The following is a 121,896-nucleotide window of genomic DNA, read 5'->3' as shown; positions in this document are numbered from 1 at the left end:
GTGATGAAGCATGCTATCTGATACAACAGAGGCATGCATAAGACAAAGCATGGGGGAATGCTATGTCAAGTCAGCTTCACTTAGTAAGAAAATTGTGTTGACTGGCCCTTTTAAAATAAATCTTCTAAGCCATACCAGATGCACACACCTGCAAAAATGGGCATGGATGTATCTTATCTGTGGTTGTGGGGGCATAGCTATTATTGAATGGTGGGTAGAGTCAAGTGTCCATAGGCCCACCAGCTGGGTGAAAGCTTGCTCTTTGCACATGCTCTCGCTCTCTCTCCTCTCTGAAAAAGGGAGGGGAAAGGGGCCCATCTTCACTTTTTCTTCTAGGGCCCACTCCAACCTTGCTACACAATTAACACAAACACCAAAGCTATAAACAGTAAATAAAGCAGGGAACAAGGAGTATTGATCCTAAAGAGTACATCTGAGCAAGCTCTTTCTAGCCACTTAGTAATTAAAAAAACGAGGCTGTTCTCATGAGCAGTCACTAGAGGTCGGTGCTGCATGGTGCAGAATGGATCATCTAGTAGCGTTCGAGTTGGAAGAGCCTCCCCCCACCCCCGCCCGCAATATCTATATAGCACATCAGTGTTACTGGTGAAGCATTTCACATATATTACTTCTGTAATCCTTAGCTCTTAAAGTAGGTCAGTATTACCGTATTGCAAACAGGGAGGGGTGAGATCCAAAGAGCCTGGATTGCTACGGCGTCTTCAGGAGTGAATGACTAAGATGCGGTTTTGTTGTTGTCTGTTTTTATATCCCGCTCTTCCTCCAAGGATCCCAGAGTGGTGTATTACATACTAAGGTTTCTCCTCACAACAACCCTGTGAAGTAGGTTAGGCTGAGAGAGAAGTGACTTCACCCAGCAAGTATCATGGCTAAATGGAGATTTGAACTCGGGTCTCCCCAGTCCTAGTCTAGCACTCTAACCACTACACAACGCTGCCTGGTTGGATTCCACCAGTTCACACTCTTAGCCACAACACTTCATCAGCTATTGATTTTATATTAAAGCTGCAGGAAGTTAAAATATTTATTTTTAGTAACACACTTAAGTCAATGTTTTCAACATGAAGACCACTCTGCTGTTTTCTACCTTAGCTATACCTTCTTCTTTTTAAAAAATTTAACATGGTAAAAATCCCATCTTAAGTGCACCATTTAGTTTCCTTTTGTTGAGAGCACTTTATATTATTTGTTGAGAGACTTTATATTATTTATTTATTCATTTTTGCATTTATATACCGCCTTTCGTTAAAAGACAACCCCAAGGCGGTTTACAAAAGTTAAAACACACAATAAAAAGGCAATAAAAACATCAAGCTAAAAAATATAAAAACAGGCATAAAAACAATACAACAGGTAAAAACACACAGAAGCAGCAGTAAAAATGATTATGTAAAAGCCTGGGTAAAAAGCCAAGTCTTTACAAGCTTTCTAAAAGCTGTGATGGAGTCCGAGGAATGAATAGCCACTGGGAGAGCATTCCAGAGTCTAGGAGCAGCAACAGAGAAGGCCCTGTCTCATTGTCAGCACCCGGAGCAGGGGCCCCTCAGATGTCCTCGTCAAGCGGGCAGCAACCCTTGGGAGCAGGCGGTCCCTCAAATACCCCGGGCCCAAACCGTTAAGGGCTTTAAAGGTCAAAACCAGCACCTTGAATTGGACCCGGAAACGAACCGGCAGCCAGTGCAACTCTTTCAAAATGGGGGTGATATGTTCCCAATGGGCAGCTCCGGATAAAACCCTCGCTGCCGCATTTTGCACTAGTTGCAGTTTCCGGATATTCTTCAAGGGCAGCCCCACGTAGAGCACATTACAGTAATCCAGCCGCGACGCGACTAAGGCGTGGGTAACCGTGGCCAGATCTGCCTTCCCGAGAAAGGGACGCAGCTGGCGCACTAGCCAAAGCCATGCAAAGGCCACCCTGGCCACCGCCTCCACCTGAGCTTCCAAAAGCAGAGCCAGGTCCAGTAGTACCCCCACGCTGCGTACTTGCTCCTTCAAGGGGAGTGCAACCCCATCCAGAACCGGTAAAATCTCCTCATCCCGATTGGCTCTCCTACTGACCAACAGTACCTCCGTCTTATCCAGATTCAATTTCAGTTTGTTAGCCCAGATCCAACCCATCACGGCCTCCAGCCCCCGATTCAGGACATCCACCGCCTCCCTAGGATCAGATGACAAGGAGAGATAGAGCTCAGTGCCATCCGCATATTGCTGACAACTCAGTCCAAATCCCCAGATGACCTCTCCCAGTGGCTTCATGTAGATGTTAAACAGAATGGGGGACAAGACCGATCCCTGCGGGACCCCACAGGCCAACGGCCACGAGACCAAGCAGTAGTCCCCCAGCACCACCTTCTGGACCCTCCCCCCAAGAAAGGACTGGAACCAATGCAATGCATGTGGCATTATAGATAGTTCAGACATTATAGAAAACTAGTATTTTTAAGCCCGTTATGATAACGGGCGCTAGCTTTCTATCCCGTCTTTTCTGTCTCTCTCTCTCTCTCTCTCTTTCTGTCTCTTCCCCCCCCCTGTCCCCTCTCTCTTTTTGTTTTTTGTTTTGTTGTTGTCTCTGTTTTTGTTCTTCCTTATTTTGCTTTTACTTTTTTTGGGGGGGGGGGTGGATGAATAACGGCCAAAATGGCCCATGAGAAGGTGGCCGCCCCCGCCTATCGCCCTCCCGCGCACCCAGCTGCCGGAGCCCACCTTACCCGCTCCAGCCCGAAGGAGAAGAGAGGAACTCGGAAACAGAGCTATTCTCTGTGTTAAGCTGCTGCCTATACTGTCGCAATGGACGCAATAGGCGTCCTTTGCGTCCATAGCGGCAGTTTGAGCAGTGACTTAGCACAGAGAGGAGCTCTGCTCATGAGCTCCTCTCTTTTCCCTCGGGCTGGAGCGGGTAAGGTGGTCTTCAACAGCTGGGAGGGCGATAGGCGGGGGCGGCGACCTTCTCATGGGCCATTTTGGCCCTTAATCTTTTTGGGGGGGGAGCGGGGAAGGTGATTTTGGGCAGCTGGGAGGGCGGGTGAGCAGGCGGCGGCGACGGCTGTGAGCGGGTGGGGGCCTCGTTGGCGGCTTCGCCGCCACCTCGCCCAGCTTCCCTGTCCCCCGTCTCGGTCTTCCCCCGCCGCCATTGCCCTCGCCTTTTTCAGGGCGGCCGCTTCTGGTTGCCTCGGCCTCCTCTCGCCGTGCCGCAGCTCATGGCTGAGGCGGCGGCTCCGCCGCCGCCTCGGCCACTTTCCCCCGCCGCCACACACCGGCTAATGGCCGCCCGTGGCTGTGGGACACTGGTGTCTGAGGTCCTGTGTCCCTTGGGCTCTTCTGGGCCTGCGCTTCGCGCAGGCCCAGAACAGCCCAGGGAGGCAGGGACGCAGATCCCCAACGTTCCAAAGCCACGGCCACTCACTTAGCCTTTTATTATATAGGATAGAGGCACATACTTGGGAAGCCCTTCCCACTGCTCTCTAAGCTTCTAGGTTTGTCTAAAGAGCACCAGCATTCCATAACATGGAGGATCTCTTTGCATGTTAGTCTCTACAGACAAGTACTGAAGCATGGAATGTGAGGGGCGGGGCTTTAGCATGAGGTGGGGCTTCCACGAGAGTTCTTGGGGTTGCTGTGCATGAATATAGTGTCCCCACTTTCCATATAGCCTGAATAAGCTCTGGTGTCTTTTAAATATGTCTTTATTTACAAATAGACAATCGGAGCACCTTGGGAACAAACATCTAAGTCTGCCAGCACAACTGCTAATTTCATTCCTTTTGTGTTGTAAATTGCTTTGTTAATGTTCTGTTGTCAATCAAGTTTGTCAGAGAAACCATAGCGATAAATCAATTCATGCTGATAAGATAGCCAAACTTTCAACAACAATTTCGTCTCCCATTTTGTGGGGCCAATATGTCAGACTCAGGGTGTGTAGCTGGGGCACCAGGTGCGGCCCCTGACTCATTTGCTCAATGTTAGCTCCGCCCCTGAACTCTGCCCCTGAACCCATGTATCAAAAATAATGCGCGTGTCATGCTATGTGGGTGTAGGGCATGGCGGCACAACTTTGGAACTCCAGCTGTATTTGGATTACAGTTCCCATAATCCCCAGTCACAGTGGCCAATAGGGGGTTATGAGAGTTGTAGGCCAACATCTGCTGGAGGGCTGAAGTTGTCCAGCCCTGATGTAAGGGGATGATGCTTAACTTGCAGGTGGGCGGGGGCAGCCTCCAAAGGCTTTTAGGTCCAGGCTCCAAAATTACCTAGGTCAGGTGCACCTCTGAGTGGCAGCAGTGGCAGGAACCTTTGTGGTGGTCCTCCTCCTCTTCCCGCTCCTTGGCTTTTGAAAAGGCAAAGGATGGGGAATAGGGCAGCAGGAAGTGTGGAGTAGAATTTAGCACGCTATTCCACACTTCCTGCTACTCTGTCCTCATTCTCTGCCTTTTCAAAAGGCAGGGAGTGGTGTGGGATAAGCAGTGTGGCAATAGCACCACAGATAGGGTAGGGACAGGACAGTTGCCTCACCACACCTCATTTCTTGGCCAGTTCTGCTTCCAATAGTTTCCCAATGTCTTTAAAATGTTATGAGGTAAAACAACTCCAAGTACCTAAAATTTAATTTCCACAGGGTAGGCCATGTTAGTTTGTGACAACAAAACCAAAAAGGAGTCCTGTTGCACATGCTTTTATAGACTGGAGCTCACTTCATTAGATGCATCAAGCATTATCCTCAATTGGCAAGTATACACACAATAGGAGAGGTACAGAAGAAAAACAAAACAAAACACTGGGTTAACAAGCCACGAGATGCAAGAGTCTGTGACATTCTATGCAAAGCTCAAATATACAAAAGTACAGTAGCCATTCCAGTCACAAAGATAAAAAGCTTTTGAGTGAAAAGCTAAAACAGCAAAAGAAAACTGTTTTATCACAAATTACTGCTTTTCTAAATGTCCGAGTTTCTGCGATTTTCTTGTATGTATTTCAGCTTTGCATAGAAATATCACGAACTACACTTCTTGGATTTCAGGGCCCTTTATCATTTCCCCCCTAACACTTAATGTATCTGATTAATGTATCTGGCATTATCCCCCAAACCTTATGCCACAATAAATCTGTTAGTGTTACAAGACTTTTTGTTTTAAAATGTAAATATTTGTTTTGAACCCAACCTAATCCCGTCCCTTCACCTTCCCCCGGAAGCTGGGCTGGGCTGTGCTGTGCTGTGCTGTATTTCTTTGCTGCAAATTTTCAAGCTCTCTGGAGCAACGAAACGAGGCTTTCACTCCCAGGAAATGCAATTTACGACTCTTTGATGACTAACGGAATTTCAGAATCTGGTTGTGTCTTACTGAGAAGCTCGGCCGCAGCGACGCGTTCTCCTGTGGCTGGCGGCGTTAGATTAAGCATCGCGTGGTTTCTTACTTTCTGTACTGTCGTGTAGATTTTTGTTTAACGATAACCCGAAAAGACATAGTAGCATTAGGTAACAGAAGTAATCACTGATCACCTTATTTGGCCCATTTAAACGAATGAAATTACAAGTAATATTCATTGATATTTCTTGAAACTTGATCGACCACTTTGGCAGCACTCACTATCACGCGGCCGTCCTGAAGTGCTAACCAGGAGTTAGTTCATATAACTATAACTATCTATCTATGAGGGAGACACTCACAGAATTGCTTTTCTGGGGGAGGAGAACTTTATCACACCCATGTTAAATTTCTGAAAGAAAAATAATGGTGTGAAAATGTTACATTCATGCTTCCATGCTAAACGGAAACGGAAACAAATCCATAGAATGTCCCTCCCTCTATAATGGGCGGGGGCGACAGCGGGAGGGCGAGCTGCTTCTCTGGGGGCGGGGTGGGGCTCGCCCTCTTCACTCGCCTCTGGAGTTTGGATTTGTTCTCCTGAATGGTTTCTCCTTTCTCTGTGTTGGGTTTCTCCCCAACTTTTTCTACAGGAGGAGAAAAATGTATACAAGAAAATTCCATTGCCTGCAATCCTAAACATTTTGAGAATAATCTGGACTGAGTTAGTCACGCCTAACTTAAACCCCATTCATTGTCTAAGTGGGTCTTAGTCATGATTTAGTGTGGATCCTGTCCGTTAAGCAGAAGCAAATGTCTGCACAGACGTGTTTAGGCTGCGCAGCGCGTGGGGCTCCCTTCCTCCGAGTAAATACTATTAGGCTTGTATGATCCTGGCGCTGCAAAGTTTCCACCCGGCCCTTTTCCAGGCGACCCCCGCTTAATTGCGTAGAAGGCACACAGTCTTGACGCCGTTGTTGTTTTATTTTTCTTCTGTGGCATCGACCGAACGAAGACACTGAACACACTTAAAATAAGAGGGCACCAGAAGCCATGGAGTGAGCATTGAACAGTCAGAAGGACGGTTGCGGAGCCCGCCCACCTCCTGCCTGGGCAACGCACCTTCCAGATGAGATGGTGGTGGGAGGAGAGAGTGTGTCCCTTTCAAATTCAAGCCGCTCCATTTCAGTGCCTGATGGGACGCTGGGTGTGTCCGTCTTCCCTTCTCCAATGAGCTCGTCGGTTTCCAAACCACACCCCTGCCATAAATATTTCGGGAGGCAGGCAAGAGAGTAAACTACGTTTAGGAGTGGAGTTGCTGCTGCTGCGATGGAGTCCTGGTTTTCGGTAGGAGGAGGCGCCCGCCAGACCAGCAGGGTTCCGTGCAGGTAGGGCGTTTAGATGTTGCTTGCAAAGAAAAAGAGGAAGGGGGCCGTGTTTCCTCCATCCGATCAGCGGTCTAAAGCTGCAGCGGGGCCCATGTGCACTTTGATGGCAACGTAACTCGAAAGTGGAAGTCTCTCCCCCGCCCCCGGTGGGGAGGGCCTGTTACTTACGCGCTACTAAATAACTGGCTGGGGCAAGGAGTCAGAACAAAGTCTGGAAAAATGATTCAGCAGCAGTACTGTTTTGCCCCACTGTCTGACTCTGAGTGATTTCCTTCCCGGACAAACTTCTGTGATCTCGTTTTTGTTTTTATTGACATCATATCCTATAGAGCCTGTGGCACGCCGAGAACGGTTGTTATCTGGCGCACACCCAGTTTGTGCTATGCGAAAAGTGCTGGAAGTCCCGAGCGTAAGCTCAAGCTAATTTAAGACTGCAATGTTATGCAGTCTTACCTAAGAGGAAGCCCCGTTGGAGTGGGACTTTCGAGAAAACATGCGTACGATTGCGCTGTGAATCCGGATTAGTTACCTTCTACTGCTGTGCCCGCAGTCGGGTTATCCGAAAGCCGTCCTACCCATCCTTGTGGGCAAGTGAGGGACTCTAATGCGCTTCCGGGCATGGTTTCAGTTGTAGCCACGCACAACAAGATCACGCCCTTGGTCTTTGAAACAAAAACATCTGAGATGGCCTCCTTCCCCATCCATCTTGTAAAAGCCTGTCGGGATGGACAAACACACCAATAAGTGCTCTGTTCATTCTTAAAGGAAATCAGGAGGAGATGGCTAAATTTCTGAGGAGGAAGTAACTTTCCAGTGGCTATGTTCCTTTGTTAAGGGAACTCGAGAAGCTTACAGTATTTCTAGTAGAATTGCCAACGTTTGCTTTCTTAGACACTTCCCCCTGGGATGAGTGTAGGGCAGAAGCCTTACAATAGCACCCCAAAGGAAAACAGTGGAACTTTAGACTATCTGGATTAACAAATATTGCAACTGGTAATCTGCAAGATGACAGCTACAGTGTTGGACCATAAACTGGCTGAGAGGCAAACCAAAATTCCAAAAAGAAATTGAGAAATTTATTTACCACCAATTCTGCTGCTGCTTAATTAGTGTATGAATGGTAGTGGCTAACTTGACAATCTAAACAGCATATATGTTTTCTAGTGCTTTAATAATGTGGGTTTCAGTCCCTGCTTCAGTTAATATGCGTTACCACTTACAAATGCTCTTTCCAGTTAAAATGCCACCACACCTCCAGATAGTGCAGGCAAAAGCAGTTTTTCCATTGTCTGCCCAGGTTTGCCTCCAAGACTAGCTGAGGGTATCCAGTCATGATGACATGCTGGTTGACAATGTGCAAACTGCATTATTTGCCCTGCCCACCCCACAATCATTTCTTTAATCTTTAAGTGTTAGGTTGAAAATTGAAATGCACAGTCTTCCCCCAACTTCATTAGTTTCATGGGAGACCAGACTTGGAGAGTGATGGGGAGAATAGTGAAGGAAATGACCATGCTACAGATACAATTTTTACTTTAATCCAAGACTGTTCCTTCCAAGTTCTTTGATGTTGTAGGGGTGGGCAGGGTCATCTTAAATTGAGAGTCCTCTATCTTTCAGGTAAATAGAAGTATAGCCTGTATTTAATCTCTCTCTTTTAAGTGTGGGGGTCACACTCTGTAGAGTCCTCTTCGGATAAATCATATGGGCAAAATACTACTTTAAAGTATTTTAGATAAATACCTGAGCAAATGTATTTTATATATATAATACTTGTTAAACAACCAATACAGATACAAAATTGTATTTTAAAATACTATGTCTGAAAAAAAGGAAACAATTTTGAGACGTTTATTATTTATCTGAACTTGTTTCCATTTCCTTTAAGCAATACAAGTTTTTCAAAGATTAAATCACTCAAGTTGTGTTTTTTCTGGGGCTGTGAATCATCATCATCATCATTTACATTTATTTCTTGGTTCTTCCTCCAAGGAGCCCAGAGGAGTACAGGTCGAGAATCCTTTATCCTTGGGACCAGAGGTGTTCTGGATTTTGGATTTTTCTGGATTTTGGAATATTTTCATAAATGAGCTATCTTGGGCAGGAAAGGTTACTGGTGTGTTTTTTTTAAGGTTTTATTTAATATACTATACCCCTCCTTCCCCTCTCTCAGAACGGCTTGAGAAGCGTGTGAGTGGCAGTGCGATCCCATTCACAAAACTGGCTTGACTCTGCCCTGAAGGAGGGCTCTTCTCGTTGCTGAAGCCAGCATTACTCTCTTTTTCTTCTCATCTATTCCTGTTTGTTCCTGTTTATTCTGCTAGATCTTTACTCATTTGTGTGCCCTTTTATCTCCTAAACTCTTATGTATATATACCTTTTTAAAAAAACACCTTCTTTCTTCTTCCCCCCTCCTCCCCTCACTTCCCTTCCCTCCTGTTGGGAGCGAAGCTTGAGAAGGCAGTAAACAAAAGGCAGATAGTAATCCTTATCTCTTCTCCTCAGGCTTTGCTATTGAGTTGAGGAATCAAGGGCCGTATTCCTCCTGCAGACTGGAGGAGGTTGAAGCTACTAGCATTTTCTCTCTCTCTGTGTGTCATGTCCGGATTTTGGAGCTTTCCGGATTTCAGAAGTCCAGATAAAGGATTCCCGACCTGTACTACATGCTTAAGTTTCTCCTCACAACAACCCTGTGAAGTAGATTAGGCTGAGAGAGAAGTGACTGGCCCAGAGTCACCCAGCAAGTATCATGGCTGAATGGGGATTTTAACTCGGGTCTTCCGTATCCTAGTCCAGCACTCTAACCACTACATCATGCTGGCTCCCAGCAAAGGAAAATAACTGTTCTATGGGATCACTTGATGTATCTTTAAAAATAGCCATTGGACAATGGGATACCCATCCAACATAATAATGTACTTGGATTTGTCCTGCAAAAACTGGAATTTTTCCAGCTTTTTAAAGAATCAGATCAATAATTCCGAAACATAATACCCTGTTTCTTTTTGCTATGTTTCTCCATTCTCACCACACTCTGGGTTTTTGTAGGCTTTTTTGGGGGGGGGGGCGTTGGGACAAAATATACACAAAGTATGTCAATAGAAATCAAAACACAACTGGATGTATCCAGTGTTAATCAAGCTTAGAGTAAACCCACTGAAATAATTTAAACTTAGTCATGACAAAGGCTGCAATCCAATAGCTGTGGTATAGTGAAATGAGCAGGAAGTTGTATTTATGGTGAAGCAATCATATGGGGAGAATTCCTTGTTACCCCAGTTAATCCACTCCCCACTTCTCCATACCATTCCTGAAGCACTGAGAGCAATTTTTTTTGGAGGAGGGGCTTACAAGAGTGATTCAGAAGGATTCCCCTAAACCCAAACTGTTGCTCTGTAAGAAAGTTTCTAGTTCATATATAAATCAAAAGGATTTATTTGCATATCCTACAAATAAAAAAATAAAGAAGATTCTAACTGCCCCATAAGCCAATGTGGTGTAATGATTAGGTTGTTGGTTGAGGACTAGGAGACCCAGGTTGAAGCACTCAGATCACTGGGTGATTTTGGCCACTTACTATTTCCCAGCCAAGTCTACCTCAAAGGATTGCTGTGAGGATAAAATGGAGGAAAACAAATTTTGGATACTGTTCATGGAGTCATTTGTGCCTGTGAGGCAGTCTCTCTCTCTCTCTCTCTCACTCACTCACTCTGTGTGACCAACTTTACAGACTCTTGTGAGGTAAAAGGTGGCTTTTAAAACTTTATAAGCTTCTAATCCAGTCTAAGCAAGCATGGCTGCTTGATTGCTTCCATTGTTCTGTGTGTCCCACAGTGATGATAGAGGCTGTTTTAATGATCAGCCTAGTCTGTGCAGTCTGACTCCCTTACTAAGCCTGGCTCTTAGCTGAGGTTAAGGGTGCAAGGCTGCCAGGTGTTGTGTGCCTCCTTTGGCATTGTGGGATATGTGATGACCGGAACGAGTTCTGGCCTCATATTGCAATCAGAACACAAAGCTCTCTAAAGGTAAATTTCAATCAGAGTATGCTAATGCTTGGTTTCACAGAGAGGAAAGACATTTGCTACCATTAGTCAGCCACAATAAACAATATGGGACACAGACAGGGAGATATTTGTAAACTATTCTGCAAAACAACCTTCCTAAACCTTAGGCAAGTTGCAAATTTACACAGAGATTGGACCAGAAGAACTTCAGCCTCATCAGGTCAGGTTTCTAGTTGCAGCTAGAGGGAGAGAAACTTTAAAGCAAGCAAACTGTGTGGTAGGGAGTTCTCTTGCATCCATTTCCCCCCCAGGGGTGAGGGAGCTGCTCCCTTTGCCCCCTACCCATGGATTCCCATTTTACCCTCATTTATTCTATTCACAGGGACATTCTCTCTCTCTCTTTTTCCTCCTTTGATTTTCAGACTTGGCTGGCTGACAAGTCAGCAGCTGCGCAGCAGAGTAAAACAATTCAGACTTCAGGGGCAGAGGGAGGAAAAGAGTGAGTGAGTGTGTATATATATATATACACGTGTGTGTGTGTGTGTGTGTGTGTGTGTGTGTGTTTGTTTGGAAGCCAGTCTGTTGGAGGTTGTTAATTTTTACCCCCAGTGGGTAAAATAGCAGAGCACTAAGGAATGAGCACACACTCCAGTTACAGAGTAGGTAGCAGAGGATGTTTTAGTTGTTGCAGCTATTTAGAGAAAGCACATGAAGATTCTTGTAGAACTAAATACTAAGTGTTTATTGGTTAAGTACACTTGGATAGGAAAGACCTAAACCTAATCTAAAGGGCTACATAATGAATAGGTAAGGAGGGAGAGAGATGTCTCTCTTTTCTCTAGGAGGAAAGGAAGGATTGTTGTGACTCAGCACAGGAAGTGCAGAAGAGTCAGATCAGGGGTCATAGAGTAGAGACGGGTAGAACAGTTAAGGAGACACTTACTCACTATCTCTACTCCCAATGCCCCTAGTGGTAATTAGGACAGTTGGTGCAAAAGGTAGATGCACTGGAACTCCATCTCCAACACTGTTTACAATAAAAAGGCAGCTTTTGAAGCAAGAAAGCAAAGCAATGATTAACTGAGATGTATTTTAAAAGTACAAAATACATGAGCAAATGTATTTGAGATACAAAACACAAAAGTATTGAAAATACTTAATTTAAATACATGTATTTTAGATATGCCCATCTGTGGGATAAATTCAGTACCTATGTTCATGGAGGAGGAATTGGCTAAGAGAGCTCCACTGCTACCAAAGTTTTCATATGGTGATGTTTTCATATGGTGAAAGGTTGAAAGATGAAGGGGCTATTTCCTTGAGTGTACAACTTCATAAAAAATGCAGCTATGAAAAAAATGTGGGAAAAGATGTTCCATTGAAGGCTAAAATGGAATTCAAATAGAATGCATCTGGTCACAATGACACCAGAAATGCAGTTCCAATTCCTGTTGAGCTGTGATTGGAAATCCAGCTTCTTGCATGGCCACCAAACTTTAAATTCTAACACTTTGGATACAGACCCAGTGCATTTTTTTTTAAAAGAATCTCATCCAAGGGCTAACTGAGGAACATTTTCAAGGGAAGATGAGATTGGGATGTAATGTTTAAGTGACTGAATGGCTTCTGCTTGTGTGCTTGGTCATGCAGGGCAATAGATAAAGGTGGGAACTAATATAACCAGTTCATAAGTGCTAACAGAGTATGGTACTGTCAATATTCTAATGCTGTCTTGCATTGTTATGTCAGTTTAATATAACCCATTTTTAAATCCCCATAGTGCATGGCTTGTGAAACGCGACCTATGATGGAAATGAGTTTGCAACTCCTATTTGTCACATTGATTTTAGTGGGACTCTGCCATCCAGATACTGCCTTTTTCCCCCCTAGTACAAATGCTGCTTTTACTTTATATTCAGGAACTTTGCCCGTGGAAATTGCAGATGGGGTCAGAACTGCCGATTCTCCCATGACAGGAAGTCAACCCAGATCTGCAGGTATTTCCAGAATGGGTTCTGTGGCTATGGTGACCGCTGCAGGTAAGTACTTCTCTGTTTGTTCTCTCCAGGCCATGGGGGGGGCGATGGGAGTTGTAGTCTAACAACAACTGGGAACTCAAGGTAGGGAACTCTTGCCTTAGTATTAGGCATCCCATTCCCAAAGTTAATCAAGGAAAAAGGGGATTCTGTGATGTCTAATAACCCAATGCTGTAGGAGGGAGAAGAATGTGGTTCGCAGATCTTCTTGTCCATCTCTGAATGTTCTAATAGCGAGGACCTAGTAGGAGTATTTATAATTTTATTGGAACATAGGAAGCTGCCATATACCGAGTCAGACCATTGGTCTATCTAGCTTAATATTGTCTTCACAGACTGGCAGAGGCTTCTCCAAGGTTGCAGGCAGGAATCTCTCTCAGCCCTATCTTGGAGAAGCCAGGGAGGGAACTTGAAAGCTTCTGCTCTTCCCAGAGTGGCTCCATCCCCTGAGGGGATTTATTTATTTATTTATTTTTACATTTTATATCCCACTCTTTCTCCAAGGAGCCCAGAGCAGTGTAGTTTCTCCTCACAACAACCCTGTGAAGTAGGTTAGTCTGAGAGGGAAGTGACTGGCCCAGAGTCACCCAGCAAGTTTCATGGCTGAATGGGGATTTGAACTCGGGTCTCCCCGGTCCTAGTCCAGCACTCTAACCACTGCACCACGCTGGCTGGAATATCTTACAGTGCGCACACTTCTAGTCTCCTATTTGCAACCTGAGTGGACCCTACTTAGCTAAGGGGACAAGTCATGCTTGCTACCACAAGACCAGCTCTCCTCTCCATTCCTTGTGAGGGAAAGCTTTTATCCAGCAGCAGTGGCAGTGTCTCTGGTTTTGTAATCTCTGGATTGGCTGTAGTGTTTGGGGTAGGTAAACTAGCTGTGCAAACCTTCTGGCTTTAGCTATTATTCTGTTCTTGCCTCCAAGTGCATCTGTGTGCTTGAGATGGTTAGTCTTGGTTTCTAGCACAACCATAATAGCCACCAGCCTAGGCTGCTTTTAAAGAAGAGATTAGCTAACGTCTTTGAGAATAAATCTATCCATAGCTCTTGTACACGGCCATTAGGTAGAGCCCCCATATTGCTAGAAGCAGAGAGAAGAGCACTGTACATTCCATAACTGGTCCAGCAGGCTTCTTTCAAAACCACCAGCTGGACCAACCTGAATGTTTTTCACTTATACCTTGTTGAGATCCAGTTTCTAGTGCCAAATCCAATCTTAGACAATTATTGGCTATTAAACTTATTGATTTAAGGATAGTAGAACTTATTTTCTGCTTCAGTTCATGTTAGGGTTTTACAAAGTTTTGACATGCCTGATATCCCTAAGCTTTTAAGCAGAAAAGGGGAATTTGAGATTTTTCCAATAAGTTTGCATGAGTTTTAAAATTAAGCTTTTGATTCTTATGATGAGGTGCCCAATGTCCCCCACCTTCTCTTTGGGATTCAGAAGATTGTCTCATCAGTTGTTCTGACCAGATGAAACTGTTGAGTGCACCACAACTTCTAAGTACCTATACAGGCTAGCCATGATCCTCATGTATGTATGTATGTATGTATTTCATTTATATCCCACTCTTTCTCCAAGGAGCCCAGAGCGGTGTAGTTTCTTTTCACAACAACCCTGTGAAGTAGGTTAGGCTCAGAGAGAAGTGACTGGCCCAGAGTCACCCAGCTAGTATCATGGATGAATGAGGATTTGAATTCAGGTCTCCCTGGTCCTAGTCCAGCACTCTCACCACTACACCACGCTGGCTCTCATGTTAAACTCTCTAAGCAGGTTTGTTTTGCTGAGCCCCTTGTGAAGGCTGTGGGTTTTTTTGATGACTCGGTTGCTCCCTAGGCAAAGAAGCACCTTTCAAAGTGGTGATTCTCATATTTAGGGATAATTGCTTTCCCTGTACTATTCAACCCCAGCACAGCATTCTTTCAGTGGTCATTGCCGATGTCTATCTGGTATTTTTAGTCTGTGAGACAGGGAACCATATTATTATCAAATAGTAACTTTTTGTTGAAAAGCAGTATATAAATAGTAGTTGCTTGAACATCTTAATGAATTTCTATCTCTAATACAGAGGGATCTACAATACTTGATAGGTTGCATTATCTTGAGATCGGATTGTCCGTACTGGCTGTTGCTCCAACAGATGTTTGCTCTGCAGATCAAGCTAACTGAGAGCCCATATCATCTTTTCATAAAAATGCAGAAACTAGGTACTTAGATCCTGAGGTTATTCCAGCCCTTGATTCTCACCTTTATAGTTACTCTTTGCTTTCATCAGAACTTATTGTGTAAGCACATAATAGTATTTTATGGCTATACAACTCTTGCTTCCAGGAAATTCCTTCCATAAGTTTCCTTCCATAAGTTGCAATCTAACAAAGATTGAGTAGAGTATTGACTTTTTCATTCCCAGGCATTGGACTCCCTGGCTTCTCTTCCTGACCGCAATTCAAATCCCATGGTGGGATCCAGTAATATGGTTCTGACTGGCAATGGTAGCACTTTTAAAAAGAATGACATTTCTAAAAATGGTTATCATTTTTTTCAGACTGACCTTCTCTGACTCTAGGTAATTCCTAACCAGGGATCGTTTACTGGAATACTGCAGGTTGGATGTGAGTGGCTGGTTTCTACAGCTACCATGTATTCAGAACCCTGCTGGCATTCTAAACAAAACCTCTCACTTGAAAAGATTTTGCAAGGAGAGGAGAGCTGGTCTTGTGGTAGCAAGCATGACTTGTCCCCTTAGCTAAGCAGGGTCCACCCTCATTGTATATGAAAGGGAGACTAGAAGTGTGAGCACTGTAAGATATTCCCCTTAGGGGATGGAGCCGCTTTGGGAAGAGCAGAAGGTTCCAGGTTCCCTCCCTGGCTTCTCCAAGGTAGGGCTGAGAGAGAGTCCTGCCTGCAACCTTGGAGAAGCCACTGCCAGTCTGTGAAGACAATACTGAGCTAGATAGACCAATAAATAGACTTAGTATATGGCAGCTTCTTATGTACAGTAACGCTATAGTGGCTGGTTTTTTTTAGGGTCTAGACTTTCTACCATGTATTGGATGGAAATAGATATGGGGTTGGGAATTCGTTCAGCTTTTTAGAATATCCAAAGACCTTAAAACTTCATCTCTGAAATCTTGTGTTACAATGGCCCTATATGGTAGATCAGTGTTGGCCCTGGATTGCAGATGGTATGTCTGAGAGAACAATGGGCTTGATAAAGCCTGCTTACCTAATGGCTTATGTAAACCAGGAACTTTCCAGGTTGTATTCTTGATCCGTGTACTGCAGGATTTAGACTTTCTTTTTTAAAATTTCTTTTATACATAAGAATAGCCCTGCTGGATCAGGCCAAGGCCCATCTGGTCCAGTATCCTATTTCACACAGTGGTCTACCAGATGTCGCGGAGGAGCCCATAGCAAGAGGTGAGGGCATGCCCTCTCTCTTGCTGCTGTTCCCCTGCAACTGGTATTTAGAAGCATCTTGTCTCTTGAGACTGCAGGTGGCCTATAGCCACCAGACTAGTAGCTATTGATAGACCTGTCCTCCATGAATTTGTCTAATCCCCCTTTAAAGTCATCCAAGCTAGTGGCTATCACCACATGCTGTAGCAGAGAATTCCATGGATTATTACGCACTGTGCAAAAAAGTACTTAGTTTTGTGGGCCCTAAATTTACTGGCCTTCAGTTCCATGGGATGACCCTTTTAGTTCTAGTGTTCTGAGAGGGGGAGAAAAAATTCTGTCCACTCTCCCTACTCCCTATATAATTTTATACACCTCTATCATGTCTCCCTATAGTCACCTCTTTTCCAAAGTAAAGAGCCCCAGATGCTGTAGCCTTGCCTCATAAGGAAGGTGCTCCAGGTGGTTGCCCTCTTCTGCACCTTTTCTGGGGCTACAATAGCCTCCTTAAGATACAGTGACCAGAACTCTACACAGCACTCGAAATGTGGCTGCACCATAGATTTGTATAAGGGCATTAGAATATTGGCATTTTTATTTTCAATCCCCTTCCTAATGATCCTTAGCATGGAATTTGACTTTTTCACAGCTGCTGCACACAGAGTTGCTCGCTCTCCTGATCATTCACTGATAGCTCAGATCCCATCAGTGTGTATATATATTGGGGTTTTTTTGCCCCATTATGCATCACTTTACACTCTAACTGCATTTGCCATTTTGTCACTCACTCATGCAGTTTGGAGAGATCCTTTTGGAGCTCCTCACAATCTGCTTTGGATTTCACTACCCTAAATAGTTTAGTGTCATCTGCAGATTTGGCCATTTCACTGCTTACCCGACTTCTAGATCACTTAGGAACAAGTTAAAGATCACTGGTCCCAATACAGATCCCTGGGGGAGCCCACATCTTACTTCCCTCCATTGTGAAAACTGTCAATTTATTCCTACCCTCTGTTTCCTGTCCTTCAACCAGTTACCAGTCCACACATGAACCTGTCCCCTTTTCCCTGACTAAGTTTACTCAAGAGCCATGTGTGGGGAACTTTGTCAAAAGCTTTTTGTACATCCAAGTATACTATGTTGACAAGATCACCTTTAACCACATGCTATTGTTTAACCTTTTAATGTTTTAACCTTTTTAAAATTTTGTTGAAAACCTCCCAAAGACTTATGTTTTCGGTGGTATACAAATAAATATTGACACTCCCAAAGAACTTCAAAGTGAGGCAAGACTTGCCTTTGCGGAAGCCATGCTGGTTCTCCTTCAGCATGTTCGGCTCTTCTATGTGTTTAATAATAACAGTTTTGTCCTTAAGTACACTTTCCATCAATGTACCTAGCACAGAAGTTAAGCTAATCTGCCTGTAGTTTTCTGGCAGTGCTCACTCTCATTAAAAAAATAAATAAATCTGTGCACAGAATGTGTGGTGTTCTGGGTGGCAGTATCAATGCAGTGTGTGCACATGTGCATTCAGAATGGGACCTTCCTGATTCAACCTGAGCAGGATCTAAAATTAACTGAGTGGACATTAAAAAACTTGTGTGTATGTGCACGTCAGTGCCTGCTGGATTCCTTTTTGAAAATCAGAGTTACATTAGCTACTTTCCAGTCCTCTGAGCCTAACTGCAGGGACAAGTTACATATTTTTTCTAGGAGATAAGTTCACATTTGAGTTCCTTCAGTACTCTCGGGTAGATGACATCTGGCCCTGAAGAGTTAACTTTTAGTTTTTCAAGATAGTTTAGAACGTCCTCTCTAGACACCTCAAATTGGCCCATTTCTTCAGCCTCCAAGCTTGAGAAGCTCTATTCCAGAGCAGGGATATGGTCAGTGGTCAGTAACTTCTGCTGTGAAGACAGATGCAAAGAACTCATTCAGCTTCTTTTCAGTCTCATCCTCTTATTAATCCCTTTCATGCCCTCATCTAAGGGTCCAATCGCCTCCCTGGCAGGTTTTCTGCTTCTGTTCAAAGAAGTTTTTGTTATTCCCCTTGACATTTGTAACTATATGCTCAAACTATTTTTTAATTCCTCATTGTCTCCTTGCATTTGTTTTGGCAGAGTTCTGTTCCCTTCATTTGGGCAGGACTTCCATTTTCTGAAGGAAGTCTTCCCTTTTATAGCATCTCTGATGCTACTTGTTAGCCATGCTGGTGTTGTCCTGAAGGTGGTACCTTTCCTCCTGTACTTGGTGGTACCATCTTGGTGGTACCTTTCTTGATATACATTCCAACTGAGTTTCAATTGTGGCTTTGAATAACTTTCATGCTTTCTGGAGTGATTTGACCCTCCTGGCTTTCCCTTTCAACCTCCTTTTCACCAGGCCCCTCATTTTTGAGAAGTTTCCTCTTCTGAAGTCTGTCTGTGTTGGACTTCCTTGGCAATGCTCCACTCGCATATAAGCTGAATTGGATTGTACAATGTTTCCTGTTCCCCAATGGGTCTACAACTGTGACATCTTGCACCAGATCCTGGGCACCACTCAGGATTAAGTCCAAGGTTGACTTCTCTCTGGGTTGGTTCCACGGCCAACTGTTATAAAGCAGTCATTTAGCATGTCTAGAAATTTGGCCTCTCCGCCAGTACTGGCGCGTGAATCTGCCCAATCTCTGTGAGTGTAATTGAAGTTGCCCATTATTACAGCTCTGTCTCTTTGATGCCTCTCTGATTTTTTTCTCCAACTCTAGGTCACTCAATACATATATACAAACAAACAAAGCTCCTAAAAGATAAAGTTGTGCCCTCAGGTCAGTGTCGACTCTTGACCACAAAGCCATGTGCTTTTCTTTGGTAGAATACAGGAGGGGTTTACCATTGCCTCCTCCAGCACAGTATGAGAGGATGCCTTTCAACATCTTCCTACATCGCTGCTGCCTGATGTAGGTGTTTCCCATAGTCTGGGAAACATACCAGCGGGGATTCAAACCAACAACCTCTTGCTCCCAAGGCAAGTTACTTTCCCACTGCGTCATTAGGTGGCACAAAGATCAAATTCTGTCTCTAGCACTTTTTAAATTGGCTATTATAGACAAATGCTGCAGCTCCAGATGGCAGGTGTTGTCATTCACAAAGAATAGTGGTTCCTGTTTGATAGCTTGAGCCATGAGTGAATACTGCTAGATATTTCTCAGTTAAAGGAAAACTTTGCTTGGAATGCTGTAAATGAGACCGTATCCCTATTCAATCTCTCAGCTACCAGCATATCTCGGAAGCACCAGCCTCATTCAGATGTGGTTCAGAGTCTGCCTTCCATGGAGGCACAACGTTGCCACTAAATCGCCGGGGCTCAGAGCCAGCCATCTTGCCAGAGGCTTCAGGAAGGAGCTGGGGAGGAACCAGACGTGGCTCTGAACCAGCTGTCTCAAGCATGACACAGCTACAGATGAACTTTGGAAGGATGAGCATGAACTTTGAGGAGGAAGATGAAGAGAAGGAAAAGGTCATTGCTGCTTGGCAGCCACCTAATTGGGCCCTAAGCAAAGAATTTGTCCCACAGCAGGCCCTTTCAGGTAAGTTCTTGGTATTCTTAATCCAGAGAGACTCCTGTTTGCTAGCTGGGCTCTTGAGTTTTGGTTTTATCTCCTGCAATTAAGAGAAGATAATGTGGGTGGGGTGGTGGTAGTAAGTAGAGCATTCAGAAGACAAGTTGGGATCCAAATGCTAACTACAGTGACAAAGCTTGATATTCATTCATAGCACTGTCCTATTTGGTTTGGAAGTAAGTGTTCAGGTATAGCATTGCAACCTCAAACTTGGTTAGTGCTGGTCTGTCTTGGGTTCACAAACTCTGGTTTTTCAGTGGCCCATGTTATCATATACTTCTACTCCTCAAGCCTGCATCTCCCTGTCATTTATAGTAACTTTTTCATAAATCTGTATCAGAGTGACTTGATAAATTAAGATAATGGGATTTGGATGTCCAGTGTAGCCAAGAAGGCAATTAAATTTCACTTGAGTCTCATCCATCCATCCTGAGAGCACTTGGTGTTCTTTAAACAATACCCTGGCTATGTGGGAGCTATTGCTATGTGAGAAACTCCTGCATGGCTAGGGTAACATTCAGATATCTGACACAGGCCACTTCTGTGATTCAGTGCACACTATGGAATTGGCCTACATGGCTGGATTTTTAAGTTTCCCAAACTACTCCCATGCATTTGGAGTGGATTGGTAGCAAAGTGATCTGTCTGTCTTAGCTGCATTTCTGCTGGTCAGATTCCAGATCCCATGAACGGATACTTGATGCCACATTCTTAGCACCAGAAGACACACCCACCAAGGAGGCTGCTTCTGCTTCTCTGGTCCCAGAGGAGCCAAAGGTAAACATGATATATGAAGGATAATGCCATTAAGAATTTCATTTGGGTTATCTTGAGTTGTTAAAGTGTTACTTCAGGAAAATGGGTAGACAACCTTTGGCACTCCAGCTGTTGCTGAACTACAACTCCCATCATCCCCAGCCACAAACCTTTTGCCACTGTTTTGCTACCAAATGGAATTTGTAGGCCAGTATGTTAGTACAGTACTGCATGGAACCCTAATCCATGCTTTAGTAAGTAAAGTGTGCCATCAAGTCAATTTTGACTCCTGGCGCCCACAGAGCCCTGTGGTTTTCTTTGGTAGAATACAGGAGGGGTGTACCATTGCCTCTTCCTGCGCAATATGAGATGATGCCTTTCCATATCTTCCTATATCGCCGCTGCCCGATATAGGTGTTTCCCATAGTCTGGGAAACATACCAGCAGGGATTCGAACTGGCAACCTTCTGCTTGTTAGTCAAGCATTTCCCCGCAGTGCCACTTAAGGTGAATCCATGCTTTAGGATACATATAAATGAATAGTTCCTACAGAGGGAAATGTAGAAAAGGAGAATGGTTTGTTTAGATCAGTACAATGGCTAGAAACAGTTAATACGGGTGGACCTCATTATCCACGGGGGTTCCATTCCTGCAGATTACTGCGGGTAACAAAACTGCGGATGAGTAATTGAGTATGGAGACGCAAGTGTTAGGTTCCCAGACTCAACCCCCTCCCCAGTTGCAAAAATGGGTCAAATAGTGCCCTGCCGTGCTTCGCAAATCTCCTGGCATACAGCAATGCCCCCCAAAAGTCACAAATGGTCCGAAAAAGTCACAGATTTTTTCCAGAGTTTTTTTTTTGGTCTAAATGAGCCACAAAATGGTGACCAGAAATGGCCTCCCTGGTCATTTATGGCCTTTTAGGAACCGCAGATACATCATTTTTAATGCTTTCATATCTGTGGATGAGGTTGGGTGTCTGTTTGACACTTGCAGATACATGAAAGTGTGAATAGTGGTTCCGCGTATAACGAGGTTTGTCTGTATATCTTTTTTAAAGCTAGCTGGTCTCCCAAGGTATGGTGCAAAAATCTAGTTGCTCTGGTGCCTTTCAAATTTGTCCTGGCAACCCATCTGACACCTATTGGGTTTGAGGACAAGTTGGTTGAAGGGCTGCAAAGGAATGCTGCTTGGCTTCCAGTATGTTGCATACTGGCTCTTTCTCTTCCCTTCTTGAGCAACGTCTTCCTTGCCCCTTGACGATGTGGAGTGACATGCACTCTTCCACTTTTTTTCTCACTGCTGCCCACATCAGATCTGTCTGTTATGAAGAAACTGGTAAGCACTCTTTAATGGCTGTGAACAAGGCATGCTCAGCAGTCTTAGAAGATGGAAGGATGGGAAAGGGAACAGACTGAGGGAGAAGTAAAGGAGGGGAAAGGGCAGAAAAATAAGTAGGGAAGGAAGACTAGAAGAAGAAATGCTGAAGGAATCTGTGTAACGAGACAGTGAAGGATTGTAAGGAGGAACTGAGGAAAGTTGATCTGATATGTCAGTTTTGGGTGGTATACAAATGTGTTAAATAAAATGTGTTAAATGCAAATGTTAGATAAATAAATGATATGGAAGAAGATGAAGGCAGAGAAACTGGCCAAATTCTTGCTCATGTACTGAACTGTGTTAGCATCTTAAAAACATAACTTTTGAAAAGGCTGAACTGCATTGGTTCCATCATAGGGCTCATGCTTTCTGTTCCACAATCTAGGGGTGGATTTCAAATATTGCCTTGTTGATTTTGGGGACTGCAAACCCTGTTGAAGACTGGTAGCTTTTATCACTTTGGGCATTCCAAGCATGGCTCCTGAAGTCTGTGTGTGTCGAAATAAATTGGGGGAACTTCCATGATCCTCCTGGCAGAAACTTAGTTTCCCTCAACTTTCAGATTACTTCAGCAAGGTCTGAGACATGAACTTTGGGAGGCAATGGCACAGAAAAATGACATTGGGAGTTATGAAATGAGGACGTTGTACAGGACACTATCTCTCTCTCACCTTATTGTACTACCCAAATTATCTTTTGAGCATCCAATAAACAATCACAGGTTCTTTCACTTTAAATGGTTAAAGATTTGCAGAAAGGCAAGCTCTGCTGCATGGAACAAGTACAGATATGAGATTGCCAAGATATTAATAGTAGGGCAGCAAGTGCTTTTAGAAAGTACTAACCAGCTGTGATGTTCCCCTTTTTAGGCAGCTGGTGGTCTGGGAGCAACAGCTGCTGAAGTGGTAGAGAAGAGTGAGGATATGGTATGTGGCATTTGCATGGACAAAATCTGTGAGAAGACTTTGCCTGAAGAACGTCTCTTTGGTATTCTTCCAAACTGCTCCCATGCTTATTGTGTTGGCTGCATTCGGAGGTGGCGGAAAAGCCGGGATTTTCAAAATGCAGTGATAAAGTAAGTATTCTACAGTGACCGCTTTCCTAATGCTTGTATAAAAATAGATCTTCTGGCATCTTTCTACTTGAAATGTGTACAATTGTATGAATCTTACCAGCTTTGCAGAAGTAGTCTGGTCCCTTTTTAAGCTGTGTTGCTTAACATTTCTAGGAGATGGCCTCTTTTTACAACAATATAAATATTTGTATTTGCTGTCCTGGATATTGTTGAAAGACTAGGATACAGAAATGATTAATGAAAGCCAACTCTTGGGTTCTGTCTACTATGCCCTAGACCAGGGGGTCCCAATGGGTTTTTAGTTCCAGGATAGAGAACTGGGATTGAATCCTGTTAGTCTATCTTAAACACTGGTTAACTGGGGCAGTTAACTGCATTCTGCATTCTGTCCTTTGAACTCGCTAATCCTGATAAACCTTTTAACCAGGATCCTTGGGATTGTGTGAACACAGCCTAAAACAGCTTATGAGTAACTTAGTGTAGATGTGAACTAGTGACTGGAGTCACCAGTTTCATAACAGAAGTGTGTGCACACGTGCTCGCTCTCTCTCTCTGTCAAATCTGAGGTACCCAAACTGAAAGTTCAATAGAAAGGGCACACTTGTGTTAAAGAAAAGCAAAAGTTGGAAACCACTGCTCAAGAGACAGAATTTGAGGCAAAGCCTTCTAGCTAAGAGCAAGCTCAATTCTCTAAAGTTTCCATGAAGTCTATGGGACAAAGTTGGCTGCAGACTGCTGAGAGCAAAACCTGTTCCACACAACATAACAAAAATATTACACATGGAGTTTAGCCTCAGCAGTGTCCTTGAAGGCACATCTTTACATACTCAGCTATGAATACGTCAAAGTAAGTTCTGTACTTGAAGTATTATAGGCATAAGCCATTCTCCCAACACTGGGTGGCCTTGTCTATTTCCAGAGGGTCTGAGGTGCAAGACCTTCCTTGCAGTAATCAAAGATCACATGATGCTCTACCACTGTGTTATGGCCCTACCCCAAAGTACACATGTGAGTCTGTTCAGCAAAGTTTTAACCCTTTTGCATTTCCCCAAACAATACTTGTCATGGGTTCATAAAAGCAAACATGAGTACCCCCCCGCAAGAAAAAAAGAATAATAGTTGGGCAACCTGAACATGGCTTGTCTTGTAATCAGATAGGTCTTGTATATCAATTGAACATGCACTTCTTAGTTGGCTTACAGTACTGGTGGGTTTTTGCATGACTTCTTTTTAGCCTACTTAAGGAAGTGCACTTCTTTACACAATGCTTAATTTGTTTGTGGAATTCACTTTTGCAGGATGTTGTGATGGCCACCAGTTTAGGTGGCCTTTAAAAAGGGGTTTGATAAAGTGGTTGCATCAATAGCGATTTGCTGTGATGGCTATATAGAACCTCCATGATCAGAGGCAGGATATCAGTTGGCAGAGGCAAACAGCAGGGCTGGGCTGTTCATATAGCCTGCTCGTGTGAGCAGACTATAAACATGTTTCTGTGCTCCAATCCACATTTGGGGCTAGGGGCTGCTCAACTTTATACATACAGTATTCAGACACATGAGGCCTTTCTTTTATTTGCTGGGGAGGGATGCAGACTATTCTTGCTCTGGGAAAGCTAAAAATGGCTTCTAGACATAGATCACCAGATCCAGTTCTATAGGGAAGATGGATTTATGTGTATGCAGACACAATCCCTGTTCTCTATCATGGTATATATGAAGTAGCTGTCGGTCTCAGCTGATTTTGGTTGTGTCACTATTGCAACAACAGCTGATCCCAAGATTAAGCTTTGGATGCAACTGATCTTGATTTTCAAACTCCTTACAGTGAAGGGACATGTCAGATTAAAGGGTCAGATGAATTGTGAACTTACTTTTTCTCAATATCTATTCTTTAGAGGCTGCCCACAGTGCAGAGTCACTTCAAGTTACTATATCCCCAACAAATATTGGGTCTCCAATACAGAGGAGAAGGAGAAACTGATTGAGACTTTCAAGGCACGGACTGGGTAAGTGATACTTCAGCAGAAGTCCTCTGCCTGTAATGCTGTTCAGGGTTATATATCATGGCCTTCTGCATAGTGCTTAGACAATTGAGGGTTAACTGCAGATAAATGTTCTTTGGTAGAAATGACCTGCTTTCACTTGGATCTAACTACTTTCTTCATCCTTCCAGCAAAATAAGATGTAAATTCTTTGTCCGGAGCAATGGTCATTGCCCCTTTAAATCAGAGTGCATCTATCGCCATGAGCTTCCTGCAGGCCAGGTCCCCACTGCACGACCACGATACAGACCCGACCGACAGAGGCGACGACCTGTTGTAAGTAAAATTACCATGATGATGATGATCAAGAAAGCAAACTGTTTAATCTGGTAACTGAGCAGTAGAATGTTATACCCAGGGCTTGCTCAAGATACTCTACTGCCCAAAGTTTCTTCCCATCACATTCCCTAACAAAGTTGCAGGGGAAACTTACACTGGTATCTCCTTAAAATGCTTCCCAAGCAACTGCTTTAGCAGTCAGGCTGGACTTAGTAATTCCTTCTTATCAAGCTGGTGCCAAAATGATGCTTTATACATCAATTTTTAAAAATTATTTTTATTGCCAATATCAATCCATGATTGTAAAACATTTATACCTATTTTAGATACATATATAAAAATTACATCATATCTATAAGACATGCATATTACAAAAAGCTGTGCACTTACTACATCTTGCCATTACCAGATGAAATATATCATCTGATACTCTGATGGTTCTCAGTTTTTGAAGTAGTCTTTATAATCCACCACTTTCAAAATATACTTAATTGGTTGCAGGTGGCAGGAGAGCTGGTCTTGTAGTAGCAAGTGTGAATTGTCGCCTTTGCTAAGCAGGGCCCTCTTGGTTTGCATTTGAATGGGAGACTGCATGTGAAGCACTGTAAGAGATTCACCTTAGGGGATGGGGGTTGGTCTGGCAAGAGCATTGGAAGCTTCCAATAGGGATGTGCACAAACCTGTTAGGCATTCTATTCTTAGAACGCCAAACAGGTTCGGAACCCCTACGTTTGAATGTGGGGGCGGGGGCCTCTTTAAGGCGTGAGGAGGGTGCTCTTACCTCCCCTGCCATGCTTCCCCCTCCAGCACAGCGTTAGAAATCACTGGTGCGGTGCAGCTGTATTCCCTCTTGCTCCCCCAGTCAGCATGAAATGATGTGCGCATGCCACTTCTGGTATTACACTGACCGGGGTGGCAAGAGGGAATACAGCCATCCCGCGCCAGTGATTTTTAATGCTGTGCTGGAAGGGGAAGCATGGCAGAGGAGGTAAGAGCACCCTCCTCACGCCTTAAAGAGACTCCCTCCTGCCTCCCCGGGTTTGCATGGAACCAGTTCCGTGCACACGCCTAGTTTCCAAGTTACCTCCCTGACATCTCCCAAGAGGAAACCCCTGCCTGTAACCTTGGAGAAGCTGCTGCTAGTCTGTGTAGACAATACTGAGCTAGATGGACCAATGGTCTGACTTGGTAGAAGGCAGCTTCCTCTGTTTTCAGATGGCAACAGGCCAAGTTGGTGCTCTTCATTTGGTAGACGTGGTTCTCCTGTCTGGCAAAACCTGCCTGTGCTCTCAACATAAATCTGTATGCTGAAAGATGTGTGGTGATTTAACATGTTTCTTGTTTCCCATATTACAGGTCTATAACCCATCTCCATCTGACAGCTCAGATGAGGATGACGACGACGACGACGACATGTACCTTCTCCAGTGGGCTCTTACCTTTGCACTGTTACATAATTTTGACTATTCAGACTTTCTTCTCTCAGATACAAGTGATTCTGACTAGATTATGACTGCTCATCAGAGGCTATATAGCTGGTTCTGGGAACAGTCTTAATGACATTTGAAGTTGCAGCTTTGGGGAGGATGGGTGTGGGGATGAAAGATGCTTTAACTCCTAATTAACTTAATGGCTCTTAGTTGTCTGGCAAGTCTTGTAGTATTTGGTTGGAAACCAGAGCTAGGTGAATATAGTGCAACAACCCATTCCATGTTGGGGAAAGTTTCCTGATTCACAGGGCAAAATGTTATCACCACTGCCAGCACTTGGCATCTTAAACCTCACGAATTGCACTATCCCTTGCTCACCTCTGTCTCCCTATCTCCTCCCCATATGCAATATTGAGGTTCAGATATACTGCTAAACAGCTATTAAAACATGGTTTAGCATCCATTATTTGAATCTGGCCCATATCTCACAATTGGATTTCCCAGCATGGGATCCATGAAGGGCCTTCCAGCTGCCTCTTCTAGGAGGGTGCCAAGTTTTTATGGTACTCAGATGGCATACTTTGGAGAGGCTGAGTGTTCAGTTCATGCTGCTGCTTCTATCCTCAGGAAGATAGGTTTGCTGTGCTGTTAGCTGCAGCAAGCAATACCTGTGTTGTGCTGTTGTATAGCAGTGCTGTCAGATGTCTACAGTAGGCTTAGGGGATGGGGGGGTGTATGAGGTGGGATGAGTTTAAACCAAGTCTTGAATTTTTTTATTGATACCATGATCAACTAGTATTGGTGGCTTATTAATGCAAGTTGTTGGGCCCTGATCTTTAGGCTCTGGGGTCAGCAAGCCACTTCTATATCTCTTTTTAACTCTAGAAGCATCTGGAGAGTGTCAAATAAAATGAACTTTGAAAATGTAGCTATACAGAGTCTCTTCTTCTTGCTATTGCTAATGACTTGTTTAGATCTGTATGATGCAGTACAATAGAGGTTTCAAGTAGCAGTATGGACAATAATGCACAACTGGGATTTTTCCAATGTCTGGCAGTATTGCTATCTCTTCTCCCCATTGCTTCCAGCACTGGAATGTACATGTTGCAAGCACTGTGGTTGGACATGGTTCATTAAAGGCAATACTTAACTGAGGCCTGTCATTATTTTGGCAGCTTGTAAAGAAGGCACCAGGGTGTGTAAGGGTATTGCAACAAACCTATGCATGCTACTTCTCATAAGTGCCACTGACATAAGTGGAATTTGCTTGGGAGAAAAGGTAGTTGGGATTGAATAGTCTAATCCCAACTTTTTACCCTAGTATCTTAAAGTAAAGGTAATGTGTGCCATCAAGTCTGTTTAGACTCCTGGTGCCCACAGAGCCCTGTGGTTTTCTTTGGTAGAATACTGGAGGGGTTTACCATTGCCTCCTCCCACACAGTATGAGATGATCCCTTTCAGCATCTTCCTATATCACTGCTTCCCGATATAGTAGCAGTGGGGATTCGAACTGGCATGATGCCTTTCAGCATCTGGACCTAAAGTATACTCTCCCCACCCACCCCGCGCACACACTTTTTTCCCTTTAAAGAGCCAAGTACTTCAGTCTAGTGTAGAATATCTTTGTTTCCTTTTTGGCTAGCTATACTTACATTCTTGTCCTGGTAGAGGAATGACTATTGGTCACATGTATAAGTTGAACATGTATTCAATACTTCAGGAGCTTCCTAGAAGCTTGCATAGTTAACTGCTAGAATGATGGCTTTGCTTAAATGCTGAAGAGCAATGTTCTATTTCCCCACTCCACAAACAGAACACATTAGTGCTTCTTTATGGCAGCACTAGAGTTAGCATCTATGAAATATGAATTTTTTCCTTTACCAAATCACAGCATTTGATCCATGACAAAACTTGACCTAAATGGTTGTGGCAGATCTTCATTTGGTCCATGTTGAGAGAAATGAATTCCTGTAAGAACACTTGAGCATTAAGGCCTACATTATTTGTTGGCCTGGGCAGACTATATTGATTACAGGTAACTAAATTCTGTTACTGAAAACAGATCAATAGTCCAGTCTTCAAAATACAAACTGGGGAACTGCATATTAGTCAGGCTGGTCTGAATATCATATCCCTGATATGAAACTAGGGAAGATACTAAATCATATTACAAATCAGTCGGTTAGCATCTTGATAATGCAGTGATTAGCAGGATCTAGCATGAATATGTAAAGCCTGTAACCTAGCAATCTTTTTTCAAAGTTGATTACCAGTTGGATGGGAATGTGGAGCTGACATCTTGATTTCAAAGTTCCTCTGATATTTTTGATTAGTACACTGGTCAGATGCAGGCTAGATGGTTATTCCTAACTGGTTGAAAAGTTATACACAGAGTGCTCATCAGTGGTTCCTTATGAAAGAGGAGAGAATTTTGCTGCAGGGCTCTGGTGTTGGGCCTGATGCTCTTCAGTATTTTTATCAATGGAGAAAGGATCCTGATATTTGGACAAAACTGGCAGCAATAGTGAATGTCAGAAAACTGGAATAATATTAAAAAGTGACCTTGACAAAATGAAAAACTATGCTGAATCTGACAAAATGAGTCTTAACAGAGAACTGTGAAATGCTACACCTGGGTACTAAAAATAATGCACAGGGAAAGCACTAGACATTGCCTAGCTTGGAAGAACTATAGTGAAAGGGTTCCTGGACTGAATATGCGTCAGCAGTGTGATGCAGCTGCAATTAAGGCCAATTCAACATTTATATGCATTAACTAAACCACCATTACAGTTAGACAGTGAACCAGTTATCTCACTGCCTAGGTACCTAGTTCAGCTCCCTATTCATTGCAGGAAATTCAAAGGTAGAACATTCACCTACATGTAACTGGTTCTCTAGCTCAACTACTCTTACCCTTAAGTTCCTCTGCTCTTCAGCTAAAATGTTCCCTTTTGTAACAAGCCCATTAACTTCTAAACAGATCACGACAGCTTATTAATAGCAAAGTTGGACTATATCTTTTGTAGTCTTCTGAATATAATCAAAGATGAAAGTTATTGCTGACTGATACTTTATATATCTAATACCTCCCATGACTTCACACTTCCTTGATTGAAGATTACTTGGTGTAGGGATGTCCCTGAATTGTTTTGGCGCCTCTCTTTGGGCAGCCTCATCTGAAACATTTCGGCAGGGGGCAAGCAGTAGCTCTAAGAATGAGGCACACAGTAGGGATGTGCACGGACAGGTTTGGAGGCCCATGAAAGGGCCACTGAGTGGGATATGAATGTAAAAATAAAATATTTGCAAAGCTAGGAACTTGGGCTGCAATCCTAAGCACACTTCATGCACTGGCTCTAGCCCATGAAAGGCTATGTCAGCTGTATTTGAAAGCCTGTAAACTGCTTTGGAAACTTTTGTTGAAAAGTGGTATATAAATACTTGTTAATAGTTTCTGCTATTACTTAACACGGAAGACTTAACACGGACCCCTCTGGAAACTGAAACACTTGCTTCGAAGCAATTTGGCCTCAATGGGATTTGTTTCCAAGTAGTTTCCGGCTACTGCACGTGTTCGCGCGATTGTGGATTCCCGCCCCGCCCCCACCTAAACTTAGATTACGAACTACCTAGAAAGTTAGTAACGTGCTACCCAGAGGAACGTCAAAGCCCCATTGAAAAGATCCTCCCCCTAAGCACAGCCGTCCTCCTATCCCAGCCCCCGGCTGCTTCCTTCCGTTGCGTTTGGGGTGACGCGTTGCAACCCGCCTTCAGCGGGGTTGGGTCTTGCCCCTGAAGGAAAGCCGAGCGCGGGGAAAGTGCGGATCACTGAAAGCGGGCGAAGCGCTTAGGGGGAAGCCGCTCGGCTGAGGTGAGGGAAACTTAAGGGCGCGGAAGCGAGGTCGTGTCGCCTGCCCAGTTCAGCACTAGTAGCTGTGGAGCTCGAGCCTTCGCCAGTGATGGCTGAATCAGTTTAAGTGCTGAGGCAACAATTTCTGGTTGGTTCATTATGATTGTGCAGTCCCCACATAAGTAGACTGGAATGTTAGAAACATAGGAAGCTGCTGGTTTTGTGGTAGCAAGCATGACCGGTCCCCTTAGCTAAGCAGAGTCTGCCCTGGTTGCATATGAATGGGAGACTTGATGTGTGAGCACTGTAAGATATTCCCCTCAGGGGATGGAGCTGCTCTGGGAAGAGCAGAAGGTTTCAAGTTCCCTCTCTGGCTTCTCCAAGACAGGGCTGAGAGAGAGTCCTGCCTGCAATCTTGGAGAAACTGTTGCCAGTCTGTGAAGACAATACTGAGCTAGATAGACCAATGGTCTGACTCAGCATATGGCAGCTTCCTGTGCTGCCTTTAAACAGGGTGCCAGGGTTTCCTCCCAGTAAGTCAAGTATTCATTCCTTATATATTTCTCTCTTCATTGAGATTCAGTAGACTAGATGAAACCTTGAAGTGTTGGTTTGGGTTTTATTTTTAATATTCTTCATGCATTCTACTGTTGTGTAGAACTTCGGAGAGAAGGATCTTTGCTAGTACTTGATAAAGATCTTAATATTACTTGAAATGGTCCACTGGCACTGACTTCTCCAAGGTTTCAGGCAGGAGCCTTTCCCAGCCCTACCTGGAGATGTCAGGGATGAATCTGAGACCTTTAGCATACAAAGTAGATGCTCTACAACTGAGCTAGGGAGTGAGTTGGCAGAGCAGGAATGGCTCTGGGCCACTGATGGAGAGGGGGCCTGCCAGTTGAGTGACAGCTTGTTCTTTGCTCTCCGTCTCCGCCTCTCTAAAGAAGAAGGCAGCAGGGTAGGGACCAGTGTTTTCACTTTTTGTCCCAGGGCCTGCAACAACCTTGCTACAGCCTTATTCCCCAGGGTTGGAAAGGCTCCATTTCAATCAGCCCCAAAACTTCCAGGGTGGGTTTGTCTTTCTGTTCAGATGAATCATATCTTTCACTGGATGTTTGACATCGATAAGTACTTGGGGGAAAAGGCAATGTTGAGCTTCATTTGAATCGTCATTCAGCCTTGGAAATGGTTTGCAGTACTTGCTTTCAGCCCTGGAATATGTTAATAATAAAGAAGAAAGTGTTTTTAGCATGTGCAGAGTGCATTTTCATCTGTGAGAAAGCACAATAAACTCCCACATATCTGAGAACAGGAGCTGAGCTTCTAGGGCAGATGGTGCAATTTCTATCCCAACTGTCCTAAGCAAAGATCTTGGAATTTTGCGGGCCCCTTTATTGTGGTGCATCTTGTTTCCAACTGCGGCATACTTTGACGTGGTATGAGTCATCGATGGTAATAGAGGAACCTGCATCTAAAGCATACAGTTAGACTAATTTCTGCTGTATGATTAACATATTTGGTATACAGTGTTTTATTTCATGTTCATTTGTACATTTGAACTTTACGAACAGTGCTATCAACATGGACACTCCTTTGTCAGTTCCTTGGCTGCAGCGATTTAATAAGTCTTCCCGCCTACTCCTCTACACGTTGATGTCTGGAAATTGGGGGGCTCTTGCTGCCTTTCGAACCCTTCAGCGTTCCCTGTCAGGGGAAGAATCAAGACAAGGATTCAATTGGCAGATCTTCACAGAGAACCTGTGTACTCGAGAGCCTGTGCTTGAAGGGCCTGAGAAGACGCTTACCTTGTAAGTTGCTCAAATTGTGAGCCGTCCAGAAATTTGTATATGGGGTGGTATAGAAATGCACTAAATAAATACATCTCCCACTTAAAGGTTTGGAATAGTGATATTATAAGGGATTGTGCGGATTGCTTAGCACTAGGAACAACTATCCAGAAGTGTGTTCTTTCCTGATTCTACTAGATAACTTCTTCTACTTCTTTTAAAAATGATGTCGTTGGCCTTCTGTGCATGGATGAGGATTTGCTCATGTGTATCAATAACTCTGTGTACATACTGAATACTGGTCTGTGTCAAGGAATAAGTTCTCCCCCCTCCCCCTGGTATTTGTATATGTAATATGCTGAGTTGGAATTGTATTTTTGGAATTGTATTTTGGTAGTCTGGCTTCAAATCCACTTTCTGAGTCCCAATGCTTCCTGAACATTGTCAGGAAGTTGCAGACAGAACACAATTTTTACCAGTTGTGTGTTTATGTCCTGTCAGATGGGATCACATCTTGGCTTAAACTGTACCATGGCTGCCCTTTGTGTACACCTGTGTGTAAGAGACCTTTGAGAAAGAACTGTATGTTTATGAGACAAAGGACTGAAAAAGACATTCAAAAAGAGCCATAACTCAGTGTTGGAGCACATGCTTTGTGTACAGAAGGTTCTAGTTTCATTTCAAAGCATCTCCAGTTAAACCTGGGTAGCAAGGCTTGGAAAATTCTCTACCTGAAAACTTGGAGAGCTGCTGCCAGGTTGATTGAACCGTACTGAGACAGAGAGATCATTAATCTGGATCAGTGTAAGCAGCGTCATATGTTCATATAACACCTGGTTTTGAGACAACATGATGCTGAGTGTCTGCTCCATCAGCTGCCGCCAATGATATAGAGTCAGGAAATGCACAACATTGGAACATGGGATATGTTGTTCTTTGTTGGGAACTGGGATTACTTTATACAGGGATGCCATTTTTGACATGGTCCTGCCTGTCTGAGTCACCATATTACCCTGGTGCTGTTCAAGTAATTTTTTTTTCTTCCATGTGATTGTTTCAGAAAACCATTATTGCTGCTGCTTCCAGTGTTGTGCCAAAGAAATCTTTTTTCTCTGCTGCTTACAGTGCAGTCTGTAGTGCCAAGAGACTGCCTCAGTCGTCTACTTCAGGCTTCTAGGCAAGATCCCAGCCTAGACCAATGGGTGCAGAAACTGAGGGATTTACTACAAGTGAGGCTGCAAGAGAAAAGCTCTTCAATGCCAGTGCTACTAACAGATGCATGTCGGCAGCAGTTGAAAGATCTTTGCCAGAAGGTTATAGCCCCTGGTTCCAGCCAACTTAGTTCAGAAAGAAAATTAAGCTGGTTCATGAAACAGGCAGAACCCAGCTATGTGCCAATTAGAGATTCTCAAATTAGGAAAAACAAGAAAGTAGCTGAGGAATCTCTGGACCTAGAAGAGGAGAGGCAAGGAAAACGATCCCGACTAGAAGTTTGTGAACTGGATACAGAGCTTTCCAAGACACCTACTCTGCCGCAAAAATCTGGTATAGCTAGTATAGAGAATATGCTTGTGATGGAGGCCTCTGAAGATGAAGATGTTCACGGTCTAACCAACAACCATCAAAGTTCTCAATCCAAGGGCAAAGTAGAAAGAAATGCCAGTCAGAGTTCCCAACAGGATACTGCAGCAGAAGTACCCGGTCATATCAAGGTATTAACAGTTCTTGGAGTGTCTTACTCCTTTGCTTTCTTGGTGAACTAGCATTGCAAATATATATGGAACATACTTCTCCTTTCCAGTAAGGCATGGCCACCTACATCCCCTAGGCACTATTGCCCCCTTGGCCATAAAATAATGTACTGAATAGAGCTATTTACAAACCGCGGTTCGAGTACCTTTTGGGAGCAGGGAGCAGGAACTTTAAGAAAAAGGAGAGCAAGTCCTTACCTGCTCTCCGCTGCCCCATGCAGCTTTCTGCTATATCCTCCACATGGCACCAGCATAGATGTCATGTACCTTCAGTTTCATGGGATGATCCCTGGTTCTTACGTTGTGTAAGGGAGAAAATTTTCTGTCTGTCCACTCTATTCCATGCATAATTTTATACACCTCAATCATGTCTCCCCATAGTTGTCTCTTTTCCAAACTAAAAAGCCCCAGATGCTGTAGCTTTGCCTCATAAGGAAGGTGGTCCAGGCCCCTGATCACCTTGGTTGCCTCTTCTGCACCTTTTCCAGTTCTACAGTCCTTCCTTAACATACGGTGACCAGAACTGTATGCAGTACTCTGAATGTGGCTGCACCGTAGCTCTGTATAAGGTCTTTATAATATTAGCATTTTTATTTCCAGTCCTCTTCCTAATGATCCCTAGCATTTTCACAGTTGCTGCATGCTGAGTCGACACTTTCAACGAGCTGTCCACCACAACCCCAAGATCTCTTTCCTGGTCAGTCACCGAAGCTCAGACCCCATCAATGTATATGTGAAGTTGGGGCCTTTTTGCCCAACTTCATCACTTTACACTTGCTTATATTGAACCGCATTTGCCATTTTGTCACCCACTCACCCAGTTTGGAGAGATAATAATAGAGTAGGTGGTATCAGTATCAGTTTGATACGCTTCAGAACTTTACTATGACATTTTCTATATTTCTTATTTCAGAGTAACTTGAAGAATATAGCTCAAGTCTTAGGGTGAGTTAACTGGTTTTCTTCTGTCTTTTAGGCACATGTACCAAAACTTAAAGAACTGCTAGAGATACAGTTTGATGTAAGTATTTACTAATGCCATTTGACCTGGGGCTGATAAAGTTATATTAATCAGTTGAGACTATTATTAAAAGAAGCATATTTATACTGCACCATTTTTCTTAAAATCATTAAAACTGTGGCTAATGAAACATTTAAAATGGCATAAAAACGTGATCTATTCTTTGGTCAGTTTTGTGATCATACCTGCTAAAGAATATTGTATCTCTTTCCTTTTACTTCTAGCATTCTGATGGCATTGCCCCTCCCGAATTACAAGTTCTAAATGAGTGTAATCCAAGTCAGGTCAGTATGATAAATAACATTTATATATGTTTAGGTGACTTTCATCTCAATCCTATGCACATTTACTTGAAAATAAATTCCTATGCAAATTTACTTGAAAATAAACTCCAATGAGACTTATTTGCAAGTAAGTGCATAATCTCAAGCTTCTGAAACTCACTTTGACTAAACCTGAGACCCATTTATAACTGACTGGGTAGTGGTGATCTTTGGGAAATGGTAATGTTAATGTCCTCTTTCCCTTCCTTTTAGCTGGAAGGTTTGTGCTCCTTACTGCAGCTCTCAGAGTGCCCAGAGAATGAGCTTCTGCAGTTCTGCACATGGTTAGTGGCACTCTCGCCTGATCTTGGCTATACTAACGCCGCAGTACTTGCTGGAAAACTCTTCCTACCACGAGTAAGTTTTAAGAATTGGAACTGGATGAACAAGAAAACGCTCCCCTTTGGCAAAAAATTAAGAAGTTTGTTGTTGGCTCAAATGATGTTTTACAGATGCTTTCTCCACACCTCTTGCAATGAAAGAGGCTTTATTCTCTCTCTCTCTCACACACACACACACACACACACACACCCTCTCTCCTTGCTCATCTAGTTTGACCTTTTATTTTATCAGGGACTATGGATTTCTCATACTTGTACCCAAACCTTAATAAGATCATTACGAAAGAATTGACTATATATATATTTGTAAACCAGTTTGCAATCCTTGATGAAAACTGGGATATAAATCTAAGTACAAAATAAATAAATAAAATAAACCCTTTATTTGAAGACTGTGCATGAGGACCAACTAGACATTTTTGAGAGTTGTACGCAAGCAGCTGTGGGAGGCTGTGATTGGGAATGGAGGAATGGTGGGGAGTTGGGGCTACACTTTTATCCCTCCAGATATTTTTCTGATGAAAATACCATCTTCTCCCCAACTACCTTCCTCCCACTCCACTCAGAAGGAAATATATGGGCTCCTATAACTTCTACACCATAGGTGGAAAAGTAGCTGAGGGGTGCAATTTTGAGCACAAAAGTGACTGGAAGGGAAAGATTAAAGAGACCCTCTTTCCATCCTAGCCATTCCCCCACTCTACAGCCTTTTGTGGCCCCCCCCCATTTAAAATAAAACTGTCTGGAGACTGTTGCACACACATCCCATGCAATGTCTAGTTTGTCCCTAAAAGACATTGCAATCCTTTTCTCAACAGTCTGCCATCAATTCTTTGCATATAATTTGTTTGTTTTTCAAAATATACATATCTGTTTTATTATTATTAATTTATTATTTATTCAATTTCTATACCGCCCTTCCAAATATGGCTCAGGATGGTTTACACAGAGAAATAATACATAAATAAGATGGATCCCTGACCCCAAAGGGCTCACAATCTAAAAAGAAATACAAGATAGACACCAGCAACAGTCACTGGAGATACTATGCTGTGGGTGAATAGGACCAGTTACTAGTATAAAGTTACTATAACTTTAATGTTAATTGTTCCATTTGGGGAAAGAGACTAACCAGTTAACTTATGTGCTTAGGCTGAGTTAAGCCAAAAATGCTATACAGAAACACACATGGCAAGAACAAAACATTGGAAGAATGTAGAGAGCAAACTAAAGAGCATCATGGATGTAGTCAGGGAGCAGAACATAGCAACTTGCTATTAGCAAGGTGGCCAGATGATGTCCTTATAGTGACATCCTTGGATGCCGATTTGGTCCATTAACATGCATTAATCTCTACTCTGCAAAATTCTGTGTTTATGAGTAGTTCATTTTATAAGTGGCAATCCACAATCTATTAGCAGAAAGTACTGTATGGGCCTAACTAGACATGATTTTAATTACATCATGTATGGAGAGCCGATTTGGTTCAGGAAACTGTGGAGGAGGGGGTAGGGTTCCATGATCTTAATCAGGCCTCCCTGCCCTGTGGTATTTCCCTGGTGGGTGGGGGTGCTCTGTGTCTGATCTGTCTAGTAAATCCTTTTCCATCCTACCTTGACTTCCAGTATCTTGAAAGAGGTGTCTGACCTCTCTTTTAGTCTTCTGTCTCTAATTTAGGGAGAACCAAAATTGCCTCCACTTCTTCAAATATAGGTTTTGTTGACCTTACTAAGCAGATGTATGTAAATACCCTTGGGTCATAAGACTTGGTATGCAGAGTTGCTGACAGGGTATCAAACAGGATTATTTCTCTTGCTCTGCTGTTTGTGGTCTGCAGGTTCTCTTGCTAACTGAGCCAGCCTCCTGGCTTCTCACAACTTCTCTGATGATGTTCTCTTCCAAATATGCTCGCCCAGTCTGTTGCACCTTGATTCCTTCGATTGTGCAAGCTCCAGGGAAAGGTAAGCTCAACTGCTCTGCTAATAAAAGAAGTACTAGTTTGTTTTTCTTCCATGTTCTCTTCTGTATCTCTCAAAGGTCTTGTGAAGCTCAGCTAGTTGTGGAGACATAAATATGCCTTAATAAACTTGTTTGAAATACTTTTTTGTTGTCTCTTGTTCTGAACTAACCCTGATTACTTCTGTCTCTGGAACTTTCTTCTTCTGTGTACCATTTGTTTGCAAAATGTTTTGCAACCTGACTCTGTGACAGTAATATATGTGTCTCAGATCTGTCTAGCTTTTCTGTGCATTTGATCACACTGGCTCAACCACATAACTTGTTTTCATGGTTATTACTTGGCTCAACAATATATAAAGTTTTATAACAAAGGAGATTTGTTAGTGCACAGAGTCTTTCCCTCCCAGATAATCGAAAGCACAGGCAATGGGGACTAGCGGTATGGTGTCTGGAGGCATGGCTTCTGGCAGCATCTTAAGTTTTGGAAAGTAACTTCTGGCAGTAAAGGGAAATCCACTTATGAATATGGAACTTAGTTAAAGAAGTGACCAAATAGGAATTTCCCTGACTTATCTGAATCATTAAGGTTCTAATAACAATGCCCTTGTTTGTCCCTTGAACAATAGAAAGTATAGTTTTGAAATCTCCTATTTTTGCTTTTGCAGGCCTTGAGCAGATAAAACTAGTGTGCAAGCTAATTCAAGAGTGCTTGGAGCCTGAATATGTGAGACTGGTGTTCAGGTAAATGTTCCTAGTACAAAATGAAATGTAATATAAGAGTTATATTAAAGAGTACTTGGCTGACTATCCATAACAGACTTTTAAAAAACTCTTTATTTAAATTGTTTTCCTTAATTATCAAATACTGTATAAACACAGAACAGTACAAATTGAATTAACCCTACATAAAGTAATGAAAATAGGAGAGAGAGAAAGTGTGCGTGTGCATGCTAAAGGCAGAGCGGATATTACATGTAATGACATCTGATACTAACAATAAGTAATACATTGCAATTGCACAAGACAGATTTCTAAAGACACAAATGAAATAGGTGTTTTCCAGGTTTTTTAGTAATGCCAACTGCCAGTTCTGAGAAGGTGATAAATAGGAACCAATATTAAAAATAGGCATTTATAGAGAGAGATACCCTGAAATGCCTTGATTTTGTTGGAGTATCATGTCCTTAGTTCTGAAAAACTAGCTCTTCGAGGGCATCCCCTTAGCAACAGACTTGATGACCTTGCAGTCTAATTGATGTCAGGCTGCTATGGAATTCTCAACTGCTTCTTTCTGACAGATGAAGCTACAATGGAAAGCTTTCTCTGCCTCTGTATGAATATGACTTAATATATTCATCTGCTCCATGTCACAATCCCTCTTTTTAACTCTTCCTTTATTATTATTAAATCCTCTTTATGCCTTCATACATATGTTTTATACATGTGTATATATAAATATACATATTATACCCTGTAACAATTAACTAACAACTAATGCATCTATTTTTCCCTCTTGTAATTATTTTTAAAATTGAAAGTTGCCAGCATTTTTTTTTTAAAACCAAACATTTCCCACTGTACCTTCTGATTTTTATGTGTTTTCTTAATCATGGTTCTCACATCTTCTGTAAGCTCTCTTCAACAGAATGGCCCCTGAAACTCAAGTTTTTATTAGCCACCTGTGGCTAATTGATTCAGAAATTATTTGTACATTGTTAGAGTGCTGATATATTTATGAAGGCAGTAAAGAGGATTTAATAATGATAAAGTAGAAATAAAGAGAGGGATTATGTAAAATGGAACAGATGAATATATTAAGTCATATATTCAGAAGGATGCATTGAAAACTTCCCACTACAGCCTCATATGTCAGAAATGCTGTCAGAGATAACAGGGGCTGTTAACATATTAATGAGTAAAAGAAGAATCTTGGCGAATGGCACAAAGCCCATCCCTAGCAAAAAAAAAAAAAAACACCTAAAAAACTGCTCCTCTCTTCCTTGTTTCTCCCTTCCCTGTCTTACTTTGCAGCCAGATTGTAGAAATGCCATGGTCAGAAGATCTTCTCACAATTGTGCATTCTTTGCTGGAACGACAGGTGTGTGTGCGCGTGCATTTATGTCTTCCTTTGCTTCATTCATTGGTTGGAATGTATTGGGGAAATAACCATAAAGACTAAAATTGGTTCTCCCCAAACCATGTCATTTCTTGTGACTGTGTTTATGTCCATTCACCTGACATCTTGGTATGTGTCTTATTGAAGGTGGAGGATGTTATGCCCAGCATCTTATTATATAACTAGCTGGCCCAGGCACAGAGCATCTGTGCCTCTAGTTCTCCCTAGTTCTTGGCCCCTCACACTCAGCCCTCCCCCCGCCTCCAATGTTTTTTTTCTCTGGCCAGCTGCTTATTCCGGCTATCCGCCGCTTTCTTCCCCTGCCCTGGCTGCCGCCGCCTTCTCTCCCCCGCCACTTCGGCCACTGCTTTCTCTCCCTGCCTGCCTGTTCGCTGGCCTGTCTGTCAGCCTTATGTTCCCCGCCGCCATTGCTTTCCTCTCCCCCTCACCTCGCTCACGAACTCTCGCGAGATCCAACTGGTACATCTAAGAGAATCATATATATAAATGCAAAGCAAATTACGATCTGATTTCCTTTTGTGTCCAGTCTGGCTGAGCAATGCTTTACTGGCCTAGTATAATTTCACACTTCACCAGTTTGGTTCGCATTAAGACTTTCTGAGCAACTCTCTGGAGCTAATATTTAGAGTAACCCCACCCCCGCTTCCCTGATCTCTTTTCAGGTGGAATTGTCTACTGAACTTTTCAACTTATTGGTCCTAAATCTTTCCCAGATGGCTCAAGAGTTTGCCAAGTCAATGTATTATGCTAAGTTGGTTCTGACGGTGCTGACCAAGTACCAAAGCAGTGTAAGTGATTGCACTGGGAGCTTTGAAGAGTGGTGGAAAATATCCATTCTGCTCCATAGTAAAATGAATGTTTCAATATTGTGTCCTATAGTGTTTCATTCATTTACTGTATAGCATAAAGTGAGAATTCCTGTTGCTATCTGCAACAAGATGCAGGTGCTCCTCAGCTCTGAATATCAAGCCTAGGCCTCAGGCTGGCTTTTCAAGAACTACTTTCATCATATCCTATACTAATACTTATATGAAAATTCTGGTCCTTGTTTGTATATGGTCCTGATTTTCTCTCCTACCCCACTTTATTAAATATCAAAGCTGAGTCAGCTAACTATATAGGCGGTGTGAACCAACCTACATAAGGTTAGTGGTCTAAAAAAAATAGTGATTTTGCTAGGTTAGATTTTGCTAAGTTAATCTGTTAAGGTTAAACCTTAACAGATGTGATTTTAGTCTTTTACTAAAATCACAGGAAAGGCTGCACTTTTAACCTGCCTTACGCCCAGACAACCAAACTGTCCATCCTCAGTGTGCTTCCCATGCGCCCACATGGGCAGCCCTGCTCCGTGCAGCTCTGTGAAGCACGGAGCATGGTGGAGGGGTCCGGGACCAGAACTTATTGTTCTGGCCTCCGGGCATCCTTTAATGCAACACACATTGCATTGGGGATTCCCCCATCAGATGGGCTCTCTATATGCTCTTCGGGCATGTCACAATATCTGGTAGCTGTGGTAAGGGTGCGAGAGCACCTTTAACCATGTCTAAAAGCCAGGTTTGTTAAGGGGGTTAGGTGGGTGGGGAGCTGAGGGGCTCATGAGGATCCCACTGCTTCTCATGACCAGCCTAACCCTGCTTGGGGCAACCAAGATATTTGATATTTATTGGATTTTGGATTTGCACTAGAATGAGCAACATCGCTTACATTATGTTTTCCCTTTTAGATTACGTTGGCCCACCATCGCTGCTTATCTTGTGCTCTAGACAGCAACAAAACAATCTTAAAGAAGTCTCTTCAGGTGGCACTAAAGCATGCGACTCCTACATGAAAACAGATTTGAATGATTTTCCTGTGTGGGGAGTGCAAGAAGGCAACCTTGTTCTTTAGTGCTGCTAACCATGAGATGGAAATGGTTGAAGACACTTTCAGAGGCTGAGGAATCAAATCTGATCTGTCTTTTGAGCCACTAACTCTTACATTTGTCTTTTGGATCTGTGTGACTTAACAAAAGATGTCAACTAGAGAACTTTGGGTCTTGATGATGGTTCAGATCAGAAATGAATATAATCTTAAATTCAATTTCTGAATCTGTATGTTACATATTTATATACTTTAGTGTTCTCATTGCAAACCCTTTTGTTATATTTAACAAATTAAAAATAATGGGGGCATGGTAGCTTCTGTGGCCTGCTGTTGCAGGGGCCAATGGACACAACTTGTTCTGGGCCACCCCAAGCTAACATCACTGGATGTTGCCTCTGTGGGAAGGAGTGCACTAATGTTAACACTTGCAAGAAAAGAGTGAGACCAGGCACAGGGGACATGATGCTTCCTGACCAATGCAGTTTTACTGCCTGGAACATAAAATAAGTGATGACTGACAGCTCAGAGGAAAGGCTGGAGCCGGATAGTTTTACCCTGCCACCAATCCCCACAGAAGGCAGCTAGAGCAGCAGGTAGCTATAACAGCAAAGGTTTGGGGAAAGAGAATTGAAGTGAGGCTAGAGCAACAGGCAGTCATAACAGAGGTTTGAGGGAAGGGAACTGAGCTGTGTGTCCCCACTTCCTGGGGACACACTAGCATACCTTCTGTTGCTGTCACCCAATCTGATCAGGAAAGTCAGGGAGCTGAAAGAGCTACAGCAGTCAATCTGATGAACATGCCCTTGGGGAACTAAAACACTTAATGCTGGTTTGACAAGTTCTGGAGAGATTGGGGTATGTCCGGGATGCTGCCTCTGGCAGAGGGTAAAGGCAAAATACCAAAGAGGTAGGCTGTTGCTTTGGGGTCTCAAAGGGCACCACTCCATGAAACTTGAACTAATACAATTGAATGGAAATCGAGACTATCCCAATAGAGGGAAACAGTCTGTGTTTGTCATTTCTAAACTGAATAGATCTTGCAGCATTGAAAAAAGTGATTCTCAGAAGCAATCTCCTTTTTTCACATGGTAAATAAAGAGAGCCACTCTTTCGCCTGCCTAGAAAGTGGATTTGAGTATTTCAAGGCTGGTCCAACATGTTTTCCAAAGGCTGATAACTGCAACAGAATAAGCATGCTGTCTTCAAATTTGTGGCATCTGCTTTTCTACTTGCATGATGAAGATGAAATTCAGGAAATAATGCTGTGTGCAAGTAGTCTTACCAGCACTCCCTCAGCTCAATGCACAGTTGGATCAATTCCCTAAAGAATGCTATGCTAAGCAGAAGGGATATGTGCCAGTCTTAAATAGCTGACTCGTAAAAATGCTACTGTAAAGCAGAATATATGGGATAAATTGTGCAGAAAATAAAAGCAAGTTTTGTGTCATGTTAGCCTAGCTCAGAACTAGTCTATCTCATTTTACTGGGCTCTGCTCAGAACTAGTCTTTCTGGTTTTATTGGAGGATTGTTTTGAAATGGTATTCATATGACAAACAAGCTGCACTAATTAGAGCCTACTAGAAACAGGAAATGTGTTGCGTCTCTTAATTTCATGCCCCCCGCCCAACTGACCTATACTGTGGCTTCTCAGCCCAGAATGTACTTTGTAGTGTAGTCCATATTTTTTCCGAGGAGTTCAGCATTTAGTGGCTGAGCAGGGATTTAAATCCAACGTTTTACTGGACTACACTCACTAACTAGCTTCTAATAATTCAGTTTAAAAAACGTTTGTCCAAGTAATGTGAGAAACAGAGTGGGAGAGGGTTTAATCTAAGAGTGCAGGCTTCTTTGTAGTTTTAAAGAACTTTATTCCATACTTTCAAGATGATCTCCATGATTAGATTGAATTAAATTGTATTCTGCTATTGTAGATTATTATTTTTTTTTGGGCAGATAGAAGAAATTTCACTGCTGTCTCAGTGATGGCTTAAAAGACTGTTGACAAATCACAAGAACTGTTAGTAATTAATTACAAAGTACCAATCAATGTCTACTGCACTTAAATAATAGCAGAAACAGTTCTTATATTTTAAGTTTGACATATGGTGGTTATATGGCTAACTGATATGGTTAATTGAAATTGCACAGCCTTATTTTACAGCTGAGCTCACCTCTGTTTTCGGTGTCTGGGCTTAATTCTGAGCATATGTTTTGTATTTGTCTGACATCAGAATAAGATAGTAATCTGTGATTAAGAGGTGGAAAAATCTTCAAGATTCTAATTGTTATTTCTTTAAATGTTTAGGTGTGCTCACTCTCCGAACTATTGAGCACTACGATTTTAAGAATGCACTTTGCCCCTTATTTCAGCCCCAAATTGTCTGTCCCTTATGGGTTGCCATTTGTCCCTTATTTTCAGCTAATGGGCAGAACCTATAGCCCAGAGCAAACCAGTTATTTTCACTAATAACGAAATAATTAATGAGCTCCAACTCATTAAGGCAAGGAGCTGCTCATCCCTCCTTACCCGATTGCATCATGCATGCTTCTGCTTTGAAATACATTTACTTTCAAGAGCACCTCCATCCCCGTTTGAGGATCTGTGCGGTAGTACACTCCCCTTCCCCCTCCCAGCTTCTACCCCAGTCTCCGTTCCCTGATGCCTATCCACTCCCCGGCTGCCCCCTCCGCCGGGCCTGCTGCCACCACACCACCTCGCCACAGCCAAGCCCACCACCCCCTCCGCAGCCTCGTCACCGTGGCTGGGCTAAGCCTGCCGCCACCACTCCCTCCTTACAGTGGCCATGGGCCCGCTGCCCCCTCCTCAGTAGGGATGTGCACGGTCCGGACCGGCACCGAGGTGGGATCTCCCTTCAAGGGCGGGTGGGGGAGAACTTACCCCTCCCGCTGCTTTTCTCCCTCCGGCACTGAAATTTTTTTGGACCCTATGGGTCCTGAACCAGTCCGGAGGCCATGTTGGAGGCCTCCGGACTGGTTCCAAGCCGGACCAGACCGAACCGGTTTGGCAGTCCGGCACCGAGGGGGGGGTGTCCCTTTAAGGGCGGGGGTGTGTGTTAGAACTTATCCCTCCTGCTGCTTCCCCCCCTCCGGCACTGTCTTGTAATGTGAAGTTTTTGGGGCAGCAGCGTTCTTCGCTGCCGCCCCTGCCCCCGTCGTCGCCTGCAAGTCCTTGTAATTGCTGTACGCATTCATGTGTGGTAACGTGCGTGCGCCTGTCGCAGCCGTGCGCGCACCGCCTACGTCACACGCACGCTGCGTGTGACGTAGACGGTACGCTCACGCACGGCAGCAACAGGTGCGCGCATGCGTGCAGCAATTACAAGGACTTGCAGGCGACGACGGGGGCAGGGGCGGCAGCGAAGAACGCTGCTGCCCCCAAAACTTCACATTACAAGACAGCGCCGGAGGGGGGAAAGCAGCAGGAGGGATAAGTTCTAACCCCCCCCCCCCCGCCCTTAAAGGGACACCCCCCCTCAGTGCCGGTCCGGAACAGTCTGGACCATGCACATCCATACTCCTCAGCCTCCTTGCCGTGGCCAGGCGTGCCGCCGCCGCCACCACCTCCTCACAGCAGCCATTGCCAGTGGCCAACCGGCACCTAGCCAATCAGGGGCCTGATTTGCAAGCACGCATAGCCTTTGCCACATCTCCATGCATGACTGTGGCTGCTGAACCCACACAGAGCATCTTTGTGGTAGTACACTCCCCCCACCTCCCTCGCCCCCTTCTGTCCCAGTCTCCTCTGCTTTTTCGCTGCCGCCATTATTTATCTCCCACTCGCCGGCCCACCATTATTTCTGCCTCCCTGGCTGCCGTTCCCTCCCAAGACAACGGTTGCAAGTCTTGCAGGACCTCGCACGAGTTCCAGCAGGCATCCAGACGCATCCCCACATGTCCAGCTGCCCACGCAGTTTCCTACTCAGTCGGCCGTAAGAGACTTAGATAGATAGATAGCTAGCATGTAACTTTTGACAAGTTCCAGAGGAGTCGCCGTCTTGTTACAGAAAAGACAAGGAAGAACCCTGAAGGGATGTAAAACCTCAGGCTCTATCGTTTGCATTCAAAGTGGACACTGGATTGGACACCGAGCGAATTCTTGAGGATTTTCTTTGGTTCTAGCCTCCGCCTACGACTGACACAGCACAGAGCACACCACCTTTCCCCCGCCCACACAAACTCGCCTCTCCCCTAAAACCGCTCAGCTCTGCGCGGGAGGTCACCCACCTCTCACGAGACTAGGCACTTCATGTCTCGCGGGATCTGGGCTGCCTCCCTCCTTTTCCGGAAGCCGAAGGAAAGCCGCCATGAGGTGCGTGTCTCCTACTCAGGACGTTGGCTGCGCGGGACGGCTTTATTCCCCGGCGGCGCGCGATGGTGGTGGGCGTTTTGTCGGTCGTGAGTGTTTAAGTGTTTTTGTTGGCTGTGAGTGTTGGTGAACGGGGTGTATTTACTCCCTTTTTGCTTCTTTTGGGTGCGGCAGTTTTGGTATTAGGTGGGGTGGGGGTTTCAGTGTCAGCTTTTGCCTCTGTTGGAGGAGGCTCCCTGAGTGTTGGCCGCAGAGGAGAGGTTGGGCTTGTTTGGCTGCGCTGATGGAGGAGGGGATGGAGTCAGAGGGGGTGACTCAGGGAACAGGAAAGGGTCGTCGTTTGGCTGGGGACACGGAGGGAGGTCCCCCTCCAGAGGAGGCTCGTGCCAACAAGAAACGTAGTGGTTCTGTGGATTACTCGGCTGGGGTCCCGGGAAGGAGGGAGGGCAGTGAGTTCTCGCTCTCAGGGCGATTAATAAGGAAGTGAAGATTGGAGATACCAGCCCTATTTAAATTAGCTGAGTGGTTACGGAAAGCTCTGGGCGATGTTTCCAGGGCTAGGCGCCTTCAGTCTGGTGACCTGCTGGTGGAATGTGTTCACAAAGAACAGTTTGAAAAGCTTCTACGTTTCACGTCTTTGGGGAAGATAAAGGTTTCTTGTCAGGCCCCTTTACATCAGGCCTTTAGGAACCAGTGTGTATTGGGCTCAGTCCTTTTAGGGTGAGTAAGTGGAGGCAGGGTGACAACCCCATGCAACCTCCATTCGTCTGCTTTTACAGACAAGCAAGCATCATTGGCTCTCTTGAGTCTGAGGGGAGAGGGTGTTGCTGTGCACAGCACAGAGCAAGGAAGCCTACTCCTCCTGGGGGATGTTGCACTTCAGCAACAGATGGTCAGTGGCTGATGCTGGTGGGCCCTTCTAAGGTGTTGCTGAGATGCTAGCCGTCAACAGCTGTCTTGAGGGTGCCAGCCTGTGATGACATTAATTGCATGAGGCAAAAGTGGTAAGATGCTCTCCCACCAGGCCTCCCATTGGAGACTGCAGTCTAGGCAATTGTTCTATGCAAGAAATAAATTTTGTTAACATCATGTGTAGTTTGAGCCTGGTTTCCTGAAGGTGTGCAAAACAAGGTCTTGGATTACATGCAACGGAGTTTATCCCTTGTGCATCTTCACTGTTGCTGCTGTTAGTGAGTTTGGGCTTTTTAGGGTTGTCAGATGTAGATTTTAAAACTGAAATGGCTATCCTAAGCATGCCTACTGCAAAGATCACTTGGAACTGTGGATTGTGCACTCAGTCTTGTGCACACACTCACACACTCTCTTTCTCTCACTCACTCTCTCTCTCTCTCTCTGTGCTCACGGGCAGCCAAGACAGGGCTTGGCTGCCTGTGAGAGCCACCGGGAGCTGTGGTGCCTCAGTGGCAGACCTAGCTATGAAGCCTGGCTGTTAAACGAGGTTAAGGGAGCGAGTTCTCTTTGAACCTTGTATAACTGATAGTGTGTTGGTGCCAGTTGCTTTCAGCCAGCACTGAGACAGTGAAGGGTACCCGCCTGTCAGCAGGGGATGCCAACAATGCACCACACATTCATGGTGGGATTTCTGGGGGCTGGGACGACATCCCAGGCCCTGCAAGTCTGCTGCCCTGGGGCAGCAACAGATCGTCTTGGTATGCAGTTTGTGAACCCAGCAACTGGGATCCGGTCATCTGTGGGTGAGGTAAGCTTCTGTGGCCCTCCCACCCAGGTCCCTGATCATGAGAAAGGGCGCATGCACGCACACACATCCCTACCTGAAGATCAAATGCCAGGGAGTAGCACACGGTAGAAAACAATCAACACACCTGCAGATGTAATATAGTATTCTATTTTTAAAGTGAAGCTTAACACAGTTGTTCTCCTCTTACGGTCCTTATTTCTAAAATGCTTATTTTCTAAATACTCTCTTTCTTATACAAGTTAACTCTGATTAGCACACTTCCTACCCAGACAGTCTTTTTCCTCTTGTCTTCATCCTGCCCTGCTGCTGCTCAGTTACAATTTACCTTTTACATTCTGAAATTATCAGTAACTACCCTTTTCTCAGATATGTCCATCTTACAGAAACTCTGGAATAGCCAGTTCTTCTTGATTAAGAACAGTTCCATGTGCAACTGTGGTTTTCATTGGGCCTTAAGTTGCTGCTATAGTGGCACTATAATGAACAGTTAGGAAGGTAAAGTGATGTAAGGGGGAAGAGGGCTGCAAGAAAATACAGCTGCCTAGTGGACTTAACTGTTTCATGTTCTCTGAAGCATATAGGAATATAACTTTAAAAATTAATGTGGCAAGTCTTTGACCTCTTAAATATAAGGTGTGAAGATCACCTAAGCAGGGGGAAAGGGTGCTGGGATGCCAAAAGCATATTGATCAACTGTGTCATTTTGGTGTGTTTCCTAGGAGTTCCTAGAACTTTTGGGGGGTATATAGAATCAGATTGCATTAGTCAAATTAACAAAGTTGTTATTGCTACAGGACAAAGTTATGGGGAATGTTTAAGCCTCTGTTACCCTGTTATAGCAATTTTGGCATACTCTGAGGCTTTTACTCTGTGATTGTATTCTTCTGAGTGGAAATAGGCTTGACTTGAATGAACATTTAATTTATAGCAAATGGTGGCAAGGATAAACATTCAAGGGAGGAATCCTGCAGATATTGGATAAACAGCTTCAAATGTCTGACACTGAGAAATTTCCATTAAAAGTAGCGGAGGCATACTGCTTTTAGAAGAAGCCAGCTTTAAAAGTGCTGATTCACTTGAAGTTGTTGTGTATTTCATGATAATCATTTTGCATGCTTGACTCATGTTTAACTTGTAAATGTGCTTATTGTGCTCTTCAAATCTACAGCAGCAAGGTTTCTCGTGACACTCTGTACGAAGCTGTACGGGAGGTCCTTCAGGGAAGTCAGACAAAACCACGCAAGTACGAACTCTTTGACTTTTCTGTTTGTATGTAAGGTTCCCGACAAAGAAGGGACTTTGTGCAGAGCACTAGGTGATGGCTGACATCCAGACCAATGCTGCACTAGCACTATGGAGGAATGATTTCCATCAATCTCCCTTCCCTCTGAAGCTCACCATGCCTTCTGAAAATATGTCCCTGAGGGTCACTTGAACCCCAGGTACATATTTTCAGGAGGTACAGTGGACTTCAGAGGGAAGGGGGAATCAGTGAGAATTGTCCCTCCCTATAATGTGAGTGCAGTATTAATCAGCCGCTATGTTAAATTATTTCCTGTTGTGTATTACTTGTGATACTTGCTTTCTCAAGTTCTCATTTCCTAGGGGAAATAAAGAAAAATGTGTGTCTCATTTCCTTAGGTTTTTGGAGAGTGTGGAATTGCAGGTCAGTCTGAAAAACTATGACCCACAGAAGGACAAGCGTTTTTCTGGCACTGTCAGGTTTGGCACCATTCTGCTATAACTCAGTCTTCTGCCTGCATCCTTTTCCTTGTTGCATATCCTGAATACAATATGCCAGCACTGTAGTTGGTTGACAGCTAAGTAAGCTGATAGCTGGTGCTGTACTGAATTTTCTGGGTAGTTCTGGCCTTCCCATTTGAAAGTGGGTGTGACTGAACAGACCCTTGCTCTGGTCTTCAAATGTGAGGGGAGTTGTGGTGAAGCACTCTTTTATCCTAACTACTACTATAGGGTAAACCTTGCTATGCAACTGATAAGGGTTTTTAGTCATGGCTTAATTTTTCTTTGGGGATTTGTATTGCTGCAGATGGTTAGTGAATGTATGGTGTTGCCTTCTCTCTCAGGCTTAAGTCTGCTCCACGACCTAAATTCTCAATCTGTGTGCTGGGGGACCAGCAGCACTGTGATGAAGCCAAAGCAGTTGACATGCCTCACATGGACATAGAGGCTCTGAAGAAACTCAATAAGAACAAGAAGCTAGTGAAAAAACTGGGTGAGCAGAATTGGGAATGGGGTATGGTACTACAGTAAAGGGGTGTGGATTCTAAGAGTATTTGGATAGGTGTGAATTTGTCAATATGTTGCAACAGAGACAACAAAGAATCCTGTGGCCTCTTACAATCCAACATGGCTACTCCATTCTGGCACCTAATCCTTAAGTACCACTATGTTAAGTGGTTAACAATGAAATATGCAATTTTATGTTTGTCGAGCTTGCTTTTAATGACCAGATTTAAGCAGAGGTTGGGTGATTTGAATCAATTTCTATATATTCTCATTTTATCACATTATGTTAAAATGTGTGTTAAAATTGTTGTCCTTCCTCAAGGATGGGGTGAGTTATCCAGTGGCTGTTGCTAGTGTCTACCTTTTTGGTTCTTCTTAGACTGTGAGCTCTTTGGAAATAGAGGACTATTTTCTTACTCACTTTCTTTGTAAACTGCTTTGAGAACTTTTTGTTGAAAAGTGGTATATAAATAGTAGTAGTTATAAACTGAAATACATAAATAATAAATGTTTCTTCTCACAGCTACATATGAACTAAACATTTGAACTAGAGGTCTAATTATATATGACTGCTATTTAGGTTAGGATTATGCAGCACTTTGGGATTCATTGTTTTCCAAACATAGTTGCTGGAACAGTGTAGGTTTTTTTGCTTGGAAGCCCTCCTCTTCTGGCAACGGATACAAAATTGCACTCTTCTATGAGTCATGGAGCGTTACAAATGTATTCTGCTTTCTGATGCTTATACTGCTTATGATCGTGTAAACCTTTTGTTCTGCCATTGTAAATTGCCCTCTGTATGGTGATTTGTATTTGCTTCTTACTTGTGGGTGTAGCTGCATGTTGGGGAACACTAATTAGTATTTTGCTTAAACTCCTAGAGAAGTTACTGAAGGTAGAGAAGGTGCAGCCTGCATGCTAATGTGTGCATTTTGCCTGTGTGCACATATGCTGAGAATGCAGGATTGTGGGAAAACTGGAATAAAATTGTTGTGTGGTGTTGTCTGAAGGTTGCCTATTGAATCTTACATTGAAGTGCCTTCTGTACAGACATTGAGTAACATTTCTGAAGTAGCTCTAAGATATATTTTATTGAAGTTTGGCATAAACCTTCCTTATTCCTACTGCTTGCATTAGCCATTTTCTGCAAGGTAAAAACTGTTTTAGTGACTACTAGGCTCAAATAAACGTTATACTAGATTAGGGGATATAGCGAATAATGTAAGAGCACTTATTTATTGTCATTTTTTCTGTAGCAAAGAAATATGATGCTTTCCTGGCCTCTGAGTCCCTGATCAAACAGATTCCTCGAATCCTGGGTCCAGGCCTGAACAAAGCTGGCAAGTTCCCCTCTCTCCTCACTCACAATGAGAACATGGTGGCCAAAGCTGATGAGGTCAAGTCCACTATTAAGTTTCAGATGAAAAAGGTAAACAAGTATTAACATACTGATAATGGCTCTTCCATTAAGAATTTGCACCATTGCAGACATGACCTCTCCTGTTTTTAGGTCAAGCTGCAGATTATCTTTGAGGGGACTGTGATCAGTATCTAACTTACATGCAGTGAACAAAGACCTGGGACTATGCAGGCAGGAATTGCCTGCCTGAAACCAGCAGATTAGCTTTCACTTGTTGATACAGAGAACACCTAGTAGATTAACATTTATGTCTGTCTGTGCTAGTTAAATGCATATTTAACTTTTCTTCTCAGGTGCTCTGTCTGGCTGTGGCTGTTGGTCATGTGAAAATGGAAGAAGACGAATTGGTCTATAACATTCACTTGGCTGTCAATTTCCTAGTGTCATTGCTGAAGAAAAACTGGCAAAATGTACGTGCCTTGTATGTCAAGAGTACCATGGGGAAGCCTCAGCGCCTTTACTAATAATAAAATGAAGCATACTTGTTTTACAGATGCTTGTATTTTTTCTATTTTGTGTGGCTCTTGAGTTCTATAAGAGGTGTTTCTGAATTCATCTTGTTTTTCCATGCTTATACCATCTGTTTCTATTCAGTGCAAAGTAAGAAACAAAAGTTCTGTGACACTGAAAATATCCTTTCTGCACCCTTTTCTATTGTCTTCCCCTTGTGTCCATCTCTCTGCTTGTCTAATCCACTCTGTCAATGACTGTCTTGCCATTTTATGCCATCTTCCCTCCAATCAGCTCCTCGTGTTCCTGAAGGACTGCAGTCTAAATACCGCATACTTCAAGGAGATCTATAATGTGGGACCCAGTTATAAAACTAAAGGAGTTGGAAGCCAAGTGCACATTACATAAGAACAGCCCTGCTAGATCACTTAGTCCAGCATCTTGTTTCACACAGTGGCCCACCAGATAGCTCTGAGGAGCCCACAGCAAGAGGTGAGTGCATGCCCTCTCTCTTGCTGTTGTTCCCCTGCAACTGGTATTCAGAGGCATCTTCCCTCTGAGACTGCAGGTGATATATAGCCACCAGACTAGTGGCTATTGATAGGCCTGCATGAATTTGTCTAAGCCCCTTTTAAAGCCATCCAAGCTAGTAGCCATCACCACCTCTTGTGGCAGAGAATTCCATAGATTAATTTTGCACTGTGTGAAAAAGTACTTCCTTTTGTTGGTCCTAAATTTCCTGGCCTTCAGTTTCATGAGATGGCCCCTGGTTCTAGTATTCTGAGAGAGGGAGAAAAAATTATCTCTGTCTATACTCTCCCATGCATAATCTTATACACTTCTATCATGTCTCCCTATAGTTGCCTCTTTTCCAAACTAAAAGCTCCAGATGCTTGCTTCATAAAGAAGGTGCTCCAGGCCTCTGATCATCTTTGCCCTCTTCTGTATCTTTTCCGGGTCTACAATGTCTTCCTTAAGATACAGTGACCAGAACTGTACACAGTACTCCGATGTGGCTGTACCATACATTTGTATAAGGGCATTATAATAGCATTTTTATTCTCAGTCCCCTTCCTAATTATCCGTAGCATGGAATTTTGCCTTTTTCACAGCTTCCATGCACTGAGTCAACACTTTCAATGAGTTGTCCACCACGACCCCAAGATCTCTTTCCTGGTCAGTCAACTCAGATCCCATCAGTGTGTATTTGAAGTTGGGTTTTTTCCTCAATATACATAACTTTACACTTCCTTACATGGAACCGCATTCACCATTTTATCGCCCACCACTCACCCAGTTTGGAGAGATCCTTTTTGAGCTTCTTACAATCTATTGTGGATTTCACTACCCTAAATAGTTTAGTGTCGTTGTAAATTTAGCCACTTCACTGCTTAGCCCAACTGCTAGATCATTTATGAACAAGGTAAAGAGTACTTGTCCCAGTACAGATCCCTGGGGGACCCTACTTCTTACTTCCCTCCATTGTGAAACTCAATTTATTCCTACTCTTGTTTCCTGACCTTCAACCAGTTACAGGATTACACTGCAGCAGCTATCTTGAGGTCACATCAGATCCTGCCTATTTAGTAGGCTTTGAGTTCTATTTGGCAATTCAGTAAACTCAGTTTATATGGTGCTTAGCAATTTGCTTCACTGCATCAGGTCACAAGATGCTCTAATGGTTTGTTTACAAGTAGCAATTGGGTTATCAAGCCAGTTTTGATGCAGCTGTGGACTGCTGTTACAGTGGAGAAGATGAATGGTATATAATCCCTTCACAGGAGCAAGGGCTAAAGGGGCTGAGAACTACATTTTAGGCAGACAAAGCCACATGTCTGCCTACTTTACCCACTAGAGGGAGCAGTAAAGACTTTGTAAACTTCTGAGAGGAATTGGACATCAATTTTTTTCTTCAGCTATACTTGATAACTAATAACCATTATCACATCTGGTTTAACTTACAATATGGGGGTGGGGAGTCTTCTGGATCTTGAGTGTTGGTTCTTGTCAGTCTCTCTTAATAAGGGCTGTGATATAAAAATGCCTCAAAATGTGTAGGTTTCCCCTCCTGCAAAGTGCCAAAATCTTTTTAGCTGCATAAGAAGCATGCCTAAGCTATAATGAGACTGTCTGATTTATTGTGGGAAGGGAACGGCTTTCACTGCCACTGGCCACTAGCAGCTCTTGTTGATATTTATTTGATTGATTGATTGATTTATATACCACCCTTCCAAAAATGGCTCAGGGCAGTTTACAACAAAATAAAAACAAAACCAGTTAACAATTAAAATCAAAACTATAAAAACAGAATAAAACCAATGAAACATTCAAACAGTTAAAAACCCTGGAAAACCAGGGCAAACATTTAAAACAACTTAAAACAGTTTACAACAATTTAAAAACCCTGGAAGGCCAGGCCAAGCAGAAAGGTTTTAAGGGCTCTCCTGAAAGACGACAATGAACTAAAATTACGGATTTCTGCTGGGAGTGCATTCTATAGCCCAGGAGCAGCTACAGAGAAATCCCGCCTCTGAGTCGCCACCAGACAAACTGGTGGTAACGAGACGGACCTCCTCAGATGACCTTAACATGCGGAGGGGATTATGCAGAAGAAGGCGCTCTCTCTAAGATAACTTGGACCTAAGCTGTTCAGGGCTTTAAAGGTAATAACCAGCACTTTGTATTTTGTCCAGAAACATACTGGCAGCCAGTGTTTCAAAACGGGCATAATATGGTCTCTCCGGGTTGCCCCAGAGACCAGTCTGGCTGCCTCATTTTGAACTAACTGAAGTTTCCGAACTATGTACAAAGGAAGCCCCATGTAGAGCGCTTTACAGAAGTCAAGTCCGGAGGTCACTAACAGATGTACCACTGTTTTGAGGTCATCCTCTTCAAGGAATGGGCACAGCTGTCGAATCAGCCAAAGCTGATAGCACTCCTGGCCATGGCCTCCATCTGAGATACCAGGGTGAGGCCTGGGTCCAGGAGTACTCCCAAGCTGTGCACCTGCTCCTTTTGGGGGAGTGTAACCCCATCCAGCACAGGAAGATGGGGTTAAACTCACACTTCAGATTCTGAGCCCCTACAATGAGCACCTCCGTCTTGCTTGGATTCAGCTTCAGTTTGTTATCCCTCATCCAGCCCATTACTGCCTATAAGCAGGCATTTAGAGAATGAGTGCCATTTCCTGAAGATGAAAAGGAGAAGTAGATTTGGGTGTCATCAGCATACTGATAACACCCAGCATCAAATCTGATGACCTCACCCAGCGGTTTCATGTAGATATTGAAAAGCATTGGTGACAGAATGGAGCCCTGAGGGACTCTATATAACAACTCCCGTTTTGAGAAGCAACTGTCACCAAGCTCCTCCATCGGAATCTACCCAAGAGATAGGAGCGGAACCACTGCAGAGCAGTGCCCCCTACCCCCAAATCCCCCAGGTGATCTAGAAAGAGCATTTTACAGAGCATTTTATATTTTAAATGGAGCATTTTAAATAAAAAATTAAATATATTTAATATGGAGCATTTTATATTTACAGAAGCTTTGTGTCTTCACAGTAGAAAGAAAGTGCCTTCTGAAAACAAAACCTGTAGAAACTCCCATGGTCCTGTGTGAAGATAAAGATGCTTCTAGTTCACTCTGCTGTAGGAAACTACTACCTTCCTCAAGCCATCATTTTGAAGTTGCTTGTGTGAATTCAGGAGGGAGAAAAAACTCATACAGATTAATTAAAAACTCATTAGTTGACTTTCTGAGGAAAACGTATATATAGGGGCAATTCATGGTGTACTTCCATGAAGTCAGTGGCTGACATGCTGACAAAATTATTTGACAGAAGTCCTATTGAAATTAAGTAGCCCTGATTGAAATTAAGTCAACTTCTGAGTAGTTAGTCGTGACTAATCATGATTTAAATCAGTAAGTGAAGCAGTCTTCCCAGATGTTGACTACAACTCCCATAATCCCCAAGCAAAGGCTATTGCAGCTGGGGGTGCTGGGAGCTGTAGTCAGCATCTGGGAATCCCTGTTAGAGGAAACCCTGAAGCCAAGTTAGTCATGTCTAACTTAACTCCTACAAGTTAACTAACTTAACTAGTTAGTCATGACTAACTTAACTCCTATTAATTAAATTATAATTAAGTTAAGTTATTAATTAAGTCCCAGTGGAACTTAATAATGAATAACTTTCTTTGGATGCAAGCCATGAAGTGCATCACTTCTCCAACCAGTTCTGTTGGAACACATGAGCTGTTGCACAACATTCAGCAGAAAGAACCTCACTGTTTGAACCACAGAATGTGTTTTGGATGATGCAATGTGAATAATTCAACCATTCCCCCCATTTTCTGTGAGCACTAGTCTACAAAATATGAACTCTGAGCAAACGAAACAGATTATCTCATTGGTAGAAAAGAATGCAAGGAGCCCTTATTACCATTGTTTGGCAATACTAGTCATTTAATTGCACAACTATTTTCTTTTAAAACAAGCAGGTTGCTATTCACAGATACAATATTTTTAAAAGTAGCAGCTCTCAGAAAAGGAAATGTGTCTATCTCGTGTTCCTTTCTAGGCTTGAACTCTGGAATAGCTCCTATCAGAAGAAACCAATTTCCTCGTGCATAGTTTACATTTCCCTGTTGCTGAGAAAACAATGCTTTTTTACACTAAAAATATTTCTCATATATATAAATATGTATGCATTTCATACTATATTGTAGTTACATTTATGCTGGGTAACATTCAGACTAATATTTGTGTACTAATACTAGAATCCACACAAGGGGAGGCAATTTTTGCTGATTTTTCTTCTGTGGCCTATGAGAAATATGTTCCTGAGTGTTTGCCATTTCTCAGGGACATATTTTCAGGGGGCACAGAACTGCATAGGAAAGGGGTGTGATCTGCAAAAATGCCCCCCTCCCCATTTGTGTGAGTGGAAAAGTTCTAGCACAAATTCTAATCTGAATGCTAATCATTGAGAGGCCATAGCATGAGTGAGAATCTGAACTGGTTCTTTTTTGAAAAGCAAAAACATCTCATCCAGTGTGTATAGTCATGGTGGTATTGTAAAACCTGAGGCTACGATAACAGTGGGTACTATTAGGGTGTTTTGACACTGGAAGAAATAGTGGCCAACTTTCTGTGTGCACATCCTGTTTCATGCTCACAGTTCCCCATGTGATTCTAGGGTCATGGCACCTGATTGTATGAATTAGCCCATACACTAATTCCAAGCAACGGACCCCAGGCTATCAGATTGGACTACTGGGTCTTTAAACACAGTACAGTACAGTGTAATACTATGCCAAGAACATAAAGAAACAAGGTATGGGATATAGCTTTTGATTCCCCAACAAACATAACTCATGATCACATAATGAGCATTTTCACTACCCCACTTAGGAGCCTAAAATTCATGAACATAGGGCTAATTGGGGCCAGTTTGTCTTCAGTCTCTGAGCTGTGGGACCCTTGATTCAAAGATGATAGTTGCATACTCCACAGACCCTGAAGTGGACAGCACACAAACTGGGTCATCGGGATGCCTTTTGATATTTGACCTTAGGGGAAAGCTTGTGTTGACATATGTAACATCCTCTGTCTTTGTGTTGACATATGTAACATCTTCTATCCTTGATTTGGGCTCCTTCATTATGGTAAATACTGTATTCATGTCCTTGTCTAAAGGATTGTTGACAATGTTGCTTTCATTTATCTATAACATTAATAAAGAAAACAGAAGGGTGTATCTTTATTGGAAAGAATCAGTTTCTAAAATGCCAGCCTTATTTCACCTGCAAGATCAACTGTAAGCATTCTACATGGCATTTTGTATTTGTATCAGTCATTTGTTGTGGGACTGTATGTTTTTTGAGATGTGTAAGTAGACTATGGCTCTTTCAGTTTGACAGACTTTTTCCTAGTAGGCTGGTTGAATTGTTGCGATGCATGTTATCAATTTAAATGGCTTTTCTAGAATAAAGGTATTCGTTTTAGACAATAATACATTATAGCCCAGCAACATAGGCTTTTATGCTGAGAAATGGCTTAAGAGTAATTCAAATAGCTGTTGTTTTCTTGTCCTAAAGGCCTATCAAAACTGGCAGAGCCACAGTGCCCACTCTCCTGGGCCCCAACAAAAATAATCCATAGGCTTCAAATAAAAACAAAAACTATGAACATTACTCTTCTCCATTCTGTCATTTAAAAGGAAATATTAAAAGGGATGCATATTGTTTAGGAGTGCTCAGAACAAACAACTTTACAAGCCTTGTAAGTGGCTGGGAACTAAATGCGCTTTCTATAGCTAGCTCACATACAGTCATCAATAATTTGAATGAATTATACTGTAACAGTACACTACTGAGTTTAAAACAGTATTTGCCAAGATTTTCACAGTGAGTTTTAAACAAAGCATTCACAGTAAAGAGTAGTGCCTACTCTGGAGCTTTAGCCATCGTGCTTGGCAATGGACAATAGTAAACTTTTGGGAAATTAAATGACTATAGGTCAGTGTGTGCTGTAGCATAATGTGTATGCAGTTGTGCAAGTGCTGATAGTATGGCCATTTTTCCAGCCTTCTTGTGCACTCTGCATTTGCACAACAGCACTCTTGCACAACTGTGTGCAAGTTACACTACAATGTGCATGGAACTTTGTGCAGTATGTCAATCAACATATAGAAATAATTCATTTTCCTTCCATTGGAGAAGAGGTCAACCCTAGCAGACTTGAGAATCCATATAGATCTGATTGCAAAAGTTGATTAGGATATCTAGCAAAGTAATACATATCTGAATAAATATCTCTATGGAAATTGTTGATGCGCAGCTTATTAACTTTGCACAGTAAAGGAACAGCGTATTACCAGAACCTCTAACTTATGAAGGAATCTTACCTGCAATTTTATTATTCTACAATTTGGGTTCTCAGCAAAATTCAGGTCATCTGCTGCTATCAAGAAGAGAATCTCACTTTAGTATATAAATGTACTTCTCTGCAGGCTATTTTCATGCTGCATTCACTAGCAGCATAAAAGTAGCATACATCTGCACTTTTCACCCCTACCAATTAGGATGGTTCCCCCACCTAAAAAAACACGCCAGCAGGCTGAGTCTCCTGCACTGACAGAGACTGCTCCTGGCTTGTCTTTCCCCCTGCTTTGCAACCCAGTGACACACCCACTTTTAGTAACACAGAATGATGGTGCTGCACAGTCCATAGACACATGAAAACATTTTGGCCAGGATCACAGATTTGGGCTGTCTGCCACAGAAGTTTGTTCAACCTTTGTTTAGAAATGAAAACACTGGTAAATGTAGAGTGAATTTGAGATCACATGGGCTTCTCAGATAAGTGCATCCTGTAGTAGAATTTGATTGTCAACAGCCTCAGAGGCTGTTGTATTATGCAATATTCATACCTATTTACTAATAAACCCCTTAAGTGCTATTAAGGCAATGAGTTCAGGATTGCAATTATTTTAAACAGCTGAACTGCATGAAAAAGAGAGGGGGAAAACATACCTTTCATTTTTCTCGTGGTGAGCACCATGACAACTAGTGTGATGGCTGCAATTATGGTTATGCCAACTGCAATGGAACTCAGAACCAACACTATGTAGTATATTCTGAAACAGTGCACAATACATTAATCAATCCTGTCATTGACACCAAGGGTTATCTGGTAAATGTGGAAGGATATCTTTTGTGTCTGCAGTACATGATTAAACCTGAATCCCCCTTGCTTTCAGTGACTATTACAAGTATGTAAATAGCTCAGTGTTTGTAGCACAATAGCGCAACAGAAAAACAGTACATACAGATTAGAAACTAGGTTCAGAAAAACACAACACTTCCAGGCCTTAAAAAGCATTCAGGATGTGCTTAGAATAATCCACATTCTGTGAGTGGAAAAGCCAAATTCTGCAATTGTTCTTTTCTGCTCACATAACTTGTTTTGAGCAAATTGCATCTACAAAATAGAGAAGTGAAAACAGACCCCACTCCCAATCCTGATACTTAAAAACTATGTATTTACATTTGGTACCTTTGTTTATTCTTTTCACTTATTTCTGTCACATTGCCGTTATTTTGCTGTCCTGAAAATAAAAATATACCAAAAAGGGAGAATAAGACTTTTGGCCTTGTCAGGGATGTGCACGAACCGAGGTGCACATCCTTATTTGTCACTGTTATCCTTCACAGACTCTTTGTGAGGGGAGGAGACTTGACTGCTTTGTCCCTTTATTTTTGATGCCATGAATGAATATGATAAACATTGGCCTCAATACAGATATTTGATATGCTATAGGTAGCATCCAGACTTTTGAAACCGAAGTACACTATTCACAGAAAGTGAGTTGTGCTCATGCAAGGGATCTGAGAGGAAGGGGGTCCTAGTACACGTGGAGCTCTTCTTCCATTCATGGAAGGAACTTCTGCCAATGGCATGCTTCCATACCAAAAATTTAGATGCCTCCCTCTTTTTATGAAAACTGGCATTTTCACTATATTTTTTGTTTAACTAACAGCTAAACAGTGTTCTTGTTAGCCTTTTTTGTGAACAGTTTTATTGGAATTTTCTGAAGATGCGCACATCATTTAGAGGCTTGGCCAGTAAAACCATCTTCCTGACACGTAACTTCTCTATATGGAAAAGTCTTCAGCCATAAGAGCAACTAACTGCAGTTCCAAGTGGAGCTGTGCCAGGGAGGTCACAATATGTAGATTGGACCTGCAGAGGGCTGATGTCAGGGTTTAGCCTCCTCAAACAGTGTCTGAGAGGTCAGGACCTTCAGAAGGTCCCAGTTCTAATTCTTGAATTTACCGTTTTGCCCATAACCTGCATATGATGGTGGAGGAGCAAATCTCAGATAAGAGATGCCCCATCATCACATCCTCTCTCCAAGCTCATCTGTCAAGGAAAACTCCACCATGAACCATAGTGGGGACCTATCCTGGTAGCTGGGGACTCTGGAGCCCTATGAAATCTAGTGCCCCCTGAAATCTACAGCTGGCCCTGGTCCTGAGTTACCCCAGGAACTCCTTTGGTATGTGAAATAACTTAATTCACAAATACTCACCTTCATGAACCATCACATTGATATTTCTTAAAAGGGCAATAGTTCTTTCATAAAGAATCCCAAACCAATATGTCCCCGAATCTTCTACTTGGAGAGCTGACATGGATATAGATACGCAGTCATTTCCTGAATTATTCAGTATTACTTTTGGGCTTGAGTCAGTAGTTAGATAGTTCCATCCTGATTCTAAGAGGCTTTGAGGTGCTTTAAGGTCACATTCTTTCAACTCTTCTCCTTTGCACCAGACCTTCTGTCCCTGTGGATAGTCGTGGGTACAGAAGTCCAATATGTTGAGAGACCCTCCTTGCATCATTGTCACCACTTCTGTTGTCCTTCCTGTCTTGTTGGAACTTTTGAAGGAATAAATCCTAGATGTTGGAGCTGAGAGAGTCCTACTAGGTACAAAAGGACCTGGACGAGAAGAGTAAAATATATATGCAATTATATGTAATTGTCAAATAAAACCATTTTGATAAATAGATTAACCAAACTGATAGCTGATTTCAAAATTGGAACTGAAAATGGGTGGCACAGGCCTAGTAATGGTAGAATATGCATTTAGTAGCCTTCTGGAGAGCCCTCAAAACCTATTTGTTAGGCCTTCCAGGGTTTTTAAATTGTTGTAAATGCTTTTAATCTGAGAATCCATGGATGCTCCAGATATGCTGACTGTCATAGTGCAGCAAAACAGGGGTGGTTGAACACTGCTGCTACATGTGTCTAAACCCCACCTGTGCTGTTGTGGAACAGCCCTGTGTCAGGATGCCTCTCCCACCCCATAGGCAAAGTTAGCTGCAGGGGCCAGCAACAATGAACCCAGAAAAGAAGCCAAACCAGGGGCAGAGCCACCATTGGGTGAATGGGTTCAAAGAACCTGGGCCGCCACCAATCAGGGCTCGTGAGCGAAGCCCCATACACGCTCCCACATCTGACGCCGGGGGGGGGGGCGTTATTTCGGTCCCAAACAGGGCCGTGCAGCCCTGTTTGGAGCCGAAATCAGCCTGCGCTACATTGGTAGCGTGGCTGGAGTGACTCTATCTGCCTTAAAGGCAGGGAGATCCCGGTCTGGTCCCGCTGCCAACGCAGCAGGGCTGATCGATCTCCCTCCTAAATGGGGCTGCGTGGTCCCATTTAGGAAAGAGATTGGCTGGTGCTGCATTGGCAGTGCGGCCGGAACAGCTCTCCCTGCCTTTACAGGGAGAGTCGCGCTGGCCTATGCTGCCCAATACAGCACGGGCTGATCTCCCTTCCAAACAGGGCCGCACGGCCCCATTTGGGAGAGAGACCACGTCCCCCGCGTCTGACATCAGATGTGGTGGTGTGGCTAGCCTGGCCCCTGCGTCTGATGTCAGACACGAGGAGTGGGGCCAGGGGGCTGCGGTGGCCGCACACGGGCCTCCTTCAGCCTCCCTACATGACTGAGCCAAATCACATTGGGAGCCGCCTGAAAGAACGCCAGCCCTGATGCATTCTAATGGCAGAGGCAGGGGAGGGGAGGAGAGGCAGGGCCAGGAGAGACTGGAGGCATGAGCGCACTAGGCAAGGAAGAAAATGATTCTTGTGTCTGGCACTAGGGAAAGGGAAAGGATCAGGAAATGGCAGTAAAGAAGGACAGGGCTTTAAGAAGCTGTGTGGACTGACAGACAGAATCTGTATTATGGTCGCTGACCAGTAGAAATAAAAATACTGTGTGGATGGTTCAAGGCTATTTAGGCAAGCAGTGTTCAGTGATGAGGATGACTGACTGGAGGGAAGACCTCTGGCCTCTGAAGCAAGGGCAGGTTTTGAAGAAGCCGGTACTGAGAGGAGGGCTAGATTGCCTTAAATCCCTCCCACACAACTCTCCGTGAAGGAGGCTCATCAGGCAAATAATGCCACCCTTCCCCTCTCATGCAGTCAGGGTGCCACAACCTGTTCCACTGTGATTTAGAGTTGTGCAAGCATAATTATGCAACATGACATCTACTGGAAAAAACTGATGTCACGTTGTGCCAGGGCATCACGCATCTTTAACTCACAGTGGACCAGGGCTGTTCCATAACAACGTTGACAGGGCTTAGATGCAGCAGTACAAGTGGTGCTCAACTGCCCACATTTTGCTGCGCTGTATGTCAGTGATTGTTCCCTATCTATCCAGACCTCATAAGAACAGAAGAACAACATGGGACTAACATGGCCTATAGTCCATAGCAGTAGAATGGCCTATGCAGTCCATAGCCGTGTTGTGGGTGTTGGGGGGCACTGGGGCATAGGCGCCCAATATTTGTTGGGGTACCCTGGCTGTCCTCTGCCTTGCACCTCACCTCTTGCCTTCTTTCACTCCTCCACTACCGGCACCAGGATGGTGGCGGAGAAGCTAAACAGTACATCACCAGTGTGCTAAATGTGAGCAGGGAAGTGGTGCAGGTATGCAGGTGCCACTTCTAGGCCGTCTTTTCACACACTGGCAGTGGTGCGATGTTAGTTCTACTGTTGTCATTCTGGCGGTGGTAGCAGCGATGGATGCCAGCCCTCCCCCCTCTCCCAGAGGTAAAGCAAGTGGCGGCAAGCAGCAACAACAATTAAGGCTGCCCCCTGCACCGGAGGTTACAAAAGATGTTGTGGTGCCTGTGGTGCTGCAACAATCTGGGTCTGGCCCAGGATCCTTTGGGAGTGTAGCAACACCCCTGGTCCATACAGCAGGAGTCCTACTATGATGGCTTTTCATGACCCTAATATAGTATTCTTGTGCTGACATAAGCATAAGATGCTGCAGTTTGGACATATCCTATGTGTCACTGTCTCTTTCAACAGATTCTATGAGTCAGACACTTCTTTTGATCAGAGACCTATATAGATTCCTATCAGATAATGAGATGAAACAGATGGCTGAGTTATAGTGAACTTGCCACTGATTATTAATTAATCAATTAATTAATTAGATGTATATGATCTGAGGAACTGATAATGACACTGTATGGCTGGGACCTGAAACCCTTGTTTCTGTTATTAAGGGTTTCAGGTCCCAGCCATGCAGTTTAGGCACAGCAGGATCTACTCTTTCTTCACTTCTGTTCTTGGCAGATATCTTAGGAATCTGTCTTTCCAATATACTGTACTTTGGCACTGGGCATATTGCATCTTCTATCTATACCCATCACGTATACACTAACTCAGAAGCCACCTAATGGCACAGCGGGGAAATGACTTGACTAGCAAGCCAGAGGTTGCCGGTTTGAATCCCCACTGGTATGTTTCCCAGACTATATTGGGCAGCAGAAATATAGGAAGATACTGAAAAACACCACCTCATATTGTGTGAGAGATGGCAATGGCAAACCACTCCTGTATTCTACCAAAGAAAACCACAGGGCTCTGTGGCCGGCAGGAGTCGACCCAGACTCGATGGCACACTTTACCTTTATACACTATCTCACCATCAATACAATACTTTTGAATGGAATGATTTCAACTTGATTCACTGCCTTTGATGCATGGGAGGCAGGTGATTGCCATCCTAGGTTTTCTGTTGGCAGCTTAATGAACTGCTTTCCCTACAGGCTGTAGGCTACAGCAATACAAGAGCCCCCTTTCCATTCATATTACGCACACATACAGCCTTTCTCTCGCCATACAGTTTGTATTGTCCAGCCTTCACTGCCATAGTATGAACAACTGAATGGGTATGGAATAGGTAAACTGTAATGTTTTGGTCCATCAAATCAAATGGTGGTGGTGATCAGCCTTTTGCACGAAGGAAATATGATCTAGCTATTATTGTCATATAGCTTTCTCCTGGTTAATTACTGGGATTCTATAAATGACAAAAGCATCCAGTCAGGACTAAATCCCATTGGCTGACACAATGCACAGCATTTCAGTGATGCTGTGAACCACACTGGGGCTGCCACCAACACATAAGGCAGCTCCAACACCATTGAAGATGAATGGTTGCTCAAGCAGCATCACCACAGTTACTTGGCGAATGAGAGTAACTGTGACATGCTGCTTTAATACATAGGAAGCTGCCTTATATGGAGTCATCTAGCTCAGTATTGTCACGCCAGACTGGCAGCGGCTTCTCCAAGGTTGCAGACAGGAGTCTCTCTCAGCCCTATCTTGGAGATGCCAGGCAAGGAACTTGGATGCTCTTAGAGTGGCCCCATCCCCTAAAGAGAATATCTTACAGTGCTCACACATATAGTCTCCCATTCAAATGCAAACTAGGGTGGACTCTACTTAGCAAAGGGGACAATTCATGCTTGCTACCACAAGACAGGCTCTTGTGCAACAACCCCAACAACCCATCCTCAACTATGTAGAGATTGCCTTATGCGTCTGCAGCAGTCCTGCCCTGATACATCGCTGGGATGTCCTGATACATCGCTGCAGCAGTCCTGCCCTGATACATCGCTGATACATCATGTTGGCCACTGAAATTAATGGGACTTAGTTTAATCATGTCTAACTTGTCTCATTGATTTCAACAGTCTCTAGCTATGACTTTAAAAAAAAGGGGGGGGGATCCATAGCTTGTTCACAGTTAACAAAAGTGATAATTCTAAAAGCACATTCTGGCTATATTTAGAAATCATAATACTAGGGATTATTCCAAGTGAATGGAAATAGTCCAAACATGAAAAAGCATGGCTTCCTCAAGCTTTGATATTGGCAACGAATTTAATATTTCACAGCTGAAAAAATAAAAGCATCTTCTGAGGTGGAGCAGTGGATAACTGATTTACTAATCTTGTCAGCATTTGAAAAAAATTGTTTATTTTAAGAAAGGAAGTAATGAAGTATTCCAAGGAATTTGGAAGCATTTCTTAGAGTTTTGATGGTTCTTATGTAGAAACTGATGCTTTCTGACCTATAATTAGAGCTTCTCTCTCCCTCTCTCCATATTGTTATTCTTTTGTTTTATGTGGAGGTGAATGGTATTGATATTTGGGTTTTTATGTGTTTGTGTATTAGATGTGGGTTTAAAATGTATGTATGATTTGAGGAAACAGTTATAAGATGGGAGAGTAAGGGTAAGAATCTCTCTCTATATTTCTCTAAGGTGTATCCATCGCTAATCCCTTGTGTGGCAGCTCTCGCGAGAGTTTGTGAGCGAGCTGCCGGCAGGGTGAGAGCCGGTGGACAGGCTTGTGGGCGAGGTGAGAAACAAAACGGCAGTGGCAGTGTGTGTGTGTATGGGGAGAAAATGACAGTGGTCAGGAAAGAAAACTTTGCTGGCAGGCGGGAAAGAAAACAGTGCCTGTGGGAGGGCGGGGAAAGAAAAAGGCGGTGGGCAGGGGGAGAACTAGAGGCGCAGAGGCGCTGTGCCCGGCCCTGCTAGTGTATTATTGTTGTTGTTGCTGTTTTCTTGTACTCTGTGTATTATTTTGAATTCTCTATTATGGAAATGTATGTTTAATAAATTGTTAGTAAAAAAAATATTTATATATTAATTAAGATACACTCCACCTTTTGACCTTCAAAAGGGCCCCTAAGATAGCATGCAGAAATAAGTTAAAACAGCATAATACAGCAATAACAAACATCCACAATTAAAACAATAATGAAAGACTGAGAAGCAGTTTGGGAATCGTAAACCTTATAATTGGCAGGGCAGAGAGCCACAATTTCCTTATATGATAAATTCATCACAATACTAGTATGTTCTATATTGAGGATCATGAAGGAATCTTTCTGTGCCTTACCTGATAGCATCAGTATTAGCAGGAGTCCTGAGAATTGCTCCATCCTCTAGCTAAATATAATTCAGATCACAGCACACAGCAGTTCATGTCAGCTTTTCCTTGCAGAAAGGAAGCACATTCCCTTTGTCACTGCCACTTATTCCAGATCAGCAGTGTTGGTTGGGAGTTGTGGGAAGATCCTTGAAAGACGTTCTGTTGCCATGCTATCCAGATGTGTCCTGAAAGGCAAGGCACTGGTCTGGCTAATCACTGATGAGGCCCATTCTATTTGTTTTATCCACATTCCATGCCAGTATGGCTTTTATGTGTGTGTGGTTTGAATGTAGGAGGAGTAGAGAGAGAATTCAGAGGCATTCCTTGAAATGGGACATTAATCAAGTGTACCAAAGACAAGGTACCAGTCATGATGTACATTCTAATGGATCTGTAAGTCTCTGTGTGGGGCTGCAGCAAAGCTGCAAGTGAAGCCTCAGTGCTTTTAAAACTCTGTGGCTGAGGAAGCAGTGTTACTGGATTTATCCCCATTTGTCACAATGGGGATAAAAATGGTGATACTGCTTCTGCAGCTGCTAGGTTTTGAAAGCATTGGGATGTATCTTGTGAATTGTGGGTTCGCTGCAACCCCATACAGAGACCTACCGCTTTGTTAGCCTGTGCATCAAGGCAGTCAATAATTTAATGACACATTCTACATCCCCTACAGCCACCTAATGGCGCAGTGGGAAATGCCTTGACTAGCAAGCCAGAGGTTGCCGGACTGAATCCCTTCTGGTATTTTCCCCACACTCTATCAGGCAGCAGCGATATAGGAAGATGCTGAAAAGCATCATCTCATACCGTGCAGGAGGAGACAATGGTAAACCCCTCCTGTATTCTACAAAAGAAAACCACATGGCTCTGTGGTCACCAGGAGTTGACACCGACTTGATGGCACACTTTACTTTAAATCCCCTACAGTTTATTCAGTTAGGGAAAACCCTGAAACTTCTTTGCCACATGTTTTGTTGCTCTCTGGATTCAATCTGTTTTGTTTTGTTTTGTTTGTTATTTGTTTTGATAATCCTGATTCCTTGTTGGCTATAAGGACCCAATAACTTTACAGGAGATTGTGTGGATTTGGGGTGGTTAATACTGAGGGTGGATCTTCTTTCTCCCATTAACTCCCCAAATATTGAAGTAAGTAACATTGTTAAAAAACAAGATGACGAGCAGAGTATTGGTACCCAACAACTCATGTCAACAAATGTAGAATGTATGCATAGGGCTGCCATATGGAAGAGAGGACAGGTCTCCTGTTCCTTTATGAGATGCACAGAAGAGGGATTTCAGCAGGTATGCCTTGTCATGCAGAAAAAAGGAAAGCTGCACTTGCTGAAATTCCCTCTTCTGTGCATTTATTACAGGCATAGCAGATCTGTCCTCTTTTCCATATGGGAGCCCTATGTGTGTACCGATATACATTCTGGGCAAAATTATCCCCACCCAGATACCAAATAACATACAATTTGGCTATCAGGCCTATTGCCAGAAATTGTGTGGTGAGGGCCTTATGGGGTGGAGAATCACTATAGAAGAACCAGACCATAATGTAGCCTTATGTTTAAAGTTATTTAACTGATCTGCTTAGTGAGCAAAGCCTTTTGCATGCTTTTCCTTATATCGTCACAAATAAATGTTAGAGAGACTTTTTAAAAAACAACAAAAGCAGGAATACCACTGGGCAGGGTGGGGGCTAGGCCCCTACAGTCTTGGCTCCCGGCTTAGTGCTTAGTGTATGTAATCTTTTAGAATATCCAGTAGTTAAAATTTCCATTGTTCAATGAGCTCTGTTTGTGTCTTGTGAGGCGATGGATGACATTGCAAAGGGAAGGAAGAAAAAACCACTGCAAAGGGTGGCAGCTATGCTGTCCTATTTTTGTAGCAAGCAAGTTGTGCAACTAGGAGATTGACCTTTGCAGCCTGAATTGAGATCAAACACCCCCCAAGTCCCAAAGCCTTGTGTTTTGGAAGCAGCTTCATAAAACTATAAGAATCCTGCTGGAACAGTTCAAAGGACTATCTAGCCCAATGTGTTGCTTCCCCAGGGGTGTAGCTATAATTGAACAAGAGGGGACAAATGTCCCTAGGCCCCTGAGGGAAGAGAGGGTTCACCAGCTGAATGACAGCTTGCTCTTCACATTATCCCTCCTCCCTCTCCAAAGAAAAAAGCAGAGAGCTGTGGGGACAGGAGACAATCTCCCCTCTTTGTCCTAGAGCAACCTAGCTACACCCCTGCCCTGTGCTTCCTCACAGGCCAACCAGACAGGATGAATCATATCAGAACACACTGCAAGAAAACTTCTGCAAGTTAATAAAGATAGGGTTGAAAGAGCTGATTTAGTTAGTTCGAATTGCACACAGATCTGCATTTTTTTAAATAGAAAAAACAGCTGTTTTTGGATTTTGAAGCAATGGAAGGACATTGCTTAGAGAGCACACAACCCAAAGTCAACAGCATTATACTAATTTTCCTAGCTGCCTTCATGCTATAACAAAATTGAGCTATCCTTAAATATTTGCCTAGGGAGAAAGCAAGGCTCTTTCCATTGGCCTGTCTGGCTCAGCTGCAATCCAGCCCTTTCCCTCTTGGACTCCATCAGTGGTCAGCAACTCTGTGTGCAATGGAGGGCAAAAGACAGTTCACTCTGGCTTTTCCCAATTGATTCTTCTTCCCTCAAGGGTGGCTTCCGGGGTGGGGGGAGCACTTCCTCAGACAAGCAGTTTGCCCCCCCCCCGCATTTCTGTTTCATAAATTGAATATGTTGGACACAGCTTGCCCACCCAGAATTTCACTTTGGCCCTTCTGTCCCCCCCCCCCCCCCCATTTTTGTGTGTGCTGCCATTGCCTTCCATTTTAGTTGACTTCCTTTTAATTGTGAACCTGTTGGCAGGGCCTGTGTTATTTTTAGTTCTTGTACAGTGCCTTGCAAGTCTCATTCAAGTCAATATCAATATCTACAAAGAAAATTATCATTGGGGGAATTTGTAAGTATAAACATTGTACCGAGGAAAGGTTAAAAATGCACTCCAGGTGCAAATTCATGTCGTAAGAAGGATGATCCACAAAGGGTCATTCATAAGACTTGAAATACAACTCAGTCAGTAATCAAGAAGGAATAAATAATGGTTCAAAATAAATCTACCGATGTGTGTGTATTCATTCTTATTGTAATGTATATTTAGTGACGGCCTTTGATGTATTTTATTATTGCTGTACATTCTTTGCAAAGAAAAGAGCAGAAAGGTGATATACTACAGTCATTGTTATGCTCTGTAGAATGTTCACAAGATCTAGTATGGTTAAAAGTGCCTCTACACACAGCATCAGTCTGGCACTCCACAGCAAAGTGATTTTTGTTTATCTTGCTAGCAAAACCTGGCTTTGCAAGTGGAAGTGCAGCGATTCTTGTGTTGAGCAAGGGTGGGTTGAGGACACACAACGAAGCAAGCAGGTCTCTTTCTCATCCTCTCTCTATCCGTTGGAGCAACTTCCATGCACCTAGCTGTGAAGTTTTGCTTGTTCTTTTCCTTCTTTCTATCACCTCCAATTACACCAGCCTTTTCTTGTTATTCTGGAAACAGAAATAGGCATATGAGGCAGCTAGAAATCAAATGAAATAAGACAACAGCAAAGAATTCAGCAGGTGTGAAGAATTCAGGTGAAAGTATACAGATTGTAATGAGAATCATTGTAATTGAGTCATTTGATCTATTTTTTCTATTTCTCTTTTGTTTTTCTGTTTATATTATAGATAAAATAATAAAAATATTGAAAAGAAAAGAAAAGAAATAAAGCTTATCATTGCCATTGCTACACGAGGTCCCCCTCTATATTTCACATACTCTAAATATATTGCCTTTACAAAATCCTGCAATTCTGTAGGGTTTCTCCCTGCAGAAATCCGTAATCTGAATTCATTACTGGCCTTCAGGAGAGCACTTAAGACCTGTTTGGCCTGGCCTTCCAGGGTTTTTAAACTGCTTTTAAGCTGTAAATGTTTGGCCTGGTTTTCCAGGGTTTTAAAACTGTTTTAAATGTTAATCGGATTTATATTGTTTTTATTTTAATGTAAACTGCCCCGAGCCATTTTTGGAAGGGTGGTATAGAAATCAAATTTAAAAAACAAACAAAAAACAAAACAGCCACAATCCGCCAACATAGAGGAAAAATTAAAAATTAAATAGCAGTGTTTCCTGGAAACTCAGAAACAAATAACAACTCCTCCTAAACATATCATTTTAAGAACTTGAGATCTGCAAGCCCCCTGCATAACACAGAGGTTTTGACTCATTACTTAAATGCTTGAGTTAGAAATGCCAGGAATTGTGTCCAAAAGGTATAACTAGCGAGAAGGGCTCTTTAACCTAAATTCCCAGAAAACTACAGTTTCCAGGATTCCCCGGGGTGGGGGTGGGGCGGAAACAAAAGGTTGTGGTATGAACTCTCAGTCAGGGCTGGCTTGGCAATGTAGGTAGCCACTGGGTAGTAGGTAGGTAGTAGTAGTAGGTAGAGTAAGGTAGCCACTGGGCAGTACAGCTGAAGAGGTGCCAACCATTCTGGAAACAAAACAGAGACGTCTGGGTCCCTATACTGTTTTCAGTGTTACCAGCTTCCTAAAGAGATTAAACCTGTACCACAGCATTCCACAATGTCGCAGGAGGTTTGGGGCCCCACCAAGTTCAGGGACTGCTTCAAGGCCAGCTTGATCACACAGGTAGATGAGGTCAAAGGTTCTCAGACTAGGGCCTGCAGATGTTATTGGACTTCGGCTTCCATCATCCCCAGCCGCAATGGTCTTTGGTATCTGGGGGCTCAAGGCTGAGAACCCCTGGCCTCGGTAGCTGCCTGGGGCAGCACAGGGATACTCACTATGTTGGAAACAGCATGCAAATTTTGGCTCTCATGCTACATCTAACATGTTCTGCATCCCTGTCGTTTACAAGGGGATTGGGTGGGGTGGGGGGTGCATGCTTGATTTGCATGGAGAGGCCTTTCACCTGATCATTCACCCTGACCAGTTCTGCCCCAAACCTATTCTGCCTAAGGTAGTAAAAAAAACTCCTCAAGACAGTTCTGCACTCAGTCAGTAGCTACATCACCTGTGATTGGGAAAAGCTCATGCTCATTTTGTCCTGTGATCCCATCCTGCTCCTCTGTCCTGCTCTTCTTGCTCCTGGCAACAATCAAGATTAGTACGGCAACCAGCAGTTTGAAACTCAGAAATCCAGCCACAAGGAAGCAGAGATTGATTCCAGCTTCTGATGGGGAGCTTTGGGAAGTCATCAGTGCAAAATAGTATGAAACATGCAATTCAGTATGAAGATATTTTTTTAAAAAAATAAGACAGTTTTCAGTACACCCCTGTAATAATTCGGAGTTTATCTCACATGGCTGTTACTATTTTACCATGCCTAAATTCAATTTTGGAAACCAGCATATTTGATAAAGAAGCCAGTTCTAACTAGTATGTGTGTGTCAGACATTTCCTTTGTTTATTTCTGTCTGCCACACACAGGGTCTATCTGTCATGCCCCAAAGGAAGCAAGGGATCTGGGATAACAAATGGTCACTGAATCCTGACAAGTTCTGACAAGATGGAGGCATGAATGGCCAACAGACTGGGCTTTAAAAGGTTGGAAGTTTGTCATTTATTTAATCAACTGAATATCCTGTCTTCCTTGTGCAATACATCCCAAGGTGACTAGATGGGGATCATGTTTTAGATGGGGTCATACTCCCCATGAAGGAGCAGGTGTGCAGTCTTGGGATACTCCTTGATCCTCTTTTGTTGCTTGAGTTTCAGCTGGAGGCTTTACACACAGGGCCTCTACCCTGAATCTACTTCACAGGAGAGTGTGTGCATTCACACGCCAGCCAGACTTACTAGGCTTGAGCCCGACATGTTTCAGAGGCCATTATAAAGGCCTCCGAAACATTTCAGCTCTGGGGGTGGGGTTCGGCATTTCGGCACCGGCAGGGATGCTTCTTTAAGGGCGGGGGAGGGTGCACTCACCTCTCCTGACGCATTTTCCCTGCCGGCGCTCCGTTATTTTCAAGCCCCTCGGGGCAGCAGCTTTCCATCGGCTGGAAGTGGCCGGAAGTAGCAATAGCGCATGCGCCCATGAGTGCACCCTTCCCCGCCCTTAAAGAACCACCCCCACTGGTGCCGAAGCACTTTCAGGCTCATCCCTAAAACCTACCCCGAAGTCCCTTCAACATTCTTGGACCCACTCCACCCACAAATTGGGCTTTGTGATGCAAATTCTAGCTTATCTCGAGGTATTTCCGGATTTTTAAAAAGCTGGTTTAATCTACTTTTTCTGAAAACTCTGGAGCAAATAGGGAGAGGCATTGACTAGAATCATTAGCATGATAAGAGGGATGTTCTCTTTAGAAATGCAGATATCGCTCTTAAGGAAGCTCTCTCTCTCTACCCTCTGCCCCATTGGTTAGAAGGAAAACACGGAGCATGCCATGTGAACTTGTTTCAAAACAACATCCGAGAGCAGAGGGGAGGGCTCCTTCCCTCAATACCGCGAGTGCAGTTCGAAGTGGCTTCGTTCAAAATTTACCCCAAAGCATGAAGCCATGTGTGAATAACTCCCTGGCAATGCTGGCAAGGAGTACTTTTTACAAGCTTTAGCTGGCTTTCTCTCAATTCCAAGAAATGGTATAAGGACACCTGATAAGCAGGTCTAGTCAGTGCCTGAATGAGTGACTGTCTGGGAACCCTAGCAATGCCACCTTGAACTCCATGGAGTGCCATAGGAACACAGGCAACTGCCTTATACTGAGTCAGACCATTGGTCCATCTAGCTCAGAATTGTCTGCATTGACTGGCAGCAGCTCTCCAAAATTCCAGGCAGGTGTCTTTTCCAGCCCTCCCTGGAGATATTGGGGATTGAACCTAGGATCTTCTACATGCCAAGCAGATGCTCTGCCACTGAGCTACGTCTCCATCAGACTGTATGGAAAGTGGAATGTGGCTCTCAAAATTCACTTCGAGAAGAAAAGTTAAGAATGTCGAGCTTAGTTAGATTTATGAGGCGCTTCCCCCTTTCTTCATAGTTCATTGTGTCTTGAAAATGTTGCTGCTGTCAAGTTGTATTTGTTTAACACTACTTCTGGCAAGACGAAAATCCCCTTCATTGCCAAGAATTTACATTCTGCATGGGAGCCTAACAGAGGGTGGAAAGTCTTCCTATCAAGACTGGAAATACTCGGCTCTGTAAGGGCCAAATTGGACATGATAGCATCAGAACAGAGTGTCAGGATGGGATTGCTGCCACATTCTTACAAAATGGGGATGTGTGGGTGTTTAAATAGCTCTCCCCCACCCCCACCCCCCCACATGCTCTCTTCTGAAACTGCTTTTTAATTTCTCCTGATGGGATTTCATGACTGGAAACTTGCACAAGGAGAAAAAGGCTTTTTTAAAAAAAAGATTGTGCGAGGGAAGGGTTAGGTGAGCCAGGCCACCTAGCACAGTGCTGGCAGCAGCTATAGCTTTGCTATTGAGGATCCTAATTCAGCCAGGAATAGAACCTGGGACCTTCTGCATGCAAAGCATGTGTTCTACCTGTCAAATATATGAAACACTCTTTTCCAGAAAGGAGATGGGTCACCACCAAGGTCAAACTTCTGCCTGTAACTCACCCATGTAAGAATATATGCCTAGTACATAGGAAGGAACTAGGAACACAGGAAGCTGCCTTATACTGAGTTCATCTAGTGCAGTATTGTCTACACAGACTGGCAGCAGTTTCTCCAAGGTCACAGGCAGGAATCTCTCTCAGCCCTGTCTTGAGATGCTGCCAGGGAGGAAACTTGGAGTATGCAGGAGCACTTCCCAGGGTGACCCCACCCCCTAAGGGGAATATCTTACAGTGCTCATGCATGTCTCCCATTCAAATGCAAACCAGGCTGGACCCTACTTAGCAAAGGGGATAATTCATGCTTGCTACCACAAGAGGAGAGAAGCCAGTCAAGAAAGATAAAGAGGTCATTCACACAATCGAAAACTGTGTTCTACCTGGGTTTGGGAACTGTGTGTACTCCCAATTTTTGATTGTGTGGAAGCAAGGTTAGAGGAAAACCTGGGTGGCTTTTTCTCCTACCTTGCTTCCACACAATCACTGCTACCCAGGTTTTCCTCTAACTGTCACGCCCTTGATCTCAGACAGCGAGGAGGAAGGGGAAGCTGTCAACTTTCCAGCCGATGCAGAAGTGTCTGAGGGGCAGAGCCCGGCTGTCAGTGTTCATGAAACGGCTGTGGTAGATCCAGCTAATGATTCAGAACAGGTACAACAACCTGACAGCAGAAATCATGAAGGACCAATCCGAAGAGGAGCTCTGCAATCTACCCCCGCTGACTCCACAACAGCGGCGTATTATGAGACGCAGGACGCAATTAGAGACTATTAGGAGGAGCAAATGCCTCTTGCAGAGGGCTGATAAGCCTTGAATTCCTGCCAGCTGGGAGCTCTCGGCTTGCACTATAAATCATGTCACCAGCTTTCCACTCACTGCTGAAAAGCAACATTTGTCAACCACCGTGTCGACAGCGAGCAGCCAAGTCTGGTCAAGACGAACTTTCTGAGCCGCATCCAGTTGCAGCAGCTCCGTTTTGTCCCGTGATCTTCCCTGGCAGTTGGCCAGACCCTGACACTAACCTTGCTTCACACAATCAAAAATTGGGAGTACACACAGTTCCCAAACCCAGGTAGAACACAGTTTTCGGTTGTGTGAATGACCTCAAAGCCATCATGAAGGAACTTAATAGGGAATTTCAGAAAGCTATTAGAATAGACAAAGAGCACTACTACAATCACATCTGTAACGACCTTGAGGATGGAAAAACAAGGAAAGTTTTCCAAAATATCTCTGAACTCAGAAGGAGGTTCTAATCACAAATTGGTATGTTAAGGGATGCCAAAGGACAGATAGTAACTGATTCAGAGAAGACCAAACAGAGATGGAAGGAGTATACTGAAACTCTGTACAGCTGGAACGTCAACATCCAAGATACTCTAGAAGATATTCCCTACTTGCAAGAACCTCTAGTATGGGAAGATGAAGTTAGATCAGCACTCCAGTCATTACCAAGTCGTAAGGCTACAGGAATTGATGGAATAGCTACAGAAATATAGCAGGTAACAGAAGGAGAATCAGTCAAGGCTCTAACCAAACTATGCCAGCAAATTTAGAGAATGACAGAGTGGCCAACAGATTGGAAGAGGTCAGTCTACATTTCCATAGACTGACTACATACTCAAGAAAGAAAGAATTTCTTTCTTACCGAAAGAAAGGAGACTTAACAGATTGTGCAGACCATCGCAAAATATCCTTAATTTCACATGCTAGCAAAATAATCCTCAGGATCATCCAATGCAGATTAGAGCTCTACGTGGAAAGGGAAATGTTGGCTGTTCAAGCTGGTTTCAGAAAAGGCCGAGGAACAAGAGACATTGTTGCTGATGCATGCTGGATGATGCCAAAGAATATCAAAAAGAAGTCAATAAGTGCTTTGTTGACTACAGAAAAACCTTCGATTGTGTTGACGATGTAAAGTTGTAGAATATCCATAGGAAAATGGGTATCCCAGAACATCTCATTGTTCTCATGAGAAACCTATACAGAGGATGGAAGCCACAGTCCAGAAGGAACATGGTGAAACAGACTGGTTCTAGATTGGCAAAGGAGTAAGACAAGGCTGTATACTTTATCCTTATTTATTTAACGTATATGCTGAACATATACTGAGATAAGCTGGATTGGAAGAAGATCAGTGTGGTTTTAAAGCTGGAGGAAGAAACATCAATAACCTGCACTACGCTGATGACACCACTCCGATAGCTGAGAATGCAGATGATCTGCAAGCTCTAGTAATGAAAGTCAAGGAGCACAGGGGAAAAAAAAAAAGGGGACTACAACTAAATGTAAAGAAGACTAAACTAATGACAAGGGGTACAGCAACCAGCCTCAGAATTGATAATGAAGGCATTGAAGTGGTGGATAGCTTCTGGCTTTTAGGATCTACCATCAACAGTAAAGGATCCAGCAGTCATGAAATATGCCTCAGACTAGCACTTGGGTAGGGTAGCAATGAAGGCCTTGGAGAAGATTTTTAGATGCTGTGATGTGTCTATACCTAGAAAGATTAGAATTGTTCGGACAATCTCTCCACCACCCCCTTGACACTCTATGGATGAGAAAGCTAGACTTTGAAGAAGCAAGATAGAAAAAGCATTGACGCTTTTGAACTTTGGTGCTGGAGAAGGCTTTTGAGGATACCACGGGCAGCCAGGAAAACAAACCTGGCACAAATGCAGGCACAAATGACCAGGCTCAAACGATCATACTTTGGACACATTATGTGAAGATCACCCAGCTCCCTTGAGAAGTCCATAATGCTGGGGAAAGTTGAAGGAAAGAGAAGAAGAGGACGGCCAGCAGCAAGGTGGATGGACTTGATTACGACAGCAATGAATGCACCACTGAGAGACCTTAAAGGCCAAGTTGAAGACAGATAATCCTGGAGAAAATCTATCTAGCTGGTTGCTATAGTCTACACCGACTTGATGGCACTTAATCAATCAATCAATCAATCAATCAATCAATCACCCCAAGACCAGCTCTTCCCCCATAAATCTCTAATAGTGAATCTGTGCCACAGTAGAAGGAATTGGTGTCCCATGGTAGGGATGTGCATGAGCTGTTTGTGCATTCCTTGCGGGGCAAGGAGAGGTACCTCGAACAAACAGGCAAGGAGCTCCTTACCTGTTTGTTAAAAGCATCCCCTGCCACCCATTGAGCTGGCTCAAATGCCGGCGTTCGAATAGGCCTGGCACTCCGGAACGGGAGCACTGAACTTGTTCGTGCACATCCCAATCGCATGGTAACAGGGTTCTAGATAAGGAGGTATAATGGATGGTCAGAATGATTTGCACAATACCTTTAGTAAGTCAATGGGCATCTCCTCTCCATGCTATCTGCCTCTTATAGGCTATGGCTTCTATTGCCATCAGCCTTAATTAGTAATGTATTCTTAATTATTTGCTGTGGGCACCAAAAAAGGAAAGTTCCAGCTGTATGTTCTATTACTTTGCTTGGGTGTGGTAGAAATTGCCAAACCTGCATTCTCTCCAGACCTGAATGACAGGATAAACCTCAGGCATTTGTATGCTTTGTGAAGTATTTTCTAAAAAACAAAAATATAGATTACCTGGAGATGCTGTGCCTAACTCTGGGTTTCTCTGGTGCCTCAGTCTCCTCTATGCCTGCTGGCAAAAACAAAGGAATTTAGCTGCCCAAAATTTCAGACTGAGATAAGAAAAAAGCTGTGTTCAGAAGTTATTGTACATACAGGGCTACTGTGAGCATGCTCTCTAGTCCCAATCCTCCTTATACCCTCTTTTTGCATTATGTCCCAAACTCTCAGTAAAGCCACGTGGTAAACCCGCGGAAAAGCCTGCGGTCTGAAAAGCCTCCTGGCTATTTAAGAGGCAGTACTTGTAGATGATTTAGGCCTAGAGACCTACCTGTCAGAACTTTCACCTTCACCTTGTGCAGGGTGTTCATGGTCCCCAAGAATTCTGTCTTGCACTGATACAAACCAGAATCCTGTTTCTGGAGTGGGTTAATGGTAACTGTGAGGATCCCCTTCTGGATGTTGTCGGCAATGGAAGTGGTGCCATTTCTCCTCTTGAGAAATGGCATCCAAAAACGGCGGGCACTGACAATATGCTGACACTCCACCGTGCTGATGTGCTTGCACCAACTCTTTTCTTTCCACTGGTTCTCCTTGGGGCTGTAGGTGCAGTTGATGGAGATGGGCTCCCCTTCAACACCATGCACCACTGTGACATTCTCCATTGTATACATTTCTAGAAAAGAGAGAAGGTTTGTGTTTCGTTCTTCCATTCTTGTATTAAGAGGTGACCAGACTAAAGCATTGGAACCATACCATCCACAGACCCATGTGACCCACTCACATGACCCAAACTGCCTCTCCATGTCTCCTGCATAAATGGAGATGAGATACTAAAATGAGTGGCTGAATTGTAGACCACTTTGGGCATCTTGTGTGGAAAACTGGCATATAATGTTACATTAGATATTGCTTCAGTCACACATACTGCCTCCGGAATAGCATACTCCAGTATATGGGGTGGGGAGAAATGGCCTGAGTTGCCAATTGTGTGAGTGTGGGAAGCAGGTATACATAGTGAACAAAGTTACAACATACATATATATCATGCCACATGGAATAACAAGGAACACCATGTTAGAGAACAGAATATGCAAGGAAGGTGCACTGGTGTGAACATATATTTAGTAAACTGCAATAAATGGTGTGCTGTGTCATGTAGCAATGTGAAGCTGTTGCTTCAGGTAGCAGCAGATTCTAGATATGACTCTCCCTGCCCCCCTGATCTAGTATCTGTATCAGTGCATGATTACAAAAGCAAGCAAGCAAGCAAGAAAAACAAAGCGGGAGGGGTATGTGTGGAGTGGCATTTTGCATTGCTTCAGTGTTGTATCTGAATGATATTTTGAATCTTTTTCCCCAAATAAGGAGGGGCAGAAAAATGGAAGGAGAAATGGTTAAGCAGCCCTTCCTCACTGCTGTTCCTTAACTTAAACTTGCAGCTTCTCAAAATTACTTAAAAAGGGCCAGAGGGGAAAATATATGTGACAGCATGTCATGTATAATTTGAGCCTCAGTCATAGCATGGAATAGCCCTCCTACTGCTTCATTTGAGGATAGGAAACAGAAAAGCAATGAAGATACTTTGCCAACAATACAACACAACACAAATCCTAAATCTGTCCTACGGAGACAATTTTTTTTATCTACCTCCTAAACCATTCTACTGAGGTTTGTCTTTGCACCCACTTATATTCCATTCTTTGGCACAGAAGCCACAGAGAATGATTGAACATGGACAGAGGCTGAACCCTGTATGTTCATATTGCTGAACTTTGGAAAACTCCTCTAAGACACATGATTTGTGGTTTGGCCCTGTGTGCAATGAAAGCCAGGTATGTCCTGCTTAGTATTTCATCTGTGCCCAAGGCTTCATTCCCATCTAACGTCTACACAATGAAAGTATGGATGTACACACAAACTTTGGGCAGCACTAGGATGTCATGGATCATGCAATATTATTCTATTTAAATGACAAGAAGGATTCATCATCCATGGAATCTCCTTCTGCCTCTATGTCTCTAAAGGGAGTCTCAACAAGCACCTGAGAAACAGCATGAGCAGTCATCACTTTAAAAAACAATATATTGCAGAGTAAAAGACAAGGTGCTCAGATGAAAATGTATGTACAGGCTGGCTCACAAATGCAAGCACACCAGCTGATTAATTATTCTAGTCTAAATAACTCTCAAGGGCAAACTAGACACTATAGCGGCATGACCTAGCTTGGTCAATCTGGATTCATATAAAGCCTGACAATGAGAGCCATGGGTGGGCAGCAGGTCTCAGCTTTCTCCCTTGAAACCATTTCTCCCCAGCTGTTTTAGTTCTGTTGTAAGCAAATTCCTGTCTTGGAGCCCCATTGAGAGAAAAGCAACTGGGGCAAAACAGTTTTAGACCTTACTTGACCCATTCATAAGATATGTTGGACAATAATCTATTCATATAGCCTGTTAATCAACTTTCCATACAACACTAAAGGACTCTAATTTCATACCTGACAAGGAGACAAAGAAGATGAAATGCACAAACTTCTCCATCCTTCTCCAACAGATCAAGAGTCAAATGTTCCCAACCAAAAATGAAAAGTGGGTCTTGCACAAGGGCAGATCTTTTGTCTTAGTAGGCACAAAAGACTAAGAACAGGAACTACTAATCTCTATTTCGGATTGAGCAATATATTGGCAAAAAGTCTAGCAGTGGCTGAACATGTGGGCATCAGCTGTGATCAGTATAACAAGTCTTGGATTAGAACCTGAAAGGGGGAGTGGGGCAGCTACATCAGGAGGGGGAATCATGACATTAGACACTGACGGTCAGCCACAGAGAGTGAGATCCAGGGTCCCTTAATTAACAGGGTTGCATAAATGAGACATCTGAAGATACAGTGAACACACATTCAGTGTGCACCATACTTACTGTATTATCATGGACTCTCTCTTGCACACAGTTTGTGTACCTTGACACCAGTGTTCCCTCTAACAGGGATTCCCAGATGTTGTTTACTACAACTCCCAGCATCCTCACTTGCAATAGCCTTTGCTTGGAGATTAAGGGAGTTGTAGTCAACATTTGGGAGTCCCTGTGAGAGGGAACACTGGACTGGAGAAGCAGAGAACATGGTAGGTACAAGACTGTGAAATGTAGTCATTTCTCACAACACAGGAGACTGCCAGAATTCCAGCTAATTCTGAAATGGACAATAGGCTTACGCGGCATGCCAGTCCTATGCACAGTCTGGAGGCATGCACTGGATGCATAAGTAAGCTCTGCATCACACTAAGCAGGTCTTGGTTTCATTGGTCAGTGCCTGGATGGGTGATTGCCTTGGAACCCCATGTATACCACCTTGTTCCATGATGGAAGGAAAGCAAGACATAAATGTAATAAAATATTATACATAATAAATCTGGGTTCCTTAGGAAACATGTGGACTCTCCAAGGTCTTAAATATATGATTTTATGGTCCCCCACCTCTGGATTTGGCTGGTAGCTGACTTAGGTCTCTTCCACATGGAGATTTACTCCACCATGGATGCTGATTCTTACAGGCTATTTTATGCAGCATCCATACAACATTATCCTCAATCTGTGAGCAAGGAGCCCTACTCCTGTGGAATGTCAATGTCTTCTCAGAAGTCATTTTTTTCTAACTTGAAAGTGATCGGAAAAGTTTGCATGATGAGGAAAGCTGTCAGTGGACCATTGTGCACCTTGAGGAGGAGTGGTTTTCTGCTTAGGTGGTCCTGTATGGGAGGGTTGGCTCCCAGGGGCATGCACCCCCAAATTCTGCACCTCAGGGTAGTTCCCTTTTTCAAATCCTTTATTTTTCAGATAGACACACACACACACATACACACACATGAAAAGATCCATTATAAATATGTTCACAAATTTTCAAATTTACACATGCTACAAAAACAATAAGATAATTCTAGACAACATAGATATATGCAACTTTATGCCATTGTTCTTTATCCCATTTGATCAAGGACCCATTTGATCCATAGACAAAACCAAATTTTAAACTGTATTACAAAATATAAATAGCCTTCAGTCTTTAAGATCCATTATAGTTAATCCTACTTCTGTAAAAAAAGAAAAAGAAAACTGGCAGCTGTGTTACTAGAAAAATATCACTATCACTCAGATTTAAGGTTACAGTTCCCTTAAAAATAATAATATTCCCCTCTATTTTTAAAATAAAACTATGCTCTCGTTCATATTTATTCAGATGCTGTTAATGGGGCTTGCTCCCCAAAAGTGGTGGTGGTGATGGTGAAGAGAACCATGAGTATTATGTGGAAAGAAATAGGGCTGTGGAGTTGTTTATTATTATTATTATTATTATTATTATTATTATTATTATTATTATTATTTAAAAGCATTGTCCCATCCCTAGTGCTCCAATATGGCAATTTAAATGGTGGACTCCAAAATGTGCCAGAATGGAGGCCACTGGAGCAAATTCTTTGAAATTGGCTGGGGGAGCATCATGGCCTCAGAAGGATCTACCATGCGTGAAAGAAAAAGTTAAATGTTTTGGGGTGAGTTGAACCCCAATAATATTAAGGATCATTTTAAGGATAATTTTAAGGACTATCTTTGCAGAATTACCTCACACACATCTGCTTGCAGTTTGAGTGACATCACGCCCTCCTAAGGAACAAACATTCTTGCAACTTTCATCCATTCTGTCAAGAAAAAAAAAGTTATAACCATATTAGTGGTTTCTTATTAGGGACTAGACTAGAGAATTTAATGCTAGACCAGAGAGTTGTTTCAGCACTATTACAATGTATCACTCATTGTGCTGTATCACTCACTTCCCACCTCCAGTAATGGAAGAAGCAGCAATAACTTTTTTTTTTTTAAAAATGAGGAGATGGTGGTCTCACTCTCAGCACACAGAGCTGTCACACTGCACATCATGTAGGCCAGTAAGTTCATAGGGCTTACTTGCCAGAAAGTGAATAGGATTGCAGCTGAGTCATTAAAGGGGAATGATGGGGTAGGAGGAAAGGGGAACAATCGGATGGGACATCAGGAAATGATTAATTAATAAGTGGCAGCAATGTCCAGATAGCAGGAGATGCTTAATCCTGCATCAAATATTTTCTGATGTTTGTGTCTTCCATTCCAGCTTCCATGGGTATCAGACAGGGTTGCTTTCTGCACACACACACAATAAGCATTGGGGGGTGAGTGGGCAGTGGGAGGGACAAGGGAGGGTCCAGGCAGCCCCAACCCGCAATGAGGTCTAACACTCTACTCCTGGCACAGACAGAGAACAAAGAGATAAACTAGTGCAAGAACTGCCAAGTGTGGATGCTCAGTTTTGATTCTGTGGGCAGTTCAATGCAAGATTTCCATCGGGAAATGGCCCTAGAGGCTGGATTAAATAAGACCAATTCAGCCTAAGTATTTAGGCCTATAGATTCTAGATCCCGTTCAGAGGATGCTTGCTTTTTGCTGGGAGGGGACCTATCTTACCCTTGCATGGGAGTAGCTAGGGAGAGGGGGCCTGTGTTCACCTCTCTCTCCAGCAGCTCCTCAGAGTGAGGAAGATAATGAAGAAAATAGGGAGGGGTGGAGCTGGGGGGGCCCCCTCAGGAGCTGAACCTCTTCTTTGAACCCCTTTGCTAAATCATAGCTACACCCCTGCACCCTTGGCTAATGCTTCAAATAATCTAGCATACCTGTATCCTTGGCAACAGCCACTTCCTCTGGAATATTTTGGTCTGCCACCTGACCATGGTGAGCTCACAGAACTTCTAGTTCCTCTTCCCCCATGATTCTTGCCTTCTCTGCTTAGTTTAGCAGTTCCTCTGGTCTGCTTGTATCTACAAATGTTCCTTGCATTTCTATCACTTCTTCTTGGCAGCATCTCCTCACAGCTGCTCTGTGTGGCTGTGGAAAGTTCTAATGCCCCACACTTTGTGACCACTATGTATGGTTTGAGCCATTTTCTATTCAATTTCCCATGCCTTAATTACTTCCACCTCCTTAGGCTGAGGGCATAGCAATTTGAGGCTTCTGTGGGAGTGGATGAACTAATCCAATACATCTGATTCCAACAGATTCCCTGCACTCAGTATACACTTATCTCCAGAGCTGGTCTTGTGGTAGCAAACATGAATTGTTCCATTTGCTAAGCAGGGTCTTCCCTGGTTTGCATTTGAATGGGAGACATGTGTGAGCACTTAGGGGATGGAGCTGCTCTGAGAAGAGCACCAGCATGCTTCCATGCAGAAGGTTCCAAGTTCCCTCCCTGTCATCTCCAAGATAGGGCTGAGAGAGACTCCTGCCAGCAACCTTGGAGAAGCTGCTGCCAGTCTGTGTAGACAATACTGATCTAGATGGACCAAAGGTATGACTCAGTATAAGGCAGCTTCCTATGTTCCTGTGTTCCACCACATGCATCCCTTCCATTCTGTTTGTGATCTCACTTTTCATAAACCCAGATTCTGGTGTGTCTTGGCAAAGTTGTCATCTGAGCAAGTAGCAATTTCTGTTACCACAAATAGCTGAGTCATTCAAGGATGAAAATAGAAGCCACAACTTCTCCTTCTTTTGGTCACTGTACTCCTTCCACTTGTCCTCCCAAGATATGACGAGCTTCACTACCACCAAGTAGTATGAACCCATTGGTTTCTCTCTAAACCCATCCAGTTCCTTGAAGGGTGAAACTACTTGTTACATTAAACCCATCATTCATGACTGACACCCACTTACATACGTAGCTGTCTGGTGGCGGAGACTTTGTAGCATAGAGTTAAGAAGTATAACCAGTAAGAGGAATTTTGCTTCACTGGATAATAAGGGCTGTGTTGAGATAAGACTCTTTTGTATGTGGGGGCTCAACCTGCCAGGAACTTATGTTTATCCCAGTCAGACCCCACTAGTGCAAAACAAACACCCTCTGAACATTGCTAGGGTATTGTTTGGACATATTATAGGCGTTGAGATCGTTCTCACGACCAGCCCTACCTGGGTAGGGGAGCTGTAGCCCAGGTAGGGCTGGTTGTGAGACTGAGAACTGCTGGGATTGGTCCTGATCCTGGTGCTCCTCTGCTTGGTAGCCCAGGCTTTGTACCTGGGCTAAAAGTGAGGTAGGAGAGCACATGCATGCCCTCCTACTTCTCTGCCCAGTTGTGTGGAAGCTCAGGCTGACTGCAGTCTGAGCTTCCATAGAGCCAGGCAGAAGGAGCACCCAACAGTGGAGAATCCTCCAATGCACCATGCTCCTTGCACGGTGCATTGTGGGATATGGGAGGACACCATCTGCTTTCCCCCTATGCCCTCACCACTCCAGGATAGCTCGCATGCTAGTCTTGTGGGCATGCAATGCAGTGGAAGCCAGGAGCTGCGATGATCGTGTGAGGGAAAGTAGGTAGTGTCCTGCCTCAGCCCTTCCTAGTCCCAGTGAAAGTGGTCATGTGGACGATCTTACAGACTCTTTCCCCTCTTTTCTACATAGTATTTATGGTCTAACAAAATCTACTATAACCATTATAATACAAAGGTTTGGTATAAAAGGTTCTTTTTAGAAAAGAAGAAAAAGTTTACATTGAAAAGGCTTGCATCAAAAGAATAATTTCCCATCACAAAAAAAGGCTTGCATCAAAATAAATGCATAAGTTAAAACCAATATTCTTTGAGAATAAACAAGCAATAAATGATCAAGGCTTGAAGAGCCCCCCCTTCAAGTATCTGAAAAGATACTTGAATCAATATTTTGGCCCCAAAAGGCTAACTCTAGCTTGCATACAAAAGCAATGCTCTTCCTGGCATTTCAAAAAGCATTTGCAAAAAGAACAAGAACAATTCAAAGCTGTTGTTTCTAGTCTCAAAAGTGGCTGACCCCATCTTGGAACAGGTAACTCACTCACTCTTGCTGCTTGCATCTTCTAAAAGTCAGTTTCTTCAGCCAGCCCTAAAGGTGGCTGTTAACATGCCCAGTCAACTCATGATTAAAGTCTCTCTGTGTGTGCTCTGGAACCCTTCACCTAAATAGAATACTTTCATTCCACCTACTCTCCCAATATTCAGAACTATCCAATTTATTAGTCCTTGAGTTGTTCCTCCGAGTGGAGACAGAAATATTGTTTTGGTTATTTGTGTTCTTTCTTCTCATTGAGGCCAAACTGGTCTCTTATCATTGGCATGTAGACACGAAGGTTATGCTGTTTAGTTTCCAAGCAATTCTGGCACAAAAATGGCTCCTCTCATATCAAGCAGGAAGGCCAGATTAGTCCAGAGCTGCGTTTATCCATGACAGCTAGCATGTTGCGCAGAATCCCACATGTGTTTAGTGCACCACAGGTGCTGCTGTGTCTTCCTCATGGCTATTGTGAAAGTGCACACTTACATGAATGATGAAATTGCACAAGGGAGTTGTGTGATTGCATGGCTGTTTTTTCCAATCGCTGTGTGGTTGCACAACCACGTGCACAGGAGGCTGTAGAATATGTTAGCCAAGGACAGCCCAGGCAGATTTAAAACAAACAAACAAACAAACAAACAAACAGATTTCCAAACTGGGGTATAAGAATAGAAGGATGAACTTAACAGGGAATTCCCAATGGAAAAATATCTGCAAGCAAAGTGAGGGAGAACTTGAAACATTACATGTGTGTGTGGGTTGTGTGGGTTTTTAAGTACCATGGTGTACTTAAAGTGTACTTCCAGAATGTTCAAGTTAGGAAACCAAACAAGGCAACAGGGAGCAAAAGATAAACTAAGGATGTTAGGGAAACATAAGGAACAGGAAGAATGGGAAGGCTAGATATGAAAGAACTATCATGTATCAGCTGTGGAGACAGGAGCATTATCACCCTGGACATATGGATCAGGGTGGGACCAACATTGGAGAAGTACAGGTGACCAATCCTGATAAGACTTCACCCAACCTGAGCTATTAATAGGTGCTATAAAAAGAGGGACCCAAACAATTACAGATCTCCCCACCTACACCCACCTACAAGATGTTCATGCCTCCCAAGTGAAGTCCATCTCCCTGACTATAAAAATCTCAAATTCTGTCTAATGTCTAGACAGCATTCAGATTAGAGTGGGTTGCTGCAGTGAGTAACACTGAGTAAATTATTATTATTATTTCTTGTTTACACAGTCAGACAGGTGTTATTGACTGGTTCGTTTTATCCAGACATCGAGTCCTTCCCAAGGACCTAGGATGGCTGAATTTTGTTGTCAATGTTGTTGTTGTTATAGATATCATCGCAGAATATAGGCTGTTCCCAGTAAAGTTGCTTTTTGTAATTGTCTGATGGTGATTTCTGTGACCCTATGGTGTTGAGGTGCTCTTCAAGGACTTTTGGAACTGCACCCAGGGCGCCAATGACCACTGGGATTATTTGGGTCTTTTTCTGCCACAGCCTTTCAATTTCAATTTGTAGATCTTTGTATTTGGTGATTTTTTCTATTTCTTTTTCTTCTATTCTGCTATCCCCTGGTATTGCTATGTCGATTATTTTGACTTGTTTTTCTTTCTTCTCGACTACAGTTATATCTGGTGTATTGTGTGGCAGATGTTTGTCTGTTTGTAGTCGGAAGTCCCATAATATTTTTACATCTTCATTTTCTTCAGCTTTTTCAATTTTATGGTCCCACCAATGTTTGGCTACAGGTAGCTTGTATTTTTTGCAGATGTTCCAGTGTATCATCCCTGCTACCTTGTCATGCCTTTGTTTGTAGTCAGTCTGTGCAATCTTTTTGCAACAGCTGATTAGGTGGTCCACTGTTTCATCTGCTTCTTTACAAAGGCGGCACTTTCTGTTTGTTGTGGATTTTTCTACTTTTGCTCTTATTGCATTTGTTCTTAGTGCCTGTTCTTGTGCAGCCAGTATTAAACCCTCTGTTGCTTTCTTCAAGTTGCCATTCTTAAGCCATTGCCAGGTCTTGCTGATGTCTGACTTTCCACTTATATTATGCAAATATTGACCATGCAGGGGCTTATTTCTCCATTTGTCTGCTTGGTTCTTGACTTGTTGTTTCTTGTAGGCCTGCTTTGTTTCATTGGTGTTGAATAGTTTCTTGTTCTTGACCATTTTAAGTGCATCTTCTTCACTGTCCTTGATATATTCTTCAAGGCCTCTTTTCTCCTCCTCTGCTGTTTGATGGACTTACAGTATTCCTCTTCCACCTGAGCTGTGAGGGAGGTATAGCCTATCTACAGCACTGTGGGGGTGCAGAGCATGATTGATGGTCATGATTTTCCTGGTCTTATGATCTATTGGGTAGTTCTATTCCTTCTGTTTTTCTTATTTTTCCTCTTTTCATTATTAATGCAGCACACTTGTCTAGTCCAAACTCCATTGCTATATCGCTACTGAATATACGGACAGTGTTTAGCAGTGATTCGATTTCTGACTGGGACTTTGCATACAACTTCAGATCATCCATGTACAGCAGATGGTTGATTTTTCTTGATGTTTTAGATGTTTCGTATCCGAGGCCTGTTTTGTTTAGTATTTGTGAAAGTGGAGTCATGGCGATTACAAACAACAGAGGGGATAGTGAGTCCCCTTGGAAAATGCCTCTTCTAATGCTAATCTGTCCAAGTGTCTCGCCATTGATTGTTAACTGTGTACTCCACATGCTCATGGCTTTTAAAATAAATATCTGAATGTTTTTGCTGACACCAGTTGTTCTAAACAGTTTAGTATCCATGTGTGAGGCAATGAATCTAAGGCTTTCTTGTAGTCAGTCCATGTAACACTTAGATTTGTTTTTCTTCTCTTGCAATTTTCTAAAATCATTTTGTCAATCAGCAGCTGGTCTTTTGTGCCTCTGGTGTTCGGGCAATTTCCTTTCTGTTCACCTGGAAGCTATTTGTTAGTTAATAAGTGCTGCATCACTTCATCTGCCATTATTCCAGTTAATAATTTGAACATGGTTGGCAGGCAGGTTATTGGTCTATAATTACTTGGAGCTGCACCTTTTGCTGGGTCTTTCATGATGAGATTAGTTTCCCCAGTTGTTAGCCATTGTTCAATATCACCTCCTTGCAAAATGTGATTGAACTATTTTGATAGTTGTTTATGAAGGCTTGTTAGGTGTTTAAGCCAAAAGCCATGCAGTTCATCGTCGCCTGGCACTGTCCAATTTTTAATTTTCTTTGCTCTTTCACTTATTAATTCTGGTGTTATTATTAGATCTTGCATTTGTTGGTTACATTTTTTGACCTCTTTCATCCAGCCTGCTTTTTTATTATAATCTATTGGATTGTCCCATAATTTCCCCCAGAATTGCACTGTTTCTTCTTTATTTGGTGTTTCTACGTTTCTTGCAGTTTCTCTTTCTATACTTTGGTAGAAACGTCTCTGATTCGACTGGAATTGGAGATTCTGCCTGTGTTGTGTGATTCTGGCTTTGTATCTGCTAATCTTCTTTGACACTGCTGTTATTTGTTGCTTTATTATTTCCAGGACTTCTCTAATTTTCCTTGAATCTAGGTGGTATTTTTGGATCAGATACTGTTTGGTGTTTTCATTCTTCAGCTTCTTGTCTTTCGTATCTTTCAATTTACTAGCATCTGATCTGAGCCTGGAGATTTTATTTTCTAATCTAATCTTCCATTTAGGTGATGTACTGCTTTCTTTTTTTTATAGGTCCATTGATCTTATATCCGAGCTCTTGTGTTATTGTTGCTGCACTGTACATTAGTTGGTTTGTTTCTTGCAAATTATTTGGTTGTTATTTCTGCAAGTGCAGCACTGACATCTTTTAATGCCTGAGCAAGTTGTTTTTTGGCAACTGTTTTTAGAGCTGGAAGTCGAACCCTGGTGGTTGTTTGGTTCATGTGCTCAGTTATTTTTTGCTTTAGTTCTTGTTGCTTTTCTGTTAAACGGCATTTGGATTTTTGAGGTGAAGGCAAAGGGGAGGTTGCCTGGTTTTGATTTTGAAACAGTTCAGCAACAGTGGTATCCTCTATTTCCAACACCTCCTCCACCTGCGCCTGAGCAACTGCTTCAGTTGGTGGTAAGGATTAAGTTGTTACTGTGTGATGGAACATTGAAATGTGCAATTGATTTGCTGTGAATTGATTTGCTGTGAAATAAATTTAATGCACACACTCATTTAAATACCCCATGTGGACTGGCATTTCCTTCTCTCAGGTGAAAGATCCCTAGGAACATGGGAAAATAGGAAGCTGCCATATACTGAGTCAGACCATTGGTCCATCTAACTCAGTATTGTCTACACAGACTGGCCGCAGCTTCTCCAAGGTTGCAGGCAGGAGTCTCTCTCAGACCTACCTAGGAGATTCCAGGGAGGGAACTTGGAACCTGAACTTGGAACCTTCTGATGCTCTTCCTAGAGTGGCTCCGTCCCCTAAGGGCAGGGCCGGCTCAAGCCATTGGTCAGATTGGCCTTGACAAGGGGTATCAAGGGATAATGGGCATCAAAGAGAGCCAAGCAGACCTCCATCATCTTACTCCACAATGTCTAACAGACTCTTCCTCCACCAATTCCATAATCTTATTTTACACAGGAGATAGGGCCACTTTGCATCTCATCACCCAGAGGGGAGGAAATTAGAATACTCTTTGAACTAGGACAGGTGTGAGCTCACCCCCTCCCTCATGGCTTTAAAGCTAGAGGACAATGGCCTGGCCAGTGTTCACCCTTTTTTATTTGCAAATTGATGTTCCACTGGGAGAAGCTGTAGAAATTAACACTTTCTCAGCCAAGGACCTGCCTACTGATAGACTAAGGTAAAGCTCAGTGCTAGTCAGTTAGTAAATGCTTTCTTTCTTTCTTCTTTCTTTCTTTCTTATTATTTATTTTATCCATACTTTTCTGTAAAGTTTTAAATTGTATTGCTGATCTTTGATCATTGATAATAATAAACGAAACTATTGATTGATTGATTGATTGAATTCCTCTGTGGCTTTTTTAACTTCCAATTTCAACCTACTTTCACAGTCACATTATTTGTAATATTGTTTCACCCTTCTCATAAAACTGCAGTCTAGTATGTCACCAAAGCCACATCTTATGCTCTGTGGATGCTCTATGAAAAATGCTGGGCCCTCAGAGGTGGTAGGTCCTGGCTACCATCTCAATTGTGATCCCTCTCTCCAGATATACAACACTTCTGAAGAAGATTTTAGTAATTGAGTTATCTGCTAACTGAGCAAAGAAGCACTTTTAAAAGTGGTGTTTCTCTTTATTTAGCAGTGGGAGAGCAACTAGCCCTATCCACTCCTCAGCACAGTACCCCTCCAGTGACTGTTGCTGGTGTCTATCTTCTGTTTTGTTTTAGATTGTGAACCCTTTGGGAGCAGGGATCCATCTTATTTATGTATTTATTATATCTCTATTTAAACTGCTTTGGAAATATTTGTTGAAAAGCGGTATATTTGTAGTAGTAGTAGTAGTAGTAGTAGTAGTAGTAGTAGTAGTAATAGTAATGGCTATCACCCTTTCATGTATTGATAGATTCTACAAGTTAATAGTGTGTTGCACAAAGGACTTTTTGTCTGTCATAAATGGGCTGACAGTAAATGCAGCTTTTATCTGAGTGATGGAAGAAGCCATATCCTGGTCAGATGTTCCTTTCAATACAGTTGTGAAAAAAGTTATGGGGCACTTCTTTTCTTTTACAGGTGAAAGGAGTACCTTGGTATGCTGGCATATCGAACATCTGCAAGCAATCCAAACATAAAGTGTGTTGTTCATTGCTAGTCCAAACATACTAGCAGAATTAGCATGGGAAGGGAATAGCCACCACTGAACAAAATAAGAGATGGTATATATTGGCTATCTTTTTTTTATGAGGCATTGCCTCCTTTGCTTCCAGGTTTATGGCTATCATTACATCTTCATCAAGAGTGAGCAAGTTGTACAGAAATGTGGGGCATGAGGAAATATATGAGGAGCTGGAAGGCAGCCACTGAAATGCTCTGATCCAGAGTTCAATTCCAGACAAGGGATTTCTCCTCCTGCAATGCCTTCCTTTTTCATTTCAATGAAGGAAGAAAATCCATGTGTTAATTCCTTTGTGCATGCAGGCCTCTCTCCTTGCAATGACTGTGGCAGCCCAAGCAAGCCCCTTGAGTTTATGAAAGTACCTGCAGAGTTCTGCATCAGAGGAGCATATTTCATAATTTGTAGAAATTCAAAACATATTTATTTCAACTAACCCATAAAAGCATGTCATATGGGAGACAGACTATCAAAAGACCATCCTTAAAGAAATGGAGTCAGCTCGAGCTTCTCTGTTCAGATGCATAAAATCCCATTGAAAAGATGGGAGAGTTGGTTTTGTGGTAGCAAGCATAAATTGTCTCCTTTGCTAAGCAGGGTCCACCCTGGGTCACATTTGGATGGGAGACTGCATGTGTGAGCGAGTAAGATATTCCCCTTAGGGGATGGGGCTGCTCTGGGAAGATCGCTTGCATGCTTGCATGCAGAAGGGTCCAAGATCCCTCCCTGGCATCTCCAAGATAGGCCTGAAAGAGACTCCTGCCTGCAACCTTGGAGAAGCCACTGCCAGTCTGTGTAGACAATACTGAGCTAGATGGATCAAAGGTCTGACTCTGTATAAGGCAGCTTCCTATGTTCCTATGATGGGGATGGAGAGGAGGAAGACTTAATGGTTATCTTGAGATTTCATGTCTGCTTTTCAACTTCTGCTCTTCATAACTTAGCCATTTCTCCACAGATTCAATTAAAAATTGACATATTTGTTCAGCAGGCCATTTTGAACTTAAAAATGCCCTTTCTAGCATGAATAGTACAAAAGGTACACTTTGAGAATCCACAGAAGGTCGAGAGGGGAGTCAAGAGAAATAACATGGTGGAATGCTGTTTTATTTCTCAACCTATACTATACATGTACTCCTATGCCTGTGTAATATGTATATTCATGACAGTTTCCAGATTATACATGGTAGAAGGCAGCACTATTACTGCAATACCACTGAGGATTTTTATTTTTTGCTTAAGACTAGATATGACTGTTTTTTCAATATTTGAAGATGATAACCAATTGCTTTTAATGTCAGTTGAATCTGTTTACACAGGAGAATTGGCTTCCATGTGTTGCCTCCGTGTAGCCTCTCTAGGTTATAGTGATTGCATGGAGAAATTAATTATATGAACAAGCACTCCAAAGGCATACTCCTGTTGCAGTTTCCATGACTGGGTGACACTTTTTGGAGCTGCCATGATGACATAAATTGCATTGTGAATCTGTGGAACTGGAAAAGCAAAAGCGGTACAAGTCCACAGGAGTGCATGTTACCTTCCTACAACCAGTGAAGCTTTGCAGCCTCTAGAGGGCAGTCAAGGATCAGGAATAAATATAATTGGCATATAATGAAGTTTCATGTAGGACAGCAACCGATGGCACCATTATTCCCATCTAGTTTTCTTTCTTATCCATTGAGAGTTGTTTGTTTTCATTTTAAAGCACAATCCTTTTAAGTTCATTAGCAAGATTTACTGTGTAACACAAGTTAGGTGAGAGATGGATTATGTGAACTGAGGGCTTAGCTGAGAGCGGTGTGAATAGTCACTGTCTTCTTAACAATCATATCCCGTCCCCATTGTGAAAGGCCTGCAATACAGCCAGTGAGCACTAGATGGCATTCTGTAACCATACTGCAGACAATGTCAAAAGATTAAAATTTTATTGAGTGGGACTTAAAATCATACTTGCTGCCAGCGCTCTACAGTTTTTCCATAACTGCACCTCACTGACTTATAGGAAGCAGAAACGGCCACTGGCAAATCAGACTGAGTCCTCCTTCTTGGTCTGGCATGATTGGACAGGCTTGAAATGGAGATGGTTTCAAACTAATTTCCAAGGGCCTCTTTCCACCCTGCAGACCAATGACAGAATGGAAAAGTGGTAGAATTGACATTTATACCTAGAATAAGGCATAGAAATGCTCTGATTGAGGAGCATGCAGGGAGAACACACCTTGGACACAAAGCAGGAGCTATAAAAATCTGAAACTATTTGATTTTCATTTAAAAAAAACCAAACATTTTTATCCTCACAATAATCCTGTGAGGTAGGTTGGACTGAGTCACTGGGGGACCTTGACTGTTCCAAGGTCCCCCAGTGAACTTCACAGCTGAGTGAGGGTTTGAACCTGAGTCTCCCCTGAAGACTTTGGAGGAACTGGGCATTTGTATAAGTTAAAGTGCTGCTTCATGGGGCACTGGAGTGACAGATGTATGTTAAGAGTGGGAATGACACTTGAGAGCAAAATCTCCCTGAAACATCATAAGGCGCACACACCCCTAATTCCCAAATATCCCTTTTGGGGATAGAGGGCAAGTCACTCGACCTCCAGCATGTTTTGTGGTTCTGCAGTGATTCTGTCCTGGAGAAAACCTCCAAAACTGAATTGATTGAAAGCTCTGGGGGAATACAGTTTGCAGACTAGTGCACCAGCTTAGACCTGAACCCAAGGAGGGCTCTAATGGGACTGAGATGTCTGAGCATTAGGACAGAATTTCGGACAGAAGCACCTATCTAATGTCACTCTGTTTTTCCTTTGAATATCTGGATTCTTCAGGTCTGTCCTTGTGGGTCCTTCTTTAGTCAGACAAGAATACAGAAATGGAGTCAGCAGTAAGACATCTACAGCGCGACCCTCGGTCCAACAGTTAATTGGGAGGCCAGGGAGGCCTGGGAATTAGCCGCTCATTCATTGAGCTTGGGGGGCAAGGGAACAAGTGTGAGATGTGAAGTTAGAAAGGAAAAGAGTTTTAGAACCGTGTCTTCACTAACACATGGAGTAGATGGGAGCACTGAGGCAGAGAGATGAGAGCTGGGAAAAGATTCCGAACGGACTGATAAGAATTGGGAAGAAAGCAAGCTGTACACATTCAGTGGTTGTGGACAGAGGAGGCCGCAGTGCAGGTTAGGTATATGCTGGGGCTATGGGTAGTATAGGGCTGTGAGCAAGCAGAAATATGTGAACAGTGGTCTTGGCTGTATTGTAAAGCAAGAGAGGCCCCAAAGCAGGCAGCAACAGCTTAGTGAGAGGCCTGGTGTTTGGTCTGTTCCACATCAATGGGGCGTCCAGCTGTGGCTGAGGATGAAAGAGAAAGAGAGGATTAAAGGCTCCCAGGGTCGTCTCTAACCAGCCTAAGACTCACCGACAGGGCAGTGTGCAGCTTCAGGACGGCTTCTTCATATGGAAAATATTAGGAGACAGGAGAAGGAGAGTCTTCTACCCAAACGGGGGATACGTTTATGCTGAAGAGCCTTAGAATCTCAGAACCAATTGGATCCAAGCCTAAATGGTATATACCAAGACCAGTCCCCACTACCACGTGAGGGGAGGATTACAAATGTGATGAGTTTACATTCCAATGGTCACATTTACAGGGGAGTAAAGGCAGATTCACAGGCTTAAATCAGCTTTTCCTTAAGTAGGCCTGTAATGAGAATGAAGAATCAGTGTCGGCTACTATGCACATTTGTTTTCTCTTCCATGTTCTAGATCACATGAACAGTATTCATATGTGTCACTAATTATGTGAGGCCCATGCCTCATCGATTTCAGTGGGGACTTGAAATCTAGTCAGCTTGAGAAATGTTGTGTCTGTGACACAGTTTCTGAACATACAATCAGGAAACGGGTGGGAAAATAGGAAGACAAAAGTTCTTTTTGATAATGGATGGTGGAAGAGGATCATGTAGAGAGAGGGGGGGGAAACATGCAGACAAGACGACAGAACCAGAGAAGGGGTGGGAGTAGGCAGAGAATGAGGGAGAGAGGTGGTGAAAAAGAAAATGAGAGAAAGGGTGGTGGTGAAAGGAGTGCGGTCTACTCCATTGTGTTATTAACCAGGTCACCAAGTGGGAGCGCAGTGCCTGCCTGCCGGAATGAGGAGTCTCTTCTCCCTGGTCCGCTCTGCTGCAGGATATTTGTTATTGGCAACAAATTGCTAACAGAAGTAAGAATTGTTTTGCTCTAATCATGTAAGGGTGAGGTTGGCTGTAGCAGGCTGAATCTGGAGGGTGTGGAGCAGTCTCCCCCCATTGAGAGAACCAGCGTGTGGCCCATAGGTTAGAGTTTAGGATAAATAATCGAAAAGCTAGCGTTTCCTGTCTCCTGTTTTGGCTGCAGTGATCTGGCTGGTTTCATTTACAGTTATTTTCTTTCTTTTTTTTCTCTTTTTTTTTGCCTTTTCTTGGTTATTTCAGTCGCATTAGAAACCCTCCTTCTCCCCACACCCTTCCTTTCTTTGCGGACAATTCCTTCTCCCCACCACTCTCCTCCTCAACTTGATTTATTTTGTTGGAACAGAGTGACCTTTCTTGACCTCATTTTCATGACAGCAAGAGCACACACGTACAACTGTGAGGAGGATACACACTCGCACACTCGCACATATGCCAGGATGTGTATATTTATCCCAACTGACACAAATGTCTCCAGACATCGGCTGCTCAGCCCGTGTTATTGTGGCAGGATAAACTCCTGAGCAGCACTTCATACATGACAGTGCGTGTGCTTTTCCCCAGACAGAGATGATCTCCGTGGAGGAAAATTATCACATATGGACTTGCCAACACCTAGGCTCTTGTGCTCATGTATTATGTGCAAGGAAGTATATAAGAGTTTTCACTCCTCTGTACACCATGATTTTGGCACATACAAGGCCAACTGATGGATGTGCATATTTGTGTGGGAGGAACCCTGAACATATGAATGCTTTGAGATCTGAATGCTTGTGTGAAGTAAAGAGCAGCTTAATAAGTATATTGTAGTAAAGGAATGTGCATGCCAGGGATGCTGCAAAATGTGTAGCATTGTGGATCAGGGCCAAACTCCATGTGACTTCTGTTTGCAACAAAGAAGAAAGCACCCATTAGTGCCAATGGGAACTTTCTTCTTGGGCAAAAAGGAAGGCATGAGGGCCAGATCTGGATTGGGACCATGAGAAAACACAGGGTTAAAGCTTCTTTTCCCCATGCCATGGTCCTGATCCAGATCACGCACACTCATGACTGCTATTTTTTTTTAAAAAAAATTATATCCCGCTCTTCCTCCAAGGAGCCTAGAGCGGTGTACTACATACTTAAGTTTCTCCTCACAACAACCCTGTGAAGTAGGTTAGGCTGAGAGAGAAGTGACTGGCCCAGAGTCATCCAGCAAGTATCATGGCTGAATGGGGATTTGAACTCGGGTCTCCCCAGTCCTAGTCCAGCACTCTAACCACTACACCATGCTGGCTGTCTAACTGATGAAGAACTAAGCTTTTCAGGGCAAATGACATATTAAACATCACATGTAGTTTGGCCCTTGGTGAAACAAGAAGTCCCTGGTTCAAAGCTCACCTCACTAGGTGACCTTAGAAAAGCTACAATTTCTCAGTCTCAGTCCACCAACTGCTATACAGGTATAATAACATTGACCTACCTTTACAGATTTGGTGTAAGGATTACTGGGAAGTGCTAAAAAGAATGTGAAGTGCTTGGCATACTCTGAAGTGCTAAGTCAATGCATCATTCCTATATGTGAGGTAGATAAATGTGTGATACTCATGTGTGGAGACATGCATGAAGAAAAAGGACACCGGAAAGGGAATTTAATAGGGATGCTCAAGGTCCAGGAAGGGTACAGTGTAGAGCATGATGAGATTAATCCCTTCTCATAATTCAGGAGCAGAAGTATACTTACAAAACCAAATGCAGCAGGCTGGATACCATCAGATGGGATTATTTTGCACATGTCCTCCACTTAACTAGTGGGACTCCTTGCCACAAAGTGTTATGAAAGTGAATAAGTCTTAAGAGATTTTTTTTTTAAAGGATGACATAAATTTATGAGCTGTGCCTTCTCACATCTGAGGTGCAAGGCTTCCTTTCATCCACCTCCTCTGGAAGGGGTTTTATGGAGGCTTTGCCCCCTCCTCAGGCCCAGGCATACAGAAATCCCTTTGTGCCCCCAACTTGGAAAGCTGCCTCCCCTCTGATCCCCTCCCTGGGAAGTCCATGTGGATGTAGGTCTGCCAGGCTGCCTGTCTGAGCTGCTTAGTTAAGAACAATAAACAAGCTCCTAAATGGAAGGATATTCTTTTAAACCTGACTTCTGCTGCCTGCCAGGGAAATGCAAACAGCCCAGCAGAGCCCACCTCCTGTCCCCCTGCAGCCCCTGGCTTCACGTCTTTCTTGAAACCTGATCTCCTTCACTTTGGAGCAGCCGAGCTGCGTGGCCTCTGAGTGCACCTTAGCCCCTGACCCTGTCTGGGCCCTCCTGTCCTTTTCCTGACACACACCAGTGCAGTGTACTCGCCCAAGCGAACTTACCACTTGTACATCCACCAATAAACTTGCCTAGTCACACAACACCCAGCCACATCTAGAGAGTGCACACTTACCCATGCATATGGATCACACTCACAAATCACACACTAGTGCCTCACAAGGGACACATCATTAGCACACAGTCCAGCACTCTTCTAAGCCAGATGCCCACACACTGCAGCGTTCTGTTGAAAAGCACTCTGCCACTGCATGAAAACATGTAGACTTACGCATAGTGTCATCACTCCAGTGATGAAACTCCCATTGGGAATAATGGGAGCTTCATCACTGGAGTGATGGTGTTGTGCTTAAGGAGACATGGAAGCTCTATGTGTTTGCAAGCAGTGGTGGGGTACTTTTTAATGGAACAGTACAGCATGTGGGCATCTTGCTTAGGAGGACCATAGACTGTGTAAAACACTCTCATCTACTGCCTTATGATTTATAATGACATGCATAAGGAAATGCTTGATATGTAACACATATCCCAGTCATTGTGCACACTTTTGGAACCTGAATAGCTGCTTCCCCTGTTTAACACTCATGAGCACCTTCTATGGATTGGAATCACAAAAGCATCATAAGAACATAAGAACAGTCCTGCTGGATAAGGCCCATAGCCCTTCTAGTCCAGTATCCTGTTTCACACAGTGGCCCACCAGATGCCATTGGGAGCCTACAGGCAGGAGTTGAGGGCATGCCCTCTCTACCGCTGTTACTCCCCTGCAACTGGTATTCAGAGGCATCTTGCCTTTGAGGCTGGAGGTGGCCTACAGCCCCACAGCCCAATGATAGACCTCTCCTCCATGAAGTTATCCAAACCCCTCTTAAAGTCATTCAGGTTGTTGGCTGTCACCACATCTTGTGGCAGAGAATTCCACAAGTTGATTTTGCATATTATGAAAAAGTACCTCTGTTTGCTGGTCCTAAATTTCATGGCAATCAATTTCATGGGATGACCCCTGGTTCTAGCGTTATGTGAGAGGGAGAAGAATTTATCTCTATCCACTTTCTCCACACCATGCATGATTTTATAGACCTCTATCATGTCTCCCTGCAGTCATTTTTTTTCTAAACTAAAAAGCCCCAGGTGTTGTAGTCTTGTCTCACAAGGAAGGTGCTCTAGGAAGGTGCTCTTTTGAAGAAGAAGGAAAAAAAAGATGAAGGGAGGATCCATCCTTTAAAATGGTCAGCCTGTAGATAATGATGGAGATTGTGCAAAATCATTCCCTTCTAAATGGGAACTGAAGCAATATTTTCTATGTGCTTGTCAGATTCTTGTACGCTTGTATCTCGACATGCTGTCAGAAGCAAAGCATGACTGCACAGGGCAGGTGGTACACAAATGTGGTGCACAGTGTAGTGCACACAAGCATTATTACTACCCATGACCAGTGATTTCATGTGTGGTGTTCATGAAATAATGTTGATGTGCTGTACACGTCGTGGTCACAATCCTGCTAATCCAGCATTAGTCAGAATGGAAATTGCCTCCCCCAGTGTGTGGCTTGTGGGTGAACAGTCAGTCACCCACATTGATTCAGAGCACCAGTCACATGCAAACCGATTCATGTGGGCTTATTTGTGTTAAGTTATTTTCAGTTTTGGAAGACAAGGGTATAATACGTGTAGCCTGGAAGTCAAAAGAAGTCTAGCTTCTTTTGAGGAAGGTTGACTAGAATAGCAGTCTGGAATTTAGGGCTGAGTCATATAAAGCAAAGATGGTTCTTAGTGTTCCCACCATAGAGTAGCTATGTCATCTCAAGTAACAACTGAAAGGCGATTGAAAGCATGCAGCTCCTGAGTATGCCATCAGGAGCTATGATCTGATGATGCTCCCAGATGCTTGTCAACCACATGCTTTTAGGAATGCAAATATCCTTTGAATGTTGCAGAAAGGACATGGTTGGATTACAGTAACAACATGAAGAGCCCTCTTTTGATGTAATGCATGTGTGGCTACATAAGGACTTCTAACTCAGGGCAGGTTTACATCACAGCAAAAGTCAAATATTCAAACTGAAATGTACACTTAGCCAAGCCCCTTGCACAAGCATTGCCAACTCTCTCAGAAGCCATGCCTAGAGATTCCATTCCCCATATTTTCCCCAATATTTTTCACCATTTCAAGCTACTACACACTCCAGGATTGCTTTCAATAGTCACCTGGAGATTGATGCCAATTTGTGGGGACTCCAGTCCAATGTTGGAGAGTTGGCAATATTAAACAGAACCATGAGTGTTGGCTAGGTCCTCAGGATCTTCTGCATTCACTGCTTGTCTTGTGTTTCGAGCTGTCCTCTGCAGACAAGGACCAAATATGTAGAGGCCTGAGGGGCATGGCCCGCAAGCACGGTGACATAAGGGCATAGCTGGCTCATGTGATCCTGAGCTATTGCGCTCCTGTTTGCCCCCTTACACATTGGTGTCCATGTTAGATATAATTTCTGCAGAGGTGTTCATGACCCTGGGTTTGGGACACCCAACTAGGGATCATGATGAGCAGTGGAGGGGATGAGACAGAGTAGCAATCTATCCTCTGACCCAGACCCTGAGTGACCCCTGTGCCATTAAGAGCCCCCACCCCACCCCTGGACAATCAGGGGAACTTGAGTCAACACCACCACCATTACCCAAGGACACATTCCTGCCTTCATCCTCTGACTCAGAGGAGTCCTCTGTGGAGCTGCCAGTCTAGTACAGGCCCTTCAGGGTCCCTACAGCCAGTACCTAGACGTTTGGGCAAGGCCTCTTTAAGCAACAGAGCCTTCCCCAGGAAAGGGGTGGGGCCAATTCACTCTACCTGGGCAGCAGCCATAAAAATCAGCAGTCTGTTCCAAGTAGCTGCTGGAGTAACATCCTCTTTATGTTGCTATACCCAGAGTTTGGAATTAGCTGAGGGCCTGACCCCTTTCCCTTGGAGCTGTCCAAGGTCTGCATCTGACCTGGAAACTGTGCCTTAGCATAGAACAGGATAATAGGGCTTCTTCCTTTTCTGTAACATTTGCAGAGCATTTGCATGCTGGAAACATATGGGAAACACACACCTGGGAGCCTCAGTCAACCACAGCTCCTGAGAGCAGTTTACTGCATATTTCCAGGCACATCAATGTTACAGAAAATATGTGGTGTTCCCCCGCCCCCCGGTGAGAGGAAATATGGGAGACCATCTTTTCTGTCATGTAAGAAGTGGCCCTCAGCTAAACTCTGGGCACTTCTCAAGGCTGATTCACACAATACTTCTAGTGTGGTGGTGAGAAATAGATTACTGGGCATATGTGGTGAGTACTGATTGATTCTCCACACAGAATTTTCTGGTCTACCCCTGAGTAGCTTGTGTGAAATATGATATGCCAAATATATATGCAGGGAGCTAGATCCTATTTTCAGCGAAACGAGGAAATCCATGAATGTTAAGTACTGCTGTCGGACTTGTACTTAATATAGGCCCAATCCAATAATCTATGGTTGATGAAAAGATTCCTGTGGTCTACTTGCAGTTTTGATATAATGGATCTGGATAAGGGCATCTGTGGATGTCTTTATGTTTTCAGGATCTGGAGGCAAGGTGAGAAATACCCTTGAATAGTTTCCCCATGCCACTGAAAGTCCACCTGCCCTTTCTTGTGACTCTCTGAAGATAGGTGTCTTCAAAAAAGCAGTCCCATGTGTGGATATTTTACATAGGAGTTTGCCACATGTTACTGTCAAATACAAGGCAACAGTTTCTTTTAAGTCACGAAAGCATTGTAATTATTTTATAAATTGCTTGATTATTATAATAAAAGGAAGTACAACTGTTCATTGAAGACTAATCAGTAGATGCCAAGCAAGTGTATTTAGGTTACAAAGCTGTATTTAGGTTACAAAATTTATTGTCACTTTTTAACACCCCCCCCCCCGCCAAAGATCAGATACCACAACTCACAAGTTACATGTTTGTAAGGGTCATAGGCAGACTCAGGTTACAGGCCTTGGGGATCTGGGCTGGAGCCTTGCTCCCTAAGCCACTGCATCCATATGGAAAACTCTAGGCCTGCTGAGACCTACATAACTTTACCAATCCCTGGCTTCTATCCACACTCCTCACTTTGATTGGTTACTGCCCTTTCCTGTCCCTATACAAAAGTGTTGCCTTTCTTGTTAGCAGACTTTGGTTTTGCAGCCAAGCACCCGCTGTGTGCTGCTCAGAGGCTCCACCTCCTTCTTTGTCCTTGCTTGTTCCTTTTTTGCTCCCTGGCCCTGCAGGCTTTCCCTAGATTCCCTAGTTCCTTTTCCCCATCAATCCCATTTCCTGAATTCACAGGGGGACACACAGGATCCTTGCAGTGCCAGATCTGCCAGTCTGGTTCTGTAGTAAAACCATGATTTAGATTGCCAGCTCCTCACCCAGAGGCAGTGCCTTCACATTAGTTGTTCAGGTAATGAGTGAAGGTGCAGCTTATGTTTTTAATCTGTCCTCCACCATTCCTCTTCCTCATCCTCCTTCCCTGCCTGTCGTGGGACAAAATGACACTCCTCTGCCACAGCAAGCAGAGGAAAAGGGTGGGGGAATAGAGCGGGAGGTGCACAGCATCTGTAGCAGCACAGCATATCTCATCAACTACATTCTTTTTGGGTAAGGGCATCTTTGGGGAAATCCATAGCAGCATATTTGGCAAATATGGCAAACATCACTGCCTAGAGATGTCTGTATCAGGATCATATAGATTTAAAACAACGATATGATTTTTTAAAAAACATACTTTAGTGGAGAAAGCAGATGTGGGGAGATCTCATTTTGCACTTTGTCATATCCTGGGACCCAAGTATTCAAATTGACTTGGGCCCCAGGTATGTTAAGACCATCTGTTCCCAGCTGAATCTCCTCATCTGACCAGGTCAGTTGTGAGGGTTCTGCTCTGTGTGCTGGAACCTGCTGAAGCTTGTTTGTTGAGCATGTGGGACAGAGCCTTCTTGGTAATTGCCCCAGGTTATCAAACTTGCTCTTGGATGAGAACTGCATGGCTCCTTCTCTTCCAGTCTTTTAGAGGAGACTAAAGACTGCTCTTTTTGAGTAGCTCTGCTCTGATGTCTTTTTAGTTAGTGGTAGTTTTTTTTATTTTGAGTATGACTTTAATGAAAGCTTATGATTTTAAAATTAGTTTGTTGTTTTCAATTTCTTGCTAGCACCTTCGGGGTCATAGGAGAAAGGACAGCATATACATATAAGTGCATGCATGCATACTGTTAATGAAACTGTTCCAGCATCCCACAACAGTTTCATTAACAATGCATGCATACATACATACATTTTCAAACTAATACTAATGTTTTGGATCATGAGCCTGAAAATCAACAATTGTCTGTGTTTGCAATGTCAGTAAATTTCACAGAAAGAATAACAATTGATCAAGAAATGCAGTGTTCAACGGAGGGAGAAAAAGATGAGGGAAGCCTTCACCATACCTACAAACATAATCCCCTGATTATTATTATTTCTTGGTTACACAGTCAGACAGGTGTTATTGACTGATTTGTTTTATCCAGACATCGAGTCCTTCCCAAGGACCTGGGATGGCTGAATTTTATCATCAATACTGTTGGTTATTATAGATATCGTTGCAAAATATTGGCTGTTCCCAGTAAAGTTGCTTTTTGTAATTGGCTGATGGTGATTTCCATGGCCCCTATGGTGTTGAGGTGCTCTTCAAGTTGTTTTGGAATTGCACCTAGGGTGCCAATTACCACTGGGATTATTTTGGTCTTTTTCTGCCACTGCCTTTCAATTTCAATTTGTAGATCTTTGTATTTGGTGATTTTTTTCTGTTTCTTTTTCTTCTATTCTGCTATCCCCTGGTATTGCTATGTCGATTATTTTAACTGGTTTTTCTTTCTTCTCGACTACAGTTATATCTGGTTATTGTGTGGCAGATGTTTGTCTGTTTGTAGTCAGAAGTCCCATAATATTTTTACATCTTCATTTTCTACCACTTTTTCAATTTTATGGTCCCACCAATTTTTGGCTACAGGTAGCTTGTATTTTTTGCAGATGTTCCAGTGTATCTTCCCTGCTACTTTGTCATGCCTTTGTTTGTAGTCAGTCTGTGCGATCTTTTTACAACAGCTGATTAGGTGGTCCACTGTTTCATCTGCTTCTTTACAAAGGCGGCACTTGGCTGTTTGTTGTTGACTTTTCTACTTTTGCTCTTATTGTATTTGTTCTTAGTGCCTGTTCTTGTGCAGCCAGTATTAAACCCTCTGTTGCTTTCTTTAAGTTGCCATTCTTAAGCCATTGCCAGGTCTTGCTGATGTCTGATTTTCCACTTATATTGTGCAAATATTGACCATGCAGGGGCTTATTTCTCCATTTTTCTGCTCGGTTCTTGACTTATTCTTTCATGTAGGCCTGCTTTGTTTCATTGGTGTTGAATAGTTTCTCATTATTGACCATTTTAAGTGCATCTTCTTCACTGTCCTTTATATATTCTGTAAGGCCTCTTTTCTCCTCCTCTACTGTTTGGTGGACTTGCAGCATTCCTCTTCCACCTGAGCTGCGAGGGAGGTATATTATTATTATTTCTTGTTTACACAGTCAGACAGGTGTTATTGACTGGTAGGTGTTATTGACTGGTTTGTTTTATCCAGACATTGAGTCCTTCCCAAGGACTTGGGATGGCTGAATTTTATTGTCAATTGTTATAGATATCATCGCAGAATATAGGCTGTTTATTATTATTATTATTTCTTGTTTAGGCCTCTTTTCTCCTCCTCTACTGTTTGATAGACTTGCAGCATTCCTCTTCCACCTGAGCTGCGAGGGAGGTATAGCCTATCGACATCACTGCGGGGGTGCAGAGCATGATTGATGGTCATGATTTTCCTGGTCTTACGATCTAGCGTCTCTAGCTCTGCCTGGGTCCAGTCTATTATTCCTGAAGTGTATCTGATAACAGGTATAGCCCAGGTGTATGTGGCTTGTATGGTGTTTCCACCATTCAGTTTGGACTTGAGGATTTTTCTAACTCTCCTGATGTATTCACTTCCAATTTTTCTTTTAACTTCAGTGTGTGCGATGTTATCAGCCTGGAGAATGCCCAAGTATTTGTAATGTTCTTTCTCTTCCAGGTTCTTGATCTTGCTTCCATTGGGCAGTTCTATTCCTTCTGTTTTTTTTAATTAATTGAGAATTAATTGAGGCGGCTAGATCAAAGAATCAAGTTATCTTCTGGAGGCTGATCTCACCTGTAATGGGCAAAGCCTTTTCCTCCCCCTCTTATTGTATCTCGGCTGCTGCTTGGGAAGAGCATTTTTGTTCTCTCTATAAAAGGGTTAGTGGGATGGATGTTAATATCATCAATGAATTAAATAATACTATGATTCCCAGTTGGGACCCTGTATCGTGCTCTGAAGTTGAAAGGCTTATTAAATCTTTCCCTAGAGGTAAGGCCCCGGGAAGCGACTTTATTACTATTGATGCGCTTCGGTCTAATCTTGATTGGTGGGTACCCCTGCTTGCTTCTCTCTTTTCTTACATCGACTCCACGGCTAATATCCCCTGTGATTGGGGTGTTGCCATTATTATACCCATTTACAAAAAGGGCAATAGGGATGACCCTAAAAATTATCGCCCAATCAGCCTTCTAAACGTGATTAGCAAGATCTATGCTAAACACCTATTTTATAAATTGGTGGACTGGATTGAGTCAAATGATGTTCTGGCACCGGAGCAGGCTGGCTTTCGGGCAGGCCGGTCCACTCTGGAGTTCTTATCTGATGTCCCTCACTCTACAATTCTTATCTGAAAAATATTCCAGTAAGCCAGCTTCCGGACTTTATGTCGCCTTTATTGACCTTAAATCTGCATTCGATCTTATATCCTGTGAAAGGCTTTGGCGCAAACTGTGGGATCTGTTAATAAATAATAAATAATAAACTGTTATTATTGATTTCTTCCTTGTATGAAGGCGCCTTTCTGAAAGTTCGCTGTATAGCACTGGGGTTCCTTTCGACTGCTATACCTACATACAGGGGCGTGAGGCAGGGTTGCATCTTAGCTCCCTTATTATTTAATCTTTATATTAACTCGGTGGTCTCTTTTGTATCTTCTACGCATCCTCCCAAAATAGCAAATAAGCATATATCTATTCTTTTATATGCAGATGATATGGCAATCATGTCCCAAACCCCAATTGGTTTGAGATGTGCTTTGGGCCTCCTTTCAAAATTTTGTTCCCAAGAGTACATTGAGATAAATTATGAAAAAACTAAAGTCCTAGTCTTTGCAAAACGACCTAGGCAATATTGTTGGGCCATCAATGGTCATAGGATTGCACAGGTCAACTCCTTTAAATACCTAGGAGTGGTTTTTCATTCATCAGGCTCACGCAATGCCCACCTCAAATCTACTTTGTTGACGGCACAGCTAACTACGAACCTTATTACATCGTTTCATTTCTCGAGGGGGGCTTCTTATATCCCCGCTGCAGTTAAACTATTTGTTTCTAAAGTCCACTCTCAAGTGCTGTACAGAGCCCAAATAGGACCTGTTAGCAACTTTATGGCTTTAGAAGCCCTGTAGTCTAAATTTCTGAGATCTATATTGTTAGTCCCCCGATGCATGCCTAATGTTGCGTTAAGATGAGAGGTGGATATGATTAGGTTGGAAACTTGTTATTGGAGGAATATCATATTATTCTGGTTAAAATTTGTCTTCTCTTGTGTAGGATTGGCCCCCCTTATTAAGACTGATTGTTTCAGATTTAAGTGGAAGACCCAAATTATTGACAAATTGGCTCATTATGGTTTCTCTCAGGATGAGATTATCAAAATGGGATATGATCGAGCCAGGATTGAGATCAAACAACGTATCATGGACATGGAACTGCAGGAAGAAGTTGTTTCCTTGCCCAAGAATATCTTTCTGGGGGATCAAATATTTAACATTAAACCAGCTAGCTATCTGAGTCTAATTACCATTCCTAAATTTAGACGTGCTTTGACGCTCGCCCGTCTTAATGCACTTCCATCTGCTGTTATGGAGGGAAGATTTAAAGGTATCCCTTTCTCTGCTCGACTTTGCCCTTGCGGGTCTGGTCAAGTGGAGACAAGTGAGCATGCCATTTTATACTGTAATTTCTATAGGGACGCCCACTTAAGACTAGTGTCCCCTTTGCTGCAACGTTTTCCTGGGCATTTGGATGACTTCTATTTGAAGTATTTACTGTCCAGTCTTGATGACAACCTAATTAGCAAAATGGCAAGGTACTGTTATATCATTTGCAACATCCACTTAGGTTTTCAATAATGTTCTGCTTTGTTCTTTCTGTGATTCCTATTTTATGATTGTAATGGAGGGTGCTCTGCTCCCTTTGGCTTTCAGTAAGTTCACCACAACTGTCCTAATCTTAACCTGTCAGTATTGCATTGATTGTTTGTTTTATTATGCTGAGTTTTGTGTATGTTTTACTAAATATTGGTCTATGACCGCAATAAAGGATGACTGACTGATAACAGGTATAGCCCAGGTGTTTATGGCTTGTATGGTGTTCCCGCCATTGAGTTTGGACTTTAGGATTTTTCTAACTCTCCTGATGTATTCACTCCCAATTTTTCTTTTAACTTCAGTGTGTGCGATGTTATCAGCCTGGAGAATGCCCAAGTATTTGTAATGTTCTTTCTCTTCCAGGTTCTTGATCTTGCTTCCATTGGGCAGTTCTATTCCTTCTGTTTTTCTTATTTTCCCTCTGTTCATTATTAATGCAGCACACTTGTCTCGTCCAAACTCCATTGCTATATCGCTACTGAATATACGGACAGTGTTTAGCAGTGATTCGATTTCTGACTAGGACTTTGCATACAACTTCAGATCATCCATGTACAGCAGATGGTTGATTTGACTTGATGTTTCAGATGTTTGGTATCCGAGGCCTGTTTTGTTTAGTATTTGTGAAAGTGGAGTCATGGCGATTACAAACAACAGAGGGGATAATGAGTCCCCTTGGAAAATGCCTCTTCTAATGCTAACCTGTCCAAGTGTCTCGCCATTGATTGATTATTGATTGATTGATTGATGATGATGATGATGATGATGATTTTCGATTTCTATACTGCCCTTCCAAAAATGGCTCAGGGCAGTTTACACAGAGAAATAATAAATAAATAAGATGGCTTCCTGTCCCCAAAGGGTTCACATTCAAACATGAAACATAAGATAGACACCAGCAACAATCACTGGAAGTACTGTGCTGGAGGTGGATAGGGCCAGTTTCCCCCCAGTTTGAGCCAAATGTGTCCCCCTCTAAAAAAAACAGTTGCTGGGGAGTATCACAAAAGGTAAGGGGGTCTGGCCTCCTTTGCCCCTTGTAATCCAAGGGCTGAAATCATCTGTAAATTAGTTCAAGAAGGTTTTGGATAACCTTTGCATTTTGAAGTATCTGGTCCAGCTCTATTCCAAAGTGATGGCAAAAAGCATACAGCAGGGTGGAAAAAAGAGCATTAGTGTTAAATTCAACAAATATTTATATAGCGCTTTTCAACAAGCGTTCCCAAAACAGTTTATATAGTTATACATACATACATACATAAAATGGGTCACACCTAACTGCAAGATAAACTTCAGGAATCCTCCTCCTAAAACGTAATCTATGAGATTCCCCACTGCAAAAAAAGTGGTATGGCAACTAACTTAAATAGGTTTTAAAAGGTGTTAGACAAATGCATGGAATATAGGTCTATCAATAGCTACAAGGCATGATGGTCCAAATGAAACCTCCATATTCAGAGACAGTCTGCTCCATCCTGAATACCAGTTAAAGGTAAAGTGTGCTGTCGAGTGAGTGTTGATTCCTGGTGACCACAGAGCCCTGTGGTTGTCTTTGGTAGAATACAGGAGGGGTTTGCCATTGCTGGGCCATCTAATGGCGCAGTGGGGAAATGACGACTAGCAAGCCAGAGGTTGCCGGGTCGAATCCCCGCTGGTATGTTTCCCAGACCATGGGCCAGACTATGGGAAACACCTATTTTGGGCAGCAGCAATATAGGAAGATGCTGAAAGGCTTCATCTCCTACTGTGCAGGAGATGGCAATGGTAACCCCCTTTTGTATTCTACCAAAGACAACCACAGGGCCCTGTGGTTGCCAGGAGTCGACAACGACTCAATGGCACACTTTACTTTACCTTTATCATTGCCATCTCCCATGCAGTATGAGATGATGCCTTTCAGCATCTTCCTATATCACTGCTGCCTGATATAGGTGAAACATATCAGCGGGGATTCTAACCGGCAACCCCTGGCTTGCTAACCATTTCCCTGCTGCGCGGGACAAAAGTGAGGCAGGACTATTGCTTCCATGCCATGCTTGTGGGCTTCCTGGAGGCATCTAGATGGCTACTGCAGGAAACAGGATGCTAGTCTCAATGGATCTTTTAACAAATCCAGCAGCACTAAACTTATGTTCTAAAATGCAACCAGAATAAGTGACAAATATATACATGTAAAAACCTTGCAAGTCTGCTCAATTTAAACTATTTATTGTAGTCATGGATTCAGTGTTTTCAGATTGCATGGTTGAGGATTTTTACAGTGGCTGACATACTGCACAGCCTCCTGTGTGTGTTCATTGCAGTGCAGGTGCTGCTGCCTAATGGCTTTTGTGCAAGTGCACACTTTTGTGCTGCCTAATGGCTTTTGTGTAAGTGCACACTTGCTCAAATGCTGAAATTGCATGAGGGAGTTGCATGCAGGATCTCATGGCCATTATTTCCAATGGCTATGAAATCGCTGTGTGCTAAACACATGCGGAGGCTGCAGAGTATGTCAACCAGTCTGATTTACAATTCAGATAAATTGAGACGAAGGGCCAGTTTTCACTATGACTGTCCTCCCTGTGTAGAATGAATAAATGGTGAATCAATCATATCATGAGTCCTGGTCTCTGCAAACACATATTGTATTTACCCGAATCCAAGAGTAGGTTTCCCCCAGTTTTGTTGATATTAGAAATCAGGAGTTTGTCTTAAATTCAGAATCCTGTTCCTTTTGAGTAAATGCAGGTATAAACTGTATTTAACCTCTACTTTTTAAGGGGGTCATCTTAAAATCAGAGTCATCTTTGATTCAGGTAAATATGATATTGCCACTTTGCACACTTTGGAGGTGAGGCAGGAAATTCTAGGTGGGCTATTTGAATTTGTATTCATGATGGCCGTTTACCACCCCGCCACACACACACACACGTTCGTTCATGGAAGAAGAAAAGCTTGGGTCAGTGAAAAGAGGAAGTGAAAAGAGCATTGTGACCAATTGATTAAACCTTTTATTTATTAACGTTACGCATTAAAAAAAGTTCTAACCAGCTAATAATAAAAATAAGACTAACACATTCACATATCACAAAATGGTAAATACAGTCTCTACACAAAATGTATGGGGAAATCCATAGCCTCATATTCCAAAATCAAAATATTGACTGACATCCTCACTAAATATACTAAAGGAAGTCCTATTAAAATTTAGTAGTCCTTTAGAGCAACTACTCTTGTGGTACTATTGAGTAATTTAGTCAGAATGTCAGACACTGTCTTAGGTATCGTGCAAGGGAGATTTTTCTAGGCTGAGGATGGAGATAGTGTGAAAGTCTTTGATGGATTAGGACAGAGTTATAGTTGTGCTCTGCATCATCTTCCATTGTTCTTTGCTTTGATTCCTATTGATCAGCTTTCACAGGTCTCTTGTCCATGTAGTTCTCTCCCTAACAGCATCATTTGTCCTTAGCTGTCTCACAGATTTCTGAGATTTGGGGTTAAAAAAAGAAAGAAAAAGGTTTGACTACTTGAAAATGCTATGAAGGCAATAGACTCCTTTTTGTGTTGTGTTTGCAAAGAACATATCATATTCTCCCTCTCTCTCTCTCTCAAGATTTTTTTTGGGGGGGGATAGAGAGTTTGAAAGTTAACTGCCTCCTTTGCTGTACTGCAATTGTCAGCCGCTCTCATCTTCATCCCATTCTTTGCTTCCATGTTGGGAGCATGCTTGCAGCGATTCTTCTCTCCCCGACACTCAGCTCCACCTTGTTGTAAATTCTGACAACGAAAACATTATTAAATGTCCTTAAAGTTCTTCTTCCATTGAAAAAGAGATTTTTTTAAAAAAAGAAAAGCTGAATTAATGTGATTCTAATGTGTTTCTTTTTGATCTTTAGGGGATTGTACACTGATGATCCCTAATTCTGAAATGATTTTTTTTAATTGTTTTAAAATGCTTTCATGAGAGCAGGGGAAAAAACCCGTCCTACTTCTTTGGCACATCTTTAACCTTTAAGTACCTTCAAAAATATTTTAAATATATTATACATTTTTAAACAGGGTGCTTTTGACAGGTCAGTTTCAATCCTCTCTCTCTTTTTCTTTTTCTTGTGCTGTGTTGGAATAAGACAATTTTGCAGCTTGGATTTTTTTGACAGTTAAATTGCAATGTAGGCAGAGAGTGGAATAGGGATCCTGTCTCTTTAACTCTGTAACTAGACAAAGACTTTTTCCCCTTTGAGAGCTGAGCCCAGGATCAGAACTGTCAGATGATCTTCCAGCACTTGGGAGAGTTTGCAAAGTCATAATTATATCTTTTAACCTGTCTTGCTCTTTGCAAAAGAAAGGTCCTATTATATTGAAATGAGATTATTAGCCATCAAATACTTTCTTTCTTGGGATTCTTCCCTATTTTTTAAAAAATTCAAATACCTTAACTACTTTGCAATTGAATTTTTATAAGATTTACTTTATACTAAATAAATGTTCTATTGCAGCTATTTTTTAAAAGTTTTTTTTTAAAAAAAATGGGTGTTTTCAATATGCAAAAAAAAAAAAGTCTGAATGCCTGAAATGTCACCCATATAATTAAAAGGAAGGTAATGTTTTTGGAGCACAAGCCTGCTTTTTTCTGCTTATTGGATGAGTTTTGTCCATAAAAAGCATGTTATTTTTACGATATTTGCTGCTAAATGTCTCTTTAAAAATGTCAGTTTCCATGTTGCACTCACTTTTTGTATCTGTTTCAGTTTTAGCCAACTTAAGGCATTATTAAAGCAAGCCAAGATAACCTGGGGTGATGGAAAAAAGGAAAATCCACACAATTAAAATAATTACACACTGCAGATTAAATGTGTGGTTTGTGAGGGTGACACCTGAAAAGAGAATATACAAGAAGAAATAAGAGAAAAGGACCCAGATTACTAAAAATAATGTCCAACTTAGGCTAATGTACATGAGTCCTGAGCACTTAACCACTTGTTCACCTTGAACATGAATAGGCTTATCTTTAACATGAATAGAACTTATACTTATCAAGCTTCTTAAGGGGCCTGGATTCTATACAGCAACATAGAATGTTCCAGCTATTGCACAGCTGAATCCAAGGCCAACTCTGCTCTTAGCCAGTGTGAAGTAGGCCTGCCTCAGGGGGATGAAGATTTTGAGGTACCATTAAAGGCAATCTATATGTATATATAATACACTGAGGTCGTAGGTGGCAAGCCCAACCCCCACTGCAGCCACGACCAATGAAAATGCGGGGGTGGGGCTTTCATGTACGACCTGGTGGGCCCATGGAAGGAGCCTTCACCACCATCTCTGCTACCAGCACCCCACTGTTGCCCATCTTCTCCACTGCCATGGGGCGGCTTAAGGTGGGGGGGGGAGGTGGGACAGAGGGCTGAGGGAAGGGGAAGCAACAGGCGAGTAGTGGGGGAGTAAAAGCTGAGTGGCGAGCAGGGGGAAGCAACTGCTGAGCGGGAAGTGGAGGGCAAAGGGCTAGTGCTGAGTGGGGGGGGAAGAATGGGCGAGTGCTGAGCGGGTGGGGTGAACTGCTGAGCAGCGAGCAGGAGGCAGAGCAAAGGATGAATGGATGGGGGAAAGCAACTGCTGAGCAGGCGAGTGTGAGAGAGAACAAAGGGCAAGTGGTGGGGGGAGGAACGACCGAGCAAGGTCTCCGTGGGGAATGCTGAGCTGGGCGGGAAGGCTGAGTAAGGGGGCCTTCTCCCGCCCCACGAAGTCTCTGGGGTGGGGAAGGCCAAGTGAGGGGGTGGGAAGGCTGAGTGCACTAGTGCACAGATGCTCTGCACAGGTTCGGGTTGTTAATTATAATACAATCCTCTGTGTGTGTTTACTCAGAAGTTACTCTCCAGTAATCCTCAGGCTTTAGGATTTCAGTTTAAAGTGACAATCCTATATACACTTTACAGTGAGTAGGCCCCATTGAACACAGTGGGATTTACTTATGTATAAATATAGACATGACTGCACTGATATGGAGGCCAGCTTCTGTTGGTACCATATTTTTCTCCAGAATGTACAGCTAGTGTGGTATAGTGTTCAGAGTGTTGGAACTAGGACCAGAGAGACCCAAGTTCAAATTCCTGTTCAGTTACGAAACTCACTGGATGTCTCCAGGCCAGTCACTTATTTCTCAGCCCAGGGGCATAGCCAGACCGCCGGCAGCCCGTGTGTGGCCGTGGCAGGTGCCCCCGCTAGCCCCGCCCCCCGCGTCAGACGTCAGGGGCATGGTCTGGCATGGGGCATGGTCTGGCTCCCGAACGGAGCCTTGAGTCTCCATTTGGCAGTTGCAGTTTAACTGCCGAAGGGGCCATATGGCCCCTTCGGCAGTTAAACTAAGGCTGGCACTGCTTTCGCAGCGCAGCCCAGGAGCAGCTCTTCCCCTGAAGGGGCCGCGCGGCCCCTTCAGGAGCTAGTTAGGCTGGCACTGCATTCGCAGCACCAGCCAGGAGCAACTCTTCCCTGCCTTTGCAGGGAAGAGCCGCTCCTGGCTGGCGCTGCAAATGCAGCACCAGCCTTAGTTTAGCTCCCGAAGGGGCCGCGCGGCCCCCGCTCGGGAGCTAAACTTCCACCCCCGTGTCTGATGTCAGATGCGGGGTGTGTGTCGGGGCCGCTCTCACGGCCCCTGATTGGTCAGCGGCCCAGGTTCTTTGAAACCGTTGGCCCAATGGTGGCTGTGCCCCTGTATCAGCCTAACCTACCTCACAGGGTGGTTGTGTCTGGATAAATATAACCATGTACACTGCTCTGGGCTCCTTAGAGGAAGAGCAGGATATAAATGTATTAAGTAAGTATGTACATATGTAAGTCAAGATTTATTTATTTATCCACTTGCTTACTTACCAGGGTGTTTTTCACACAGCAGGCTTTACTGAGAGTTTACTGCGAGGCTTTACTACAAATCCAAAGTTGCCCTCCAAAACTGGCTCAAAACGTGGATATTTTAATCCTGGATATGAATCAGGCTACACCCTAACACGCAATGATAAATCCAAATCATAGCTCACAGGGACTCTGGGGTAAACCTGGTGTCCCAGGTTGAGGCGGTGGCCAGAAGTGCCTTCTATCAGCTTCGGCAGATACGCCAGCTGCGTCCGTTTCTTGAGGTGAATGACCTCAAAGCAGTGGTACATCTGCTGGTAACCTCCAGACTAGATTACTGTAATGAGCTCTATGTGGGGCTGCCCTTGTACGTAGTCCAGAAACTACAGCTGGTCCAGAATGCGGCAGCCAAGCTGGTCTCTGGGTCATCTCAGAGAGACCATATAGCTCCTGTATTGAAGGAGCTACACTGGCTGCCGATATGTTTCTAGGCAAAATACAAGGTGCTGGTTATAACCTATAAAGCCCTAAACAGTTTGGGCCCTAGGTATTTAAGGGAATGCCTTCTTCGGCATGAACCCCACCGCCTACTGAGATCAGCTGGAGAGGTCCGTCTACAGCTGCCACCGGCTTGTCTGGTGACCATTCATGGACGGGACTTCTCCGCTGCTGCCCCAAGGCTTTGGAGTGCGCTCCTTAGTGAAATAAGAGCCTCCCCATCTCTGACAGCTTTGAAGACACATTTCTACACCCAGGCTTTTAATTAATGTTGTTTTAATGGTTTTAATGCTGTTTTGAAGTATTGTTTTTAAATTTTTAAATTGTTGTAATGTGTGTGTTCCCCTCCCCCCCATTTTCATCATAACGAATGTTTTACTTTGTTTTTATTCTGTTGTAAACCGCCGAGAGACGTAAGTTTTGGGTGGTATAAAAATGTTTTAATGAATGAATGAATGAATATACCTGGCCTATAGGTGAACGCACACCCTCCATTCCAGAGATGTGAGCTAAAAGCCCTGTGTGAAAAACACCTAGGGAGAGAGTAGTTGGATTTTTTGTCTCAGACCCCAGAATGTCTTGGCTAGCTCTGACTAGATTATTCTATTACCATGGTCCCATCATTGTCAGTTCAAGGGCTCTGTGAATCATCCTGCACTATGAAGATGGTTGTCTACCTGGGAGGCAAGGGGGTAGTTTGAAATTATCTGGGAGTCAAGGAGCATCACACCTCCTCCCTTCGTCAGTGCAGTGGTCCATAGCCACACACACAACCCTCTCGCACAGCAATATATGATACACTCAAGAATCTCCTCTCTATTTGCCAGAGCTCTCTAGGCAAGGTGGCTCACAGTACAAGTTACTGTCTGGTTTATCTGAATAGCCTGAGGATATTTTAAGTAAATGGGAGTGTTATTTTCATGGCTACGCTGACTTGGGGTTATAGGAAAGCTCATATGCAATAAAGCTGAATAACCGAAATTATTGGACAAATGAGGTTCAAATAATGGGGATTATGAACTGAACTGTAATCAACAGTCCAAGTAATAAACTACAAAGGGCAAAGATTAGCACACATGATGTGCCTACTTAGAACTAATGCAGATGTTACACTTACCTTGTGATGTCTGGCCTTTTCACGTGATGTTTGTATTCATTATCCCACATGCAGATGGCATTGTTGAGTCTCCTGCAGTCCTGCTTTCCACCTCAGAAATCCATGTCATGAATTCCATGATATTCTGACACTGCAAGCTTCTCTTATGTAATTGTATTATAATATTGTGGGATGCTGTTCCAGGGGTGATTCTAAAACAACTTGTTTGAGGGAGAAAAGGGGTGGCAAAGAATATTATTAGGGGAGCAAGAATTTTGTTATATGTGAAATACTTATAGAGGTAAGAAAATTAATGTTATTAGTTTGTTTACCTGATTAATGAAGCTTGTTTGACATTTTCAAACTTATTCAGAAAATGGGACAGTTTCGTCTTAGAAAATGCTGTCCTTTTGGATTAGGTCAAATCTTCCAGTCTGCTTTCCAGGCTAGTTTCAACTTCTTGTCCAAGGCTATGTGGTAGGAAAGACTGGGATGAGGAGAGAGGTCAATACCAGGCCAGTTGAAGTCTGCAGGGAAGATGACCCTGCAGCCTCTTGCATACGTGATAGGGGGTATGCGCGAACCACAGTTCCAGCACCTTCTGGGAGCAGCGCATGGCAGCTTTTGAAAGAGGAAAGCAGGTCCTTACCTGCTCTCTGCCGGCCCATGCAGCTTCCTGCTGGGGTGGTGCTCGGTCCAAGTACCCACAAGCAGTGCCAGCATGCACATGACATCCACGCATGTGTGGGCACCATTTTGCGTGCTCAGCAACACCGCTAACACATGGTTTCACCCAGCCCAGTTTCTGGCCAGGAAGGAAGCTAAGGGGTTGGCCTGACTTCTGGGAGTCTGGAGGAGGCCCCTGTCTACCTGGCTGCACTGGATTGTGCTACTTGTTTTGGGATAGAGGAGTGAGTGAAGGAGGCTTCTTTAAACAATGGAGGTATGTATGTTAACATTCATATACTATGACTTTATTTTCTGACACTTTGCTGTAAAGTTCCAGTCAGGTGAGTGACTGGAAGCATCCCTGCTAACTGAGCAAAGAGGAACAATTTAAAGTGGCGATTCTCTTATATTCAGCAGGGAGAGAGCAACTGGTCCCACCCAGACCCAGCACAGCATCCTTCCAGTGGCTGTTGCTCTACCTTATGTTTCTTTTTAGAATGTGAGCCCTTTGGGGATGGTGAGCCATCTTTGATTGTGATTTTTCTGTGTAAAATATTTTGAGGACTTGTTGAAAAACGGTATACAAGTATTCTTAGTAGTAGTGGATGGGGAAGCAAAAGGGGGAGTGTAAAATATTTGGGGGGAACATCCATTACCTCTTGCTATCCCTTGAAGACATCCCTGGTCAATGCCTTTACTCAGCCTGAGTAGTTTGTTCAGCTGCTAGAATGCCTAAGCTTGCAGAGATTATTTTGGCTTATTATAAGTCTCTATGGTTGTCTCTTCAAGCAGCTAGAAGCTTTTCACACTGGGTTTTTGAAGCCATTTAACTCCCATCTCCTCTGGCATGGAGGGTGTGTGTTCACATATCGGCTAGATTTACCCCAAAGTCCCTGTGAGTTATTGGGGAGAGGTTCACACACAATTCGGGGTTTTCACTGTGCATTAGAGTGTAACCCGCTTTATATCTGAGGTTTTAAAAATCCACTATTTGTGTTAGTTTTTTGGGACAACTTCGAGTTTAAAGTAAAGCCTCCTCATAAACTCACGGTAAAACCTGCTGTACGTAAAAGCCCTTTGCTTGAGCAGTTTTGAGCAACATCTTGGAAGAAAGCAGTACTTCTTAAACAACAAGAGATGCAACATGGTATAATTTCTAGAAAAAGAGAAATAAAGCTCTTAGAATGTCTTCCACAACCAAATTTATCACACAACCATGTCTGATTAATAATGAACAACACACATGACAACGATTCACCTCAGTTACCACACCTGCTCATATATCCATGGTAAGACTAATGGAGGGATGCACAGCTCAAATGCCCACGTGGGTCAGAACCAGCCATGACTTGGTGTGCCAGGGTGAGTGTCACCTTTCAGCACATTAATCATCGCATGAAATTATTATTATTAATTATTATTAATAATAATAAAATAAAAGCAGTTATTAAAAGATTTATACTTTAAGACAGAGAAAATGAAACATGTAAAATTTAATTTCTTTATCTTAAAACCAATAACATAACTTTATTTTTAAAATTTGAACAGTTTAAAATTGCAAGTTGAAGTTATTTGTACATCAAATGGTTTATAAGGTAGCTATGATAGTTTGTCTATGCATGTAACTTCCGCCATCTCGAGCTGAGCCCAGACACAGGTGTTTCACAGGAGTTGCCAAAGCTGCACAGTTTAGTGCTGCAAAACATTTGCAAACATAGCTGCGTTTCCACTTCTTTCCTGTTCAGTCTCTATGCACTAAAATACACAGAGACACCCTTCTGAAAACAAAGATTGCAGCCCTTCTGCACAGTTACTTGGGGAGGCATAAGCTCTACTGAACACAGTGGGACTTTACGTCCGAGTAAACATTCAAAGGAGTGGGTGGAAAGAAAGGTAAATTCAACCCTGTGAACCTTTGGCAAAGCAAAAGATGCACTCCCACCATGAAGCTGGGCTTTCATTGCTGGCAGAGAAGGGAAGGAAGAAGAAGAAAGGGAAAGAGAAGCTGTCTGCAGACTGTGCCATGCCCTGTCCATTACCTTTCTTTGCCATTCTCCGTTACTGAGGCACTGGGGAAGAGGGGATTTGCATTCAGCCTGCTCCTCCTCTTCCCTGTGTTCTGCCCCTTGCCAGGAGGCAGCATACTCAGCCCTGCATGTCTTATGTTTTCATTATCTGCACCTTCCCTGCTCTGTTTAAAGAGTCCTCCATAGTGGCCAGCATTTCCTGGGAGTTATTCTCACATGGCTTCATGCTTCAGGGTAAATATTGAGTGAAGCCACTTCGAAGGACACTCGTAGCATTGGAGGAAGCAGCCCCTCCCCTCTGCTCTTGGATTTTGTTTTGAAACAAGTTCACATGGCATGCTCTGTGTTTTCCTTCTAGCCAATGGAGCGGAGGAGGGGAGAGAGAGCTTCCTAAAGACCGGTATCTCCATTTCTAAAGAGAACATCCATCTTCTCATGCTAATGATTCTATGTCAATGCCTCTCCCTATTTGCTCACCGTTTTCAGAAAAAGTAGCTTAAAACCAGCATTTTAAAAAATCCAGAAATACGTAGAGATAAGCTAGAATTTGCATCACAAAGCCCAATTTGTGCGTGGAGTGGTTCCAAGGATCTCAAAGGGACTTCGGGGTATGTTTGGCTGGTGTGTTTGAAAGCACACACATCCTCTGAAGTAGATTTGGGGTAGAAGCCCTGTGTGCAAAGCCTCCTGGAGTGACATCTGGCTGCTTGGAAGAGCAACCCTTGCCTTTGCAAGACACTGAGAGAGCTACTGATCTCCTTTCTCTCCCTACCTGCTTCTCCCTTCTCTCAGCCAGACACATCACACTCAATGAACGGCCAAGACCCTATCATCCTTCAACCATTCAACTGTGAGTTGGATGTCAGTTGTTATGTGTCAGTGGCCTCCACATCTTGCTTTCATCCTGGGACAAGTCCTGCTGGGGCAACAATTGTGGGGCTGGGACACTTTCATTGATGTGACTGCCACTGAGGAGGAAACAGTCCTGTAGACAAGCAAAAAAGTGTCTGCGGCCAGATCTGGCCCACGGGCTGTATGTTGTGCAGGTCTGCATTAGTTCTGAGCTTATCAGTCAAACTGAGTAATGTGATTTGAAGTAGTATAACTGCTAAAGATGGCAACACAAGGGAGGATGTCCATGCCAGAATCAATTCTGTGGTCTGAAATCTGAGACATGGAATACTGCACATTTAAAGATGCCTACATTTAATTGTGTTCCTTATTTTCAGTTGGAAACTTATACCTCATACTCTAGAGGTTAAGACTTAAAAGCCATTGTTTAACACATGTATACTTTAATGCATTCCAGAGCTTTCCAGCCACAACAAACCCCAGGAAATTAAGAAAGTGATTCTTTGCAGGGCAAAGGTTGGAGTCTGATCCATTGTAGGGAGGGGGGATGTATTCTCACCCTCCACCCTGCTTATTTCTGCACAATTCCAAAATGGCTTGACAAACATCTCATATTCTGGAGAAAAATCAGAATATGCTAGCTATACTAGCTGCTTTGTTGAGATGAGATCTGGCAATCCTGAATAACTTGGGGCCAAACAACATGGTACCTGTAGTTGTGTGATTATTTTCTCCATTGTTTTTTAAAATGCAAAGCAGCCATCAGGTAGCTTGAAAAATAGCAGGGGGAAAGAGGCTCCTTCACCCCTTTCCCCTCCAAGCATTTACCAACTCAATATCACCCTTCCTAAGTAAATTTTCTCCTTGCAAGAGAAAAGATACAGGGACTTTGTGAAGCTCTTCACACGGTTCATACGAAGAGCTTTGGGCAGGTCTGTGGGGAGAGTGGGTTAGCCCTCCCCTCCCCTCAGATGATCTCTTACCATTCCCTGGGTGGGCGGATTGCCTGCCCAGATGAGTGGCAGCTCTTCTGTGAGCTACCTGTGGCTTGTCCGGCAGCTCCAGGAGTCGGGCACAGGGAAGCATTGCTGTGCAGCGCCCTGCCCCCTGGAGCCCCCAAAATGCACCGCACAAGTTCGCGGTTCATTACTGGGAGCCCCCCTCCCTTGCGGAGTGTGTCCACCGCAGCTGCAAGCATCCGCAGCAGACACACGATCACTTAGACCAGTTTTTGGGCATGCTCATCCCAAAAATCTGGGTTAAGCAGAGGGCTGCTTAAGTGGGCTCACCGCTGCACCACCACCAGGAGCTGCGTGGCTCCCGGCAGTTCTCATGCACAGTGGAAACCGGGCTGGGCTTCCCTATCCAGGTTTTCGCTACTTGTGAGAATAGCGTCTGTGTCTTTTCTTCTGTGGGTGGGAAAGCAGTGGAGGAGTCAAATTTTGAGTGGAAAAATGGCAGGAGAGGAAAGGGTTAAGCAGCTCCACCACGGCTGCTCCAAGCACCCTGACACTACCTGTGGTTAAAATGCTTTGCATTTTAAAATAAGCTGGGGAGAATACATCCAGCACTACACATAATGAGTTTGGGCCATGGTTGTACCAGAGTGACAGGAAGTGTGGTCTAAACTGGGTAGTCTCTGCAAGCCCTCTGAGGCTGGCAATGGACAGTCAAGAACTTCTACAGTCATTTCAAATGCACTTTGCGTGTGTTTTAGTATCCTATTTATTCCTTATTTACAAGACAGAATTAGTGCTATTAATATTCCCAAGGATGAAGTACCTCAATCATTCATCTGCTAAGAAATACAACCCTCTCACTGTCCACTTTCATTCTCCAGCCTTCTCACACCGTCTTTCTCCTTGTCTGAGCTTCATCATCTTTTCACAGTAAAGACGCACTACTTAGCTCTAATTACTCCTGATTTACACCAATAATAGTTAAATCAGAGTCTGAACCTGTGTCTCATCTTCTTTCTTCTCTTTGATCTTGGTGCAATGTGTCTCTGCCACCCCTTTGTCTTTGAGGGAAGCGTAAGATCCTCAAAGCTGAACTGGCATGAATCTGCATCAGTAGCCCTAGGTTGACACTTGGAAGTGAAAGTGGGAGCTGGATTTGATTTACCAAGCCAGCTCTCTGATGGATGGTCACCAATTTTAGTCAGAAACATCCCCAACTGGAAACTAACTTCAGCCAAACCAGGCATACTGAAGCCATGAGAGAGACATGTGGCTTACGGGTACATTCAGAGGAGGAGTGTTAGTTAACCAAAGAGTTCTGACTACATTTCAGACTGGGTAATTCTACCTCCTTAAATCCAGCTTCACCATAAAATTTCAATTCTACACAGTAAACTTCTACTTCCACTTATG

General features: G+C 43.3%; 4 protein-coding genes across 10 annotated transcripts; 3 read left to right on the top strand and 1 right to left on the bottom strand.

The window, feature by feature from the left end:
• The first annotated feature begins 6,198 nt into the window (after nucleotides 1-6,198).
• Nucleotides 6,199-27,647, top strand: LOC128325075 (probable E3 ubiquitin-protein ligase makorin-1). The gene is made up of 8 exons (XM_053250486.1): nucleotides 6,199-6,709; nucleotides 12,633-12,752; nucleotides 19,409-19,725; nucleotides 20,432-20,535; nucleotides 22,764-22,969; nucleotides 24,864-24,974; nucleotides 25,142-25,286; nucleotides 26,646-27,647. The coding sequence occupies exons 1-8, from the start codon at nucleotides 6,651-6,653 to the stop codon at nucleotides 26,793-26,795; spliced, it is 1,212 nt and encodes a 403-aa protein (XP_053106461.1). The 5' UTR covers nucleotides 6,199-6,650; the 3' UTR covers nucleotides 26,796-27,647.
• A 2,006-nt stretch (nucleotides 27,648-29,653) lies between these two features.
• FANCE (FA complementation group E) lies at nucleotides 29,654-43,211 on the top strand. 3 transcript variants are annotated; one of them, XM_053251138.1, is made up of 11 exons: nucleotides 29,658-30,720; nucleotides 32,144-32,380; nucleotides 33,420-34,071; nucleotides 35,087-35,131; nucleotides 35,356-35,415; nucleotides 35,668-35,811; nucleotides 37,633-37,756; nucleotides 38,420-38,495; nucleotides 39,786-39,852; nucleotides 40,554-40,679; nucleotides 41,615-43,211. In XM_053251138.1, exons 2-11 carry the CDS (start codon nucleotides 32,154-32,156, stop codon nucleotides 41,717-41,719), a joined length of 1,626 nt encoding a protein of 541 aa, XP_053107113.1. In that variant the 5' UTR covers nucleotides 29,658-30,720; nucleotides 32,144-32,153; the 3' UTR covers nucleotides 41,720-43,211. The 3 variants fall into 3 exon arrangements, with proteins under 3 accessions (XP_053107114.1, XP_053107113.1, XP_053107112.1); XM_053251137.1 differs by having other exon boundaries at nucleotides 29,659-30,593; XM_053251139.1 differs by lacking the exon at nucleotides 40,554-40,679 and having other exon boundaries at nucleotides 29,654-30,593.
• Nucleotides 43,212-45,956: 2,745 nt separating this feature from the next.
• On the top strand, nucleotides 45,957-51,964 carry LOC128323918 (60S ribosomal protein L10a-like). Of its 2 annotated transcripts, none has more exons than XM_053247855.1 (6): nucleotides 45,957-46,085; nucleotides 48,971-49,045; nucleotides 49,444-49,524; nucleotides 49,890-50,038; nucleotides 51,309-51,481; nucleotides 51,766-51,964. In XM_053247855.1, the coding sequence occupies exons 1-6, from the start codon at nucleotides 46,081-46,083 to the stop codon at nucleotides 51,934-51,936; spliced, it is 654 nt and encodes a 217-aa protein (XP_053103830.1). In that variant the 5' UTR covers nucleotides 45,957-46,080; the 3' UTR covers nucleotides 51,937-51,964. The 2 variants fall into 2 exon arrangements, with proteins under 2 accessions (XP_053103830.1, XP_053103829.1); XM_053247854.1 differs by having other exon boundaries at nucleotides 46,008-46,171.
• Nucleotides 51,965-69,925: 17,961 nt separating this feature from the next.
• LOC128324355 (triggering receptor expressed on myeloid cells 2-like) lies at nucleotides 69,926-83,742 on the bottom strand. 4 transcript variants are annotated; one of them, XM_053248834.1, is made up of 6 exons: nucleotides 83,648-83,742; nucleotides 82,566-82,642; nucleotides 78,280-78,624; nucleotides 77,964-78,021; nucleotides 71,839-72,008; nucleotides 69,926-70,310 (listed from the first exon to the last, which is right to left on the bottom strand). In XM_053248834.1, the coding sequence occupies exons 3-6, from the start codon at nucleotides 78,620-78,622 to the stop codon at nucleotides 70,306-70,308; spliced, it is 576 nt and encodes a 191-aa protein (XP_053104809.1). In that variant the 5' UTR covers nucleotides 78,623-78,624; nucleotides 82,566-82,642; nucleotides 83,648-83,742; the 3' UTR covers nucleotides 69,926-70,305. The 4 variants fall into 4 exon arrangements, with proteins under 4 accessions (XP_053104809.1, XP_053104807.1, XP_053104808.1 ...); XM_053248832.1 differs by lacking the exons at nucleotides 82,566-82,642; nucleotides 83,648-83,742 and adding an exon at nucleotides 80,446-80,559; XM_053248833.1 differs by lacking the exons at nucleotides 82,566-82,642; nucleotides 83,648-83,742 and adding an exon at nucleotides 80,446-80,559 and having other exon boundaries at nucleotides 77,964-78,018.
• Between the last annotated feature and the right edge of the window lie 38,154 nt (nucleotides 83,743-121,896).

Source organism: Hemicordylus capensis, chromosome 4 (assembly GCF_027244095.1).
Source record: "Hemicordylus capensis ecotype Gifberg chromosome 4, rHemCap1.1.pri, whole genome shotgun sequence".
Taxonomy (NCBI): domain Eukaryota; kingdom Metazoa; phylum Chordata; class Lepidosauria; order Squamata; family Cordylidae; genus Hemicordylus; species Hemicordylus capensis.
Note: the sequence above shows the minus strand (reverse complement) of the source record. Positions and strands in the feature narration are given on the sequence as shown.

What these genes read in the sequence shown, in the direction of transcription:
- LOC128323918 (XM_053247854.1), top strand. Translation starts at nt 46,023, where the DNA reads ATGTCTCGCGGGATCTGGGCTGCCTCCCTCCTTTTCCGGAAGCCGAAG. An exon ending in CGTTTTTCTGGCACTGTCAG is followed by an intron (nt 49,525 to 49,889) that starts GTTTGGCACCAT and finishes CTTCTCTCTCAG; the next exon opens with GCTTAAGTCTGCTCCACGAC. An exon ending in GAAGCTAGTGAAAAAACTGG is followed by an intron (nt 50,039 to 51,308) that starts GTGAGCAGAATT and finishes TTTTTTCTGTAG; the next exon opens with CAAAGAAATATGATGCTTTC.
- FANCE (XM_053251138.1), top strand. Translation starts at nt 32,154, where the DNA reads ATGGACACTCCTTTGTCAGTTCCTTGGCTGCAGCGATTTAATAAGTCT. An exon ending in ATGAGTGTAATCCAAGTCAG is followed by an intron (nt 35,416 to 35,667) that starts GTCAGTATGATA and finishes CCTTCCTTTTAG; the next exon opens with CTGGAAGGTTTGTGCTCCTT. An exon ending in TGTGCAAGCTCCAGGGAAAG is followed by an intron (nt 37,757 to 38,419) that starts GTAAGCTCAACT and finishes TTGCTTTTGCAG; the next exon opens with GCCTTGAGCAGATAAAACTA.
- LOC128325075 (XM_053250486.1), top strand. Translation starts at nt 6,651, where the DNA reads ATGGAGTCCTGGTTTTCGGTAGGAGGAGGCGCCCGCCAGACCAGCAGG. An exon ending in ACTTTCAAGGCACGGACTGG is followed by an intron (nt 24,975 to 25,141) that starts GTAAGTGATACT and finishes TCATCCTTCCAG; the next exon opens with CAAAATAAGATGTAAATTCT. An exon ending in GACAGAGGCGACGACCTGTT is followed by an intron (nt 25,287 to 26,645) that starts GTAAGTAAAATT and finishes CCCATATTACAG; the next exon opens with GTCTATAACCCATCTCCATC.
- LOC128324355 (XM_053248832.1), bottom strand. Translation starts at nt 80,488, where the DNA reads ATGGAGAAGTTTGTGCATTTCATCTTCTTTGTCTCCTTGTCAG. An exon ending in GAAGGTGAAAGTTCTGACAG is followed by an intron (nt 78,022 to 78,279) that starts GTAGGTCTCTAG and finishes TGTTTTTGCCAG; the next exon opens with CAGGCATAGAGGAGACTGAG. An exon ending in GTTAGGCACAGCATCTCCAG is followed by an intron (nt 72,009 to 77,963) that starts GTAATCTATATT and finishes GACTTCCCAAAG; the next exon opens with CTCCCCATCAGAAGCTGGAA.